This window comes from Mesoplodon densirostris, chromosome 4 (genome assembly GCF_025265405.1).
Source record: "Mesoplodon densirostris isolate mMesDen1 chromosome 4, mMesDen1 primary haplotype, whole genome shotgun sequence".
NCBI lineage: Eukaryota > Metazoa > Chordata > Mammalia > Artiodactyla > Ziphiidae > Mesoplodon > Mesoplodon densirostris.
The window spans coordinates 51,073,536-51,201,155 of NC_082664.1; the positions used below are offsets into that span (position 1 = coordinate 51,073,536).

General features: G+C 41.8%; 1 protein-coding gene across 3 annotated transcripts; it reads left to right on the forward strand.

Moving 5' to 3' along the window:
- The first annotated feature begins 9,513 nt into the window (after positions 1 to 9,513).
- Positions 9,514 to 114,195, forward strand: TRIM9 (tripartite motif containing 9). 3 transcript variants are annotated; one of them, XM_060096221.1, is made up of 10 exons: positions 9,514 to 10,640; positions 65,165 to 65,260; positions 67,623 to 67,745; positions 80,007 to 80,117; positions 81,269 to 81,422; positions 89,491 to 89,648; positions 90,840 to 90,978; positions 106,968 to 107,271; positions 109,582 to 109,744; positions 112,020 to 114,195. In XM_060096221.1, exons 1-10 carry the CDS (start codon positions 9,522 to 9,524, stop codon positions 112,080 to 112,082), a joined length of 2,430 nt encoding a protein of 809 aa, XP_059952204.1. In that variant the 5' UTR covers positions 9,514 to 9,521; the 3' UTR covers positions 112,083 to 114,195. The 3 variants fall into 3 exon arrangements, with proteins under 3 accessions (XP_059952204.1, XP_059952205.1, XP_059952206.1); XM_060096222.1 differs by having other exon boundaries at positions 89,503 to 89,648; XM_060096223.1 differs by lacking the exons at positions 106,968 to 107,271; positions 109,582 to 109,744; positions 112,020 to 114,195 and adding an exon at positions 92,648 to 92,905.
- The last annotated feature ends 13,425 nt before the right edge of the window (positions 114,196 to 127,620 follow it).

Below are 127,620 nucleotides of genomic sequence, written 5' to 3' on the forward strand. Positions count from 1 at the left end.
TACAAAGAAACAAGGAAACATGGCCCAATCAAAGGAACAAAAATAAATCTCCAGAAATTGACCCTGAAAAAACAGATGTCTATGAATTACCTGACAAAGAATTCAAAATTGGTGTCTTAAGTTCAATGTGTATAGGACACAAACAAACCACTAAATGAAATCAGGAAAATGATGCATGAAAAAAGATGAATGATAAACAAAGGATGGAAACTAAAAAAAGAATGAACTTAAGATTCTGGAGTTGAAATTAGGTAGTATAAAAGGCAGAATGGGTCGAACATCACAAAAAATGCGGGAAAAAATGACAATTTCGTGAGATGAAGATTCTCTTCATTGCCTTCTTATGCACACAAATTGGTTATTTTGGTTTGGAAGCACATCTGGAGACATGAATTTAAGTGCAAGTATTTTATTTGGGGAATGATCCTAAGGAACACTGTTAAGGAATTGAAATAAGGAAAGACAAGAAGGTAGCCAGTAAAGGGTGAGTTATTAAGCCACTTTGGGCAACTCGAGCTGATCCTACTGGGGAACTCTGGGAGACAATGTGGAAAAAGTCTCAAAATTATCTCAACCAAGAGATGTTAGGAACCTAGTTATTTATCCACCAACCCCTCACCTACCCAGCATCACTTGTTGGGGCTGCTTCCAGGGGCATTAATTCTCCAGGCTTCCCCTGTGTCTTGGCTGAGCATGCTCCTTGGCTAGAAAAATCCCTCAAAAACTCACAGCTTTTTGCACTAAGTGGCCTTTAGCATGAAGAGGTACATGCTAAAGAAAAGTGGACAGAACACCAACAGCATCTACGACAATGCAGATCTCAATATCTAAGTGATTAAAATGACTAACTGAATAGTTTGATTTTGGTCTTTTGATTGGAAGGAAAGAGAGCACACTTCAGCTAACCAAGAAAAGTTAAATTTATTGTAAAAATACCAATAAATTTGTGGCATACCAGTACAGAAACCAAAGTAATGCCAGGTCTGATGGGAACTATAACAAATAAACAGGTAGGAAGAAACATAGCTACTTTGTCTCTTTTAAGGGCTATATTCATGACTTGTCTCTGCCTGTCTCTTCCATTTATCTCTTTTTACTACTATGTTAGTCAGGTTAGGCTGTGCTGTGTTACAGTAACACACAACCCTCACATCTCTGGCTTAACACACAAAAGCTAATTTTCCTCAGTTGTTCTTCAGGCAGTGAATCACCAATTCTGATAGCTGCTTTCTATGTGCAAATTCAGGGATCCAAACAGCTTTGATCTATGGTTCAACAAAATCTCAACACATTTTCCAAAACTTTGTGCAGGAGCTTTTTATTAACTCAGTCTGGAAGTAACACATATTTCTGCATACATTTCTATGGCCAGACCTGGTCACAAAGTCTTGCCTAACAACAAAAGTTTGCATAGTCTTCCATACATACGCCCAGGAGGGAAAAGATATTGCTAAGCACTGATAACATCTGCCACGCCAGACATGTTCCTTGAAACTTTAGCTTCCATATAACCATACTGGCTAATTTGGCCTCTAGTACACTTCATGACCTTTCTGGTTTGCACCTCCAATTAACATACTCAGTCTTTCAGTTTCCCAAATTCAAAATCCTAAGAGAAAAATTCCTATATTCCTATATCCTATATTCTCCTATATTGGTCTCCCAGCATTACCAAAAGTAATAACAACTAAATTTAAAAGAAATTGTGAATGACTCCTGACTATGAGACTTAAACAGAGAAGAGCTTGGGGCAATGTTTACTGAACACCTACAGCAAAAAAATTCTGCTGACAAGTTAATTTTTCTAGCAGATTGTCTGCTTCTTAAAGCCAGGGAAAAAATATTTGAAAACTTGTAGAAAGTAGAGAAATTCACCAGGAAGGCAGCTCCAGAGAACACTCTAAGGCGCGATGGCATGGGAACTGTACTGGGAAGCTTAAGGAGAAACTAGCTCTGGTTTCCTATCAGGATAGAATACATGATATATTGTCAGATTAACACTGTAACAGCATAAGTAAAGTAGAATTCCAAAAGTTACGATGAGAAACATGAGATGCTTTTTAATTCTGGCATGTAACAATGAAGATTAGATAGGAGAAAGGGAATTACAAGTAACAGTAGTCACACTCCTTCAGAAATTATTTCAAAATTCTTGTAAGAATTATTTTTTAGATATTTTTCAAGTTATAACACACTTGTAACACGTTTGTTACAAAAAGTGAAATAACCTAGAACAAAGTGTATAAAGGCTAAGCCAACATTTTTCTTTGCTTTTTGAACTTTTTAACTTTATTGATGTTTGTTTTTAACTTTAATAGATGTTCCCACACAGCTTACTTAGAATCTTTATTTACCATTAATTGACCATAGATATATGAGTCTATTTCTAAACTCTATTCTGTTTCATTGATACATATTTCTATCCTTAAGCCACTAACACAACAGGTTAATTGCTGTAGCTTTTTAGTAAGTCTTAAAATCAGTTAGTGTAAATCTTTCAAGTTGGATCTTTTTCAAAATACTTTTGGCTGTTCAAGCTTCTTTGCATCTTCAAGTAGATTTTGGAATCAGCTTGTCAATTGCTTACCCTCAAAAAAAGCCTTCTGAAAATTTTCATTGGAATTGCATTGAATCTATAAATCAATTTGGGGGAAATTGCCATCTAAACAATATTGAGTCTTACCAATCTATGAACACGGCATATCTCACCATTTATTAAAGTTGCTTTAATTTCTCTCTGAAACGTTTTGTAGTTCTCAGTGTATAGATCTTATACATATTTTGTTAATTCAAATTCATGATATTTTGATGCTGTTATAAATGGTAACGTTTTAATATCAGTTGCTAATTGTGCATTGCTAATGTATTTTTGTATATTCAATGCTTCCTCTTCATTCCCGCTAAAGAGGATATGAATGATTCCTGGTCCTATGTGTGCTCTGAGAATTGTTTATATTACAAATCCAATAATTGCTCTTTCCTCAGAAGTTGTTATTGCCCATTCTTGTGGAGAGTAACCCTATACATGCACACATTGTGTTCAAGCACTCAAGCAAATCCACATGCAGATTCCTTGAAACTGTCTAATTCTTTCCTCTCTCCAATTCTAGCTTCCTTCACCTCCCCAAAATTGAATCTCTTTCTCCTCAACTCAGGGAGATTGGTGGGCTTTGTTTGGATTCCTCCTCTGTATCACAGTTTGGAAATTACCATTTGGTCGAAAGCCTGGTTGAAGGTAGGGCTCACCTCTTTGTCTGCCTTCTCTCAGGAATTATAACCCTACACTGTCTGTTATCTAGTGTCTGACAATAGTTGATTCCTATAGTTAATCCTGCTTTTTAGTCATTTATGGAAGGAGGATTATTCCCATATGGCCAAAAGAGGGGATTTTTCCCCTTTAATTTTTCATGTAATAATTTGTGTTGATAGTTTACCTGATACTCAACCGTACTAAGATTCCTGGGGAAATCCTAAGATCCTAATCTTTCGCTACAGCGTTGAAATCTGTTTGCTAATATCCTACTTAGCATCTTTACATCTATTACTTAGGTGGTTTAGGGCTATAGTTTTTGATTTATTGCATTCTCTGTTACGTATATTATTATATTGTGTTATTAAACTTATGATGGCTTTATAAAGTGGACTAGGGAACACTCTATATTTTTCTTTAATTTAGGTTATTTCAATAACATTAAAATTACTTGTTCTTAAAAAGTTAACTAGAGCTCATCTGTACAACCATGCTATCCTTTTTAATGGTAAATCAAAACTTAACCTTTCAAATCTCTTTTATGGAGGTTGGTCTATTTAAGCTTTCTACTTTGAAGGATTAATTCAGTTAATATATTATTTTGCCAGGAAAATATCCATTTCTTTAAATTTTAAAATTTGTTGTCATTGAGTTTCACATAGTACTGCCCCCAGGTTTGTTAATTGTGAGTTATATTGTACTTTCCATTATATTAATAGTTATATTTCCTTTCTCAGGCCTCATAATGCATGCATATATTTACTCTTAAGTGAAAAAGAAAAGATAATAAGTAATCCCTCCAACAAAGATATTCTATTTCTCACCTATCCTTTCACATTTTTTCTCTCTCCCCAATTCTGAGGTCCTCAGAATACTTTTACTTTCCCATCAGCTCCTTACGCATCTTGTGGACTCTAAGATTCATTTGTTATTTAGTTTAAAATCCTTCTCAAGTATTTTTCTTAGATGGAATATGTGAGCACTGTATTCTCTAAATTCTTGCAAAATCTTTTTTTAACCTGACAATCAAGTGATCTCTTGGCTGGCTATAAAATACTTAGACGTCTTCTTTTACTTCTAGTAGGCTGTAGACTTTATCTCACATTCTTCATGCCTTCAGGGCTGCAAAATAGAAATCCAATGCCAATCTGATTCTTTTCTTTTTATAATTAAGTTGTTTCTGTCTGAGAGCTTGTAGATGTTCTTTTTTCCTTGGAGTTTAAGAATTGTATCTGCATGTGCTTGGGTCTTTTTTTAAAATCAATGTCATGTATAATTCTAAAATCCTTTCAATCTGTAATCTTATATCTTATATCAGGAAAATTATTTTTTTCAGTTGTGATCTTTCCTCCATCTGTGCCTTTTCCTCTTTCTAGGATTCCTATTATTCACAAGTTGGGTCTCCTGGATTTATTCTTCAGCTGTTTTACCTTAATATAAGATTCATTAAATTTCCATCTTCCCAGATTCTCCTGTCTACCCTTTCCAAAGTATTAGTCCCATATTACTTGTAGTTAGAAACAGAATTTGAATAAGGTCATGTTCCAGTAGTACTAAGTGGGCAAAATACTCTTAATTTACTGTAATTATTACATAATTAAAAAGAAAAAATATCAACAATAAATAAATATGTATGTTATTAAAGGATGGCACAAACATTATAAGTTTAAAATTAAATATTATGGGTTAAGTTACCCCATTAAAAAAAGTTTCCTCAAAATTTCTTTTGAAATAGAACATCACCTCCATTACTTTCAAATAATGCAATTTTTACAAACCACATTCAGCAATATCCTTAATCACAAAATAACTACAGAATATTTTTATCTATTTGTCAGAGAATCTTAAAGTGCCAGAGCCTTTAATCAGCTCCTTTCATTGATTTTTTTCTCCCTGTAACTAAGGATTGATGGCACTAGAAGAGAACGTGGAGGGAAGGGAGAGAATTCTTTCTCCTCTGAGTGTTCATTCTTTAGTATCAGAGACAATTATGTTAATAATCAAGCATTGTAGTCAAAAGTAAATAGGAAGGCACCTAAATTTTTCATTGGAAAACACTTGTCTTTAAAAAAAATGGAAAAGCTGCTAGTACATTTTAAATTTGCTCAACTTATTGGTAAAGAACATTATTTGGGTGAATAGTAGGTTTCAGAGGCACTTTACATAAATGAGAACATCTGCAGTCACCCCAGGAATGATAAAATTACAGGGCCGTCAATCCTCATGCTTCAGGGCATGGGGCTGATCACCAGCTGGAAGAGAGAAGATAGTCCCTATAGTATTTCTATAGTATCAACTACATTCAGATTTTTATTTCCTTTAAATACAACTCACTGGAGCTTTGTAAAGTACATTATGGCCAAATACTGCAACATGAGGGGAAAATATAAAATATTTTAGAGAAACAAATTCAAGAAAATGCTAAACTATCAGAGAAGGTATGCAGAATAAGCATAGAAGTTAAAAAAGATCATTTGGTTTACAAGCAGCTCATGCAGCTCAATAACAAAAAAACAAACAACCCAATCCAAAAATGGGTAGAAGACATAAATAGACATTTCTCCAAGGAAGATACACAGATTGCCAAAAAACACATGAAAGAATGCTCAACATCATTAATCATTAGAGAAATGCAAATCAAAACTACAATGAGATATCATCTCACACCAGTCAGAATGTCCATCATCAAAAAATCTAGAAACAAATGCTGGAGCGGGTGTGGAGAAAAGGGAACACTCTTGCACTGTTGGTGGGAATGTAAATTGATACAGCCACTATGGAGAACAGTATGGAGGTTCCTTAAAAAACTACAGATAGGGGCTTCCCTGGTGGCGCAGTGGTTGAGAATCCGCCTGCCGATGCAGGGGACACGGGTTCGTGTCCCGGTCCGGGAAGATCCCACATGCTGCGGAGCGGCTAGGCCCGTGAGCCATGGCCACTGAGCCTGCGCGTCCGGAGCCTGTGCTCCACAACGGGAGAGGCCACAACAGTGAGAGGATCGCGTACTGCAAAAAAAAAAAAAAACTACAAATAGAACTACCGTACGACCCAGCAATCCCACCACTGGGCATATACCCTGAGGAAACCATAATTCAAAAAGAGTCATGTACCAAAATGTTCATTGCAGCTCTATTTACAATGTCCAGGACATGGAAGCAACCTAAGTGTCCATCAACAGATGAATGGATAAAGAAGATGTGGCACATATATACAATGGAATATTACTCAGCCATAAAAGGAAACGAAATTGAGTTATTTGTAGTGAGGTGGATAGACCTAGAGTCTGTCATACAGAGTGAAGTAAGTCAGAAGGAGAAAAACAAATACCGTATGCTAATACATATAAATGGAATCTGAGGGAAACAAAGGTCATGAAGAACCTAGGGGTAAGACGGGAATAAAGATACAGACCTACTAGAGAATGGACTTGAGGATATGGGGAGGGGAAAGGGTAAGCTGGGACAAAGTGAGAGAGTGGCATGGACATATATACACTACCAAACGTAAAATAGATAGCTAGTGGGAAGCAGCCCCATAGCACAGGGACATCAGCTAGGTGATTTGTGACCACCTAGAGGGGTGGGATAGGGAGGGTGGGAGGGAGGGAGACGCAAGAGGGAAGAGATATGGGAACATATGTATATGTATAACTGATTCACTTTGTTATAAAGCAGAAACTAACACATCATTGTAAAGCAATTATACTCCAATAAAGATGTTAAAAAAATCATTTGAGGTATTTATCACACACAGAGCCTGACAGAGAGTAGAGCTCAGCAGTTTTTGAATGAATGAATGAATGAATGAACAAAGAAAGAAGTCCCAGCCTCACCAATATTTGACCTTCAGAACTTTGCTTATCCTCAGTTTACTCATCTTTAAAATGGGGATAATTATACCCATCTCTTCTTGTTATTACAGAGATTGAACTAGGTATGCATGTAAATAAATTAACTTACTTCCTGGAACAGTGTGAACACTAAACAAATGATAGTCATTTAAATCTCCTGGGTTTGATTTAGCTAATCCTGACCAAATAGATCTAACAAATCATCTCAATATATTTCATATTTCATAGATTTCATATATATCTGTCACAGGTCTAGAGACTGGGAAGTACAAGATCAAGGTGTTGGCAAATTTGGTAACTGGTGAAGATCCTCACAGTGGTGGTCTTCTCATGGTAACCTCACGTGATGGAGGGGGCAAGGGAGATTTCTTGGGCTACTTTTATCAGAGCACTAATCCCATTCATGAAGGCTCTGCCAAGGGCCACACCTCCTGATACCCTAACCTTGGGAGTTAGGATTTCAAGGTAGGAATTTTGGGGCGACACTTTCCATAGCAGATGTTATACTGTGATAAGCAAAGTTCAAACTCATAAAAAGAGTAACAGCTGCACACCTTGAAATGTCCAAAGCACTAGCTCAAGGCTACTACAATCAGCCAAACGCATATAAAACTCATTTGAAGGATTGTAAATTATGAGTGGTACTGACGCTCCTTTCTAACAATTTATTAATTATTAACTACTTGTTATTAGCAAATTCTCTTGGGACCTATAAATTAGATGTATCCTGCAAATAGATAATGTTCCAACCTCGAAGAAGTTCAATGTTTATAAACAGAGTACATATGCCTTTGGATGCTCTGGACTCAACTAGTTAAAAGCTAGGTTAAAAATAAATCACATAGAAATCAACTACACTCCAATAAATTTTTTTTTTTAAATCACATAGCATTTGTAATTAACATAACTTAAAAAACAATGAAAACTGTTTTCCCCAAACAATGATCATGTGCTGTTTTTCCAGCAATTGAAGGTGGGAAAGATAACCTAGTTTACGGACTATTTCTCCAAGATCAGGGTTATAAAAAGTCCTTTTTTTTTTTTTTTTTCTGCACAGTAGAGTGATTTAAATGAGCTGCATATAATCAAGTTACCTCTTTTTTGGAAGGCAGAAAATTGGAAGATTTGTTAAAACTTGGAAAGAAATTTTGTCATTTACTTCATGAATCACTCAACAAAACAGCCATGTGCAATTTCAAATAAGTTATTACCTCAGAATATCACTAAGTCACTTAACCTAAATATGAGTTTTTTGTTTTTTGGATTTTCTTTTTCGCCATCATCAAATCAACAGTTCTGCAGGCAAGGGGCAGGACCAATTACCTTCAGCGATGTTTGGGGAGAGGGAGAAAAATGGAGCTTAATATATGAGGACTAACACTAGAACTAGGCTCCCACCATCACCATCACCTCTGGCACTTCGCTAGAAGAAACAGAAAGAACCCATCATTCTGGAAGCTGTGGTAGATGCTCGGGCCACATAACACTGAATAAAGTTATTTGGAATCACACACTGAGACTCGACAGTGACACAGTGATTCATCTACAGAGCTAGTTTACTAAACTATGGGCACTCAGAAATAAGCAACCCATTCCTGCCTCAACTGAACCAAAGGTTCTACTGGCCTTGTGAAAGCTCAGCCAGGTGCTGAGAGCCCCGGTGAGAGGACAGCTTTGGGGGGAGGGGGACTGAAGAGGGGACAGAAGCTCTTTTACATGAAGAGGGGATATAGAGACACGTTCACACCACAGGGTAAGAAGCCTCTGGGCCGAGCCTGAATTGAAAGCGTGAAATGAAGGGGGCATAGATTTTAACTAATATATGGAGCCTTTACGTGGGTCGCGTAGTTTAAATCTCACAGCAACACTAGGAAATCGATATTGTCAATCCCCTTTCAGACACCAGGAACTGGGAGAAAAAGAAGCGAGAAGGCTCCTGCCAGGCCTGCGCCGTCAGAACCCCGGGATGCAGGAGCGCAGAGGCCGGCTTCCGTGGGTTCCTGAGCGGGAGAATGGCCCGGCTGGGGTACAGAAACCTAGGCCTGGGTGAGGCGCCAGCAACGATAGAAGGTGGGGTCTCCCGCGCGGCGCAGCACTGGCGAGCGGAGATCGGCGCGGAGACTACAGCTGCAAGCCAAACGCAGACGCCGGCGACAGGAACCAGCCCCTCTGCCAGCCCCCTCGCAGCGGGGAGGGGTTTCTCACGCCCCGCTCTTGGGCGACTGAGCCGGAGGTCGGAAGGAAGCGGGGCGAGGGATGAGTCATCCCGCCTAATCCCTCCTTCCCGGTACCCTCGCCTCCGCACGCCAGCCCCCTCCCGAAATCATGCAGCCCGAAGCGAAAACTCCCCTCATCCTCAGAATCCTCCACCTAACCCGCTGTGGCCTGCGGAGGAGAGGAGAAGGACGGGGCGTGTGGCCAATGAGAGCTTCGCTCTCTCGCCCGCCGCCCAATAAGCCTCTGCTTACAGGCTGGGGCGGGACTAGAGGGGCAGGAGGGGGCGGTCCCGGGTTGGCGCTCGGCGCCGCGGTTCGGTGGCTCACAGAGAGAGCGCCTCACAGGGAGTCGGCGCCTGAGCGACGCGGGAAGGCGCCGCTGACTGCCAACGCCACAGCCGCCGCTGCTGGCCAAGGTGCTGGACACGACAGGCCGGCCGGCCACCTCATCAGTTCAGGCTTCATTTGCAGCCGCCGCTGCTTCGCTCCCAGCCAGGTACCCATGGAAGAGATGGAAGAAGAGTTAAAATGCCCCGTGTGCGGCTCCTTCTATCGGGAGCCCATCATCCTGCCCTGCTCTCACAATATATGTCAGGCGTGCGCCCGCAACATCCTGGTGCAGACCCCAGAGTCGGAGTCGCCCCAGAGCCGACGGGCCTCGGGCTCCGGGGTCTCCGACTATGACTATCTGGACCTTGACAAGATGAGCCTGTACAGCGAGGCGGACAGCGGCTATGGCTCCTACGGGGGGTTCGCCAGCGCCCCCACTACCCCGTGCCAGAAGTCCCCCAACGGCGTCCGTGTGTTCCCCCCGGCTATGCCACCACCGGCCACACACCTGTCACCGGCCTTGGCCCCGGTGCCCCGCAACTCCTGTATCACCTGCCCCCAGTGCCACCGCAGCCTCATCCTGGATGACCGGGGGCTCCGCGGCTTCCCCAAGAACCGCGTCCTGGAAGGGGTAATTGACCGCTACCAGCAGAGCAAAGCGGCAGCCCTTAAGTGCCAGCTTTGCGAGAAGGCACCCAAGGAGGCCACCGTCATGTGCGAACAGTGCGATGTCTTCTACTGTGATCCGTGCCGCCTGCGCTGCCACCCGCCCCGGGGGCCCCTAGCCAAACACCGCCTGGTGCCCCCGGCCCAGGGCCGCGTGAGCCGGCGGCTGAGCCCCAGAAAGGTCTCCACCTGCACAGACCACGAGCTGGAGAACCACAGCATGTACTGCGTGCAGTGCAAGATGCCCGTGTGCTACCAGTGCTTGGAGGAGGGCAAACACTCCAGCCACGAAGTCAAGGCTCTAGGAGCCATGTGGAAACTGCACAAGGTGAGTCCTAAGAAAACCCACCCCTAACTCCCCGCGCCTCTGATCCTCCGGTTTTGCAGCAGACGATCCCCCTCTTCTACGCACAGTGCCTCCCAACTGGGGCGCAATGCAGGTGCCTCCAATATCTGCTTCCCCCGTCTGGTGCATTGCAGGAAGCGTAGGGGACCGTAAACGGCGCACAGGGGAGTTGAACCTCTCCAGAGAGTTGAACCTCTCCAGAGAGTTGTTTCGGGGATGCGTAGAGCGGGTCTCCCGGTGTACGCTGCCTGCGAGCCAGGCTTAGGGCGCCCCCTCCCCGCCGCGGACGTGCAGCTCTCGGCGGCCACCAGCGTGCGGGAAGGCATTGAGTAGCTGGGCCGATCCGCGGCTGTGCTCAGGGCCGCCAGGGAAGCTCCAGGGCAGAGCCGGTTGTGGGGCTCCGGCCGTGGTCCCCGGAGAGGAGGTGAGCGCGGCTGGGCGGCGCGGACCGCTGGGTGCTGGAGCTGCTGGATAGGCTGGAGCCTGGCGTCGCAGCGGGGATGGGGAACACGCCGCGAGCTGAATACTGATAAGTCGGCGCTGGCCCAAGCCCAGCGGCAGCGCGGTAAGGATGCGGGTCCGGGTGCTTTGCGCACAAGAGGTGTGCGAATGTGGAGTGGGGTGGAGAAAAAAAAAAAGAAAAAGAAAAATCCTGTAGTCGTCATGGCAACACGGCCTGAAGGCTGCGGCCCTGACCCTCGCGGAGGGGATCTGGGCTGGAGTAGCAGGACTGGAGGTTTCTGCGCGCTCGCGGCCTGAAAGCTAGGCAGGTACATCTCCCAGTCTCCCAGGGTAACCCCCTCCTATCGATCACCCACACATCCATTTGTCCAGAGTCTAACCCTTTTCCTCACAGTCAGTAGTTGTCTGTGAAAATTTGGGGACACCTGTTACCAAATTTATCTTTCTGATGTCATTTGATGGTACCTCCTCCAAAGCTAGCCTCCAGAACAGGGCCTTTAACGACTTGTTAGGTGATGCCACTCCTCTGTTCAAAATCCTCCAGTTGACCCCCGCGTTTCTTAGATGGTTCTTAGGATAGTCCACCAGGACCTCACATGACCTGTTCCCGCTTGGCCTCATCGCCCTCATTTCCTCCCACTCCCTCTGCTTAAGCCACGCAGTCCCTCTTGCTGTTCCTCCACCAACACCAGGCCCCTTCTGGACCGGGGGCCTTTGCACTTGATGTTCCTTCAGCCTGCATCTGAACAGTTCACTCTCTTGCCTCCTTCAGATCATTACTCAGATGTCACCCTTGCAGTGAGACCTTTCTGAACCCCTTGGTTCCCTCCCCGCTTTATTTTCCTCAGTAGTACTTACCACTAACAGGGATGCTATATATTTTAACTATCATGTTACTTTTGTATTTATCTATTGCCCCCCCCCAACATACACACACAAAATAAGCTTCGTGAGGAAAGAGATCTTTATAATGTTATTGTCCACACTGCTTAGAAGGAAGGGAACCACTCTTGAGGAGATGTACATGAATTGGACTTTTACTTTTTAAATAATCGACTTAATTGGCGGTGCAAAGGGCAAGGCAGGGGTTCAGGACTGTTGTAGGGAGGTTTTCTTCACATCATTGAGTTGCAAGCCCCAGGATGAGGCACGGCAGTAGAGATGGTGTTCAGGCATCCGCTCTGCCCCACTCAGGGTTTCCTGGCATTCCTTGGAGACGAGAAAGGCTAGCCTTTGAGAGAGGCCTTGGGGTTAAGGAGGGGAACATTGATATTTTATTTGCAGCAAGAAAAAATAAAATAAAATAAAATAAAACAAAACATCAGCAATCAGGGAGCTCAACTCAATACTGAATGGGATCCATGTTTACAGTCATTTATGTTCTCACATATAGTCTATTAAACTGTATTAGTACTGATGGAGAGACTTAATTCAGCACAAATTTGAGCTCCCCTCCTAGGCACATGCCACTATTTTTTAAACACTTCAATTTGTTTAAATGATGTTTAATTTTGAAAGTTTTCAGAACTTTAGTTCATGGCCAATTTTTTCTTCATATTATGATTTCACTCTTAAACTGCTAACTATAGCCTATGTTAAATTGCCCTACAAAACTCTCCTTGGAACTAAGAAACTAATCACTTGTCTGGAAAAAGAACTTAGAGGCACATGCTAATTAGGATGGTCAAACCACTGCATTATTCTTCTGTGAAGAAGAGCCTATACTTTATCCATTAAGACAAAAGGCAGCCTTTAAATCTCCGCCAAGCCCCGTGTAGATTTGAAATGTTAAACCATTTGTTTTATCAGTAATGGACATTGTGAGTAGACCCTGTGGTGTGGACAGGGTTGAAATTTGGATGTGTGCTAAAAAAGAATAATGTAAAGCCCTTCAGGCATGACATAAGTAGGCTAGGAAGGGAATATTGGTTCATTTTTTTTAAAAGACCATTTCTTCTCTGATCTTTTGCACATTTTTTCAGAAGAGTAAATAGTTATATTTTTGTTCAGTCAATATCAAGATTATTAAACTGCCAATAAATATAAGGCAGAAGGATGACAGATTTTAACATTCACTTATCATCTGTTAGATGAACAACAAACATTATTCCCCCACTTTATCTCCTTAATAAGGTAATGTGATAACGTGCGATTTTCTCCTATGTCTTATTTATCTTCCATCCTCACAAAAAGCTTATGGGCCAGAATTTCTATGTCCTTCAAAACATAGGAGAGCAAAGAATTACACTAAGTAGTTCTCCCAAAGTTGGGCAGTTAGTTATCCACGCAAGTTATCACTAGACCTGAAAGTTTTCATTAATATTTAGTCATTTCCAGTGATAAAGAAAACCCTGTGAATAACTGATTCCCTCAGAAAGTCATCATCTTACACATTTAAGACAAAATGGTTGAAGTTTATCTTTTAAATGGTATTAAAAACAACTAGTTGAAATTCATTAGTTGTCAATTGACTAAATTAAAATATGTTTCAGATATAGATGGCCTTCAAAATCCATGAAAAATAATGCAGGAAGTGGCCTTATAGGGCAAATATCTGGTGACCCTTTTTACTTAGTATCAGCACTTGCTCTATTCCTTATCAAACTTAGGTTGGTGTAAAGAACTGCTACTAACATAAAAAAAGATTTTGTAGACATTTTCATATAGGCAATTGGAACCATTATTATTACTTTGTAATTTTAGCAATTCATATTTCTAAATCTAACATTATCCTTGAATTCTTGGTGTATTTTATCAATCACTGAATCAGTAATATATTTGTAACCATTCCTTTGTATTTGTACTGTTGAGCAAGAATTTTCTTTTCCTTTGTACTCTAAACACTGACTATTCATTCTGAATCTTGTATCAAATGTTATTTCTCTATTACCTTCTTTTTTTAAACAAAGACTTGCAAGTTAAACATTTAAAAATAAACCATCAGTTATTATGCTTTCACCTTCAAAGCCTTCTGGAAAAAATACCTGCTTTGTAGTATGGTGGCATCTCATCAAATATTTGTGTAGTAAATGTGTTATTTAATGTAACCAAAGTGGTGTTCAGTTTTATATATATATATATATGAATATATATATTATATATTATATATTATATTATAATTATATATTATATTATAATATATATACATATTATTATATATATTATAATATATTACATATATTATATATATATATATATCAGCAGTAAATACAATATAATCTAGATGTCCGTATGGTAAATGTAACACGTAACATATGTTCATGTTTTTAAATTCTTAAAAATTTACTTTTAGTATAATCAGAACGTTCTTTGAGCAATGTAAATATTCTTACAGGTATTAAGGAGAATGTTACAGAGGAATGAATTGTTCCTCTTTGTGCTGAGGCAAAAATAGAACTAGATGAGGTTCTGGGTTCCAGACCTGATGCTGCCACTTACTCGCTGGTAATTTTAAGCAAGTCTATAACCTCTCTGTGCTTCCTACACACAGGATGTAAAGCACCTAAAACTATACTTGTGAAAATATTTTGAAAAAGTAATTTAGGTGTTTATAACTTACTAATTTCAGTTTGGCAAAATAGAAAGTTTTTGCGTAAAATGGAAGTTATTGTCTCACTAGTCAACAGTTACTGCATAAAAATCTCATCCCCCAATTTGGGATAATTTGCTTGCTCCTTACAGAGCACAAGGTGCCATACAAAGGCTACTCTTAAAGGTGGCCTAAAAGAGTGAGCCAGATCCTCATGGGTCCTCTGAGAATAGTCAGTTGAATTAACCCCAAGGAACAAGGACACACACAAAGATTTATTTGTATTTTTTATTTTTTATTTTTTTGTGGTACGCGGGCCTCTCACTGTTGTGGCCTCTCCCGTTTCGGAGCACAGGCTCTGGACGCGCAGGCTCAGCGGCCATGGCTCACGGGCCTAGCCGCGCCACGGCACGTGGGATCTTCCCGGACCGGGGCACGAACCTGCATCGGCAGGCGGACCCTCAACCACTGCGCCACCAGGGAAGCCCTTATTTGTATATTAAACAGAGGTATTTTGTTTTTCAATTACAAAGCTAAAATGATAACTGATATGATTCAGTTTTGAAGATATTATCACTTTTGAAGCAGCAGAAATTGTTCTTCCTGTATATACTATGAAAAGATGCTATTAACTGGAATTTCAGATCAACTCACAGTTTTCATAAAGTTAGAGAAAACTGTCAAAGCCATCTGTCATTGAGTAATAAATATAATGCACAGGCAAAAATTATCCTTACCACGAGTACAATAAATTGCACTTCTCTCACCTAAGCACCTTTCAAAGTGTGTGTATTCGTATAACCTAGCCTTGGCACAGAGGAGGCTAGAACCTATTCTATGATAAATGTTTAAGAAAAAAATAGTTCTAAATAATATTGTGTTTTATCAGTTTTATCAGAGATTATTGGTGGTAAGGAACAGAAACCCACATAGGGGATCTCAGAGGATTTCATGGGAAATAAAATCAACTCACAGGGAGACTGGAACTGGAAAGCTAGAGATTAAATTCACTTCTGTGTATCAGTCAGCTTGGACTAAGTTATGCTGCAGTAACAAACAATTTTTTTGTTTTAAAAAAACAAAAAATTAATTTTTTAATTAAAAATTAATTTTTTTTAATTCTCAATTAATTACAACAATACCATATAATTTCTTACAATAATACCCACTGAAAGTCAGCTCTGGCCCTTCTTCACATCCTCCTTATTCTTGAACTTAGGCTGAAAGAGCATGTTGGGAACACACCAACCTTACAGCAGAGAGAAGGGAGCAGAGCAGAACCACTTAATAGCGCTTAAAGTTTCCACTCAGACATTGTGTCTCTTCTGCTTACATTCCATTGGCTAAAACAAACCATGTGACCAAGACTGACATCCGTGCTACAGGAAATTCACTCTTCCAACAGAGAAAGGCACCGAGAAGAGCCTTGTAGAGGAGGACAGAATATTTTGAACAAATAATACAGTCTGGCATATGCCGAACTCTCTCATGCCTCCTTCTCTCTCTGGATGGGCTTCCTTGGGCTGCACAAGGCCTGATATGACTCCTCCAGCCCCAGTGCAGCATGACATTTCAGTTCAAGTATCCACTCTCATCTAACTACTGTCTCTGTGTCTCTTAGGCCACATTTTGAAGTTTAGGGGAAGAATGTGATTGGCCCAGCTTGAGTCAGGGGTTTACTGATGGCTGCCTAGGTCACAAGCCCACCCCTTTAGTGAGGTGTGTGCAGAAGACTTGGGTGAGATAAGTGAGGCACTCACCTTGGGTGAAAAACACAAGGGGGTACCAAAAACTCAGTAATCAGGATAAAAAATATTGTAAGGCAATATCTTAAAAAACAAAGATGAATACAAAAAATCCATGATGAGCAGAATATCAACATTTTAAATGTTGATCAGTAACAGTGCCATGCTGAGCCATATTGGAGCCTGAGTTTGAAGGGAAAATCAGTAGTATTGATCCTATCTTTGTTTAAGATTTTGCTCTTTTGTTCATCATGTATTTTGGGGCATTCATTTTTATTTTTAAAAATATTCCATTAAAATATTAGTGTTGACTACTGAGGTTTTTTGGCACCCTTTTAAATTCTGCATCCAAGGAGAGTGCCTTACTCCCCTCACCCTAGTCCTGGCCCTAATGAACAGACACTTGATACAAACCTGGCTCCTGGTTTCACTGTTCAGCTGGAGGAAAGCCCAGGGCAGAATGCCTTTGTGAGCAGCAGGGACAGGGAGGCACTGACGGCGCCTCTTGTACAGTCTAAGAAGAAACCATTCTGAGTGCAGAAGAAAGCCTTTTTGCTCTCCCTGGATCTTCTGCATTTTAAATACAGCACTAATTTCTTGAGATGCTTCAAAAGTGGAGCAACAGGGGCTTCCCTGGTGGCACAGTGGTTGAGAGTCCGCCTGCCGATGCAGGGGACACGGGTTCGTGCCCCAGTCCAGGAAGATCCCACATGCCGCGGAGCGGCTGGGCCTGTGAGCCATGGCCGCTGAGCCTGCACGTCCGGAGCCTGTGCTCCGCAACGGGAGAGGCCACAACAGTGAGAGGCCCGCGTACCGCAAAAAAAAAAAAAAGTGGAGCAACAGAGTTGATGAAGAAAAAGAAGACAGAAAAGGGTAGAGAACACTGACAGCTATAGCTCAGTGCTTCCTCTCCCCAGTAATGCTCCACCACCAAACAGTTTGTGTGGTTATTCCTACTGCTATTATATATTATGGTAATGTGGCCACCTAAGAGCAAAGTGATCCCTCACTTGGCTTGTGTATGAGTGGAGGAAAGAGGACAGAAGGTGCCAAAACACAATTTTTCACTAACTTCAGGTGCCTCTTGAAAAGTATGTGATTGGGTTGGGAGTGGGGGGAACCATATAGTTTCATTTCAATAATTCCATCTATTTGTTAGAAGAAAAGAGTGTATAGCAACCATAGAGTTTGGTGTTTTGTGTTGTTTATGTTTTGGTCTCATAACGGCAGTATTCTTCTTACTTAGTTAAGTGCTTCCCCACACCACCACATTCCTGCCTCTGTTCAGTCCTTGTGATTCTGGTGGGCTGCCAATCCAGTGCTCTGCCTTACTTGGCCAAGTGGGAGGGCATGTGACATAGACCTGACCAATCGTCACACCCTATCCCACTGGCCAAAGTGATTAATTCAAAAAATGAGCACATGAAGCAAGCCAATCCAATCAGAGTCCTCTTCTGAGGTTTATAGATACTGAATCAGGGACAGAAGAGCATTGCTTTCCTCTGGGCTTGTTGCAGCTAGAATTAAAGCCAGAGGTGTCTGTGTCCCTGCCTCTTTCTCTTCCTCTTACATTAGTAGAAGAAAGTAAGGCAATCCCCAGAGTTACAGAGGTAAGAAACAGAGACTTCTGAGAACACTATTGAGTCCCTGGAACCCTTCATAACCCCTTTCTACTCCCTCCTGCCTTTCCAGTTAGGTGAGTCAGCAAACCTCCCCCTCCTTTTTCTCTTTGGCTAGTTTGTATTGGTTTTCTGTCACTTTCAACTGAGATTTAGCACGTATAAACATTTGTATCTGAAGATACTAATTCTTATTCATTCTAAGTATTATCTCTAGAATACTATAGTTGGAAGGCTGCATTCTGATGCCATAAATACAAAAAAAGCAGTTTTGATTCAATGAAGCAGAAATTATATAATATTTAATCTAACTCTGTCTACTCGTTGACCACTGTGTAATCTTCACTAGTTTTTGGCTAGTCTCCTCTATTCTTATTGAGAGATTGCTTACAAAGAAGCCTCATGGATTTTTTTTTAACCAATTCTAAATTACTTGGCATATATGGTGATGTTACAGTTAAGACCAACAGACTGGACAGGGAGGTTCTGAAATCAAACTTCTGCCCAAAATCAATTTTGTTTGTTTTCAAAGGCAAGAAACTTCTGAAGATATGCATGTTGTTTTGACCCATTCTCTAGGTGGGAATTTTTTTAAGTGTGTCCCCTCGAAGTTTCCATAATTAAATAAGGTTGAGACTCTCTACTCTACACATGCTCCTGGTGGTCCACATTCTGCATTGTTATATCCATATACCGATCGATCCTGAAACAACGAAACCTACTTGGTTCAACCTAGAATTTTCCAAACTTATTTGACTTTGGAAACTCTTTTCTGTTTGTTCATTTCCCTTTTTTTTTCAGCTTTTTGAGACGTTATTGATGTATATATAAATTTAAGGTGTACAACATGATGATTTGATACATGTATATACTGTAAAATGATTACCACAGTAAGATTAGTTAACACTTCCATCTCCTCGCATAATTATCTTTCTTTTTTTAGTGATAACTTTTAAGATTTACCCTCTTAACTTTCAAGTATATAATATAGCATTTTGAATTATAGTCACCATGCTGTACGTTAGATCCCCATAACGTTTATCCTATAGCTGGACATTCGTACCCTTTAGCCAACATCTCTCCACTCCCCACCCCCACCCCCAGCCCCTTGCAACCACCGTTCTACTCTCTACTTCTTTGGGTTCAGATTTTTTAGATTCCACATATAAGTGAGAACATACAGTATTTGTCTTTCTCTGTCTGACTTACTTAACTTAGCATAATACCTTCAAGGTCCATCCATATTGCCACAAATGGCAGGATTTCCTTCTTTTTATGACTGAATAATATTCCATTGAATGTGTGTGTGTAGGTGTGTGTGTGTATATATATATATGTATATATGTATATATATATATCACATTTTCTTTATCCATTCATCTGTGGATGGACACTTAGGTTGTGGAAGCTCTTTTTGCTTCCACACAAGTTTGGGAGACATCATTCTAGGCAATGACTAGCCAATAAGTCAGTAAGGAGGTCAGTGTTCTTAATTTCTTGTCTGTGCAGAGTAGACTACTCTAAAACTCCACCCTGCAGATAAATGTCCCTAATTAGCCTATCCTTAAATCTTATGTTAAATCTAAAATATTAAAAGTTAAATTTATGTTATTCCTTAAATATTAAAGTCAAAGACAAAGAGGTAAAGCAATTATATAAATTTTGTAGTATGTATGTACATATATTTAATATATGTTGCTTCTCTTTCTATTTAAATAACTGAAAAATGATTTTGGACATCAGTAATACTAATGTAACATAATTAAAAATAACTCATCTACTTCTGACTACTTTTACACTTTGTATACATGATGCCCAATGACTGGCTTGATTGAGTTTTTCATTAAATTGTGATAGAAATAGATTTTGGTTTTTGTTTTGTTTTGCAATACGCGGGCCTCTCACCGTTGTGGCCCCTCCCGCTGCGGAGCACAGGCTCTGGACGCGCAGGCTCAGCGGCCACGGCTCACAGGCCCAGCCGCTCCGCGGCATGTGGGATCTTCCTGGACCGGGGCACGAACCCGCGTCCCCTGCATCGGCAGGCGTTCTCCCAACCACTGCGCCACCAGGGAAGCCCCAGAAATAGATTGTTTTAAACATTCTTTTATAAAGCACAAAAGGACAATATTAAAAGGTCAAAACTGGTGCTGCTCTTGTAACAACAGAGCAGAACAATGTGTGAAAGTTAAGAGTAGTACTTTGCCTGTTACATCCCAGCCTTTCTAATATTTTCATATAGACATTCAGGATCAATTTTTAACCTTGGAAAAGGAGTTAGTATAAAGTGGCCACCAGCAGAGAACCTAGATTATCAGAGACCATCTAGGTTTTGTCAACAGCATGTCTAATTCATCCCCCAAAACATCTCAAAGCCAAAAACCACTGTCCTGGGGTGTTCTCACAGCAGTTTTATCCCTAACCTGAAACTGGGCCCCTGTCTTAAACTGAGAACTATCTCACAGTAAGATTACTCGGAAAAACCCAAGCAGAATGCACAGAAGGCACTTGACATCATTGTCAAGGAAATTGTCATTCCACTTCTGTTTGGCCCTGACTTTGCCATCTTTTTAACTTTTCTGATTTACATTGCAGGTACAGCCATAGTCCCACCTGCCTGTCTAAGTTACCTCTTCCTTCTTGACCTTCATGGCCTTCCAGCTTCCCCACCAGCCCTCTCCCAGTCCACCAGGCCTCCCTCCACCATTTTCTTAGACTAGACCTTCAAATCACCCCACTAAGCTTGCCAGGCCCAGCTCACAGGAGCCAGCCTCAATAGCCTTGCCCCAGAGCAGCATGCCCACCGGGAACCTGGGTGCAGCTCTGCATTCCAGCAGAGCCTCTCCTGCACCAGCAGAACTCCCACCCCAGCTGGGTTTAATTACAGACACTTTTTTTCCTTAACTGTAGAAAGAGTTTTCTTCATTTTGACTGATTGATTTTAAGCTGAAAGAGCAAGAAAACTCATCTTGAATTTCTAGTCATGAATAAAGAAACATCACTGACTTTTCTGTCCTCAACACACCTGTCTCTAAAGACTCGTCTACCCCATGGCTTCAACTCCCACTTGTACCTGCATGTCTGGAACAGAACCGGTCCTTTCAGTGCCCTGCCTGTTCACAGTGTGGTCCCAAACTCTGTTCTACCTTCTGTGTGCCCCACCCACCAACCCCCGCAGAGCTTCCATCTTTGTGTTCTAACACTGAACATCCTCCCACTGTATTATAATTGCATATTTTAGAATCTCCCATTGGACCCTAATAACTCAAAGTCGTAGACTTTTCTTATATATCTCTGTTTTCCCCCATTTCTGCACTCAGAAAATGTTTTAAAAAGGTTTGTTTAATGAAAAAAAGAATCAGTACGAAAAAGATGAATGATTAGCAACATATCCTAATATTTTGTTTCTCATATGAGCCTGACTGTAATAATTAGACTTGAAAACCTGTATTTCACACTTTTTGTTAAAAATGTGCTGAACACTGGGACTTCCCCGGTGGTCCCGTGGTAAAGAATCCGCCTTACAATGCAGGGGACATGGGTTCGATCCCTGGTCAGGGAACTAAGATCCCACATGCCGCGGGGCAACTAAGCCCACATGCCACAACTACTGAGCTCTTGTGCCTCAACTAGAGAGCCTGTGGGCCGCAAACTACAGAGCCCACGTGCTCTGGAACCTGTGTGCCACAACCAGAGAGAGAAAACCTGCAGGCCGCAACTAGAGAGAAGCCCGCACACCGCAATGAAGAGCCCACATGCCGCAGCTAAGACCCAATGCAGCCTAAAGTAAAATAAATAAATAATAAATAAATTATTCTTTTTAAAAAAGATGTATTGAGCACTTACTATATGCGAGGCACTGTTCTAAGCCCTTTCTAGCCACTTTCTCATTTAATCTGCAGAATTCACATATTTTCCTCTGAGAAAACTGGGGCACTGGGACTTTAAAGGTTATAAAGTCGTACCAGTTGTAAGAGGCAGAGCCAGAGGTTGAATCCAGGCTGACTCCAGAGCTCCTGTGTCGAACTGCTCTTCTGTCCTACCTTCTGATAATCCCAGGAAACATATGACTGCAAAGCACAGTTTTATGTTCTTATAAATTCAATGACATAACTGAGATCTTTTAGTTCTCACGTATGAAAATTAGTGAGAAATTAAAAGTCATTTGTTTCCTAAGTCCCCTTGTGACAAAATAAATTTAAAGAGGAAAATAGGGGGTAGAGGGAAGGGAGAGACAAGTACGTTGAGTGTTCCATAGACCAGATCATCAGAAGTGTGCTGGATACCTCGGCCTTGTCAGAACCAAGCAAGCGACAGATAGGCAGTAAGGTTCTGTCAGCTCAGCCAGGGATTCATTGTCCTCTTCTAACAAAATAATCATCTTTAAATTTATAGGCAGAAATGATATAAAAGAACAAGTAGATTTTTTGGCATTTTAAGTATATTTCTGTAAATCTAAAACATTTATAAGTCTATCCTGGAAAACATAAAAATGCATTCAAACCTGTAAGCAGTTATTAATCCTGTTTACTTTCAGTTTTTTCTTGCACCTTTTGCCAAGATGGTTAAAAAAAATTATGTGTATTCCTGTTCAAGAAAAGACCTAACCTGCCTTTTACCATAAATATAAAAAGGGATACGTGACCTGGAAAAGCCTATTGTTTAAGAATGGATTAAAGCACAACCAAATAAAATGGTTTTTCATAAGCCTTGCATAGAACCAGAACTGCACATTTTATCCTAATAGCTCTGACCAAAGCAGAAACTGTTCCTTAAAAATTAGCTTGGGAAGTAGAATGCTGAACCTTGTGTGTTGCTGTGGGAATAACGACCTTCTGTCATTAGCCAGTACACATAGATGGTTCATCCTCATCTACTGCTGATTTATTCATTGAAGCTGACTGAGATTTTTCTTTATCCTCTCTTTACTCTTACTTTCCTTGCAGCTTGCATGTTAAGAAGCAACTGTTTGACACCAAACGCTTATCACTCTCTGCCACGCTCCAGGAAGAGCCTGCGAGAGGGCCATGCTGCTCTGACCTGTGCTGTTTATCAATCTAAGACATTATCTAGTCTCTGAACAAAGCCAGTTGCAGAGAGAAGTAAATGTGAACGTAAGGGATTAAACAGTTTCTACCTAAGGCAGGTCTTCGTAACAGGCTTTTTGATTTTGTAAGGAGCAAATGCTCAGAAGGTCAGATATACACAGATTCAGTTATAGTTATAACTCACCCAAAGCCAAAGGGAAGTGACTTTATAACATAATCTACCAGTTTTGATCATCTGTACTTTAATTTCTTTTCATCAGTGCAAATAATCAACAGCTGATTTTACTATAGATGTGTGTCCATCACATAGTGCTACTTACTGAGGGTATTTATGCCATCACCCAGACACACCAGTTCATGAACTTGAGAAGATGGTGTCACTTGTGCTATGCCATCCCTACCCCCACGTCTATGAAATGTTATCCCAAGAGCATTAGTCACATAAAATCAAATGTAATATTGGACTTTCATCCAATCTAATAAATCTTACATGGCACAGATAAATCTATGGTGCTTTTAACAAGCAGTTATTAATGATTTTATTGACCTTCAATCATCTGGCCCAGACTCAGCAAGGAAATACAATAAACAGTTTTTAGCACACAGTCAGTGCAGTGTGAAGAAGCTCCATGTTTACATTCAACTCGTGTTATCTGGCTACCTTCTGCCATTATGGAAGCAAATCTGCCGTTGGTGGAAGTAAAATATTATTCAGAATTTAATAAAAATTTCTCTACATTCTACTTGGAGGAACAAAAAATACGGAATATAGGAACTTGTATGAGCAATGAATTTCCAGGCTAGCTTCAACAAGCATGATAAGAAAGTGTACAGAGTGTAACTACCATTCCCTTACCATTCAAAAACGGCACCTTTGGGCTTCCCTGGTGGCGCAGTGGTTGAGAGTCCGCCTGCTGATGCAGGGGACATGGGTTCCTGCCCCGGTCCGGGAGGATCCCGCATGCCGCGGAGCGGCTAGGCTCGTGAGCCATGGCTGCTGAGCCTGCGCGTCCGGAGCCGGTGCTCCGCAACCGGAGAGGCCACAACAGTGAGAGGCCCGCGTACCGCAAAAAAAAACAAAAAAAACCCAGCACCTTTCGACCTGAACTAAGAATGGTTGCCTTGGTCACTGTATATAGAAATTTTGTGGAAAAGTTTGACTTCACAGTAAGGTCCTGCTATGTAGGTTAAAAAACATATTAATAAATATGGGTATTAATTGGCAAGTCAACACACAAATATTTTACATTAATTTAAAAAAACAGCAAGCCAAAGAGAAAATTAATGCTTCCAGCATTGAGAATATCCTTGATTCTTGTTTTCCAAAGAGGCTGCATCATCTTACATTCCTACCAGCGATGGATGAGGGTTCCAATTTCTCCGTATCCTCACCAGCACTTGTAATTGCCTGGCTTTTTGCCTAGAGCCATCCTAGTTGATGTGAACAGGTGTCTCACTGTGGTTTTGATTTGCAATTCCCTAATGACTGTGATGTTGAACATCTTTCCATGTGTTTACTGGCTATCTTTATATCTTTTTTAGAGAAATGTCTATTCAAAGCCTTTACCCATTTTGAAATTGGGTTACTTCTCTTTTATCGTTGAGTTGTAAGAATTCTTTATATATTCTGAAGTTTACTCACTTTTTGAATGAAAGGAACAGAGGTGTGAGCCTCTCATCTCTCAGAGACACAGGAAATAAAAAGCTGACACAGATATGAGTGGGAGAAAAAACTTGTCAAGACTGGCCTACCAGGACCTACTGCTGCTTCCTTACCCAGTAACCTCTATCAGCCAGTTCTGAAGCAGAGCTCAGATAGGCTCTACCAGGATTGGCTCATGACAAATAGGAAACATGGAAAAATCCAAAAGCAGGGGGAGGAAATAATTTCGTTATCAAAGTCCCTGAACATGATGGCTATGCCTCCTCTTTACCTCAAGTTCCACTCCTCCCGACTTTAGTAATGGAGTTCACTTTAGTACAATATTATAAAGTTCCAGTGGTTCTGTGATTTCTGTTACTTACAGGTTACCATTGTGATGATATTCAAACAAGTCACTTCAGGGTGTCAAAGTGGTGGACGTTTCCCCTATATTTGAGAGATAGAAAATGATAGAATTGGGATCATTTGCCCAACCCCCTCAAAAGTCAGAGAAATAAATCCCAGAGCACTCAGTAAATTATGTACAGTATGTATTACCAAAAATGCCTTTGATTTCTTAGAACTTATTTTAATTATTCTGAACAAACAAGGACCTATTTTCAGTTGCTTCTGTGTGTATGTGTGTGTGTGTGTGTGTTTGCACGCACATGCGTGTGAAGCTCAATTGAAACACCTTTTCTCTCTTTTGGAGGCCTTCTCGTGCCCCCAGACAAGCATAATCACAGTTGTTTTTCCACACTCCATGACTACAACTATCAAAGTTTACCTTAACCTTGTTGTTCTCTCTTTAAGGGGAAATTATATGTCTATACTATTGAATAATGTTCCTTCATTATAAATGATAGTCCTTTTTTAACATTTGCCTTCAGTACACAGTGCCTTTGCTCAAAGCATCGATCTAATGGTAGGAATTTCAGCGTAAAGGCTGGAAAAGGAAGAATTTGTAGGCAACAGGCTTTCCTTTGTCCCTCTCGCAGGGAGAACTGCTGCATTGCAGCATGGCTGTCCCCTGATTGGCTCCTGCCCTGGCCAAAAGCACAAAAGAAGTTTATGAGACAACGTGAAAGAGTCTCCTGTTGCTCCTCCCCCTTCCGGTGCACTGCTTGCCAGCTTTGTTGGCACCTTACTGGCCACCACCCCTTTCTACTACTACCCCCCCCCCTCTGTGGTCTCCTGTGAATCTCCTGGTTTCTGCTCACCTGTCTTCGGGCCCAGCTTTGGTTTCAATGTATGTCCCTTCCTTCCAGCCATCTCCATGCCTTGCTCTGACCAGTGTGTTTCCAGTCTGCTCATCTAGCTTCAGACCCTTGATAGCAACTTCTGGGGAGTCTCTCTGCCCAGCCCATCTGGCCTGTGCACCCTCTGCCTCCAACATAACACTGACTTTCCCAGCCCTGGCTTCCTTCCCAGTAAACGTCCCAGTGCTGACAGCTCCTCAGCTCATACCACGTGGGTAGCAGCTGCAGGGCCGGCACCGATCCCAGCAAAAGATTACTGTAATGTACTTGGCCAATCACCTGTAATGTTAAAATAAGATTACAACGTATACATCTGGATTGTATAAAAATGAACTCACATAACACTTTTCTTTTGAAACATGCCATAAAATGATTTAACTAAATACAAACACAGAATCCATTGACTTATAGCCACCACTGAAATGAAATATGGCAGCTATTTAGTAGAACCTGGAAGCTCTGCTTACATTGAAGACAGGAATTAACGAATAATTTATAAATTTTATCTGCAAAACTGAGAAGGAATGAATTAGTAGGTAGAAGATTATTACCCAGTTTGGAGGCTAGCCAAAGACTGGTCAATTACTCTCTTCTGAGTGGAGCCAAATAGTTCAATTATATTACAGTTTCACTCCCTTAGGTCTTATATTTACTTTTATAAGAACAAAGTCATCAATTTACAATTTACATTATTTAATTTGCATGTTATGAGGTCTTTTGGATTATGGTCAATTATTAAGTTTTCTAAAACTATGTATAGAAGGTTATTATTGTGAGATACAGCCATCAAAAGTTAACCCAGTGTTTTTAGAGAAACTCTATAGTTAGTATATCTGAAGGGATTGGTATAAAATTTGCATAAATATTAGATTTGAAAATTAATTTCATTTAGTATTTGTTCATATCACATGATTTTCTTCAGGAATTAAATCGTATTTATCAGTGGTCTACTAAACCCACTACGTTCCTACTGTTCTTTAATCTTCCCAGCCATGTTAAGGAATTTAGATGGTCTGTATTCAGAGCTCAGTCCTCACTGTAACTTCCTCAAGGCCCAGTGTGAGCTGAGTGAGGACCTTACTGTTGTTGAATCAAGTTCAGGATACTGATGGTGTAGCGTGAGACCACTGGCTGTTTAGCCAGCACTGAGCTCCGGGTTTATTCAGCTGCTCAACTGGGGAAATTCATACAATGAGGGAGATTTCCAGTTTGATCATAGAAACAAAGCACTTTTATACACCCAGAAAGAGGAGTGGATAATGGTTACACAGATAATGGCATGTGACCATTTTAACTCCCAAGCACCTCTGAGAAGAACTGGTTCTTGTAATGTATTAAAACAAAGGTCACGGAACAGTTGTTGCTAGAACAGGATTTGCTGTGTGGACTGTGCTATGAGATGTGATGACGCATCATTGTCTTTTCCACCAGGAACTATTTCTTTGATTTAACAGTGATCATCATTATAACTGGGTTAGGAGGGCTTCATGCATGTTGAAGTTGAGACTCAGGGCCAGGACTAAAGTCTGACAGCTCATGATCACCTTACCTCAAACCTTAAAATACCCTATTGAGGCCACCAAGTCACCTACCAGAAACATGAGACTCCTTCCTCCCCACTCCTAAAAGCAGTTGATCATGTATGCCATTGTGAAGTTGCCACATCAATGCCTTGTTGGCTGACAGCAAATGATGGCAAGCATTTTAAAACTATATATAAGCTAGAAGAATCTGAGATGCACAGCAGGAATTCAGGTAACAGACAATAAAATAGGAGAAACAGGAAATAGAATGAGCATGGCGGAATGTAAAAACTAGTCTCTGGTTAGGCCCTTTTATAGCAAGCGCCGTAACCAAAGTTAGAGTTAGAACCAAAGGACTAGAGCCCAACTGAAGAGGCCTTTTCAGGATAAAGCTGTAGTGGAAGTGCCTGCATGGTACTGGGCCAGAAAAGTTAGTATAGGGCCAGAAGAGCTGTGTTCTGTTCCTGGGTCTGCTATTATTCAGGCAACACAATGGAGGAGTTAAGAGCACAGACCTTGAAGCAGACTGCCTGGGTTTAAACCCTAGATTTTCTACCATTTAACTGCATGAACTTGGGTAAGTTACTTGACCTCTCTGTGCCTTGGTTTTTCTCATCTGTAAAATGGAGATAATAATCAGATCGATCTCCAAGGATTGTTGTGAGGATGAAAGGAGTGGTAGATACAACACCCTTGGAACAGAGCCTGACCAGAATAAGTGCATGATTAATGTGAGCTATTGTTACCTGTTAAATAGGACAGGAAATAATAATAAGTCATATATGTATATGACTTATTTTTAGGAAGTGACTCACACAATTGGAGGCTGAGAAGTCCCATGATCTGCCAGCTACAAGCTGGAGACACAGGCAAGCTGGTGGTGTAGTTCACTCTGAGTCTGAAGGCCTTCGAACCAGGGGAGTTGATGGTGTAATTCCCAGTCTGAGGTCAGGGGAAGAGCAAGGTCCCGCCTCAAGCAGTCAGTCATAGAGAGCAAATCCTCCTTTCCTCCACCTTTTTGTTCTGTTCAGGCCCTCAGTGGATTGGATGATGCCTGCTCACACGGGGAAGGGCAATCTGCTTTACTCAGTCTACCAATCCAAATGCTAATCTCATCCCAAAACATCCTCATGGACACACCCAGAAATAATGTGTAGCCAAATACCTGTGATCCAGTCATGCTGACACATAAAATTAACCAGCACATTGGGTTAGTCAGAAGCTGGCCAAGAGCAGTGAGAAATTCAGTTAGATCGGACCCCTCTCCCCAAAGGCTTGAGAGTGAGGGTAGCGCAGCCATCCACATTGCCGTCTGCTCTTCCCCAATGGCTGCTCCAAGGATTCCTGACTCTCACTCACCTCTGGGTGTCTGTGAGGAATTCAGGCCATGACTTCAAGGAGGACAGCAAAAATGGAAAAAAAAGATTGACAGGCAACAAGCTGCTAAGGACTGCTTCCAAAATGCAGCCCCAAGTGGGCATGTGTTCCTGAAAACTTCATGTAAACAAAACCATATTTTTAAAAATTTTTTAAATTAATTTATTTTTTTTGTTTGTTTTATTTTTGGCTGTGTTGGGTCTTTGTTGCTGCACGCGGGCTTTTCTCTAATTGCGGCAAGCAGGGGCTACTCTTCTTTGAGATGCGTAGGCTTCTCATTGTGGTGGCTTCTCTTGTTGCGGAGCACAGGCTCTAGGCACGCGGGCTCAGTAGTTGTGGCTCGCGGGCTCTAGAGCGCAGGCTCAGTAGTTGTGGCACATGGGCTTAGTTGCTCTGTGGCATGTGGGGTCCTCCCAGACCAGGGCTCGAATGCTATCCCCTGCATTGGCAGGTGGATTCTTAACCACTGAGCCACCAGGGAAGCCCAACAAAATCATATTTTAAATGTACTAGAAACATTTCCTACAAAGAAAGCTCCGGTATATATTTTTCAAATGTAAATATCTGTTGTAAATCTACACTGCCTAAATTCCAGGACACCAACAAGTTAATAACAGGCTTTAATTAATTTCTAGGAAAAAAATGATAAACAAGAAAAAGAATTTTAAAAAGAATTACAAGGAACATCCCAAATTCAGAAACATTAACATGGGCTTCCCTGGTGGCACAGTGGTTGAGAGTCCGCCTGCCAATGCAGGGGACACGGGTTTGTGCCCCGGTCCGGGAGGATCCCACATGCCGCGGAGCGGCTAGGCCCGTGAGCCACGGCCGCTGAGCCTGTGCGTCCGGAGCCTGTGCTCCGCAGCGAGAGAGGCCACAGCAGTGAGAGGCCTGCGTACTGCAAAAAAAAAAAAAAAGAAACATTAACATGGAGTAAGAGTTGGGGAGAGGTCCATCAGGAATTTATGAAAGTGGCAACCAAGTCCCAATATAAAAAGAAAAAGCAAGAGACACAGAGTTAGAGGCCCCTGTTCTGATTTTGTGTCTACCTCTTGGGCAACCCACCTGGCTTCTCTGGACATCCAGCTTCTTATGTATAGAATAAGGATGTAAGATTAGATGAGAGCTAGAGTCACCGTCAGTGTCAAATTTCATTGGGATCTAGATTTATTGATGTTTCTCTGGCTCATTTCCTGACAAGAGTTTCTTGGATAAAACCGTCTGCTGCCTGCTGCTTGTGCCTTTGTGAAGAGACACTTTAATTTTCCTAGTGTTTCAAGTTTCTCAGTTGGGGGCTTCAATATTTGGGGATCAAAAGAGGATGGACCGGGTAGCTGCAGCATCTTCCATTCCCCTCATATTACCCTGGCCTTGGAAGTGCCCCAGGGGCTCCAGAGCCGTGTGAGAGGGAGGCTGACAGCACAGGGTGGAATGGGCAGAGGCAGCTAGGTGGGGAGAGGGGAGCACGCGCCCCCCAGCTTTGACCTCTCCTTCTCTATCCTGGGTGGGACAACCCACTGGCGGGTCTGTAATGACCCCTGTCTACAGATGACACTCACTGTCACCTCCTTGCAGAGAAAGAAAAGGGCAGGGCGGAGGGGTGTGGTCAAAAAGGAACAAAAAAGCTGCTTTGATTATTTACTTCCTAAAATCAGAAGGTTTGATTGAGAGAGATAAAAGGTGAAAACAAAATGGGTAAATGTGCTTTTGCCTTCTCCCTTATGCACCATGAGGATTTTGAAGTTTGAGTCTTGATGTGGAGTTCCTTATCTCAGTGCAAGGACCAGTCTGGTGCTAATCTTCTAAGGGGAATGTTCATTTTAGATGCCAAATTTCTTCAATTTCAAGTGATTATTATTTATGCAGAAGAAATTTATCACTGCTGTGGTTCAGTGGCACACTGGAAAAAAAAATGTAAAGCCCTGATTTGTAGGATTTGCCATGTTTGACTTCAAGCTATCCTGATGTGAAAGCAATGACCTTGGAGCTAGGATGAGAGTCAGAAAAAGCCAGCTCCAGCACACCACCACTCATTGTTAGTGCTTTTGCTTTATGTCAGACCCAGGAAGTGCCAGATTGCAAGTTTTCTAAAATTACTTCTAAAATTATTTGAGCCTGCAGCTGCAAAAAAAAAAAAAAAAAAGGAAACGTTACAGCAAGTTTTAGTGGAGAAATCGTGAATGTACAACTCAATGAATTTTCACAAACTGATCACACCTGTGTAATTAGCACCTGCCCCTGCCAAGGGTACAAGTATCCTGGCTTCTGACAGCATATTAATTGTGCCTGGTTTTGTATTTCACGTGAATGTAATCAGACAGCATGCACTCCAGCATGGCTTTTTTTTTTTTTTTGCTTATCTTTATGTTTGTTGGATTCATTTGTATTGTTGCGTGTAGTTTTAAATCATTCATTTTCATTGCTTTATAGTATTCCATTTTAGGAATATTCCACAAGGTATCCATTCTACCATTGGTGGACATCTGGACAGTTTCCAGGTATTGGCTATTATGAGTAGTGCAGCTGTAAACATTATAGTACATGTCTTTGGGTGTACGCACGTAAGCAGTTCTGTGCGTTATATCCCTAGGAAGGGAGCTGCTGGGTCATAGTGTACACGTAAGCTCACCATTAGTCCATGCTGCCAAACAGTGTTACCAGGTGGCAGTGCCGTAGTGCGTTCCCACCAGCAGCACCCCTCATTCTCACCAACACTTACTATTAATTGTGTTTGCATTTTAGCTATCCTGGTAGGTATATAGCGGTACCACAGTGTTGTGATAGCCAATGGCATTGAAAAGGTTTTCATATGTTTTCTGGTCATTTTAATATCTTCTTTTACATGTAGTCAGCTAAGTAATTTGCCCACTCTTCCATTGAGTTGTCTGCCTTCTTATTACTCACTTGTCTTTTAAATTTCTTTTCTTTCTTTCTTTTTTTTTTACTCACAGATACTAAAAGAACCCTAATTCTGAAATAAGCTGCTTTTCCTTGGGGCCCAGAGGTGCTAATTAGAAAAGATTTGCCACCTCTGCTTTCTCTACAGTGTACATCTCCCTATCAAGTCATCAGATTTTGTGCATATTTCATAGTGTCACTTAGCAGTATTATGAAGCAATTTAGGGAGAAGGGCTTTTTAAGAGCAAACAGTGCAAATGCAAATACATTTTCAAAAGAGAACAATTCTTTCTTAAATGAAAGTAAGAGCTGTTCAAATAGTCCGTTAGAAAAAAATGAGTTGAAACCTAAATAATCTCAAAAAAGTAATTCTGATTCCATATTAAATATGAATTTTTTTAAGTTGCCAGAGGTAAGGCTTCTTTTTCCTTTCAATTATCTCAATAGAAAGGCTTTGTTCCTTATCCTCAGTCTTTTTTTTTAGAACCTTGTCCACTAAAAATTGAATTCCTCTTACATATTGTGTGAGCTGTCTTATTTTTTAAATCCTTCTTTAGATATGGAAGTGCAATCTATTAATCCATAACTGATTCTATGGCAAGAATATAGAAAATTATAAAGAATAGTTCACTATTTCAGAGCTTAGGGAACTTTCCTTGGATGGCTGGATGTGGGACAGATATACCAACAGGTTTGCCATAGAAGCCTAATTACTTTATCCTCCTTCAGTATTTTTTCTCATGTAATAAGACAAAGTATGAAGACAACTATTTTGGGAGTGAGAGTTAAGTTTCCCTATGAGAAGGCAGAAATAAATTTTTTGAAATGTTTCAGAAAGAATTGGGGCTATTCCCAGTAATTTGAATTGGATCATAGACCTAAAAGTATAAGTTGGAACCGTAAAGCTTCTAGAAGAAAATGTAGAAGAATATATTTTCAGTTTTTAAAAAGCAAAAATTTCTTAAAGAGGACACAAAAAGTGCTAACCATAAAAGAAAAAATATATAAATTAATGTCATCAAAATTTATAATTTTTCTACAAATCAAAAGGCATCAAGATGTAGACTGGGAAAAAATAAAACATATATCAAAGAACTTGAATCTGGTATATATATTCCTGCAACAAAAAGCAAACAATCCAATTTTAAAATGACAAAATACTTGAATAGACACTTTACCAAAGAAAACAGAGGAATGGCCATTAAGCACATGAAAAAGTACTCAACATCATTAATCATTAAATGTGAATTAAAACCACAATAAGATACCATTTTATATTATACATTATAATTATTTTTTACATTATATTATATTTTATATAATTTTTATACAATTAAAAAGACTGACAACACCAAATACTAGCAAAGGTATGAAGCAATTAGAAATTTCATCCATCACTGGTGGGAGAATAAATGATTTTTGGAAAGCTGACAATTTCTCATAGATTTAAACGTGAATCAATAATGAATTGATCACTATTACACTATGTGTCAATAATACCACTCTTAGGCATTTACCCAAGAATAATGAAAACATATGTCTACAAAAGACTTGTGCAAGAACATTTATAGTAGTCATATTCATAATAACCTAAAACTGGACACAACTCAAATGTCTATGAATAGGAGCATGGATAAACAATTGTAGAATATCCACATAGTGGAATACTACTCATCAACACAAAGGAATGAACATGCAACAGAACGAATGAATCTCAAAAACTTGATGTTGAGGAAAAGCAACTGACACAAAAGAACATATACTGTATGGTTCTATAAAAAATAAGAAAAGTATGATATGTGCAGAGAATGTTATGATGTTGACCTAAGAAGTAATGAAGGAATAAAGAGGTTGGCAATGTGGTAACAGGAAGATTGGCTGATATAGGACTTTGAAGGGTAGTCTAGAGAGTGAGAATTGACCAAACAAAATAATAATATTTAGACTCTTGACAGGTAAGTAATATGATAAAAATGCTTTCTGAAGACTATCCTACCAGTCAAGTGCATTTTTCTTTATAGAAGAAAGAAACAGAAAGCTAGAAAACCCATTACAAATTCTGAAGTTTTCCAGGCAGGAGGTGATTCATCTATGTATTCCAGTTTAGTGGAATTTTTTTTTGAGTGAAAGAGCCATAAAAATCTTGAAACTGGGACAAAACATTTCTCTTACAGAATTTATTCCACATTTTCCACTTAATGAATTATTTGGAACCTGGTTTTAGAGACTTGCTAGTAACCAGTATTCTAAAGAACCTACACTGATAGCTGTAGCTAGAGGAATATTATATTCCCTAGTAAAGCTGTATTTTTTCCCATTCTTCTCATTGTGCCCCCAATTCTATGTCCCCAATTTGTGGTGAACAATCGAAAGTAAATTTTGAAAGACAGGACTACCCCATCGTGTATTTTTAGCAGATCGCCTGTAATTTCCTATTACTAACGAAGGCACCTGGGTAAACGCTATGCTTATGGGGTCCACTATTGCTCTTTCTGTAGAACTTAATTCAAAAGTCATGTGGTAACCATGGTAACATCAGGCAAAGTTGTAGAAGTGGTGTTTAGGGGAAATGAAAAATCCTAGCCTTTCTTCTTATCTCTGATTTTCTGTGCGCCACTGTTTCCCTCCTTGGAGGAAAGAGCTGATTTCCCAAAAATCATTATGGGGAGGATGGGCATTGGGCTGGTCCTAGGCCTAGCCAACTTAGCCTCCATTTCATCACTTCTTCCTTAAAAACACATTCTGGGGGACTTCCCTAGTGGCTCAGTGGTTAAGAATCCGCCTGCCAATGCAGGGGACATGGGTTCAGGCCCTCGTCCGGGAAGATCCCACATGCCGCGGAGCAACTAACCCCGTGTGCCACAACTACTGAGCCTGCACTTTAGAGCCCACGAGCCACAACTACTGAGCCCATGTGCCACAACTACTGAAGCCTGTGCACCTAAAACCCGTGCTCTACAACAAGAGAAGCCCGCACACCACAACAAAGAGTAGCCCCCGCTCACCACAACTATAGAAAGCCCACGGGCAGCAATGAAGACCCAATGCAGCCAAAAATAAATAAATAAAATAAATACATTTATTAAATAAACAAACAAACACATTCTGACCTGCCCTACAGAACTTGGAGACCTGTGCAGTCAGCCCATGGGTCCCAAAATCCTTGTTTCCTACTACGATCTCCGAAGAAAAATGCAAATCATCACGAGAATTCTTACTTGTATGTGGAGAGCTAAGAATATAATTTTTAAGCTTAAGAAACAGCAATATTTTTCTTACTCTTCAAGCATCTTATAACAAATCCCATCCAGAATTTTCAGGGCATAGGTCATTCATATTTAGTGTGATAGGGACACACTACATGCAGCTGAATTGAAGGCACTTAAACATGATGGAAATTTTCTTCTTTTACATAAAAGTCTGAGCTGAGTGTACCTGTTCTGCTGAAGGAGTCATCAGGAGTGTAGGTCCCTTTGGTGTTGCTGCCATCATCCTCACAGCCCAGGATTGCTCACCACCACACCTGCATTCTCACCACCACCATGGCCAGAGTTAGTTCTAGGGCCACACCCAGAGGCTAAGAAATACAGTCTTTATTCTCATGGAAAGAATTCACGTGCAGCTGAATCAATAACCTAATACATACGTGATCTCATTTAGTCTTCCCAACCTGTAACATTGATAGAACAGGCAACGCAGGAATAACTCTTCCCATTAGGTGGATGGTGAGACTCATAGCACCTCAGTAACTAGCTCAAGGGCACTCAGATAATAAGTGGTTATGTCTGGACTAGACTAGCATTTCAGCTCTGAGTTCCAGTGCAAGACTGTGTTGTGCTGTAAGTCCAGGACTCTCTCAGCCGTACTGAGGAAGGTTGAAATGTGCTAGCCCAGGCCCCTAGATCACCATGGGACTTTTCTTCATTTTCACTTGTTTTTCAAGTCTCTTTACTAGGCTATCAACTGTTGCCTCTTGCTGTAATCTGTTTATAGAAACGTTACTTTCAATGAGTCATAGACTTTGAAACAAAACAAGGTTGTTAGAATTTAATTTAAAATCAGAGTAGGGCCTCCCTGGTGGCGCAGTGGTTGAGAGTCCGCCTGCCGTTGCAGGGGATACGGGTTCGTGCCCCGGTCTGGGAGGATCCCATATGCCGCGGAGCGGCTGGGCCCGTGAGCCATGGCCGCTGGGCCTGCGCATCCGGAGCCTGTGCTCCGCAGCGGGGGAGGCCACAGCAGTGAGAGGCCCGCATACCACAAAAAAAAAAAAAAAAAAAAAAAAAAATCAGAGTAAATTGTCTTGGAATCAGGGCCCAACTTTCTCTCCTTTGAGTAAATTATCTTAAATTGATCTTTAGTGGATAAACTTGTGTATCAACTTGGCCCTGTCGACATCTTTTCCAACCCACCTCTTCTTTCTTACTGAATTCCAGAGAGATGGTTTAGCCTTGTACAAATGTTTTGGTCTCAAAAGAATTTTTTTAATTTATGGATTTTATAACCTTGGTGATTTTTTTAGTCAACAGACTATATTACTAGAAGAAAGATGAGTAAATTCAGATTAAAAGACCATGATTTTGATTTTATAACAAAAATAAAACATGATTTTCATATCTTCTGAAATTTGCTGATGTGCAATGCTATTCTGCCCATGTACTGTATGTCATATTTTCAGGGGGTCACAAATGAACAGTAGACAAGCAGATTTTAAAGATAAAATCTAAGAAAAAAATTTCAAATATGACAAAGCAGTATTTTTAATTTAATGTATTTTATTTTAGCAGATAGAATATTACTCTAAAAGATAGGGGACTCAAGTTTTAATAATATTAATTATTATGACTTCCCAGAAAACAAATCCCTTCATCTTTAAGAGGAAATAGTGTGACTTGCATTATAACCTTCCTGAAGACAGATAAAAGAATATTTGTAAATTTCTTTGGATTATTTTAGAAAACAGAAACATTTCAATTCTGTAAAATGAGCAGCACTTCTAATAATCAGGCTAATAACAGTAATAGAACAATTCATTAGCTCAGTCATTTGCTGTTGAGACCACCCAAGCAATTTGCTTCCCATTGAACGTGTGAGCAGCAATTTCTGTCAAAGTGTGGGGGTGCTGGTTAGGGTGATGAAATAAGGATCAGAAGACTTAGAGCACAGCATCAATGGCCATGCAGGTATAATATGTCTGAAACCCCATGCTGGCTGCCCAAAGAGCCTTATCAATAAGTGCTCCAAAAAATGAACATCTCCAGAATGATTCTGTTAATGAATGGGAAATGGGTTCATTTACTCATTTTTTTATCTGATGGGCAGAAGCTAAGCCAAGTCAGATGAATATTAAGGTACAAAATATTGCCTTAAATCTCTATTTCACTGTAATAAATATTTACTTTCTGATCCCAGAAGCTGGAAACACTGACCTTCGATTTGAAGAGGATCAGGGAAAGGGTTGGGAAAATTGGATTGTGTATGACAAGACAACAATGATAGAGGAAACAAAGAAATAAAAAGAAAAAAACTGTTGGCCAGAAAAAACAAGATCTTGGCCCAGCTACAATTAAGATCCTTCCTGGGATTGTGAAACTCGAAGGATAATGGCATAAGAATAATTTTCTTTGATGGTTTGCTGAGCTGGTGCTCCAAACCAATGCCTAGGTCATCTATTTTGTATTCAGAGTACTGTGCCCCCTGAGGGATAGCTCACTGTGCCCATGTGAGGTGACATTTCCAAATTGCCTGAAAAATGTTGGACTCGTTTGTTTAATGTCAAGATTTTATACATGAGATTATGAGATCTGGGATCTAGAGTGTAGTAGACCTGGTGCTGGGGATTATTCAAAGATTAGTTTGTTTATTTTGTTTTTAGAAATTCAGTTTTGGATTTAGGTAGTACAGTTGCAAACTGTACATTTGTATAGAATGAATGTATTATGTGCTAGACTGAGGGCTAACACAAAGAATTTGATACTTAAAATTTTTGAAACCAAATAAATACCAATTAATGTTTTTCATTCCATTACATGATAAAGATTCACTGACTAAAAACTAATATCTGGTCTGGTTAGAGAGGTTTTAATACTCTGGAATATTCTAATTTTTTAGCTGGATCAGTGATTATGAATGCATAGGCATTATTTTGTCCCATTGTAAAGGGGTTTTTTCCACGTTTGTAATAAATAGAAGCGAGCAAAACATCAGAGACAAGTGAAATGTTGAGTAGTAAGGTTGGTTCCTAAACATATTTATATGATTTTATACATCCTAATGAAGGTTGTCCCCTATGGGAGAGGAGTACATAATTAAGCTTTTCAGGCTTGTCTAAAATTTTTTATGAATAACAATTGAATGTCTCACGAATTTATATATCTAGTAAATATAAATATTATAATTTCAAATTTGTACAAGTTATATTCATGGATTCTAAGATGTACATTGTATTAGCTTCCTATCCCTGCCATAAAAAATCATACAAACTCAGGAATTCCCTGGCAGTCCTGTGGTTAGGACTCCACACTTCCACTGCAGGGAGCACAGGTTTGATCCTTGGTTGGGGAACTCAGATCTCACATGCCGCACGACCAAAAAAAAAAAAATTAATTAAAAAAAATAATAAATGACAACTTCTCACTAAAAAAAAAATTATACAAAGTTGGTGGCTTGAACAATCACAGGTTTATTACCTTTTACAGTTCCATGGGTTAGAAGTTCGATACAGATCTCTCTGGGCTAAAATCAGGGTGTCAGCAGGGCTGCCATTCTTTCTGGAGGCTCTAGAGGAGAATCTATTTCCTTGCCTTTTCTAGCTTCTAGAGGCCACCCACCTTCTTCACTCATAGTTCCTTCCTCCATCTTCAAAGCCAACAACCTTGCTCCTCTCTGACGATTCTTCTGTAATCACATCTCCCTCTGACTCTTCTGCCTCTGTCTTCCACTTCAAGGACCTTTGTGATTATAATCCAGAATAATCTCCCCATCTTCTGATTAGCAGTGTTAATTCCATCTGCATGTATTCATCTATATGAATACCTAACATGTTTGTGGGTTCTGGAGATCAGGTTGTGGACATGTTTGGGGGCCATTATTCTGCCTACCACACACATTTTTTTTCACATTTTATCATTTCTGCAATCAGGATATGACTCACAGTCAATGTGATTTTAAACAATTGCTTTATAGTTTAACTGGCAATGCTTTTCTTTCTTACTGGAACATAAAATGATGGTGCTTTTTAGGATCGATGGCATTTAGACCTAATGAAATAACTTATGGTAACTTCAAAGCAATATGCCAAGTGAGTACAAATAATGTTTAATCCTTTCTTTTCTGTGTGAGTCATAAATCATACTCTCAAAATGATGTCAAACTTCTTTCTAGAGAAAGATGAACTAATTCTGTGATGGTCCCTGGACTTCAATGACTAAATTTTAAGATAATGAATTTTTAAAATTCAGGTTGACCATTCATCTATCTTTAGAGATGATGGCTGATTCAATTGACAACTTCTTTTGCTAAAGATTTTAAGAAAGCAGATGCTTGTAGATTCATTTTTGCCCATAAATATTTCCTGTACATTTGATAGTCTTTATCTTCAGGTGATAATTTGTAACCCCTCTTATCCCTAAGATTACTCGTTCTGATCAATCTTGCAGTTGAGCTTGTGTGTCTGAGACACTCCCAAAGAGTGTGAAGTATGAGCTGCAGACTGAGTGTTGAATGAACTTTTCTGCATTTGAATTGAATGAAGCCTCATCCCCTGTTGTCAGTGTGTACAGGGCATCGCTTCTCATCACTAAGAGCCTCCCCAGATCCATAAAGACTAAGCTCTTTAAAAGAAAGTACTAGGAAGAAACAGATGATTTCCCTCAGGACTTTGGGAGGAAATAGGCTTGACAACTTGACTCATCTTGGGACCCTTAAGAGTCTGATAAATAGTGTGAGAGTACCTGAAATAAAGCTTATCTAATTATTATTAATAAAACATTCATAAATATGAAATGAGTGCTTAGTGCAAGGTATTTTTCAAGATTCTTTTCAATTCTTAGTTTTTTGTTGGTTTGTTTAGTCTACAGAGAGTAAAATGACAGGTTCTTTCCATCAGTGTCAGGAATGAGGTATGGGGCTTATACTGTGCACCAATAAAGTGATGTGACCTGTGAATCGTAACTCTCAACACTTAGAGATTTACAGCCAATGATGTCTGTATCTGGGGTCAAAAATGAGGGTTAAAGAGAAATCTGCTTAAGTAATGGAGTCTGAGTGCATAGTGGCAGCCGCTAAACTGAATTATAGAATCTTGGCTACCTCTGTTCCTATGTCAAAACTCTACTTTGAAATCGGGGACTTGTATCAATTGAAGAGTGATGATATGTCAGAGTACGCTGCTTCAGGCAACAGAATCACTGTCTCCTTCCCATTCAAAATCAAATCCATAGGGACTAAACACAAACTAAATGTTGCTAATAGCAACGGTAGCCAAAATACTAAGGGACGAGACTGTTGATGATTAAATTTAATTCTCCTGAGAAGAGGAATTCCAGCAAACACACAACAGGGGATAAAACTGTTTTGAAGAGTCTTTATTAACTAAAAAGCAATTCCTAATCTTTTTCACAGACCTTGGCTCTTTTGTTATTTGTAAAGTGTCTCCTCAAGTGTTAGGGAGTTGGCAGTTTGCTTTACAACATTTATAGGTCTTTTTTCCACCATACTAATGATTTTGGAAAAATACATGTTGAGAGAATTAACTTAATGACAAGCCACATAAGGTATTAATAGAATTCAGTAGCTGGATCATTGTGCCTGTTAGATAAAAGACGGTAAGTATGGATTGTTTGACTGCTCCATCTTTTCTTCAGGGAGCCTACATTTATACCTCACTAACAGTCCAAGTTTAGGATGATTTAGCTATTTGCATTCTACTCCTCTGCTAATTACACCCACACTGGCAAGTGAGGTGGATGCATCTCTTCCTGGGTGTTTTCTGTAAAAATCTCTCAATCTCAATGTGCAGCAGAGGCCTCCCTTCACCTCACCACCCCAAATTCCTCTTCACCCTTTCCCCACAGCGGTGGTTTAGCTAAGAGAATCACAGCTCCCCTGAGTGCCACTGGGGAGGCCAAGGAGGGAGGGAATGCGAGTAACTGAGAGAAAGGAAAGGAGCAACAACAAGAGAGAGGGGCATTAAAGAAAGAGCACATGGGCCTCCCTGGTGGCGCAAGTGGTTGAGAGTCCGCCTGCCGATGCAGGGGATACGGGTTCGTGCCCCGGTCTGGGAGGATCCCATATGCCGCGGAGCGGCTGGGCCCGTGAGCCATGGCCGCTGAGCCTGCGCGTCCGGAGCCTGCGCGTCCGGAGCCTGTGCTCCGCAACGGGGGAGGCCACAACAGTGAGAGGCCCGCATACCGCAAAAAAAAAAAAAAAAAAAAAAAAAAAAAAAGAAAGAGCACATTGAGCTGCATGAGCTGTTTATAAATTTTGGAGATTAATCCTTTGTCAGTTGCTTCATTAGCAAATATTTTCTCCCATTCTGAGGGTTGTCTTTTGGTCTTGTTTATGGTTTCCTTTGCTGTGCAAAAGCTTTGAAGTTTGATTAGGTCCCATTTGTTTATCTTTGTTTTTATTTCCATTTCTCTAGGAGGTGGGTCCAAAAGGATCTTGCTGTGATTTATGTCATAGAGTGTTCTGCCTATGTTTTCCTCTAAGAGTTTGATAGTTTCTGGCTTTACATTTAGGTCTTTAATCCATTTTGAGCTTATTTTTGTGTATGGTGTTAGGGAATGATCTAATCTCATACTTTTACATGTCCCTGTCCAGTTTTCCCAGCACCACTTATTGAAGAGGCTGTCCTTTCTGACCCAGCAATCCCACTACTAGGCATATACCCTGAGAAAACCATAATTCAAAAAGAGACATGTACCAAAATGTTTATTGCAGCTCTATTCATAATAGCCCGGAGCTGGAAACAACCTAAGTGTCCATCATCGGATGAATGGATAAAGAAGATGTGGCACATATATACAATGGAATATTACTCAGCCATGAAAAGAAATGAAACTGAGCTATTTATAATGAGGTGGATAGACCTAGAGTCTGTCATACAGAGTGAAGTAAGTCAGAAAGAGAAAGACAAATACCGTATGCTAACACATATATATGGAATTTTAAAAAAATGTCATGAAGAACCTAGGGGTAAAACGGGAATAAAGACACAGACCTACTTGAGAATGGACTTGAGGATATGGGGAGGGGGAAGGGTAAGCTGTGACAAAGCGAAAGAGAGGCATGGACATATATACACTACCAAACGTAAGGTAGATAGCTAGTGGGAAGCAGCCGCAGAGCACAGGGAGATCAGCTCGGTGCTTTGTGACCGCCTGGAGGGGTGGGATGGGGAGGGTGGGAGGGAGGGAGATGCATGAAGGAAGGGATGTGGGAACAGATGTATATGTATGACTGATTCACTTTGTTATAAAGCAGAAACTAATAAAAAAAAAAGAGCACAGGTGAGAGAGATGAGTTAAAGAGACAGGAGGAAGGAGAAAAGATAGATACATGTTCAGGGACAAAGAGGCTTTCCTGTAGTTATCTGGTTATGATAATATTTTTTTGTAACTGGCAAATCGGAGCATATCAGTTCCTTACTAAAAACCTTCCAATGACTTTCTATCATACTTAGAATTAAATCCAGGCTCCTTACCATGACCTGCAAAGGCTTACATGATCTAGCACTTAGTGACACTACTTAGTGACTAAAAACAGTTCGTCATCTCTCACAATTTCTGTGGGTCAGGAATCAGGAGTGGCTTGGCTTCGTGATTCCAGCTCAGAGTCTCTCATGAGGTTGCAGTCAGATGTTAGCTGGCACCAGAGTCATCTGAAGGCTTGTGTAGGGGTGGAGAATCCATATCCAAGGAGGCTCACTCATATGGCTGGCACATTGGTGCTGGTTGTTTGCAGGAAGCCTCAGTTCCTCTCCATCAGCTTCTCCAAGGGGTCTGGGCTTCCTCACAACCTGTCAGGTGGGTTCCTGTGGGTGAGCATCTCTGGAGACAGAGAGGGAAGGAGGGAGAGAGAGAGGAGAGAGAGAGAAGAGAGAGAGAGAGAGAGATTGGAAGCGAAGCAGAAGGAAGCTTTATCCTCTTTATGACCTAGCCTTGCAAGGCACATAAGGTCACTTCTGTCGTACTGCAATGATTGGGACAATCCCAAGCCCCTCTGTAGCTTCAAGGAGAGGGAACATAGACCACTTCTCTTGGTGGGTCACGTTGTTAGAAGTACATCTAGGAAGAGATAAATATATAGATACGGCCATCTTTGAAAAATACAGTCTTCCACGGGGAGGGTTCCCTATGGTTATAATAACTATTTTATGTAAATGGTAAATCAGGTAATATCAGTTGGTCTAATGGCTCTCCATCAGTTCCTTTCAAGAACTCCTTACCTACAAAACCTTACATGACCTAGCCCTTCACGGTGAACCCTTCTTCTACTCCCCTTATCCCACCCACACCCCCCTCCAGCCACGCTCATCTTTTTGACACCTCTCACACCTGCTAAGCACATTCCCTCTCCGCGGATTGGTTTTCTCCCAAATTGTCACATGATTTGCTTCCTGGCTTTATTCAGGTCCTTGTTTAAAGGGTACCTTCTGAGAAAGGCCCTCCCTGTGACCCCTCACTACTTGCCCACATACACACTCACTTTCTCTCTCTCCTCTCTTTCCCCTTAGCTCACTCTATCTTTCTTCAAAGCACTTGTCACTACCTGACATCATGGGTAGAGAGATAGATGGATAGATGGATGGATAGAAAGAGATAGAGATCTATATCTATATAATATCATATATTAGATTCAGATACAGCTTTGTTCTCTTGCCTCTCAGCAGAATATGTGTTCAATGAGGTCAGGAAGTCATTTTGTTCACCAAATGAGTTCCAATACACAGGACAGTGTCTACCCCAGAGTAAGTGCTCACTCTGTGCGTGTGTATGTGTGTTGAATGAGTGAATGAAAATAAAAAGGGATGGCACCTCTTCCTGAAGGCCATTCCCAGGTTCCTCTGATCAGTGTTGGCAGCGCCGTAACGAGTGTGTCTGGGAGGATCAGGAAAGGCTGCGCTCCACAGCATGTACACCTTCTAGTTGCTAAGTCAGAGTGAGACCCAGTGTAATCTTTTCAGTCTTGATGAAAGAATAAGAAAAGCCCATCATGGTGCTTACACTAAACTGAGTTAACGTAAATGATAAGACTGAGACGGGATGACTTTTAATTTGTGGATTCAGAGTCCAACCCAGCCCTTTGCTTTGCTTTTGCTGTTTGTTGATTGTGCCAAAATCAACAATCTCTGAGGCTTTTTGAAGTAGTGGAGCACTGTTTTAATGATGATATATCAAAGAGTTAAAACCTCAGGGTAAGTAGCATTCCATAAGGGGTTTTAAAGGCAGGCTTGCCTTGCGTATCACTGGGTTCAAGGGAAATGGTACTGCTAAGGAGCTGAGAGTTCAGACCTTTTCTGAAAACCAGCAGAATAAAAGCAAGAATAATGCCTGTGCTTGCTCATTTAAGAAATTTGGCAACAACTTGATCAGTGATGGTTCTGCTTACTACGGGAAGCAGAGAAAGCATCAGGACATCTCTGGACCAGGTCTCCTCACTGCTGTGCTGCAGCCACGCTGAAAGGCTCACAGTTCCCAACCAAGCCAGGCGATCTTACCCCTCCACGCCTTTGCTCGCTGGGATGCTACAGCTCTTGAGCTTTACCTCCTGAAGCTCTCTTAACCCACACCCCCCAAAGTAGACCCAGGTGCTGCATTCTGTTAAGTCTACAGTAGCCCGACGCACACCTCTCACAGCACCATAACACTTTTTTGCATTTATGTAAGTTCGCATGCCTGCCTCCTCTCCTGGATCACCAGTTTCTCCAGGGCAGTCTGGGGTCATGCTGGCCTTTGTGCCCCTACTAACTAACCAATGACTTTGACATAGGACACACTCAGTAGAAGGATTTGATGGATGGACAGGCAGACAGACAAGTGCATGAACTTTTTTAACAGTGCTCTGTTGAGAATGGCTCTTGAAAATATGAGGGAAGACGTGCTCAGCACCCTGTTGTCATTCTCACTGGGGAAAATCATTAGTGGCTCTCTTCCTAGACTGTCACATTGAATGTGGCTCCTGTCTGTGAAGTCTGTGAAATGAGAATTATCAGGACAGGGCTTCGGGGACAGAGCTGCGCGACCTCTATATCACCTGCAGTCAAACCTTCACACGGCAAGGACTGCCCATGTGATGATCCTTCCCTAAGCTGCCAGACATTCAGTTTAACCCTGAAAACCTCTGCATGTGCAACAATTGGAGAATTTAATTTGGTATAGCTAGATATTTGTTTTTCTAACATTAACGATAGAGCCTTGTGGGAGTAAAATTTAGGAAATGGCATCTTGGAGCAAGCTATTAATCAGGAAGGAAAATATTACCTTTCAGGGCCTGAATGAAGGCATGGACTGTACAATGATAAGATTAGCTAAGGGGACTTTTTAAAAAGAATAAATTATGTAAGAACATATATATTCGAAATAGATTGTTCTTTTAGGTGTTCCTTTAAATTACAATGAAATATAAATATTTGTTAAAAGCTATGTATTTCCATTGAAAATATTTTTATATGAAATGTTGCTAAAAGCTATATACTTCAATTGAAAGCTTAGTTCTTGTTCTCTAAAATGTGTTGCATTATTCTCACTTGGGGAAAAAAAATGAATCTCTCAAGATTTTCCCATAGCATTTGGTTGGTACCCTTCTTTGGCCATTTTTCTTACCAGATACAGATCATATGTGCAAGTCTTGCCTGTACTAGATCTTATGTCCCTTGTCCTGTTTGTGTTTGTACAGCAGGGCCTAGACCAGTGCCTTGCACATGTTAGATGCATCTGGAATATTTTAATTAATTACCAATCAAATAACTTGCTGCAGAGTGTTAATTGGCCTCTCTTGCTTCCTAAATTTGCAACACTGCTGGTAACAAATCAGTCCCATAATTTCATCATCCTACAGGATGGTTTTCTAAGCATTATGTTCATTCCTCAGTATTCAGCCATTGCCCAGTGGGCCTGACCTTGCCATCAAGGAACTCCGGTGGGGACACAGCCATGGAAGAATGTGTGCTGAGGCAGGGGTAGATGAAGGTGCTGAGTGTGACTGATGGTCTCACCTGGGGCAGGGCAGTCAAGGACAGCATCTCAGAGGAGGCCATGTTTGAGCTACAGGACTCAAGAGATAACACACTATGCAGACAAATGATGCTCCCAGTGTGTGCCTCCCCAGGGACATTCCCTTCCCCGTTATCGGAGGCGACTCTGTCCTGAATTTGTATTTATCACCTCCATGCATTTCTTTATAGTCTTACTATAAATATACATATCCCTGTTTTCCACCTTTATATCAGTGGTACCATAGTATTCATGCAATAAGAACCGATGATTTACTGGGCACCTAAGATATGCCAGCACTGTTGTAAACATTGTACATATACTGAGCCAGTTAATCCACACAACTTGATGATGTGGGTGCTATGGTTATCCCATTTTTACTAAGAAAGAAACAAAGGCTCATCTTGAGTGTGGTGGTGTCTATACAAACTTATACTAGTGCTGAAATTCTATAGAAATCACACACACACGGAAGTTAAAGTAAAATTGGGAAATCTGAATAAAATTGGTGGATTGTATCAGTGTCGATATCCTGTTATACTGTGATATTGTACTACAGTTTTGCAAAATGTTACCACTGAGGAAACTGGAAAAAGTGTAGAAGGGATTTCTTGATATTACTTCTTACAAGTGCCTGATTGAATCCTGGCTTTCCCACTAATTATCTGTGAAACCCTGGACAAATGGGTTTTGTCAGCTACCTCTCATTGGCTAATCACAGCTGCAAGGGAGGTTCAGAAATAATTTTTAGCCAAACACATCGCTGCCCCCAATAATATAGTGATTTGTTAGGATGGAAGAAGGAGGAACTGGCCATTAGGAAAGCAATTAGTAGCCCCTGGAGGAATTTGAATTGTTGACCTTTCTAAAGATGCAGATCTATATCAATGCATCCTAATTTTTTTCCTGCATTCACATCATTCTGTGACCTCTGCTGAACCTGTTTTCTAAACTTCCTAAACCACTTTTTTAAAATTAATTTTTATTGGAGTATAGTTGCTTTACAATGTTGTGCTAGTTTCTACTGTACAGCAAAGTGATTCAGCCATACGTATACATATATCCCCTCTTTTTCGGATTTCCTTCTGATTTAGGCCTAAACCACTTCTGACATTATTCTGCAAAATCACATCTTACAATCTTGGACTTGTGCAATTTTTTTTAGATTTTATCAAGGGCAAAGCATATAATCTGGTTCAATTCAGACAGTGGCTCCAATCAAAATCTCTTTGGATCCTCAATCTGTCTTTTAATTTAAATATATGCAAATATAGTATCCTCTTTGCTTTTAAGCCATCCATACTCCATTGAAATCTAAAAGTTAAACCAAACAGGACCAACATTATGCCTGAACCGTGCATTATACCTTCAGAAATCTCCCTTTTTTAAAAAAGTTACGCTCCACCAGCTAAATAATAAGCTAGCTAAATTTTCTTTTACTTTTCTAGAAAGATATCACACTAGATTCATTCAAATGCCTTTTTAAAATCATACTATCAAGTTGGTTTGACAGTACTTATTTCCTGTGAACCATTATTGGCTTCTGGGGATCACTGTTTTTCTTCTAAGTAAATACAACCCTACATTTAATAATTATTTTGAGACTTCATGATTTCTGTTAGCTTATACTGAAAATAGAATTGCCTACATTTGAAATTTTATTTAGATTTTATATAGCTGAAACCCTGCTCCATTTATCAAAAAGACGTTGAGATGGATTTCTTAAGCAGTTGCTTTATTGAGATATAATTCACTCACCCTTTTAAAATTCACCGTTTCAAAGTTTACAATTCAGTGGGTTTTAGTATAGTACTCACAGACTTGTGCAACCATCACTACAATCTAATTACAGAATATATATATATATATATATATATATATATATATATTTTTTTTTTAGAAGATGTTGGGAGTAGGAGTTTATTAATTAATTAATTTATTTTTGCTGTGTTGGGTCTTCGTTTCTGTGCGAGGGCTTTCTCCAGTTGTGGCAAGCGGGGGCCACTCTTCATCGCGGTGCGCGGGCCTTTCACTATCACGGCCTCTCTTGCGGAGCACAGGCTCCAGACGCGCAAGCTCAGTAGTTGTGGCTCACGGGCCTAGTTGCTCCATGGCATGTGGGATCCTCCCAGACCAGGGCTTGAACCCGTGTCCCCTGCATCGGCAGGCGGACCCTCAATCGCTGCGCCACCAGGGAAGCCCCAGAATATTTTCATCACTCCAAAAAGAAGTTCTGTACCCATTAGCAGTCACTCTCATTTCCCCCTCCCCCAGCCACTGGCAACTACTAATCTATAAAACTTTCTGGCTCTACAGATTTGTCTATTCTGGACATTTCATAGAAATAGAATCATACAACATGTATCCTCTTGCATCTTGCTTCTTTCACTTAGCATAGTGTTTTCAAGGGTCATCCATTTTGTAGCATATGTCAGTACTTCGTTCCTTTTTATTGTTGAATAATATTCAGCAATAATACTGCATAGATATAACATTTCATTTATCCATTCATTAGTTGTTGAACATTTGGAATTTTTTCACTTTTTGGCTTTCATGAATAATGCTGCTGTGAATATTTCTATACAAATTTTTGTGTAAACATATGTTTTCAGTTCTCTTGAATATATACCTAGAAGTGGAATTACTGGGTCATGTGGTAACTCTATAACTTTTTGAGGAACTGCCAAGCTGTTTTCCAGTATGGCTGCACCCTGTTACATGCCCACCAGCAATATATGAGGTTTCAATTTCTCCATATCCTCCAACACTTGTTATTGTCTGTCTTTTTTATTATATTCATCCTTGTGGGGATGAAAGGGTATCTCACTGGGTTTTGGTTTGCATTTTAATTCGATTTTTATATGCACAGAGTTCTTAGCATTAAAGAAGACTTTGTTTGCTTACTCTAGAACAAAATGTTTTTCAAATCTTTCCCTTCTATATCAGCCAGGGTTCAATCAAAGAAGCAGAACCACTAGGAGATATGCCAGTTAGTTAGTTAGTTAGTTAGTTAGTTAGACAGACAGGGGGATTTGTGACAAGGATCTGACCTCACACAATTGTAGGAGGAAGTGATTGATTAAGCAGTCTCTGTAAGGCTGTTATCTGAATTCATATCTGATCCTGGAACTTGAAGTCCACAGGGCAGAACTAGAGGAGACTGAAACACACAAGCGCAAGCTGGAGCTCATGAGGACGGACCGAAACCCATGTCAGTTCTTCTTGCTTCTGACCTTGGTGACGTGATGCAGGTGTCTTGCAGAATCTGGGGCCTTTTGTCATAGAACTAAACCACACACACACACCTGGCCCAGGAATTGGAGAAGCTGGAGGGTCCAGGGGAAGGTGGAGCAATTGCTGGCTCAGTGGCTGCCTCATGCCAACTAGTTGAACCAGCAGATAAGTGACAATGTGTGTAAGTTACCAAATGACTGATAATTCCCTCCCCCACTCCAAGTCTCCTTCAAGGATCTCTCTTGTGGCCCACCCTAACTGGACATCCAGGAAAGGGAATTCTGGAGAATGCAGTTCTACTTTCCTTCACACATTTCAAAGCCACCACCGCTTCTCAGTTTCTTTCTACAAGCAGAGAACTAAAAAGTAGTCATATAATTAATGACATGCCTAGTTCTATTAACTCTGTATGCACATCCTATAAAAACAGGTAAAGGATCTCTAAGTTATAAATCCTAATATTTGGTTTCCTGACCAAATTTCACATAAAACTTCTGTAGATGGAATTGATCAAGAATGCTTATGAGTCAACAGGCATTTCAGCACTACCCCAGATGGTCTAGTATTTGATTCTAGCTTGTTCTCTATCTTCTCCTTCTACATTCCTATCTTGTTCTTCTCTCCATTGTTCCCACCATTCTCTGCCTTCCCCTCTTGGATGCCCCCCCACCAGCTTGATGTCTCTGCTGTGCTCTGCCCATGAGACCACATATTCTACCCACTCTGGTTTCTTCCTTCCCCAACACCTCTCCTCTCTCCATACTTAACTCTAATCAATTAGCCATCAGCATACCAGAGTTCTGTCACTTTAAATATATAACTAGAAATAGACGGAAGATGTCTAAATATAAGACATTCAGGTAGACAATTCCCATAAAGCTGATTCACTCTAGTAATAACATTCTCAGTCAGAAATTCAGAGGTAAAAACATTATAGGAGTTATAATGTATGCATTTTAGGACCTCATATAAGCAAGTTAAGCTGTAACATTATTAACCATGAGCTTAATATTTTATGCTGGGAATATATATGTGTGATATATATGTAATTAGAAGTGGCAGAAGAGGAGGCCAGCCCTGTGTTCACCCAGAGAAGGTTGAGGCCAGGTCTAGAAGAAGCAGGCAGGTCTGTAGCAGAGCAGGCTTGGCTCAGCTCCTGGGAAAGGCTCACGATGAAGGGACACCAGTTCCTCCACCCACACCTGCCAATAGGACCAGGCCTCCAAAGGCCTCAGAGGGCTGCTCTTACCCTAAGGAGGAAGAGGCCCAATGGGAAGGATGGGAGGAGAGAAACTTTATCCTAAAAAGATCATTTCAGTTTTGCCTTTGTGACCAGCACATTTGTAAAACTAATGTAACTTCAAGGTCCCCTTTCCTCACCAAAATTCTTCCCAGTTTTCTCAACATTACCAAAAAATCCCTTAACTACAAAGTCTTTCATTTGACAACTAGAAATAAAAGATTTAAAAGGGAACTCTTTGGTTTAGATAAAATTTTAATGTGAATGAATTTCAATGACAGGATAATGGCGTATTTGGTCGATCATTCGATCATTCTTAAGTGACTGGTATCTGATCCTTCCTAAGCTATGAGAGGAAGGAGAAGAATTGACATCAGGGGACGGGCTGAGGGGACAAGGAAGGTGCACAACGCGGAGAGGCAAACTTTACCAGATTTGGCCATAATTATCTCTGCTGGGTGGGGAGAATGACAGGTGGGATACTTAGGAATTGCTGTGTAATACTTGCAATGACATTTAAAAACCACTTAACATAATGCAACTTAGGCTGGGGAGGGAGGGGTGGATTTAGCTATCAAGTTCACACTTTGCAGAGGGTCCTCATCACAGTCTTGAATAATCAGCATCCTTATTCAAAGCTGCATACTCATTCCCTTCTCAGTTCTCTGCTGAGGACACCACCTCACTCCAACAGAACTTCCTGCTCCAGCAGTGAGTCCCATGGTTCAGAAGGAAATGTGACTTAATGGACTCAGGAATGGAATTAATGGAATTCACTTTGTTAATTATATACTGCTAGATTGATGACAATTTTTTTCTTACAAATCAGAATTAACCATTATGAGTTGTATAAATGTTATTAGGAAAATATGTTTATGAAACATTATTTGAAACTCTGAACATCATGTTATGTTTTGAAATGAAAATTAAAAACCTGAAAATGTTCCTACATATCTTAACATATAGAATAAATAATATACTTTAAATTATTTTTAATTGATAAAATAAGATTACTAAGAAGGGGAAATGATGGTAAAGAGAAGAGTATTCTTGGACAATAGCAGCACCTTATTTTAACAGAGATAATAAGCAATTAAATTCATATCATACTTAAGAACAGCTCCGGGAATCTCATCTTTTCAAGAACTAATAGTCTCTGGAAATAAGAGGAAAGACATTTGGGGGTGAACACTTGTCATTTGCTGAGAGGTGCTCTAAAATCTATTCCCTCTACCTTGGATGAAAACATCATTGAAATTCACAGGAGGACTAGGCTGTGCAGCCTACACTTGGCGGGTGCAGAACGCAGCGAGCTGCAGCTCCAAACAGGCCTTTCCCTGCACATTGCTCTGTCTGCGTGATGTCAGCGGCAGATTCAGCAGTCACCTCACATAACCCACCCTTGCTCATGCAAGCTTTTAACAGGCTTTTCTTTGGAAATGATTGCACGGTTATTTAGTCGTTTACAAAATCAACCAATTCCCATCGTGAGATTTATTTCTGCGGGAGTCAAATCTTATATTCTAACTAGCAGAGCGAAAAGCTGTTGTCATGGAAACCATTCCCATTTCACTAGGCAGGAGCTGCAATTCACTTGCCTGGAGATGGATTAACAAAGACGCAGAGGGAAAGGGTAAAAAGAAATCAGACATAGCTTAAATCCATTTTTCTGAACAATATCGATGATCGCTATTAATCTTACTTTGGATGGAGAATTGACCTATAAATACTGGATCCTAACAAACCTTTCAATGCTGGGGGGAAAAAATCGAAGTATGTTTTAGAAGCTATTTAAGATAACCCAAAGAGTTTCTCTTTTGTCAATGAAGAGGATCATTTATTAGAATAATAAGATTGTGTTTTAATTTGTTCTCAGAATAATTGAAGCCATGGTAGTGAGAGAGAGAGTTATGTTAAGGATAATTCAATGTCCTTATATTTAGTCTTTATAAGTTAAATGTTAGGACTGTCAGAGAAGTAATATGTGGACTTACCATGAATGTGAAAGGATTGCATGCATCTCAAACTCATAGTCAAACCAAGCACGTCTGCACACAAGTTCTTCTTCCTACAAACTTATGGCGTCATGAGTTGACCAGAAAGGACATGTGTATTTTGAGCCTTATGGTATTCGTGCCTTCCTAAAGGACGGGACATTTCTAAGGGTAGGTGGACATACTAGTAGAGTTGGTGTGAGCCATCCCATTTCTTACTCCATAGGCCCAATCATTCCTGCTCCCTCTGAGAAATTACCACTTTTCAGATTAGGCATACATTTCCTCCTAAAGGACCTTCAACCAGACACATCCTTTACTTTATTTTATTTTTTATTGAAGTATAATTGATTTACAATGTTGTGTTAATTTCTGCTGTACAACAAAGTGATCGTTATACATATATATGCATTCCTTTGTATATTCTTTTCCATTATGAGTTATCAGAGGATACTGAATCTAGTTCCCTGTGCTATACAGTAGGACCTTGTTATTTATCAAACCAGACACATCTTTTAAATTACAATGATGTCATTGTGAGAGGGCACACAGACCAGAGTTAGCGGATGCCATGTGGCCAGATTTCAGGTGCTGCTGGGTATCTGCAACAGACGTGAAGTGACAACATGGTCAGAGGAAGGGTTGAGAGATGACGGTCTTCATCCAAGGCAGCAACAGCTCCCAATATCAAGTATTACAGAAAATTGAGTGAAATATTTCTAGTAGTCAACTATAAGATCCTTGAGGGTTTTGTGGGTATCTGTTTAAATTCAGAGATTCAGTTGAAAGACAAACAAAGTCATCTGAAAAAATACTAACCCCACAGCATGGGGTCTTAGTAAAGAAAGATTAATTATATACAAGGAGTATTTATCCTTGGGAAAAAAATGTTCATTTTAAAATAAAAAGTGTAAAGTATCTCCAGTAAAATATACAAACCTTAAATTTACAGCTCGGTGAATTTATATACATATACAAACTTTTACACTTATATATATGTTTCCACCACCCAGATCAAGATGTAGAACATATCCCTACACGTAACACTTTCACCATTTTCCTGACTTCCATTATCATGGATTAGTTCTGCCTTTTCTTAAACTTTACATAAATACAATAGATATATTTTTGTGTCTCACTTCTTTTGATCAACATGTTTTAAAACTCATTTATGCTTCGCATATATCATTATCTTGAATGTATTCATTGCTAAGGAGTATTCTGTTGTATGAATATACAGAATTTATTTATGCATGTTACTATTGATAGACATCTGGGCAGTTTCCAGCTTAGGGCTATTATAAATAAAGCTGCTATGAACATTTATCTAAGTCTTTTGTGGACATATGCTGTCATGTAGGGTAGCTGTATATTTAACTTTCCTAGAAAGCGTCAGTTTTCTCAAGTGGTTTTGCCATTTTAACTCTCATTAGCCTCTGTGAGGCTCTCCATCCACACCAGCACTCAGTGTTGTCAGTCTAGTGGGTGTGTAGTGGTCTCTCTGTGTGTGCCCTTTTTTCTGAAGAAACTTTTTAAAGAAGCTGTGCTAATATCTGCCCCAATGTTATAGGAGGGTCCTGAGGTCAGAATAAAAATTCAGATATTGTGATTAATACTTCCCAGCCTCCCAATGACCCATGACTTTGAAAAATGTAGCTTTTCCAAGATAAGTAAAATTTCAAGTGAGCTGAGATTTCAGGGTATATATAAACTGATGGTCATAACAGGTTCAAGTGGAAAGGAACACTGGTATCCAAAACACGTCAGTTTAGGCTTGAACAAATAGCCACTTGCTCTGAAGAGACCAAAAATCTGTTGCCGGTCCCTATTTTAAAATAGCTGAAATTCAATAGCTGACTCCAGCCTCATGGGGAAGCTTCACTCTTGGTGATTAGCCACAGGGCTATTGAGACAGCTCAATCTCACAGAATTGCTAGTTAATGAGGAGGTCAGGTGCCTCAGATACTTCACATGTATATGTAAAGAGCTGAATAGCCAATTATTGTTCCTTAACCTTGAAATGTGTCCACAGATTTCACTGGGCCAAGTTCTTTGTGGTCATTCTACTTTTCTTTGGAAGCTAGTCCAATGTCAAAGGGAGAACAGAGGATGCATATTCTAAATACATCTACAATATATAAGATGAAGCAATCTGGCCATTGCCCAAGGGAGTGAGCATCCAGCTCCTAACTGACTGCCTTCTCAGGTGTGTTAGGTTTCTATTACCACAACCCTTCATGACTTAAAACAATGCAGATTTTTTAATCTTATAGTTCTGTAGGTTAAAAGTCCAACACACAGGGCTGAGTCCCTTCTGGATACTCTGGGGAGAATCTGTTTCCTTGCCTTTTTCATTTTCTAGAGGCCACCTGTGTCCGTTGGCTCATGGCCAGCTTCAGAGCCTGCAATGTGGCTTCTCCCTGATCCTTCTTCTCTTGTCACATCTCTCTCTCATTGATTGTAACCCAGAAGGTCCTCTACTTTTAAGGACTGATGTGATTAGAATGGGCTCATCAAGATAATCCAGGATGATCTCCCCAAACCAAGGTCCATAACCTTAATCACATCTACAGAGTTTTTGTGCCATGTGAGGTAAGATGACACAGGTTCCAAGGATTAGGGTGTGAACATTTGGGGGAGGGGCATTATTCTGCATACTACATCAAGAAATAGAATTGACACCCAGGGATTGAACCTGGTCACGCTGATTCTGGTGGCTGGGCCCTGCTCTCAGTGACACTACCAAGGCACAGGTGCTCCCTTGGAGTGAACATTCATTAATGCTGCTTACTGGTGTAGATGCCACAACTGTGGCTTTTATTCCTCCCAAGGTGTCACAAAAGCTGAAGAATAGATGGTATGCCACCTCTTTTTTTTTTTTTTTTTTTGTGGTACGCGGGCCTCTCACTGTTGTGGCCTCTCCCGTTGCGGAGCACAGGCTCCGGATGCGCAGGCCCAGCGGCCATGGCTCACGGGCCCAGCCGCTCCGCGGCACATGGGATCCTCCCGGACCGGGGCACGAACCCGTATCCCCTGCATCGGCAGGTGGACTCTCAACCACTGCGCCACCAGGGAGGCCCGGTATGCCACCTCTTGTATTTGTTTCCCAGTAAAGTTTAAAGGAAACTTGTGACTTTAATCTCAGTTACAGGATTGCTTAGCTGTGAGCTATTCTTTGATGTTATGAAAAATATTTTTAAAAGAGTTAGAGACCACTGTATCTTGCCATGCAACTCATAACTTAATACTGGAAAAAAAAAGACACTGAAATTATTGAATGTTCAGAACATAAGAAGAGTCTGCCAGAGCTATCCTGATGTAAGCACTTAAGTGCAAAAAAGCCTCTTCTTTCTTTTATGATCTGCCCACCATTGTGATTTACCTTTGAAAGTATATTAGAGTTGGGAAGGATTCTATTCTGTGTCTAGGAGGTGCAGGATAGGGAGAAGGGAAAAAAATATTGCTGGTTTTCCAAGTTCCATCTAAAAACGGTATTTCTATTAGGAACAATGTTATAAAGAGTATGTGGGTTTCCTACCTCATCCAAATAATCATATTTTTAACTGTAATATATTTTCACAAATTATTTCTCCTCATTAATATCTAGATAAATTATAAATTCAGTTTCAATTTCCAGTTTGATCCAAGGATTATTTAGAACGATATTTTTTAACTTCTGAGAGATACATTAAGTGAAGCATTTGGGGTACTGTAGTGGGAATGGAGAGTCAAATTATTAGTTAATTTTGACTCAGTAAATGGACACATGTAGGTTTACATGTGATGAAGATGGGAAGGTAGCAGCTTGCAAATGGAAAATCATAGCAAAACATCCAAATTAATTGGTGAGTGAGATTAAGATATTAAAAGAAATCTGATAAAGCCACACATTTTTTTAAAAGGAAAAATGGATTGCTGATCAAGCAATTTCATTTTTGGAAATAATCAAGAATGTGTCCAAATATTTCCTACATGAATTTCATTTTAGCTCTTTGCAACAAGATGGAAACAAACTAAATATCCTAAAATAGGAGATTATTTAAATAAATTATGATGCACCTGCACAGTGGGTTACCTTACAGTTTATCGGTGAATAGCACAGATTCTGGCCGCAGACTTCCTAGGTTTGAATCTCTGCTCTGCTTCTTAACAACTGTATGACTTTGGACCTCTTAACCTCCCTTGCCTTCAATCTCTCACCTATAAAAAATATGAATAATAATAGTAACCACCTTTGCTGGGTTATTTTGTGAAAAAAGATGAAGTAATATATGTAAAGCTTTGTGAGAAGTGTCTGCCATGTAGTAAATGTTATCAAAGTGTTATATAGCTATTATATAGTCAGATAAGTAGTCAGTGTACTTAGTCAGATGGAAGAATATTTATAGCATATTAAACGAAAAGGTCAGATCTCAAGACATCAATAAGTATATGACATGATCCCAATTTTGTTGATATACACTATATGGAGACATATATAATTGACTATAAGTGTATACAAAATTTGAAAAGATAAACATCAAGGGTTCATTATCAAGGCTATTAGTAGTGTGTCTCTGGTGAGATTGAGGGTTTTCTTTTTTTCTTCTAAGTCTCTTTATTCTCTGATTTTTCTGAAATGAGAATGTTCTGCCTTTGAAATAAGGTGGGAAAAGTTTTTTCTTAAAACAAATAGAAAGTCTTGCTCTTGCCAATTCTCACTGGAAATTTGAAGGGATGAATAAGAAGTCATTCCTGTTTTGAGCACTTAAAACTTGAGTCTCTGAAAAAGCACAAAGCATTTCTATATGAAAAATAGGTCAGTGATTTTGTACCTTTTCATGTATATTTCTAAGATCATGTTTTAAACTATTTAGTGAAAAGTCCTTATTTTAGACCTGAGAGTTTCTATCTGAGGTATTTAAATACTATTAAGAACTGAAAATTTATAGATCTTAAATCTGTTTTGCTTGTCTTAAAACAATTCCCTGGTAGTAGCAGACAAAGCAGAATGCTGTAATACCACCTGGAAGAACATCATGGACCAGTGCGGACGTGAAGGCAGCCAGGGGGATCCACAGAGAAAACAGCTTTCTGGAAAAGCACTCAGAGCCTGCTGGTTGGGGCCCTAGAATTCCCCTAGGAGAAAAGGCAACACACACACAAAGGAGATCTATCCTGTAGTCCATCTTCAGGATGTAAAATCCAATATTTACACGAAGCCTTAGCCCAAGGAAGGCATATTTCTGATTCTCGGCTGTAAATACTTAGTAACTGCCTAACAACACACATGTGGTGGCTTAGAATATCCACAGAAAGTCGTGCTCTGCCTTGGGCAGAGTGGTGTTGACCTTACAGCCTGTATGCCTGCTACTTTATTAAAGTTTCAAGCCTTCAATCACAACAGTTTCTGCATGAATTCTTTCACAGCTTGCAGCACTCTAAGCAAATGCCATAGAGACATGGAAAATCAATTTCCACCAAGAAACTATGAACATTGGGGTGAGGTAACAGTTATTTTGCTTTGCGATGAGGTAAAAAGTGACTCTTCTATTTCATTGCTGAAAAAACCTTCAGTGTTGATTTGCATCTCCATTTTGAGTGTTTTCTGTCTAAGACAGAGAAAGATCTGAAGTTTGGTGGATAAAGGCTGTGCACAGAACCTCTGGAACCAAACTCTGGCCAGAACTGACTATGTCTTACTAGGAAAGCAGATACTTCTCATTTTCCCTGAGAAGTGGAGAAGCTACATTTCTGTTGTTAGTTGTTAGAATATTCCAGCTTTCTTCTGCTTTATTAGAGAGCCTATGGGAGAGAACTTTTAAAGGGGACATTATTAAGCTCAGAATGGTGGAAGTTTCAATGCAATGATGGTTCCTTGAGGTAAGAGATTATGTCTACTGTCTTTATTATTGTTTTCCTGGCATGAATCACTGTGCCTGGTCCATGGTAAAAATGGAAGGTTGATTAAATTAATAAATCATGAAGGGAAAGTTATAATTGCTATCTGTATTAGTCAGTTTTGCTGCAGTAACAAACAACCCCCAGAATCTCAGTGGCTTATAAACCAAAGGTTTATTTCTTGCTCATATTACATCATAGGAAGTAGTCTTAAGTTCCATTATACATGTCTTCTTTCTAAGGGCCACAGCCACCATCTGGGACATGCCCTGTGGCATGCTGACCTGACTTACACCAGCCCACAGCTCAAAAGAGTTGATGGTGCATATCTCTCCCCAACTCTGTTCAGTGATGCCATGTTGGTGGCCTAAAATTAACTATGTATTTACACCATGGGAATTGGCAAACACTGCATATCAAAATTTGTTTGTTTCTTGTTTTTGTTTTTTGAGGGCCAGTTTATTAATACACCCCTGGATCTGTGTGACAAAGAGGAAGAGCAAAAGAGCTGGCAGAAAATCACAAGGCCTCTTTAAGCTAAAACAAACCACATGGCCAAGGGTGACAATGGGGCAGGAACACATGCTCCATCTACAGGAGGTCCTCCAAGTCCTGTGGCAAAGATGGGGAGGGAACAAACAATTGTAAATACTACAATATACCCAACTGTCTAGATAACTGTAATTGACCAAACCCCACACTGGGACATGTGGTATGACAAAGTGTTTTAATGATTTATGTATGTGTATTTTAACATAATTCTCATTATAAAAACAATAATATTTATTAAATGCTTATAATATGCCATGTGTTGTATAGAACTTTATATAGTACATAATCCTCACCACAGTACTATGATACAGGTACTGTTATTATCCACGTGTTGCAGATAAGGAAAATGAAGCCTAGAAAATCGTTTTTTTAGATAGGGTTCCCTGGACACAGATTCAGAGAGTTGAATAGGGATGGTTAGTTGCTCAGTGGTCTCCATAGATCCATCTCCAAGGAAGTGAGAAGGCCTGGATTGAGCAGAGGGAGGACTTGACCTGCAGGAGCCTCAGCCAATCCTGCAGCGAGTTCTGGAGCTGGGATGACCCTTCAGGATTATTCTCAAAACAAGGTAAGGGGGTCCCAGCCGGTCCCTATCCGTGGGACACCCCTGGAAGGGGGCATAGCCTTGAGCAACCCAGTTTGCTATGGCCAAGAGCAATTCCTAGTGTAATTTACCAACAGCAGATAGTCCCAGCTGGAAGAAGGATGCAGCAGCCTTGAAAGGGAACCTGGGCAGAGCACCACAGAATGCACTGTGGTTAGGTGATAAGTCCAGGGCCACACAGCTAGTAAAAGGCTGGGATTGAAACCCACGTCCACCTGCAAAGGAGGCAAGAGTATACAGTGTAGAAAAGACAGTCTCTTCAATACGTGGTGCTGGGAAAACTAGACAGATACATGTAAAAGGATGAAATTAGAACATTATCTAACACCATATACAAAAATAAACTCAAAATGGATTAAAGACCTAAATGTAAGGCCAGATACTATAAAATTCATAGAGGAAAACATAGACAGACAGACACTTTAAGGGAGACTAGGGTCATTCTAGGGATGCAGTCTTGAGCTATTAGAAACTATGTTAGTGTTTGTTCAAGTCTTTGTAGGCCAAAATTGAGGCCTATAAAGTAAACAAGAGGGCTCAGAGGAGCCTGGCTAGATAGAGTTTGGTCAAGGAGAGACTCTTTGTCACAACCAATTAGCAATAAGCAGCAGTTTAGTGGACCAGTGCCCTACCCTTAAGACCCCTGTGATACAAGCCTCATCCAAAGCTAAGAGCCTCCCCATACACCACTGATGAGATAGCTCATACACACACAGTCACATACTCTCACACACTCTATTCTCACATTCACACTCACATATACACTCACATTTACATACAATCACACGTAGGCTTTTGCACATACATGCATACACACTCACATACACAGCCTCGCACACACATGTTCTCACAGACACACACACACACACCTGCCCCTGGACTGTGTGTTTCAGTTCCCAGGCCCAGCTACTCAGTTTGTAGATTGCAGCCTGTTCGCTGCCCCAGCCCTGCTGTTAAGTAAGAGACAGGGTGGCAGCTCCAAGCAGGCCAGCCTCTGAGGCCTCCCACCCATCTAACTACCATGAGCTGGGGCTGGGATAGATCCAGGATCTCCCACCAACAGAGAGGCCAGAGGAAAGAGCGCTTTGTGGAGGGAGGAAAGGTACAGGCAGGAACTGAAGTTCTAACTGGAAGGAGAATCAGGCCCCTTGGGTAGCTCAGCTTGGAGGTTCCCCAGGTTCTACTCACTCTTCTCTTGATCTCATTCCACACTCAGCCCAGCCCCTGCCCGAGATATCGGGTCAGTAGGTGATAAAGCCAGCATTGGACCCCAAACTAAAGCTTCTGGCCCTCTCCCATGAGACCCCCCTCTTTGACAGCGGTTCTTTTTAAAGTCAAGAAAAACGCTTTATGAAGGAAAAAAGTTGACCATTTCATAGGGTAACTAGCCTTGCTGTGGTTTACATGTAAGATGACTGTTAAGCATAATCAAATTCCCTAATAACCATAATCCCCTCCTCAACCCACATTCTTTCGTTTTATATACTCTCACCATGGGTTGTTTTTGTTTCTTCCTCTGTGGGTGAGGAAAGAACTCTCTTCTCAGGAGGCTGGAGCAAAGAGCACAGCTTTGGAATAAGACTAGGGTTTATATTCTGGCTCTTCCATGAACCAGTGAGCGGTAAAACCTTAACTCAGGAGTATCCATACCTTTGAGCCTCTGCAAAATGGCAGGGAGGTGATTGGGGTTAAATAGGACACCTGATAAAAGCACCCATCAGAGTTCATGGCTCATAAGAAATGACCAATATGTTGACACCATTTGAATTTCTTGTTTTTACTTTTTAATTATATAATGTCAGTAATGTAGTGAGAATCAAAAATCAGTATTTCTTCCAGAAAAATTGTTATTCTCCCGGGGCGGGGTGGGGGGCGGGGGGGTGGTTCTTTCTGAATCGCATTGCATCGACCCTCACTTTTCTCCTGTGTTTTGTGGTGACCTTGGTATCTGGCAAAGAGGTGGCGTGGGCCACAGTCCCAAGCGGGGTGCACTACGTCAGAGCTGCCCAGGGTGGCAGCAAGGTCGTTTGGGGGCCATCAAGGTGCCTTTGCATATTTGCCACCTCACCTATTTTGTACCAATTCTTGGTTGACCCTTTTTGACCCATCTCGTGCTTATAACTTCAGATCCCAGACAGCCAGGAAGCTTCCTTTCATTTGTTCCAATTTGTCTCCATCCAGTATTTGTAGTAAATTGAGGGGGGGAAATGACAGAAGAATAATGTTCACGGCAGGGAAAGGAAAGAAGACGTGACTTTCTGTCTGGGAAAGCTTGGTATCTGGGAGGATGCACTGAATTCGTTACCGGTTTCCTGAGCCTAAATAATAGTGGTTCTGAAACATCCTCCACAGGGGCTCCCAGACTGAGATGTGACCTCTTATAACATACACTCCTTTGCGAGGCTAGGGGAGCCAGCCAGGGTAGAAGCTGGAGGGGAAAAAGCCCGGGAGAAGGAAGGGAGGAGATGGAGTTCTTTGTTTCTCTCCTTCAAGCTCCAAACAACTTGCCATCTTTCTGGGCGATCTTGGTTATTCCGAGCATTCTCTGAGCTCTGGACTGGAAATTTGTCAGTGCTTCCTTGGCTACATCATTTTCCCACTCCCATTCACTTTCTGATCATGACATCTTTTCAAAAGTAAATTGGAAAACAAATATCCAAGAAATCAGGATGTCATTGCTTAGGCATTATAAACAGCTTCTGATGGCCTCAGGTACAGCCACAGATGCTACATATTTTCATCTTCAGTGTTGTGGTGTAAATTTACAGGGCTGCTCTGTGGTCCTGAATACAGAACATCTCTGTTAGCATAGAGCAGGAATTTAAATGCTTTTGGGAAATAAAATCAATCAAAAATAATGTTCTTCTACATCAGATGTGGCTTATAAATGTAATCAAAAGACTGTCCTATAAAAGCAATGCACATATAAATCCTTACAAGAAGAGCATTGTCTAGTGATAGATAGTTTCCAGGATTTTTCATTGTCTCCTGCTTTGTTTCCACAAGGTGGCAAATCTTAAGAGAAAGGTTTCTAGATCTTTATCTTATAATGCAGTTATTTATCAAATACCAGAACAATCATTAGCCAGGTAGAAGGCCTGAACATAGACACAAAGGGAGGAAATCTGTAAATAAATTGAGTTTTGCAGTTTATGTACTGCTTTACTGTATAAAATCCAGGGAATGGTTGGGGCCAGCACTCTTTTTCTACTATAGTATAATTTTCTTCTAAGTATATAGCAGCACCTGGTCAACAATTCTTATTGGGCGTCAGGTCTGACTTACATTATACACACACATTTAGTTGCAAGGCTGTAAGAAATCAGGTAGCTCCAGTTCTGTGCAGCTGAATGAATTTGACTTCTCTACTCAAACCTCCAAATGTGGTTACTAAGGCATGGGTTACAGTAAAAGGGGGAAGAAAACTGTGGTAGCCCAGCAAACTCTGACTCATTTAGAAGAAGAGAGAATATGAGTTCTAAAGTCACAAGAACAAACTTTTTCCTTTAGAATATGATTCTCATTCTATTGCTCACTCTTCCAAATAAGACTCTCTTTACCTTCTTCATCCCCTGGGCTCCTGAAAAAGTTCTTGAGAAAACTTTTACCCCAAGTTATAGTGCAGCTGGGACCCAGTAATAAATCATTGAGTAGCCCTTTCAGCAACTAACTGTAGGCTCACTTCTTACTTTTTCTTCCTGGGCTGCATCGGTTTAGACTCCCAGAGTTTGAGTACCTCGATCAAAGTACAAGTGATGAAGGGTATCCTCCAAAAGATCCTGTGCCAGGAACCTGCCCTGTGAATCCCACCCCAGTCAGTTCACAGGTGTTTGTGGGCAGGAAGGAAGAGGTGAGTAAGAGTTAATAACAGCCGACATTTATTAGCATGCACCATGTGCCAGCAGGGTTCTGGACTTTAGATACAGTATCTCATGCGATGCCCACAGCACCCAAGAATCATAGTGTTCTTCTCATTTATGGATGAGGTAAAACTATGTGTGAGATATGAACAGCTGGTAAACTGACAGCATTTAAGAATTTGGAAGAGTTCCCCTGACCACTGTCCTTTATTAGCAGGAGCCTTCAGGCCGAAGAATGCCTTAAGCCTTCACAATAACCCAACTACAAAATATTACTATTCCCACTTTTTCCATTGGAGTAACTCAGGCAGAGGTCACTTTCTCAAGGTCACGTTTAGGAAGGGACAGAGCCAGAATCTGAACCCTTCCAAAGTCTGTGCTCTGACGCCTCCCCACAGTGCTTGCACCAAGCCTGTGGCATGCACACTTTTAAAGAGATTCAGTGCCTGACTGGGTATCTAATAATGCAAATATAAGTGAAAAACATCCATAGGACCAAGAGATATAATTTTAAGATTCTGCCCTTTAACTGGAAGGACAGAGTGGATGAGGCACTGTGTTGGCAAGGAGGAGAAAGGGCTTTAGTGTCCAAAGAAGGTGTGGGGAAAGGCAGCGTGTCTCTGTCATTTACAGGAGGGATGGAAGGATTTGCCCAGTCTGCCAGGAGCAGGAATTTTGTACCAAGTACAGTGGTAATGGCTGCGAGTAACGGTAAACTCCAGTATAGGGATTAAACTCGGAGGTAATTTTCCCCCCAAAACAAGAAGTTTGGTGGTAGGAGACTTCACGTGTTGGTTCAGATGCTCAAAGATGCCATTGGAACCCAGGCACTTTCTCCTTTCACCGTCCTCCCTTACCACGTTGGCCTTCTCTTCTTGAGAGTCACAAGGCATCTGCCATAAAGCCAGCAGCAAAAGGGAAAAGGTTGCACCAACCACAGTGGTCCCATGTTAGCAGAAAAGCAGAATCTTTCTCAGACCCCTCCAGCCCCCATCCAACTTCCACTTAGGTCTTGTCAATCAGCAACAGAGATTGGGAGCCCGTGTGGAGGATGTTTCAGAACCGCTATTATTTAGGCTCAGGAAACAGGTAACGAATTCAGGGCATCCTTCCAGAGACCAAGTGCCACCCCCCAGCAGAAAGTACTTACCTGGACACCTGGCCCCCCAAGCAGAACTGCATCCGCATGTGGACGGGGTGGTGTGGAAAGTCAGAAGAGAGTGCACCTTGCTTTAGGAGGCTAGTGTGGAGAGGAGCTGGGGCAACAGGGCTGGACTTGAGAGAAGAATGAAGAGGCTGATGAGGAAGAACATCATCCTGCCCTCTGTATCTGTCGTTACATTTAAGTGACCCCAGAGCATGGCACAGGCTCTCACCCTTTCTTCCCTCATCCTGTTCTTAACTCTCTTCATTCTTTCTGCCCTAAAATCCCAGATCAGTAGCACATGGAGCTAAATAATATTGATAAGTATCAGATCATCTGACTCACTGTGTTTTTTTAATTTAAAATTAAATAAATTATTGCTGAATTAATTAAGTAATTAATGAGATGAGGAACTTCCAGGCAGATATCAGCTGGGAAGGGCCTTTGACTGCGATGGCCAGAAGTTTTCACCTCAGAGGAGACAGTCCTCAGGGGCCTCTGGAAGGAGTCGGGATGCTGTTATTACCAGCATCCCCAAGTACAGATGTTGGCTCAGTGACCCAGCTCAGACAAGAGGGATCTGAGGAGGGCCAGGGCTCCTGGGTCTTGGATGAAAACCACCCTGTGCGGCCTTGTGGCTGCCTCCTGTGATGAGAGCTCCATGGTTTCCTTCTTCATCTCTGCAGAACCAGCTTTCCCAGGCGCTGAACGGGCTGTCGGACAGGGCCAAGGAAGCCAAGGAGTTCCTGGTGCAGCTGCGCAACATGGTCCAGCAGATCCAGGTATTGGCAGCACCGGAGGCGGAATGCACGCCCCGCGGGTTAAGATGTAACTGTGGGGCGGGCGGGGAGGGGTTGTCTGTCTCTTTTATTTTTCTGTTTTGTGGGAAATTTCCTATGTATTTTTTTCCTGATCTTTCTCTTCTAATACATACGAACACACATATAGGCCAACTTCAAATATACCCCTTCTCAAGGTGGTTAACGTTTCCCCAACAGGCCAAAGACACAACCCCGTTTTCCAACTGGTTCCCATCTTCCACACTGAGCTGCTAATTCTCTGCTGCTGTGCAAAGAAAGATACCTATTTCTTTGTGAATGCAGTCATTATTGTTGAGTTTTTTAAATTCTATATGTTCCCAAAGCACCTTGCAATCATTATATCTTATCTAACGGTAGCAAACAGGTCACATTTTTTTTCTTCCTTCTTTCCTTCCTTCCTATCCCATAATAATGCTTCTCCTCTACTTAGATACTCAAATGTTTTTCAACCGTGATTCCCTGGCAACTATAATTTGCACAGTGACCAACAGATCAGCTGACATTTGAGAGCTTGTGAGCTCTCTACTATAGCTGAAGGGGAGAAGCCAGAAATTGCATGAGATGCTAAAATAATGACCTTCTTCACTGTTTACTGTTCTTATGTTTTGAGGTTTGCCTCACAGAAATAACCTTAGCTCTGGCCTCCAGTAGATTGGCTTTCTGAGTTAATATTTAACCTGTGTCAAGGCAGAAATGGCTTTTTAAATGTAAGCCTGGCTTCCAGAGCATCTCACACTGATTTCTTTGCCTTTAGTTGGCATGCAGGCCCATGGTAAAACCTTTGATTCCCTAACAACCTAACAGTTGTACACTTCCTTCTGTTTTCCAAACAGTAGAGTTTATCAGTTGGTCCTTTCTTTGCTTTTGCTGGCATAAAGTGTGCAGCCCCAGGCTTGCCGCTACACCTCACCTCTTCATCAGAGCAAAGCTTTCTTTCTGCTTTAAATCAGAGCCTGTATGAAGACAGTTGCCCCCTCCCTCCCAATATTACCCTGCTTGGGACGTAGAGAGCTCTTCAATGATGTTTTCCAGGAGAGTTCTGTGAGAGCTCAAAAGCAATTGCCGTGAAAAACAAAACTTAACATTTGTAGAAGTCATTGCTGAAGCAATTACAAATGCACGCCTTATACAGGTGTGTATAAGACCTTGCATTTGAGACAGTGACTTAATACCTGTCCATAGATCCTTATATTAAGAGACACAGTTCTTGATGACTTTGGGAATAAATTAAAATTTGATAGGCTAAGCTGTTCCTTCCTTTCCAGCCCCCCAAATCTTAACTCAGTTGACTGCTATTTTTTCAATGCTATTACTGTATATGTGATGAGTATTCAGCTTTCATTTGCTGTAAATTACAATTGTTTTCCAGATTATGGTTTGAGAATCAAAATTACATATGTAACTTATTGAAAGGGTTACCTTTAATGAATGCTTATAATTTAGGGAGAGAATTGCTTAAAAGACCGCAGTCCAGTGGTTAAGACTCTGCCTTCCAATGCAGGAGGCGTGGGTTCAATCCCTGGCTGGGGAACTAAGATCCCACGTGCCGTGGGGTGCGGCCAGAAGCTTTAAAAGAAATGTCTGTAGCATGTACAGATTTAAATCATGTAAAAAATTTTAGATCCAACATTCAATTTTAAGGTCATGGGAAAGCTATAATCCATTTAGAACATGCTTACTGTTCCCCACAAACTGGCTGGTTTGCATCTGATTTTTACAGCAGGCTGATGCCTGTTACATATACCAGTTATTCTTCACTGCCTACATGCACTCATGACTTGCTTTTTTAATGAAAGGAGCAAGTGCTTTTGCCCATGATTATTCTGTTGTCATTGGATTATTGTTTAATATCGAAGACAATTGCCATCCGCTTTCTTCTTTGTCCCCCTGGATTCTATGATTCTTTCTCCCTCATGCCTCAACAATACCCTGTTCCCCCAGCAACCAGCCTTTCTGAATGCCACCTTCCACCATGCACAGCTGGGCACATGCCAGCCCTCAAAAGGATTCATGTTCAACTCTACAAACTAAAACTTTATTTTACTTGATATAAGTCAAACTGTGAAGATGATTTCCTTCTGATAAGAATAAATGTATGAAGTAACATTTCTTCCTTTGAATCTAAATTTCACATGAAACACTACCACTGTGGAATAAAATTTATTCCGTTATTTATAAAAAGCAAATGTGCACTGTGGACGGGGCTCCTCTTCCTTCCCTTCAGCAGGGATTTCCACCCCACAAGTGTACAGGGGTTCTACTGTCTCTGGCAGCCCCAGGTGCCCAGGCGCCTCGTGGCTGAGAGCTGTGCTCTGTCATGCAGGAGAACAGTGTGGAGTTTGAAGCCTGCCTGGTAGCTCAGTGTGACGCCCTCATTGACGCCCTCAACAGGAGGAAAGCCCAGCTGCTCGCCCGTGTCAACAAGGAGCACGAGCACAAGCTAAAGGTGAGCGCTGGGCCCCGGGGGAAGCAGAAGGCCAGCAAGCCCGGCTCCCAGACTGTGACAGGCATACGTACACCCACAGCCTTGGATGGCCAGTAGCCCGGCCGGGGAGGAGCAGACACGTCCCTTTATTCACCACTCACTCCCTCCTTGACATCACCAATACTCACTGAGTGATTTCTCTGGACCAGGAATTGCTCTGGGTACAGACATAATAAATAAAAATCCCTGCCCTCCTGGGGCTTATGTTCTACCAGAAGGGATAAACAGGAAGCAAGATAAGTAAGTAAAATATGCAGTATTTTAAATCCATAAGCACTTTCTCTAGCTCATCAGTTTCCAGGCTCCTGTCCCTTAGTGTCTGTGACCAAGTTTTTTGCTTTTGACTTTTGTAAAGGGCCACTGGACTCTGTGTGTGTGTGTGTTTCATGGTAACATATGTAGTCATTCCTAAAATGTGTGGGAGACAAGTGTGGGTGTATTAAAGATGCTGCTTTTTTACCCAGAAAGTTCTCTGAAGGTTGTACTATGTGGATGTTAATCTTATACATTTAGCTGCAACAACCTGGGAAATGGGTTTAAATCCATAAGCATTTTCATCCAAGATAAGTTAGGCCTAAATGAAAAATTCTTCTGGAGTCACCATTTTTTTTTTTTTTTTTTGCGGTACGCGGGCCTCTCACTGTTGTGGCCTCTTCCGTTGCTGACCACAGGCTCGGACGCGCAGGCTCAGCGGCCATGGCTCACGGGCCCAGCCTCTCCGCGGCATGTGGCATCTTCCCGGACCAGGGCACAAACCCGTGTCCCCTGCGTTGGCAGGCGGACTCTCAACCACTGCGCCACTAGGGAAGCCCTGGAGTCACCATTTTTTATCTGAATTAAAATCTAGAAGTGCTGGGGCCTCCCTGGTGGCGCAAGTGGTTGAGAGTCCGCCTGCCGATGCAGGGGATACGGGTTCGTGCCCCGGTCTGGGAGGATCCCATATGCCGCGGAGCGGCTGGGCCCGTGAGCCATGGCCGCTGAGCCTGCGCGTCCGGAGCCTGCGCGTCCGGAGCCTGTGCTCTGCAACGGGGGAGGCCACAACAGTGAGAGGCCCGCATACCGCAAAAAAAAAAAAAAAAAAAAAAAAATCTAGAAGTGCTGTGAAATGTGATTCTGTAGCTACCCAGGAGCAACGCACAATGAGCATCCTTGATGACCAAGCCCTGTTTCATAACAGCAATAGCTGACGTTCGGGGATACTTTCTTTGGGGCAGCACTATACAAACTGTGCTCCAGGGATCAGCTCCTCTGTTCCTCACAACAACTCTGCAAGGTCTTTATTACCATTATCCACATTCTAGAGATGAGGAAACCATGGCACCATGACATTAAGAACTGGTCCAAGGATCCAGAATTCCAGTCCTGGTAACCTGGCTTCAGAACCCAGAATCTGGACCGTGGCCCCCTACTGCCTCTGGCTGGTAGTACAATGCAGAGAGAAGGCATACGGGGATTTACCTAATCCGTTCACCAGTCAGCCAGCACCTACCTAATGCACACCTGCTAGGAGCTGAGTGCTGGCCACAGGGGCAGGGGGAGGGGGACACAAAGGTGACTTAGGATTATGGGGCTTATAGTCCTGTGGATGAGATCAGTCACACCCACAGATGACTCCAACACAGGTAGAAAGTGAGTTTCCAGGAGAAGGTGGCCCATGTCGTTAGAGTTGTGAGGAGGACAAAGTTACTTCCAGCTAAAAGGGTCACAGAGCGCCTCATGGAAAAGCTGGCATTGGAGGAGCCCAAAGTCTGGGAGGCGTGTGTGGATGGCGACTTGCATTCTTGCCTGCAGGGATGGGCCAAGCTGTGCGGGAAGAAGAGGGTGATCAGCAGAGTGCACCCTGGTCTTGCTGCATCCAGTTAGTCTTGAGGACTGATGGGTGCTTTCTGTTTCCATCTCCTGCTCTAACACTACTAAAAGCATTATCACCATAACCATTCCTTTTATCACCCTTCGGAAACCCAGAACTTTTATTGTTATAGTGGAACTTAAAATGTCATTTGAACCACATAGAGTAATAGAGTATCTAAAATAAAACGACAGCTGTCTTCGGGTAATGAGCTGGACAGCTGGGATTTTCCCTCTAAAAGTGGACCAGCCGTTTTAATATGTAGCCATAAAATTTTAACTTTTTCCTTAACGGACGTCTCTTCTGTGAAACGTTGCGGACACTTTCCTGGCATCTTTAAACAGAACACTGGGAACAGTTTGTGTTAAGTCATCTGTGTTAGACGACAGTGGCATCTCCGGGTTTTCTATACAGGAGAGATGTAAGGGCAGCAATCTGGACAGATAGGGGATCGAGGATTGAGAAAACATCATTTATCCATATCAAAAAATGCAGAGCCCCCTGTCTTCCTCTCCTTAGTGCTGCCTCTGCAGGACGGGACTGTGTGGAAATCAGTTATAGGCTGTGCTGTGGGGACGGATGGGGATGGCACAGGAATAGCTGAAATGCATCTCGGGGACCCCACGTCCAGCGTCAGTTCATCGGTGCTGGTGGTCTGACCAGCCAGACACACTGATGCACTTGGGGAACACTGAGCAGAGGCAGCTGCCTGCCCTCATTACACCCTGCCCGGGGTGGAGTTCCCTGCCCCAGATCCCAAAGGGCTACTGAAACGAGAGACAGGTGGCTGGCTGTGGCCCACAGCAGCAAAGCTGCTCTGTCTTCTGTCTCGAGTGATTTGTTTCTCTGCTGTTTTCAGCTGATTGTATGTCGCTGCTTCTGAAAACGGCCAACAAGGTCGACACCGTGACTGCTGATGCCAGCCTCCAAATGTCTCCCTCCCTCTGCTTTTCTCCTCCTGCCTCTCCCCTTTCTTGTCACTTCTGTTGCTCCTCGGATTTGTGAGAAAAGACTGGCCTTTTATAGACATCGCTTGCCAAGCACAGTACTTCTTTCTGTCTTTGTTGGCTAGCCCATCACTCACAGTCTGGCAGGGGTAATCTTATGGTCTTCCGCTTCCCTTTGGCAGAGTTCTCTTGGGGGCCTGCTTTTTGCTGACAAAGAGGAGAGTTGTATATGTGTGTTTTCCTGGCAACTTTCTCTTCTTGAGCCATCCAAAAGGCTAGGGGAGCTGGAAAGCAAGTGTGCATAAAGGCAGTCTTTATAATCTACTCATGCCCCTCTCTGAAAGCACTGATTGCTTGAGCAGATTGAGCAGTTCTGGTTCTGAGGCAAGATGGAGCTGAGGGATGAGAAGCCCAGATTCTGGGTCATAGAGAACGGGATGTGAGGACAGACTTTATCACTTACTAGGTCTCTAACCATGGACAAGTCTACAGCTCCATTTCTTTCACCTGTGTGTAAAATAAGGCTAGACGTAGTCGACGCCTCACAGGGCATTGTAAAGCGCTTAGCACAGTACTCAAGATATTAGCTTTATGGTTGCTGTCCTTGGAAGACTGGAAATATGGTCTCACTCAGCACACTGAAGAAGTGCTCCTAGGGACTCATTTTCCATAATACCAGAGCTCATATTGTAAAATTAGCCTATGTGCTGGTGTGATTGTCTCTGAACCTAGGAAATTCTTTAGCGGCTTGAGTATAATTGATCATCGTACAAAATAGTGCACCAAATTTGGTGAGCTATTTTTAAAAGCTGAAAAAAAGGCTTTGAGGCATATGCAGATGTGACCATATTTTAGGAACACTGTATGAAATATAAATTATAGTTAATGCTGTCCTGGGAGCCAAATGTCTCTTTTCAGGGTATGGTAAACTAATCAAATGTCAGAAAGCTACTGGAGGGAAAAAGTGCTTTTGAGCTTTCAAAAACTATTACTAACTCACATTTGGTACTACTTGGGCAATATTCCCACTATCAGCAGAGTCAGCTGGGTCCCCAGTTTTCTTGTACGAACTGTGTATTTTGTTAACATCCTTCCCAGGTCTTCCTTAGCTGGGTAAGGCTTTAAAATATCTTCACTGCCTGTGATCCTCAGAGGGAATTTGTGACCACACTTAAAATGTGCCATTAATGAGATCTGTGCTTTTTTTCAGCAACTTTACAAATGTCGTTTTTCTTTTGGTAAGCCCAAAGAAATATCTGAGAATTATTTTTATTTATGTAACATTCAGAATTTGAAATAATTCCACAATCATCTTAAATGTGTTCTCTCCCCAATATTTTAGAATGAATTCATGTGTTGAATAGTACACAACTATGATGATAGGTGATAAGTGACAGGTGTCTTCTTGGTTTCTTGGTTCGCTGGCAACTCTAGAGCCTCTGAAAGAAAAAAAATAGTTATAGCTATTCAAATATATTCTGAGAAAATCTAATCTTTAATTTCCATGTGTGGTTGGTAAATTAACATACCAATGACATTACTCAGTGAGAATGCTGAGGGATAATCATAAAGTTTACTGTTTTATAGAGCTTTCACTTTTACAGAGGGCTTCCATGTCCCAACTGTAGTTATCTATGGAATGCTTGATTTTGAATCCAAGTGTACCATTGGGTTTTGTTAGATTCATTATCATGATTGTCATTGTTATGTTTGTTATTATTTACCATGTATTGCCTGTATGTCCCCATTATGTTAGCAAAAAAATTAGTTATAGGGACATATCATTAAGAGTAGAAATTTACACTAGGGATATTACTGGCTTACTTAAGCAACTTTGCCAATGCTTCATAATAGGCAAGTAATCCTTTGATTCAGGTTGAGAGAGAAAGAGAGAGAGAGAGAATGGAAGAAAAGGAAGAAGGTAGTCAGGAAGGAAGGAGGGAAGGAAAGATGACCAAGCTCACAAAGAATTTAAAAATAATTAGATAGGATTTGACTGTTACAGTCATTTCTAGAAAGAAAAGCAACAAACTAGAAAGAAAAGGTCAATAACCCACTCAATTCCCATAAAACTACTGGCAAGGAGTTCCATTAGTTCATTACAGTGAAGACATTTGGAAAAATTAGGCACACTGGAACACTTGAAACCTTTGCCCTCAGCAGAAGTCTTTTGGGGGTCAACTTTCATAATTTAACCACAGTTATTATTGATTACAAGCCTATCATTAATGGGGAATTCATTCGGCAAATTCTGTGGTCCTCTGCTTCCCACCGTGTAGGAGCAAAAGTCACAGCGGGCCTGTAAGGAATAGAGTGCCCAAGATGCCCGTGGAATCATCAGGATGCCACCACACACAGTTGGAACTCACCAAGGTTAGAGGACATACCTTTAAACACCTTCAACCCACTCTGGCAACGCCAATGAAGCATAGTCACAGAACTTCTTTAATGCCCTTTGCCTAAACCCATATATGAGTGACACTCTTAGCTCCAGAAGACACTTCAATCACACTTTGAAGATGATGGAATAATCCACCATATCACATCTTACAAAACACCATACTGGATGCATCACTTTCATTGCAGAACAGCATAAATTGTAAATGTTCTCCTGTGTGGGTGGGACCACACCAGGATGCTTCTCTCTCTCCACATACCTTGTATTTCTTCCTTCATTAACTTCTCTGTACAAGGATACAGTATTCTATACAGTAAGAGCATGCTTTGGATATTCCACTCAATGTTTATTGATGAGGTTATTGGCATTCACACTCTGAGACAGAAAGTTCACAGTTTTACTGTTAAAATCTCAAGCCTTCCTCAAAACAGGTATGTGTTTTATTTATTTAATAGGCCTAAATGATCCTTTTATTGATTAAAAACTCAAAACCTCAGACTTGTCTTTGAAATAATTAGTTACCAATGTGGTTAAATTAATAACACTATTACAGAGGATGGTATCTAGAGAATGGGGGAAATAGCTGCCATATTTCCATAAACCATGTGGGAGATTGGTGGCATGTGAGAAATTAAAAATGTTCTTTGTTAATTTAAATGCCTCTAAGTTTCAATGAATGTAATAATATAGGAGATAATATTCTACTCTAGGAGAAAATCAAGAGAATTATTTATTTTACTAGATGAATCTAATGGTCAAAGTACTTCACCTGTAACTCACCAATGAGTTAATTCTAAGTATCAGTTGGGCATCTTGCTTCAGGACATTATGGGACACATAGAAAAAACTATCCCCACTGACCAAAGGGACCTGTGAAGAATAAATTCTTCAAGACTGTATCTTGAAAGTACTTGTATCTTAGACAGAAAAAAAAAAGAATTGCATTATACTTAGAGGAAATTGTTTTAAATGGTGATGGAAATGTATAGATTCTATTTAAGAAAGAATATCTTGAAATATGAGAGAGAGAATGTTAGTATTTACTTAGACTAAAAATTCATTAGTGTTATCCCTCCAGACCCCATGATGAGAGAGAATACTATGAGAAAAAGTATTTATTAAAAAGAAGATTTAAAGAACAATTTTTAAAGAGCTACATGTAAGATGGAGAGGTGAATGGAGGTGGAGGAAAGGTTTCAAGGTCAATATTGGATAAAATAATGAAATTCCCCTTAATTAACCTCAGTTCTTGCTGCTCTTTGTATCACCTGAGCTGAGTGGCGAGAGGTTGGCCTGTTCGAGATGTGGCGGGAAAATGTAGTTGTGGATAGGCAGAATAAAATTTCACATTTGTACTGTATAAGCTCTCATGGGTTACTCTCTGACACTAAAAAAGTCTAAGCATTCAAAGGGGCACAGCAGTCTGTTCTCAAATTCTCCTTTTCCGAAAAGGTACAGTATCATATCCTGACCCAAGAAATGACCTTTATAAATTTGCCACTCAACAAAATAAAGCTCTTCAAGCGATCAGTAGGACTTGCCATCCAGAAGAGATGGTGACTGCTTATAAAATTGTGGAAGCCTTCTCTGAAACTGTGGACCACAGATTAATTGTCCCCTGAGAGCTGGTTTAGGCTTTAATGCACATGAAAATGGGAAGATTGTTTCCAAGTTCCTATTTGTGTCACTCCTGCAACTTGTACATTTCCTTCTTAAGAAAAGAAAATCCGGACTTCCCTGGTGGCACAGTCGTTAAGAATCCGGCTGCCAATGCAGGGGACACAAGTTCAATCCCTGGTCTGGGAAGATCCTACATGCCGTGGAGCAACTAAGCCCATGTGCCACAACTGCTGAGCCTGCACTCTAGAACCTGTGAGCCACAACTACTGAGCCCACGTGCCGCAACTACTGAAGCCCACGGGCCTAGAGCCTGTGCTCCACAGCAAGAGAACCCACCACAATGAGAAGCCCATGAACTGCAACAAAGAATGGCCCCCGCTCGCTGCAACTAGAGATAGCCAACTCAGTCAAGAAAAAGTTAAAAATTAAAAATAAATAAATAAAAGAAACTCCTTAAATCCAGCCAGCTGCAAACATGGTGCCAAGGGTTTCTCCGGAGCATCAGAGCCACTGCACAGAAATGTGGAACTCAAAGAAAAAGTGATATGGCCTGGCTTCCTAAGAATTGTTTTTCATAAAAAACTATAATGTAGAAATAAATAATAATAATAAGTGGTAGAAATAACACAGAGTAAAGAAGGTAGCAGGTAAGAAAGCTGATAAAGACACTCAGAGAGGGACTTCCCTGGCGGTCCAGTGTTTAAGACTTCGCCTTCCAATGCAGGGGGTACAGGTTTGATCCCTGATCCGGGAGCTAAGATCCCAAATGCCTTGTGGCCAAAAAAACCAAAACATAAAACAGAAGCAATATTGTAACAAATTCAATAAAGACTTTAAAAAATGGTCCACATCAAAAGGATATTAAAAAAAAAACACTCATGGGCCTCCCTGGTGGCGCAGTGGTTAAGAGTCCGCCTGCCGATGCAGGGGATACGGGTTCGTGCCCCGGTCTGGGAGGATCCCATGTGCCGCGGAGCGGCTGGGCCCGTGAGCCATGGCCGCTGGGCCTGCGCATCCGGAGCCTGTGCTCCGCAACGGGAGAGGCCACAACAGTGAGAGGCCCGCATACCGCAAAAAGAAAAGAAAAAAAAAAAACACTCAGAAAAAAATATTTATACTCTTAAAAGATTTAATTATCTGGCTGATTTCCATAAGATGGGAAATCTTGCTAGATTAATTGAGAAACTAAAAGTTAATTATGAGGGACTTCCGTGGTGGCGCAGTGGTTAAGAATCCGCCTCTCAACGCAGGAGACAAGGGTTCGAGCCCTGGTCTAGGAAGATCCCACATGCCGCGGAGCAGCTAAGCCCGTGCACCACAACTACTGAGCCTGTGCTCTAGAGCCCGTGAGCCACAGCTACTGAGCCCACGTGCCACAACTACTGAAGCCCGTGCGCCTAGAGCCCGTGCTCCACAGCAAGAGAAGCTGCTGCAAGGAGAAGCCCACGCACTGCAACGAAGAGTAGCCCCCGCTTGCCGCACCTAGAGAAAGCCCGTGCTCAGCAACGAAGACCCAACGCAGCCAAAAATAAATAAATAAATATATAAATAAATAAATAAGTTTCAATCTTATAAAAAAAAGTTAGTTATGAAACACCCAAAAATGCTGCTTCTGGGAACCCCACTGTTTAATTTTTAACAGTGATTTTTATCACAGACTACTGTGATCATTGCGAAACGCTTCGTTAAAATGCTTTAAAAATGGACCAGCATCCATTGTGGCAACAGTGGGAGTTGAGAGCCAGGAATTTAGGGATGTTGAGTCCTTCCAAGAAGCCTGAACCATGGACTACAGGAGCCAATGACAAACAGCCTTGAAACTCACAGACTCTTGGCAGTGCAACAGTGAAGCTTCTTAAGAGTAGCCAGAGCCCCCAACACTCCCACAGCTCCTTTGGCACCAAAAAACCTTGCTTGAGAAGGAAATTTATAGAGGCAGACATAGAATTTTATGAGGCCTGAGTAATGTATTTATTTCAGCACATTTAGGTCATAAAATTATCATTGAGCTGAATGTTCTGGAAAGTAAACACAATTCCGTCTTTTTTGCCTCAAAAGCAGACTTACTTTGGGTTACAGCGCTCAGATCCAGTCTGTGTTTGTTATTTGGACTTTCAGTACCAGTCAGTTCTGCATAGTCTAGAGCAGATGCCATTTGGTAGTGAATGGTGACTGCTGAGGTTTCTGCTACCTAGCAGCGTTGATGCACTGGCAGCTGAAAAGTAAAAACATTTTCTGGGAACAATTTAGTCAAGCCTCATATAGCAGAGAGGAGTAGCGTATTAGCTGTAGGTCACCTGTGTTGCGTTTTTAAGGGTTTAACCTGTAGGTGGTTTTTTTCCCCTAAGAAGCAGAAACTTAACCTTTCTTTCTGATTTTAAAGTAAAATAGTAAAATACAGTAATTTGCATTCCTTGAGCCCAGACCAACAGACGCTGGTGGTAGTTTGACAGAAACATACTAGATGTCAGAAGAAAATAAATCAAACAGTGAATTTAAGATTTGATCTCTCCACCCCCACCAGTCAAAATCACAAAACAATCCTCACATCAAAGTTGGTTTCTTTCACCAATTCCAATAAAGAGATTTTAAAGCCTACATTTTATTTTTTATTTTAATTATATTAGAAGTTTAAAAGCAATAACAAATCAGCTGTCAAAATATTAGGAGACTCCAAATAGTCAAAAGAATCTTGCTAAAGAAGGGCAAAATTGTAGTTCTCACACTTCCTGATTACAAAATGTACTGCAAAGCTATCAAGTATAATACTGGCATAAAGATAGACAAAAGACCACTATTGAATAGAGCCCAGAAATAAACTCTCACACATATGGTCAAATGATTTTTGACAAGGGTTCCAAGACCATTCAGTGGGAAGAAGGAAGTTTTGCAACAAATGATGCTGGGGAAACTGGCTATCCTCATGCAAAAGAATGAAGTTGGGCAGGTACAAAAATTAACCCAAGGTAGATCAAAGAATGAAATGTAAGAATTGAAACTATAAAACTCTTAGATGAAAACATAGGGCAAATGCTTCATGACACTGGATTGGCAATGATTTCTTGGATATCACACCAAAGGCACAGGCAACAAAAGAAAAAGTAGACAAATTGGACTTCATGAAAATTTATAAACTTTGTGCATCAAAAGACAGCAAGAAAACCAAACAATCCAATTTAAAAATGGGCAAAGAACTTGAATAGACCTTTTGCCAAAGAAGATACACAGTAAGCACATGAAAAGATGCTCAAGATTACTAGTCATTAGGGAAATGCAGATCAAAACCACAGTGAGATACCACTTCACACCGACTAGGATGGCTTTTTTTTTTTTTAACAGATAACAACAAGTGTTAGTGAGAATGTAGAGAAATTGGAACCCTGTGCGTTGTTGGTGGGAATGTAAATGGTGCAGCTGCTGTGGAAAATAATGTAACGATTTCTCAAAAGAAAAATTTTAAACAGAATCACCATATGAGCCAGTGAGCCAGCAATTCCACTTCAGGGTATATACCAAAACAAGAACCAAAAAAAGTGAAACAGGAACTCACACAGATATTTGTATTCTCATGTTCATAATAACTTTATTCACAACAGCCAAAAGGTGGAAGCAACCTGAGTGTCCATCAGGTTGGACACTCAGTGGATGAATGGATAAACAAAATGTGGTATACACATACAATGGAATATTATTCAGCCTTAAAAAGAGGGGACTTTTGACACAAGCTACAACATGGATACACCTTGAAGACATTATGTAAGAAAAACAAGCCAGTCACAAAAGGACAAATACTGTATGATTCCACTCATATGAGGTACCTAGAGTAGTCAAATTCCTAGAGACAGAAAGCAGACTGGTGGCTGCCAGGGGCTGGGAGGAGGGGGGAATGTAGAGTTAGTGTTTAATGGGTACAGAGCTTCAGTCTGGGAAGAAGAAAAAGTTCTGGAGATGGTTGGTGATGATGGTTGCACAACAATGTGGATGTATTTAATGCCACCGAATTGTCCAATTAAAAATAGTTAAGGGCTTCCCTGGTGGCACAGTGGTTGAGAGTCCGCCTGCCGATGCAGGGGACACGGGTCCATGCCCCGGTCTGGGAAGATCCCACACGCCGCGGAGCGGCTGGGCCTGTGAGCCATGGCCGCTGAGCCTGCACGTCCGGAGCCTGTGCTCCACAACGGGAGAGGCCACAACGGTGAGAGGCCCGCGTACCGCGAAAAAAAAAAAATTGTCACATACTATAATTGCAGCTATAACTAAATCTAGCTCGGAAAGAAAACTGAAAGGAAATATCAAAATGTTTTAACAATTTGCATTGGAGTGATGAGGTGATTTGCTTTTTTTTTTTTAACCTATTTTCCTATTGTTTTTGAAAGAGGATGTTATAATCTTTCATGGAAAATAAATTTATAACGAAAACTGAAAAGAAGGAACAAGGAAAAGTTTTAAAATCTTTGTTATTAAAACCCCTTTTAGTTATTACCCATAAAATCCAGAATGGTGGTTATTTTTGACGCTTTTGCCAAGTAGTATAAATATAGAGGATGAGTAATTGAGGTTCCTAGAAAACCCTTGCTCAACTCTATGCTTCAAAAACTGCTTCAGGATTTGGGTCACTGAGCAGAGGACACAGAAGATGAACGTTTCTAAAGAAGGAAACTTTTCAAGGACTGCCATGCCCTTGACACGGCAAAGACAACTTCCTGAAGACAAAAACTGCATGTTCAGAGGGATGCCTCTTTAGGTTAAGGTAGATTCATCTCTCGGCAAATAGCCTTTGAAACTGCTTTCCAAAGTGAAGCAGTGAGTGATGCTAAGTGGATTGTAACTTGATTCTGTATCCATCTTTCTCTGGCATACTTGCTGTCATTAGCTCATTGTCTTTCAGCAAGTTCCACCTCTAGCCCTACTCTACCACCCACCCAGGGAAAAGAGAATCAGAACAAGAGAGGATCTGGGTTCAGATGATGTCTGCTCTTTAGGAGGGACCAGTAGAGGGCTTCTGTCCCAGAGCAGAAGCTGCAGCTGCACCTCAGGTTACTCAGCTCCTTGACAGGCTCTCCACGACCTCCCACTTAGAGCAGCTCCCAGAAGAGGGGAGTGAGGGGGACCTGTGGAAGATGTCCCTTGAGGCACCAAGGTAACCTGCTTCCCAGAGGTCCAACATCTGCGTGCCTTTCTGATGGGTCCAGTTGTTATAAGCCCCTCCCCATAAGAGCCATTATCCAATCGGTCTTCCAGAGCCATTGTCCACAGCAGACATTGCCACGCCACAAATATTCTCATAAATTTAGTTCCATTCCATGATGCTCTTGGATTCTGGTTGAAAGAAGCTTTCCAAAGTCCCAGTTTGCTTTCTTTTCTACCCTCTTCCATTTTGGACCATTCTGTTGTCTCATCAATCCTAGGTGGTTCGAGATCAGATCTCCCACTGCACAGTGAAATTGCGCCAGACCACGGGTCTCATGGAGTACTGCCTGGAGGTGATTAAGGAAAATGATCCTAGTGGCTTTTTGCAGGTAAGTGTCAACTAGTTTCTGCTTCAGATTCTCAATGCCCCACGAGACTGAGTCTAGGACGCCAAGGCCAGACTCCCTACGGCCCTGGCTGGGCATGGGCCCCTGCACATCAGAACCCACCTTTGTGCGGCCGTGCGGACATGGGTGCCTGCGGAACTTCACTGGCTTCTCGGAAGTCTCTGCCACCACGTGCTACAAGAATGAGAAGTGCATGAGCTTTTAAATTTGTTATTGTTTATGTTTGATCATGAAAACATAATTCCCTCTAAGTTCCTCCAAAGCAGAGTTACTGCCTTGCTTAAGAATTGGGTCCCTTTACTAATATCCTGGACAGTTTTGTCAGCTAGAGATGTAATTATACAAGGTTTCTACCTTTTTTGACACCTCCTTCTGGCCAGTAAGTCAGTGATTTCCCAAATAAATTGAAGTTTTTTCATTCCTTGGATGTCTCTTGATTTCTTCAGATGATGAAGAAATCTCATGATTTCTTTCTTTTAGTGACATGTTATGATGTCAGCTAAATTTTACTTCACTTTTGATCCTAGTGATTAAGGGACCTTTTATTAAGGAACGTGTAGATTTCCTTCCAACTGACATTCTACAAAACTGGCCAAGAACAACAGAGGGGACCTAAATATAAGAAACAAAAAAGTTCTCTACCAAAGAATAAAGTCATACATGAAGATGATGTGCTTAAAGTGTAGGAAATTCTATATTACAGATTAGCATATGCAGCCTCTCTGTACTATTTAATAAAACTAATTTCTAAGTCTTGACAGGATACCCACAGCTCATATCAGAAACTTAGGGCCATTGGTTCTAGTAGATTTAACTAATTGCTAACATATCATTATTTAATGTTGTTGGCTTTTAGTTGATAGGTCATAAACAGCATGATCATATATCCAGATCATATATTAGAGCAATTAACAGCAGCTAATTATGTATAGTGCCTCCCTCTGACTCCCAGAAGTGTTCAGATTTTCATGATAAATCACGGGTCACCCTCGTCATAAAAGGCTCCTTGCTGCCTGCAAGAGACAGGAAGGGTGTGAGTCCCGGGGCACTCAGTGGGCTGCTCTGGGAGAGCCGAAGAGCTCTGTGTCCATTGTGGGGATGTATTTCTTATGCTGTGGTCTTTGTTGTGATAGATTTCTGACGCCCTCATAAGGAGAGTGCACCTGACTGAGGATCAGTGGGGGAAAGGCACACTCACTCCCAGGATGACCACGGACTTCGACTTGAGTCTGGACAACAGCCCTCTGCTGCAGTCTATCCACCAGCTCGACTTTGTGCAGATGAAAAGTGAGTGCCTGTGCCACCCCCTTCCCAGTCATAGCAGTACCCCAAGTGGATCCTGGTGCTGGAAGCAGGATAAAGGTGGCTTGCCAGATTGCAGCAAACAAAAGGCAGCCTCCAGGTTTATAGATCAGCTGAGAGGTGGGAAAGTCCACACATATACACACACATACACACACACACACACACAGAGACACCCCTCTGGTTAATGTTACAAAAATCTGGAGTGGCTCCTGTCTTATCATATAATAGAAATGTACCCTTTTAGCTGGGTGACCTGCCTCTCAGAAAGTCAGATAAATCCAGATCAACTCAATGCTTGCCTCTTTGAGAATCTTAGAGATTTCACATGCTCAGCATCAGAGAATAGCTGACATAAAAAGAGGAAGAAAGAGAGAGAGCTGTACATAAATAAAATCTTGTTACAGATAGTAACCCAGATATACTGATATAAATCAAGGGAGTTAGAATTGAGACTGCTTCTACAGGAGTAGAGATAGTGGCAAACAATTGAGTGTAGATTAGCAGGAATTTGAGAGGATCAGAGTCAGCCTGCCTATAGTGGTCAGGTAAATGAGAGCCTGGACACAGAAGGAAAATGAAAATATGAAATAAATTTTAACTTTTTAAAGTTTTTGGTCCATGCAATTAGGGGATATGGCAAGATCTGTTTGAGATTTGGGGTGGCTGAGGGGAAGTACAAGTACTTAAAATTATCTTAAGGAAAATAACTCTTTGAAAAAAAGGTAAAAACTCAAACCAAACATGCAATGATATTTTTATGGCAGTGTAAGTAATAGCCCATTTGAAAAATATTTCTGATTTTTAAAAACTTTTTATTGTGAAATAATTATACATTCACAGGAAGTTGCAGCAATATTAAGGAGAGGTCCCCTGTACCCTTCAGCCAGTTTCCATCAGTGGTTACGTCTAGCATTTAACTATCACATCATATCAAAACCAGGAAATTGACGTTGGTACAGTGTGTGTGTGTGTGTAGTTCTGTGCCATCAGGTCACATGTATACCCGCCTCTGCAATCGCGATACAGAACTATTCCATCACCACAAAGACTTCCCTCCTGCTGCCTCCCCTCCCCCATCCCCAATCCCTGGCAACCACTGATCTGTCCTCTATCCCTCTAACTTGGTCATTTTCTGATCTTTTTTTAAAACTGAAGAAATTGATTTGCTCTTTGCTTCTCCCAATTTAAGCATCTGTGTAATAAATAACTTAGAATTCAGTGCTTTAACATTTTTGTTTCTTAAGAAAAATCTGCATGCGTCCTTTTATTAGACAGAGAGAGCCATATAACCCAGCGAGTGTTAGGGCTACAGACTACATCATGCAGTTACACTCATCCCTGTCCCTGGTACATGTACTTCTCTCATTTTTTCAATGGATTTTGGCCCTCTTTTATTTTCAGTTTTCTCATCTTTTTGTTTCATATGTATTGCTTTGGGATAATGCCTTAATTTTCGAAGTAAGTAGTGTATAGATTATAAATAAAAATGCTTCATTGTAGTCACAAAAATAGTTAGCATTTACTGACTGCCTACCAAACCAGACACACTCCTAATTGCTTTCCATGGATTAACTCATTTTATTCTCACAATCCTAGTAGGCAGCTGAGAAAACTGAGGCACAGGAAGACTGGGTTACTTGCCTGAGCTCACCCAGCTAGTGAGTGGCAGGGCCGGGATTCAAACGCGGTGAGCATGGTTCCAGAACCCACACCTACAGCTTCTGGTTTGTGCTGTAAAGTTAATGCCTTACTAAGTGGCTTCTTCAAGGAATAACTGAAGTCTTCTCTTAAACTTAAGAAATTTAATTTTTTGTTGCAGCAGTGCTTTCAAGCTTTAAAAAATTTTTTTCTTTAACACCTACATGGTAGCCTGTGATGTGTCACCATCCAGGTAGTATAGAGAGCCTGAGGGAAAGCCCCTTTGATCAGCCTCTCTCTTTGCCCAGTTCCTTCAAGGAGGTAGAATCATTGAAAGGTTATGTCACAAGTAGCTCAGAGGAGAAAATGTGTCACAAAAGGGCAATGTAAGGGCTTTTGGTAGAAGAGAAAAAAAAAAAAAAAAAGAGCCAATCCAATTAGCCTTGGTGATGGGGCAGGAGGAGGGGCGGGTAGAGGATAGAAGCCTCAGGGCTTTCAGATGGTTTAATCAGCTGGAGAGCCCTCTCCTCCCCCATCCATCCTGAGTCATGTCCATCTGCCATGGTGGACTCCAGGCCAGCTGGCACGATGGTAACTATTGTACTGGAGTGAACTGGCCCTTCATCTGATGTGGGAACTGCAGGTTCATGTGTCGTGCATCACAGACCACATTCCTAAAGCATTCTCACTTGGCCATTTAGGGCTGCACACAGGAGTTAAGTGTGGACACGACTGTACACACAGGAGAGAATGCCACACACTCTAAAGGCCAAAACGCAGAAAACTCTCATAGCAAAAATTCACCTGGAATACAAAATTATCCAGAACAGTTATTTATGAATTTAATATAGCAGGTCATTTGGTATGAGAGTGGATTATTCCATTTTCCTTTTCAGCACTTCATGTTAATTTAATTTACTTCTGTTAAGCATCCCTCTGCAGAGTTCATTTATAAGCTTTGCTTTGTGCTCATTAAGTTTAATTAATTCAGTGAGAGCCCAGTCCTCTTTAGAATCTGAATAATTTTTATCTGTCATGCTTTCAATGGAAAGAAAAAGCCAAAAGGTATGACACAGTAGAACTTGATTGACGGTAGTTAAGACTTCTCCTACTGGCCCCTTTGATATCTGTTAATATATACACAACCTTGCCTTGTGTAGTGTTGGTCTTTTTATTTTCTTAGGATATTCATAGTCAGTTTAATAAACTGTGCTTTCACAGCTTGTCAGTAAAAATATCTCAAGAAATTACACCCAATATCCATGTACAAATGGCCAAATTTAAGTAGCATTTGGAATGGTGTTAATCTGACCATTGTGAGACTAACAATACATTAGTTTCAATATATGATATCTAATTGTGCGAAGTAGATTAACAGAAAGTTTAAAATATTTTCAAAGTTACTAGAAATATGCATTTAAAGCTATGATTCAAACTTACAACTACAATATCTGTTTAATTCCTGACTCAAAATCTGAGCATCTCTCTGGTTTTGAAATTTCATCTCAGGTGCCTTTTTTTTTTTTTTTTTTTCTTGCGGTACGCGGGCCCCTCACTGTTGTGGTCTCTCCCGTTGCAGAGCACAGGCTCCGGACGCACAGGCTCAGCGGCCATGGCTCACGGGCCCAGCCGCTCCGCGGCATGTGGGATCTTCCTGGACCGGGGCATGAACCCGCGTCCCCTGCATCAGCAGGCAGACTCTCAACCACTGCGCCACCAGGGAAGCCCGCCTTTCTTTTTTTAATATCAAAGAAGATAGATCTGTGGTTGGCTTTTAAATATTTCCACTTAGGCCAGCTGCTACTCAGCTAAAATGCATTGCCTAAAATTATTCTCTTATTAGTTAAGGATTTAACTGATCTGCTCTTTCTGATTCCACATCACCCTCAAGCAATTGAGATTTGGGTGGAGAATGCTGGTACCCTCTTTGTTCAAATATTCCTAAATTGTGATGGCATGTTTTCCAGTTGCATTTTGATTAGAAAATCATCTTACCCTCTTTCCAGACTATGGGAGTTGTGCTTGATCTCTCAGGCTTTTCTTTTGTAGAAAACAACTGATTAAACTTTGTTTTCTGTTTTTATTATGGAGTAATGAACACATTTTTCCTTAATTCTAAATTGCTATTTTCAACTCTTACCAGGTCATGGGAAGGAAATTTTAATGTTTTTTTCCCAGTCTGTCAAGGGCTCTGCTGCTTGGCTCAGAATAGATTTCAGATACCTACCCTCTCCCAGAAAAATATTACCCCAGAATTGCCGAAGTACACAAAGTGTTCCAAGGTTCATGAGTCAGTGCTGAAATGAAACACCAGTGTGTTCATTCCAGCCCAGGATGAAACATCGACCTAATGGTCTATCAAGTGTTTTTAGCACATAGACCAATGGCTGTTAATCCCTTGCGTGCCTCTACTCACCTAAGGACACATTTATCTTCATTAACTAATGTTGAATGTTAAAAGCCCTGAGTATGCACCAAGGTCATGGGCAAGGACAGTATGATCTGAACAGACCCTCCTATAAATCATGGAGAACGAATGCACAGAGCTTTGGCAGTGATGGGGATGAGCACACGTGCGGACTTGTGTGGAATCTCTTCATGGTCTGAGGGCCTGGAATTCGTGTCCTCAAAGCCTGTATTCACGTTTATCCTTAGCAAAGTACTAGTGATAGCTTTCCAGAAACAGCCTGTCCTTCCTCTAAAGTCTAAACTTTCCTCAGATGCCATTTGTATTGTTCAACCACCATAAAAAGGAAAGACAGTCTACAAAGGAACCTTCAGAGAACATGACGGAGAAAAATTGCTTTCCCAACCACCATAGCTCTTAAGGTGAAATGTTTCTTTAATCTATACCAGCAATTCTTGAGAAGCTGTATTGTTCACATTATAGGAACCAAAAATGTTTCATTCTCTTGGAATTAGGCCTACACTTTCCCTCTCATTCACTATTACTGAACCCCAGACTGGAGAGGCAAGAAAAACATCCAGCCCCTGGAACCAACCTTCTGGGCATCAAAACCCAGCTCTGCCACTGACTAGTGGTGAACTCTTTCTGTGTTTCAGTTTCTTTGTCTAAAATAGGGATAATAACAGTACCTACCTTGTGGGGTCGTGTTGAAAATTAAATGAGTGAACACATGTAAGCCTCTGCCCACAGTCTGACCCTCAGCAGTGTTTCCACAGCACGGGATGTCTTTTCTCCCATTTGTCCTCACCACACTCCTGTGAAACCTCACAAAGGAATTCTGGATGGTTGTGAGTGCTGTCAATCTGAAAAGTACTGGGAAGAGGGAAAAGTAAACAAATGTGAAAAACGTGAGAGATAATTTGAACTAGAATGGCCTTTAAAAGGTAAGACATTTGAAAACCTTGGTATAACAAGCCACTGTGGCAGAATTTAATTTTGAGATGAGGCTCCACCAGACCCCAGGGAAGTCAATAAGAACACCTGCCCTCCTGTGTCGAAGAGAATTTTTAGCCTGAAGCTTGAGTTTACAGGCTAAAAGGATGCTGAGTACTAGAATTCTGATCAGGTCAGGGAAAACTAGTTCTTTAGGAAAAATAAAGATGTCCAAGAATGATCATGAAGGTGTTAAGATAGTTACTGTAGCTCCAACGATAGGAATTTCAATAAAATAAAACCTTCTCTCTCAGAGTTCAGCCCAGGAACTGTAATGCTGTCCATTTCCAAAACACAAGAGATAAATCAATTTGAAAATACTTTGTATTCTTGTAGGTCATTTATTTTATACCTAATAAAGTGAAAAAGGGTAATAATAATATAACACCCAGTATAAAATCCGTTGTTCTGAAATGCCAGCCTTAGTCTTTGCTAATGAGGCTGTAATTATGTCACATTTCCTTTTATATGCGACATCACTTTGGGGTAAATAAGGAAAAAGAAAAAATAATTCTCAGCACATTGAGAAATAGATTTAGATACATGCAAATGTTTCTGGGTTCCTTCCTTCTCTTCCTTTCTCTCTCTCTCTCTCACTTTGCTTTCTTTGTTTGCTTGTTTGTTTAAATTTGGGACACTGTTAAGATCTGAAGATTAGTGACTGGTTAGACTTTTTTCTCTCTTCTTGGCCTTTTAAAGTGTATCCACTGAGGACTTATGAATGAAGTTCACATGTTTTAATTATATATGACACCATGTATTTCAATTAGTCTTTTAATTATACCTATGTCTATATTGGAAATTTGAGGTTTCTTATCAGAGACATTGCAAGTATTTGTATGATTCAAATTGAAAACATCTTGTGATCTTATTCTTTGATTTTAAAATTGATGAAATGTAAACTTGCCTGAAACATGAACAAAGGGAAAATGAAGACTGATAAGGCAGTTAATGAAATAGAGTCCAAGAAATTGTTGTTTTATGGAAGGCTGTAACCATTAAGCACAGCTAAGAGCAAATATCCCCAGGGAGAATCATTCCATGTCTCTAGAAGCCCTTTGAAGAATGGTTTGCTTAAACTTGTCAGATTTTACTCCACTGTTAATATGTTAAGATGTATTCTGTTTATATGGAAAAAAAATTTTAATGACAAAGTAAGTTCCTAACTGGAATAATGACCTTAAGTTAACCTCCAGTTACAACTCCTAGATGATACCTGTTACATGTAGATGGTCATTAGAATCATTCGAAGCAGTTGTGTCTTCTGTCTCCTTTTCCCAGCCAGTCCTGTAGTCTATGTATTGAACAAGGCAGTGCATTTATTTCCTTTCCTCCAATTCCAGATTTCCTCTGAGGCTGCAGAGCCATTGTTCTCTGATAAGATTCCACCTGAACCCCGTGCAACTGAAACTTGAAACATTATTTCCCTTCCTAAACTGATGACCTCCAATTAACTGGGGGTAATTTTGATTTAATTATGTTTGATCTGGTAACTCAGGCATGGTTTTCTTGTCATGTACCAGCCTTCTTGATTATAAGATAATAGACCTGCTTCACCTTCACATCACTTATAGTCACTGCTTTTGTTTTGTAGGTAATCCACCATAGAACCTGTTTTCTAAACTGCTGTTAAATTAACCATCTTAGTCAGGGTCACTGGCAAAGAGGAGATTTAATTCAGTGCATGACACTCCAAGTCCAGTTTTGGTACAGCATACCAGGTGTTCCACAGTTAACATTTGTTCACCTGAATGTCCCTGGACGTGGTCCACACCATTCTATCCTGTGTTAAAGTGCTACAAAAATAAATTCATGTTTTAGTGCTGAAAAATAATTTTAAGCAGTTAGTAAAAACACTGCTCCCAGATACATAAATTGAGTTCATATGTTAGGAGCTAGGATTATTCATTCCCTGACATTTCTATGTCTGTATGTCTGAAGGCTCAACTAATCTGCAGTTTTAAGTAATACAAGACTCAACACAAAATGGGGGGTGGTGGTATTGTGACTAGTAACACTGTGACAGATTCTCACAAGGTCACGAGGACACTCTGACCTTCCCTGCCAGGCCCCATCTGTTCCCATACTACTCTCCAGGCTCACAGTTGACTGCTCTACACCTACAGAAAGAACAGACTTGAGCTAGTGCCATTTTCAAGGTATAGCTGCTTTGAAAGAATGGTGTCAAATTCCTCAGAAGTTTCAAAACTGAGAAATCACTGTTTGTGTCACTTGGTACTAAATTTTCAAAAATCCAGAGCTATAGCTACTTATGTGCACAGAACCTTGAGTGGAATCACTAATAAAAAATGATAGGGCTTCCCTGGTGGCGCAGTGGTTGAGAGTCCGCCTGCCGATGCAGGGGACACGGGTTCGTGCCCCGATCCAGGCGGATCCCACATGCCGCGGAGCGGCTGGGCCCGTGAGCCATGGCCGCTGAGCCTGCGCGTCCAGAGCCTGTGCTCCGCAACAGGAGAGGCCACAACAGTGAGAGGCCCGCGTACGGCAAAAAAAAAAAAAGATAGAACCTTAGAAATATAGTGGTTTCAGAGCTATTTCTCAGCATAGGCAGTTCCCATTTTATTAAATGTGGTTTAAGGCTCAGAATAAACTCTATGATAAATTCATCAGCCATGTTATGGGTGAAACAGGCTTCCGTGGGCTGGATGGGACATCCATGTCCCACGTGAAACACTTCTCTTAGGAGTGATGCCTTCGGTGCTCAAGGGGGTGAGAACAGAGCCGTTGTCTCCCCGCCAGGTAAGGTAGGAAGTGCCACCATGAGCTGGGAAAAGGCAGCGCAGTAGACCAGAAACCACTGCCACTCCTGGAGGCTCTAGGAGGGCTCCTGTTCAGGTGCCCCCGACCTCCATGCACCCCAGGCTAGCTGCTTAGCCCAGCCAAGCTGCTTAGCCCAGCCACTTGACCTAAGTAAGGGCGTGCTTCTCATTCCTAGATACTGAAAATGTTGGCAGCTCGACAGAAGCCAGGGTTACACTAATTTCTGTTTAGCTTCCTCTCCAGTCCCAGCGACTCCCATCCTACAGCTGGAGGAGTGCTGCACCCACAACAACAGCGCTACGCTGTCTTGGAAACAGCCGCCCCTGTCCACGGTGCCCGCCGAAGGATACATTCTGGAGCTGGATGATGGCAATGGTGGTCAGTTCCGGGTAAGTGGAGAACCTACGGCTTGTCAGCCAAAACCGGTGACGACCTCGGAGGACCCACCATGGAGTCTCCGACCCATCCCGGCAGGGCCTGCCTGCTCTTCATCTGAGGCCTGCTTTCTCCATGTCCCATCAAAGAAGGACAAAGGAGTCCTTGAATAGAAACTGCTCCACTCTTCTGAAGAGAAAATATTGATACGTGCGGTACTGCAAGCTCTGGTGTCAGTTTGCCTGCATTCAAGTCCCAACTCCCCAACTTGGCTCTGGGACTGTGCCCATTTCTCAGCTCTCTGAGCCTTCAGGTCCTCACTTGTAAAAAGGGGATGACAATAATAACATGTACCTCGTGCACTGTTAAGAGCCACTTAGATAATTCATATAAAATTCTTAGCATACTGCAATCTCAGACCCCAGCCTACTTAGTATCCCACTGACAAGTTGTCATTTTAAGGCTGTGCTTTGGATGCAAATTATTTTTACTCATTACATCAGCATAATGTTGCAACGTGTACAGCTAAAGAGAGAGGCATCTGCCTAACCTATGCTAAGGATGCATTATGCTAAGATTTATTTTAAGCTTTTGAAATGTCATTCTTCCTCCGTTCCCTGTTTCCTCCCTCTTCCCTCTGTACTGTGGTGAAAATCTGAATACTCATGATTTCCCTTCCTAAACTTCAAAACTCCTATGCTTTGTGACAGTTTCTGAAGTTATCAGTGGGTTATAAACATAGCATAGAGATGACTTCATGTTTTCAAACCTGTTTTTTACAAATCATACTGATGAATAAAGAGCTCAGTAGGTATAATATACTGAATAAATGCCAATAATAATAATAAGCATAATGCTAACTGTAAGTACCCAGTTTTAATCTTTTAAGCCCTATGTGCTAATAACTAGCATTCAGTAAGCTGCCAGACCCATGCTAAACACAAGGCACTATGCTAGTCAGTTTGCACGTATGACCTTATATAATCCTCACACCAACCTCATAAGGTAAGTATTTTTGTCCCCATTTTACAGAGAAGGAAACTGCGGCTAAAAGAGGTCAGTTCAGTGCCCAGTAGCTCACAGGATGAGCTCAGATCAGGCAGACCCCAAAGCACCTGCTCCTGTCCACCCTGCAACATTGCCTCCTGACCAGCCCCAGGCAAGGGTTGGAGTTAAATGGTGGCCTGTTCTTTTCTGCCCCTCAGGAAGTGTATGTTGGAAAGGAGACCATGTGCACCGTGGATGGTCTTCACTTCAACAGCACATACAATGCTCGCATCAAGGCCTTCAACAAAACAGGAGTCAGCCAGTACAGCAAGACCCTGGTCCTCCAGACATCCGAGGGTAAGGCCCTTCAGCAGTATCCCTCAGAGCGAGAACTGCGAGGCATCTAGAATGGCTGGCAAGCCCGGAGGTAACCCCACCACTGCCCACATTCACAAGTGTTTCCATGACTTGCCCTGCATTCTGGCACAGAGCTACTGTTTCACTCCTGCCTTTAGCGAGCCCATGGTATGTGGACGTGATCAAACCAAAGAGTCCACAGCGGCAGTTCCAATGGCCTTGGCCGGCGGCTTCCTTTGATAACGCTCTAAATAAGCTGCAGCGGAAGAAGCTGAAAAGTGAAGGCCTCAATGGGCTGCGGTGTGTGAGACAGATGTATCTAGGCTCTAGGGCAGGCTCCCATTCTCCACGATACACACCACTGTCCAGTTTTGCCCAGACGATTCTCAATTGCTTTGTAGTGCTGGCTTGTGTCTGAGGGCGGGGCTGAGGTCCTTTCCAGCTGCGGATATATCTGACTGAACGTGTTTCCAAGGGGTGTGGGGCGCAGGAGCCTTTCCGAGAGGGCCTGTCGGCCACTCCTGGCTTAACCAGCAAGTTCCGTTTCGCACGCTGGGACCGAGGCTCCCCGTGGGCACCAGCCAGGAAGAGGCCAGCGCCTCTGCATTACCTCGCCATTTTCACCTTTGCCAGTCCCTCTAGGCTTGGTTAGGCTGCCCGGGGCCTCCGCACAAGGTCCATCTCCAGACAACTTTCTCTTCTTGGCTATACTGTAAATATTTTGGTCATCAAAGGCAAGCCATCCATCTCAGGAGAGGGGCTTGCATTTGATGACCAGGTATAACCTCTGAGGCTGTTAACATTTTCACTCTAAAAGCAATTGCAACACATGAAATTAAACCTATGACGAGGTATTTGTGGTTGGTGCCAAAGCATTTTCAGACCTTCTGGGTGTCATTTTAATCATAGAAGCCACCCCCATCCCATGGCATTCTCTGTAACTTCCCTCTGCAGAACTGATTATGTTGATTTTGTTCACTCCAAATGTTAGCTAAAAGAACTGTGCTCCACTTCCCACAAACCTCAGCATGTGCCAGTCACCCCTAAAATGGTTCACATGGTTAAAAATAAGCACAACTTCAAATCCCACAGCAAGGTTGAAAGGCCCCTAGTCGTGAAGACCACACTTGGGGAGCACTTGTAAGTCTGAATGATGCTACTCAAAGAGAAGGACCTGGTGAAGGGGAAATGCCACATACCTATCCCCCTTTGGGTTATAGGGATGTGGTAGCCGAGCCTCCCCTGGGATGATCATTTTAGCAACTTCTCTCTGGGAAGAGGCGTATCAGCTTGAGAGCAATTGCCTCTTTTCCCAAAGCACCATGCTAGATGCTAAAACCCTCCAGAAGCATTCCTAGGTGCGATGCAGAAGGCCCTTGATGGGGATGGCCTTGTTTCCCATGTGTGTACAAAGCGGTTTGACTGAAGAGTGAAGTGCATGCCATCAGAGCAGGGAGACAATTTGCAGCAACGTTGTTCACCTGTGTCACCAGACCTATGGGAAAACTATTTCTATTCATAATGCATCATGGAAATCATACTATTCTGCTAAAATCAGTTATTAGCATAGCAGCCTGAGCACTTATGTCTCTCTTTTCATCCTGCAGGAGGATGTAGTTTCTAAGTTTCAATTAATGTTCATAAGATTATGGTGTCTAATAAATTACAGGATTGGAACTGCGATCCTTGGTACCACAGTCACAGAACTGGGGGTCATTTTCTAAAAGAAACTAACGGAACATGTCCTCTTCCAACAAAGAAACTGTACTGTAGAAATTAATTTCCTCCATGAATTTTATATATTGTGTACAAATATAAGGTATGTATCTAAATACAAAGAAAACCCTATCATCGTGTAGATATCAGTATTCTCTGTTACTGCACAGAAGTGATTTTCTCATGATGAAATAAAGTTCACACACATACTTTCTCCATAACTTTGGTTTGTTCTATTTGTTTCTCCCTCATTCCAATTCATTCCAACAGTGAGACAAGATTTAGAAAGCAAGAAAAAATATAATGAATAGCTTATTAGGAAAAAAAAGATTTGATCGATCTATAACAATTGAGAAAGCCTGTAGAACTAAAGAATTATACCTCTTTTTTTTGTTTTTTAGAAACCAATGAGAAAAATGCCATTAACAGAGTTTTAATAAGTTAACTGAACTTATACTTTATGAATCTTATTTCTTACCATTCCTGGAAAGATTTGCTTTGGGGATTTTTTTCTTTGCTGCTATTGTGGGTGATGGGATGGTTGGTTTGCTTTCTACTTTAATAAAATCTTTTATCTTCTTTTTAGCAAGAGTTAACCTCTTTCCAAGGTTCAAAATAAAAAGTCTGTATCACAGAAGGGTACGATCTCGTATGTGATAGCAAGTCTAACTCGTATTTACATGCATTTAGTCCAAGGTTTAAATCACTTATCACTTATACTCTCTGAACTATCACAGAACCTTCTGCTGACCTAAAGGTAACTTTATGCAGAGGAGATCAAATGTCCACATTGTTGTGAATTCTGACCCTTTTTTTTCAAAAGCAAATTTGTTTGTCTATTTGTTGGACAGTATTTGATAAGTGTCTGATATGGGTTTAGAGTGTTGAGCAGAGGTCGCCCCAGCTGTCACGGAGCTCACAGTCTAGGAAGAGAGACAGGCCTTAAAGAAATAGACATGCAAATATTGCATACTTACAAATTATGATAAACACTGTGAGAGAAGGAAAGGGGACCATAAGGAAGACATAATTTATATAAGGGAATCAGTCAGGAAAACAATGAAAAATAATTTAATGCAATGGAATTATAAAGAATGTGTTATCAAAAGAGAAAAGGAAAGGAAAACAAATTTTTATATAAGTTCAAGTTTGCTTAGTTCCCTGAAAGCAAAGTTTTTGGGAATGTACCTAACACAGCCATGAGAATAAGACCAGTTGCAGATCTAAACCAAATTACCCTGACTTAAAAAGAAACTTAACTATAAGCAATTAATAATTTTAATGAAATTTTAAAATAAGGCCCACAACCTGCTTGTATATATCTTTAAAGTAATTCATTTAATAGCTGTGATGGCTGTGTCACGGTCTCTGAAACCATCTACAAAAGAGTATTTGTTTAAAATATTATGTGACAAGGCCTTGTTAATACATAGAGTTCTAGGGCTCATTCTGTGTCTGGGAGACTATTCTCCTGCCCCCGACCCCCAAAGAAAAATAGACATGGGCGAGAATAGGACAGAAAAATTTTTGTTCATTTTTCTCTATTTTCCTTCTACCTACCTAAACAGACTACTTTTTTTTCTTCTTTTCAAATCTGGAGAAAAAATAAGATAGACCAAAGATAATATTCCTGGTGCTCAAAAAATTCACTGAGACTATTATCTGGCTGGAGAAAGGTCTTTCTCTGACTTCCCTCAGCTCTCAGAGCCAGGGAACTGCTTCACGCAGCCTTCTCAGCACAGGAGGAGGTACAGCTCACCAATCCTTCAGGGGAATTAGAACACAGAGGGTTGCACCTTCTGTGCAAAAAATACTCTTTAATCCAAATCTTTGCGAAAAAGATCATTTCACTGGACATATTCTTAGAAGTAGAATTACTAGACTAAAGAGTATGAATGTCTTTAAGCCCTTGATCTACGTTTGCAAATTGCTTTCCGGATAGATTTTACACCAGAAATGTATGAGCCGTTCCACTTTTAATATCACCTTAATTCTACTATTTAGAGTTTAATTTCGACTAACAAGCAGCCTCTTCTAAAAGTAAAAATGTTTCTAACAGAGGGTTTTTTAATTTGTATTTTCATAGACATAATATTCTGATTGTCTTACATCTAATAGCTACATGAAATACAACACACTACAGGGAAAATGAACATGATCTAAAGGGGAGGAGAGACTTCTCAGAGAAGGGCGAGAGAGAAATCCTAACAGAGGGAACAACTGTAGGTAAGGTAAAAACTTCAAATTATGCCTTGAGCTGACTTTGCAAAGGAGGCCTCATTCACTCAAAAACATTAATTGAGCGAGCCGATTTGACGATCACAGCGATGCATACAGCATGGCCCTGCCCAGTGCTTACGGGCTTTACTCTTCCTCCTTCCCTGAACTCCATGGCACCTGGCCCAGAGTGCCTAAAACTACGGTACCACCTCACCCCTCGAGAACTAAGATTTCCACCCTACAGTGTAGGCAGTCATCTTACAGTCAAGATGTAAGCAACAATGACCTGTGATTGGTAGGAAAAGAAAGGACAGAGTTCAGGCACAGAAGCTCCTGCGTTATTCTCATGGCAGACCCCTTGGTGTCACTCAGCTCTCCCTCTTTTTATGCACAATTCCGCTGAGCTCATTGACGCATTTGCAAAGAGCACAGCAGACCTGAAACCTCACATTAGAAGAGAAAGGAATTTGGTATAGAAGTGAATTGAGGCTGTTGGCAGCACCGAGCAAGGAAGGTAACTGGAAAAACTGAACAATCCAAAAAAAAAGGTGGGGGGGAGAGAAAGAGAACGTTCCGTGGCATATGCTCAGAAAGTCAGAAAGTCTATAATGCATTTTAGAAAGATTTCCACCTAATACATTTAAAAGTCAGTATATATTCTGGAACTCTTGATAAAGGAGTATTAAGTATATCAGAAGGCTTTATGGAATTACAGTATAAGTACCCCCCCCAAAAAAATACTATGGTAATTTTTGTGTAGAGCTTCCAAGAACTTTCTTCATTGCCCATTAAAAGATTCCCTGAAAATAGACAGCAATATGAAAGCCAGCAAATATTTTTAGGATACTGAAATCCAGCAGAGGAATTGTATAAAAGCTATCCATTTACTATAAGGTCCTAAAAAGAGGGATTCTTTTCTCTTCACTCTAAGACTGCTATATAGACCTTATACCTCTGTACCCACTGCTATTGTTTAAACCTCCCTTCTGTTCTGTTGCTGCAACATTCCAGATTTGCCCTATGTATTAGTTTCCCATTGCTGCTTTAACAAATTACCACAAGCTTAGCAGCTTAAAACAGCACAGATTTATCACCTTACAGTTCTAGAGATCAGAATCCTAAATGGGTTTCACTGGGCTAAAAGTGAGGTGTCAGCAGGACTGCATTCCTTGGAGGTGGTTCTAGGGGAGAATCTGTTCTGTTTCTTTCCCAGCTTCTAGAAACCACCGGCATCCCTTGGCTCACGGCCCCTTCCTCCATCTTCAAAGCCAGCAGCATAACATCTTCCAATCTCTTTCTGACTCTAACCCTCCTGTTTCCCTTTTATAAGCATCCTTGTGATTTATTACCTTGGGCCCACCTGCATAGTCCAGAATAATCTCCCATCTCAAGATCCTTAACTCAGTCACATCTGCAAAGTTCCTTTTGCCATGTTAGGTGCCATCGTCACAGCTTCCGGGGATTATGACATGGAGATTTTTTGACGGGCCATTGTTCTGCCTACCACACTCTATGAGGAAAGTGTTATTATTATTATTCCACTCTACATATGGCAAAACGGAGCCTGGGAGAGGATAAATGACGTGCCAGGCCTGGGCCTTTCAGCTCCAATGCCCAGCACGGTACACTTTGATGCTGACATTAAAACAGTGCTATTTGCACTCAACCAAAAAGAGGGAAAGACGGAAAACTATCCTAAGTCTGTTTGCTAGATGTCTGAAGACAGCTTGTAAAAGCAGTACTGTGTAGCTGCCTCACATGTTCATCCAGAAACCCCAGGCAGAAATAGGACTTTAACACTTTCAGTCATGTTAGACTTTTGCTCTAAAGAATAATATTCCTGCTTTAAGAAGGAGATGTGGGAATGACTATCATTTCCAGTATAATATCCAAGCACGTCCTTGGGTCCTGTCCTTTTTCCATGTCTTCCCTCTGGCTCCCCAGCCCCCCGGCGTGAGCTTCTCTCCAACGTGGACACTTTCAGCTGGCAGTGATGGGTCGCTGCCTGGGAAGGAAAAGGATGTCAGAGCCACATCTTTGCAGTCCTTGAAAGACCCCACCAAGTGAGGTCTGGGACTGGGAGCCCTGCTCGGGTTGAAACCACAGAGCTATTTATTCACAGAAGCTCTCAGCCTTCCAGATCTCAACTGTGAGGAAAAGTGGGGAGCATAATCAGTGATCATGAGAGAATCAGGCTGTAGATAAGGCTGTAAATTGCAGCATTCTCTGCACACAGGTGCTCAGAGCACTGAGCAAAAGTGCTCTCAAGCATTGTCTTACTTGAACAGCCGTAAAAGCCATCTCCCCAGTGCTTTCCAGGATTGTTTTATCTAATGACAACAAAAGGGTTGGGGCTCTTGAAATCACATGTTAGAAACTGCTTTCTAAAAGGGGACATAGAAGGTGTTAATTCATAAAGATTAAAATGCCTTTTTCTTTCGCATTAGGCTCTCAGCATCACAACACCCTTTCCAGTGTGCTAGCTTCTTGTCCCACACATCACAGAAAATAACCCAGAGAATATTCAGTGATGCAGGCAGAATGCAGGCCCAGAATGACCCCAGATGCATCTGTTCAAAAGTCTCTTTGCAGATATTTTATAGTGATTTGGGGCCAGGGTAAGTGCTGTACTCTTAAACCTTAATGTACTGAGACACACACCTGCCCCGCTTCCCACCAGAGAATATGTAACCTTGTGGGGGAAAAAGAACCTCATCTCATCTCAGCCCGCCCACCTTGTGTGGTCAGAATCCCAAAGGGGAGGGTGACTTAGTTGCTTTTCAATTCCTAACCACCACAGTCCATGGAACCACTCTATATAGACAAGAAAGATTCATCCTCAGTATAATGCAGGGCGTGGAGAATGATAATTAGGTCCCCCACACAATCCTTGGTCACCCCTGAGACCACTGGAATGTGCCCCATGGCCTATAGCACCGACCTTACCTTTTATACATTTCCAAGGCACAAAAGAGCAATGGCCTTGTCAGCCCCCAAATTTTATCTACCAGGAATTGATCTGCCTGTGGCCCTTATCCTGTCCCATCATAGCTGGCAGTGTGACTTAGATGTGTCCCTTAATCTCTCTGGACTTCAGGGTTTTGTTTGGGGTGGGGGGATTGTTTTGTCTCTAAAACTATAGACTTAGAGCAGATGACCTCTAAGTTCTTTACAGTTAATACCCCCTGGTTTTCGTCTGTGGCTTCTCTCTTCAAAATCACAGCCGAAAGCTGTTACTATTTCAGGAAATGCTATGGACTGGCGTAGCCGCCTCCTGCTTCCCCCAGGGGTTCTAGTGGGTCTCAGAGGTTGCCTGTGACACTGAAAATTAAACACTAGTAGGAAGTAGCCGGTAAAGGGTCACACAAGGAAAAGCGTATGGTCCACTCTGCCTCGGCTCTAGTTTTCATGACTCCGAGCACCAGAGCCGTCCCCGCAGCCCCAATTAAAAGTATCTAGTTAGAGGGATATGCATTTCCAGGACAAATTCCTCAAGGTAGGTAAACCATACCTGAACAAATCCGGGTAGATTTTATGAAATCCAAGGTGAGAGGCATCGTGACAGCTTTCAGAGCCCAGAAAAGAGGTGCTTTTGCTCCTTTTAATTTTGACAACGTGCACGACATCCCAGAGAATTGCCTGATTTTCCGTAGGACCAAATTGGATCCAAACCCTATTTTCACTTTTGGAGAATGTGCTTTGCACTTGACATTCTGGGGAGCAGTTTAGTCCTTTGGAATCTTTTGTATCTCTTTGAAATATAGGAATTTTCAGTTCTTCTGATGATAGTTCCTTATAAATAATGCCCTGGTGTTCTAAATTGGAGTGGAGGTCTTGGTGTCCCAAGGGTGGAAAAAGGCTGTTTCGTTTCTTCTTTTAAAAGGAGCTTTTCAGAACGGAAGTGTTTCTCACTTCTCAACTGCAGTTAATGCCACACTTAAGAAAGATTATAATACCACCTTTCACTGTAAATTATGTACCAGTGGGACATAACTGTGACTTTCGATGCTTATTAGATCATTTAAGGACACTCAACCCCTTCATTCATTTATTTGTCTCTTTTAAAATCTTCCCAACAAAAGCAAATTATTTTACAGCTGGTTTATAATTGAACTGAAACTCATCTTTAACGCTGCTTGTGCAGCTCTTAGTGACATATCTTGCCTTACTGTACTCTGAAATACAACCATCTTGTTGAACCAGCATCCAAGGACTGCTTAAATTATGAAGCTGTTCACTGCCAGACAGGAAGATAACCAAGAATTCTACCAGAGCACAAAAGAAGCTGGGTTAGCATATGGAATCCCTGTCAGTTTACCTTTCCTCTTTGAATTCCAAAAATAATACCTCAAAGACTGTACTTTACATTTCCAAATATTCCACATCTGTAGAAATCTTTAGTGCACTGTACATGTTGGAATCAGTCAAGAAATTCTACCCTCAGAAATATAAAAACCAATTCGTAGTATAAGATACAGATTTTCTCTAAATACGGTCAGTTCTCCTCCCAACTTCATGTGTCCCATTTCCCAGCTGTTCAGGTTTAATGCAATGTCTGCTAATGAACAAATAAAATAAATATACAGTAAGACAAAAAAGGAGCACACCACTTAAATATTCTTTTTTTGCCTCAAACCCAAAAGTCAGTAAATAATAAGTGTGGTCCCCAGCCAATCTTTGCTTTGATAATTCTTGATTACTTCTTTCAAGCAGAGGCCCCAACTCCAGCGTCCAGCCAATCCAGGTGGGAAGGGAAAGTAGTCCGGGCAAAGGCAAGAGGAGAGTGATGGTCACTGACCGAGCTGAGGGAAGGTGTGTCTTGTCACACTCCCATTATAACACAGGCCTCATCCCAGAGCCACTGATATGCCCGGAGCTGCCACACCAGTATTCCACTGGCATTCTGTTTCCCATTGCTCTTTGCTGCTAAACTGCTTTTGCTCCGCAAAGCTCTTCAGCAGACAGGATCACTGCATGTGAGGAAACGTGACAAGAAATTAAAAATCTTTGAAGGGGCTATTTTTCTTCCTCCAGTGAAAAATTACATGAAAAATTAATAACAGTTATCCTGGTTATTAGCTATGACCTGAAACATAGCTTCATATCATGTATTCTGAAAAAAGCACTAACCCTATTCCTCTTTGTCGTGACTAACAGAATATTAATGGCTGAAAAGCCTTCTCCAGATCTCAGTAATTGTGCTTTGAAGGAGAGGTAAGGAAGTGGGATGTACATCCTTTTTGCATCCTGGGTATAACACAGAATACACTCTTGGTTAGCTATGTGTAGGCTCAATGTTAGTTGTGTGATTTGGCTAAACATGGGTGTGGCACCACTCTTCCCAATATTGTCTTACTGTCTTTGGTTCATGTCTCTGAACATGTCCAGAGGGGCACAATGAGGAGAGTAAAGATTTGAAATCCACACTCTAGAAGAAAGGGTGGAAATCGATTCTATTTATCCCAGAAAAGGGATGATTTAAAGGGGACCGGTGACTGCTCTCAAATATTTGAAGAACTAGCGCACTGTTCTGTATGGCCCCAGATAGTAATGCTACGAGAGATATATCCAGACCAATGTAAGCAATAACTACAAACAGGAGGGGGCTGCCTGGAGGCCATGAGGTCCTCAACCTAGGGGACTTCAAGGGGAAGCTTGTGATTGCTGCTCAGATGTTATCGAGATAAGTGTCTTCCCTCTAAGACTCCTGCAACCTAAGGTAATATCAAGTGACTTAGATGACCTGTAGGCAACTGACCCAACACTTGCACCATGTGCCCATGGGGAAGGGCACAAAGAGTCTGCTGGGATCAAGTGGAAAGTGCTCTCTTGCACTTCATTTGGACAATTTTCATGACAAGGTAGGAAGTTTTTTTTAGGAGCTTCTTAGAGAAAATGGGGTAAGAGCCCAGCTGGTAGGGTATGGGAGGCCATAGGTGGGAAAAATTCAGAGACAGAGATGGAGTGATTGGGTAATATGTATATTAAATCAGCTTGCTTGAATAGAGAGCATGGTTCAAGATTGAGATGAGTCAGGGACAACTGGGTCATCAATAAATAACGGATCTACATAAAAGGATAGAAAAGCTAACCATTTTAGTGTCAAGTTATTAATCCCATGAATAACCATAGCTGCCCTCAGCCCCATCCTGCAGAGTGGTGCCATCACCAACTCTAAGTGCCTCTTCCTGGTGCTGAGAATAGAAAAGGTGAGTATGACGGGATTGGATATGCTCCCTGAGTCTGGATTCAGTACATGTCTCTTCACTGGCTTTCAGATGATTACTCGAGAGTTCAATATACTCTGAAATTCATTCTACTGTATATGTCCTTTCCCTTAGTTTTCAGGGCAACAAGTATTTTAAATATAATGAATTAATTATTATTACTTGGTGAAAAACACATTTCCAAGCAAATTCTTGTTAAAAATATTTTACTGAGATAAATATAGTTGTAAATTCTCTCCCTAAAAGAAGCCCATATCAGTTTGTGGTGCTGTGCAATTGTCTTTCAAATTTTTCCATTAAACTAAAAGACTGATTCCCCCCTGAGATCATTATAATGTAAATCATTTCTGAGCAAGGAAATGATCACACATGCCAAATTACCCAAACCATTTGAAGTTTAGGTAGAAGAAAATTGGAATGTATTATTATTGGAAACACAGAGCCTTAACTCCATAAGTAGCCATTTCTTTTCTCTGAAAATCTGCTTTACACTTTTCTGTAAAAAAGAAAAAAAGGAAAAGAAAAAAATTTCCCCCAAGGATAAGTCTAAAGCCTGAAAAGCTAATTTTAATATGTTCAGAAATGAAAATGAGACTGGGTTGGCAGTATTAAGCTGAAATGCTCCACCAATGCCCTTGCTCTGAGCTCTTCAAATAGAATCCCGTTCTGCACACATGTGCTCCACTGAGCATGCACAGAATAGCATTTGGATAGGATAAGGATGTGTTCAACCCAGAGGAACATGCTAACAGACTCACACCAGAAAAATATTCCCAGGAACACTCTCTGGCCACCAAAACAAAATTATTTTTTCAATGAGAAGAAAGTTCCTTGGTTTTGGACATAGAATACTACCATCAGGCCATCTGTATTTCCTAAATTATTACTATCAAACTGAGCTCTAAGAAGGCCCCTATTGGTAAAACATCTGTCTCTGACCAGATAACCCTACTGCATACAACCACCTATTGTTCAACAAAAGAGAAAGGAATGATTTTAGTAATTTAGAGGAACTACCTCTAAATTACTCTAAATGTTAGAACCACATCAAGTAATTGATATGTCCTTACTCTGGGATAATAGTGATCTTCATGCCAGACCTGACTATCTGAAAATAAAGACATTTTTGCCACAAATGCACCTCACCACTGCCCATGGTCTGTTTATTGTTAGAGAACCAGAGATGTTCAAGGGCATCCCTAGGGTGTCATCTTAATGCAGAAACAAAGGTAAGGCTCCTTCCCTGATTACTTGTTCAGCCCTATCTTCCTCTCCTATTCAAAGAGCAAGTCTTGAGTGTGCTGGTATAGAAAAACCATCTCGTCCATTTAGAAACGGAAAAAATAAGAGACAAAAGGGAAAATATGGAACAGCAAAGAGTTGGTCAAAATCATCACCTCCTAAATAGAAACTCTTTAAGAGGCCATTGTTGTACAGGTAGTAACATCCAAGGGAGCTGGAGAGGGTGAAGTATTAATCTCCTCTTGGTCATCAATGGGTAAAATTTACCTCTAAGATTTCTAAATTCAACTCTAAAGATATTTAATTAAACGGAAACTTCCAATACTTTCTCTACCACTAAAAATTGGGAGAAGAGAAAACAATTGTCTGTGATATTTGAAGTATCCTCTGGTCATGTGTTCCGACCTGCCGAGAATTCCCTCCCAGTCTCAAACCACATTGGCAACTATGGGGTGGATGAGGCTTTGTGAAAATGCATTCGTAAGGCAGGTCTTGGGGAAAACTGTGCACAGCAGGTGGCAGATTTCTGATCTCTAGTTTGCATTGATCTTACATTTAGACACAGATTCAGAAGAACAGACAGTCCCTTTTCCAGTGCCTTCGGAAAGATTGCCGCTCCGTAGAATGAGTCCTTTCTCCTCCACCCTTAATCTACAACCCAGCTTCCCCAGGAGATCCTACTTTGATTTCCGATCCTCACCCCATCAGCTGAGCTTGCATTCCTCTTTACAGTCTCTCAATGCACCGGGTGAGCTGAGCTCGTCTGACCTTTCCCCTTGATCTCTGTGCCTTGAAGGCATCTCTGAATACCTGTTTCGTTCTTGGCGTCCATGTGCGTGCAGAGGGTGATGAGCTAGTCTCTATGTCTGTGGCCTGCTTCCGGTATGAGGAGCATTTGGATGATGGAGCTTTGTGGCATTCTTGTGTGTGTGGTGTGAGGACCAACCACCAAGCTGTGGTCAATGTATATAATGGTGTCGGAAAGTGATGAGTGAAGTTGTTCTTTTTGCACAAGCTGGTACCACCATGGGAAACCTGCTCTGTCATCACATGCAATAGCATAGCACGTGCAGGTGCTGGCTGAGTGGAGGCTGTGGCCTTAGTATGGAGGTTTGCAACCCTGCTGTATCCAGGAAACCAGCTGTGTCTGGGAGACTGGATCAGTGCATCCAGCCTGGAGTGGTCTGATTAAACATAGACTCAAGAGATCTTTATTGAAAAAATAAAAGTAAAAAACTTGCCAGCAGCAGAATGCATCATACAAAGCAGACACACCAGAGAGCAGAAAGTGAAAGTATTTCCTGCCGAAGCCTGTGCTCACTGGTCAGACAGTCGGGGTCATGGCTGATTTTTTTCTAAGCAAAGGGGAGGAACCACCACCAGCTAAATCAGAAACCCTCAACTAGCCTAAGGCCCAAAGATGGGAGTCACTGAAAACTCTGGCCTCCCGAAGTTTCCCACAGCCAAGAGGGTTGTGACACGGCTTCAGGCTGATTTCAGAAAGCTGGACTAGTGATACTATGCCATGAATTCTGTCTAGCCAATAGAATCTTAAAATATCTAAACTGCAGTCCTATTTGATCTCTTCAGGGCTATATTGTAATCAGGGATACACATGATGCACATTTCACATTTCCAAAGGCTTCTTTTGTTTGTTATTTTATTCTGTTTGCTCATCCCACATCCTGGAATGAAGAAGGCCACAGCATGACAGTGCAAAAAGGATGCAGGGACTTCAAGCTCTCTTTAAAATGACATTTTTCTTTGTGTTTTTATGTTTCTTACTGTTTTTCTGTGCGCTATTGGCTTTTAAACATGCTTTGTTATGGAAGCGTTTTGTGTCTAATGTACTGAAATATTGTTATAGTCTTTGTAATGTATATTGTCTCAAGAATAAAATATGTGGGTTTGGGGATATCTGATGGCTGTATTTGACACCATTGTTCTAGTTGTATCGTTGAAACTTAAATGTACGATGGTGTGTTTAAAGTCGTGTAAAAAAGATTTCAGAAAACTTGTTTTGAAAAAGACTTGCACAAGGCATGATTCATTTAAAAAATTTAAAAGCCCTATTCAGATTCTACAAATTTATTTCCAAAGCTGGATATCAGATTCAGTTTTAAAACTCCAGGTGTTCTATACTCACTAAGTTCTAACCTGTGAATAGGAATTGAAGTGATACTTGATATAAACTAAACATAAGTATTCAGCCATGAGTTGGAGAAAACGATTATTCTGCATATCAATTCATCCCAGAGAAGAAAAAAACCAAAAGTAAGATCATAATCTTTACATTTTGTTTTTAATTCAATCATTAGTCCTTTCTAAGGTGCTTTCTTAATTCTAAAATTCTTTTAACTCAGTGTATTATCCTTTATTTAGCACATAAGGGCCTTACTGAATTGAAAAAACATTAAATGATCCTTTCTAGGAGATACCCTGGTGCTCATCAAAAACACATTTCCTAGATCAGTCACTGACAGCACTTGAAATTGTAGTTCACACACCTTTGAACATTTTAAGACGACTGCTTCATCCACCCTGATGAAACTTCTCATGGAGTAGGTAAGGGTATGTTAGGGAAAGAGGGAGATGGTTGCAAAAGTCACACAAGTGATTCCAGTACATCTCTGAGGTCACTCCCACCCCCTTCCCCCCTTAGGTGAAAAGGACTCGTGTAGTAAAATAATCCAAGAAAGAGATGAGGTCATTTTCATATTTATTTCATATTTAATTCATGTCATTATTAATAATTACCAGATGTATGTATTAGCATAGGGATTACATTACACATTTAGTTATATAATTATCATGTGGCTTGAGCCTAAGTCACAGCAAAGGCCTCTGGGCATAACCAGAGTTAGAAGTACATGGAATAGTGATGTAGAATGGAGTTTTATCAAGATTCAGGGATTTCTCCATTTCAGTTGGATGAATTTTTCTCATTTTCTTCTGAATATGGAAACTTTAGTGGAAAAGATTAAACTTGGAAGATGATGAAAATTTAAGCTGTACAGTTTAGAAACAATTGGAGGAGACTTTATTAAATGAAAAAAAAAAAAAAAAAAAAAAGGTGTACTAGTCATTTTGAAAGAGCAGAGAGGCAATTTTTACCCAGGCAAGTAAACTAATACAGAAAGGGCTTTGGTTTTTCATGAATCAGGCCTCTGGTGACTCTCTTCAGCTGGTGCTTTTTACATGTATACAAATAATTTTTATTGACCTGGTTGTTGTTTCATAGCTTTGATGTGTAGTATCTCTTTATAGGATGCAATTTTGAGACACAATCTGCACCTTACTCTCAATTAGGCAAGTATACCTATTGTAATTGTTCTCTTTTACTTATGTGCTTGGTATGCTCCACTCTCTTCACAAAATAAATGGTGGCAGCTTATTCTATGTCAATAAAATTGTCTAATTGTCATTCAAATCCCATTATAGCAGTTTCTCACATACGCAGAAAAATGAGTCTGTATTTTTAAATTTTATGCCTCAGAGATTACTTTTCCTCCAGATTTCTTGTACATCAATGCAAAGCACTCTTTATAAGCAGAGCACTTGTGGGCAAAGGTACTAATCAGACCGAAACAGTTTTAAACTGAGTAGTGTATGCAGTTTTAAACTGAGCCCTTTTTTGGTATTAGTCTATCAAAAGAGACATGTTTTCTTATCAATGTCAATTTTGCTTCCTATTTCTCTCTCCCATGCCTTTCACTTGGAATGACAACAGTTGATATTAAAAAGCTGTTGGCAGGTATGGAATAACCTTATTCTGTTACAAATAGCAAAGACCAAAGTGCATGTGTGGTGGCTCACGGATCTGAAAAATCAGCAATTTCGTCTGTCCAGAGCAAGTTCTGGGCAGGTGACATTTAGAACTTGGGCACAGCGCTGCGTACAAAGACGTCATTCCATCTACACCTAAGGTCCAAAACGTTTTACACGGTAGTTTTAGGAGTAACACGGAAACTGCATTTGTGGTGAAGGAAGCAACCTGTCTTACATCCAAGTCACAATCACTCATGAAAATTAGTTTCTGTTCCTGATAGCTTCGAAGCTTTTGAGCTTTCACTAACACTGAGGAAATTTTCAAAACGAGTAGATATGAGCACTTCTGCAGAAGGGATATTTCCTTGTTTCACTGAGTGTGTTTTATCCCTCCTCCATCTAGGACTCTAGCTCCTAGCCTCCCCGTCTCAGGGTTACACAGGAGGCATCTTAGCGCATCCCTCTCCCCTTATGTCTCTGGTGTACTGTTCTGCCAGTCACCAGGTGAAGGGGCTTGCACCTTCAAAAATCGATGCCACTGCTCTCCCAGATCACCCGGCTGGGAGTGCAGGCTGAGCCGGGTAACCCCTGCTAAATCGGTCGTGTGTCCTCCATCTGCTTCTGGGCGCAGGGAGCCCTAGCTCCCAGGAAGTGCCCACTGTCTGCTCACTCACAGCCCCTTCTGGCCCTGGACACCTCCTTCCCGCATGGAAGCATGCAAACGGGACAAGACGCTCCTCTCCGGCCCAGGCGTGCGTTATGGTGTGAGCTCAGTGGGTCCGTCTCAGTAACCGCCCTCCCTTCTGTTGTTCCCAGTGGCCTGGTTTGCTTTTGACCCTGGCTCGGCGCACTCTGACATCATCTTCTCCAATGACAACCTGACTGTGACCTGCAGTAGCTACGATGACCGGGTGGTGCTGGGGAAGACTGGCTTCTCCAAAGGTGTCCATTACTGGGAGCTCACGGTGGATCGCTATGACAACCACCCAGACCCTGCCTTTGGTGTGGCTCGCGCCAACGTGATGAAGGATGTGATGTTAGGAAAGGACGACAAAGCCTGGGCGATGTATGTGGACAATAACCGGAGCTGGTTCATGCACAACAACTCGCACACCAACAGGTACCCCGCAGCCCCTACCCCCCAGCCACGCCTGCTTCATGTTGGCTTCCGGTCGAGAACGAGAGCCCAAGTTCAGAGACCTGTTAAACAGACAACGTGAAGAAAGACAGGCAGGCGATGTTTACGAAGTAGAAGTCCTACTGCTCTTGGCTGAGTCCATCCTGGAGTTTTATTTTATGTTATTTGCATAATGACAGAGACATGAGTACTTTCCTAGGTCCCTCATTGCTACGTTCCACCCAGGGCTGGAAACTAAGAATCCTCATGCATATGTATTATAGAAAAACATTCCAGGATTCTAAAATCCAGACTTACAACTTAACCAGAGAAGCACTGTTGGACAAGACACTTAGTTTTTCTGAACATCGGTTTCCAAGTCCACCAATTAGGAAAATCATGTTTTTCCATGCATAAATGTTCCCACGATTACATGAATCATGCAAAAATGCCTCCCATCCACCTGAAAATAGAAGCCACTGTTCTTCTTATTATGATTATTATCAATGCCACTTCTCAGAATAGTAGCCATTCATTAAACTAAGTCGTATGGATGCCAATTTGGATAGTTTCATACTTGAAGAACTCTCTTATTATCGTATGGACTCAGAGTACCCAGTTTGCTGGGGAAAGAGAACAGAGGTAAAGGTTTTCCTTTAACACCAAAATATAGGCAAGTAGAATTTGACCCATGCTATCATATTTTTTCTAGACCTCCTTTTTCATTTGGTTTGTGTTTTCTTCCTCAAATGTATTTGTCACAAGTTTCCTAGGTAGAGAAGTGTCTTTTATGGATCCAGGTCCACCTTATTCTCAAAGATTTCCCCAGGATACATTCTCATTGGTGTCTCTGGGAAAAAAAACAAAAATACAGTTGTATTCAGTTGGATCACAAGGAAAGTGAGTCAGGCAGTGGTAGGCAGTGGACTCCACTGTCTCAGCTTTTTCTGTATGCTCATCACTGCCCCTTTGCTAGCCAGTAGGACTCCTAGGGCCTTCACTGCCTGTTCCCTTGGATAGTTTCTATACATCTGCGTTCAGTGTGTATTATTCACCATCACTTGAAGTGAGCACACATGCCATTCCAGCCTGATATCAAATCCTACTAGATGTATATAAACCATTGTCTTCAGTAATTCACATTTGGGGGGACCCTCTGTCACCAGATCCCTGATGCCATGTACCACGCTTACTTTTCCCTTTTAGCTTCTTTATTTTGGAGTGAAGGAGTGAGTAATAACACAACTGCCACACTACGCAGAGAAACACTTTCTTAAGGCAGAGCACATCTGCTTGCATGCAAACTGCATGTCACCAGTGCCTTCATTGCTGAAGCTGTGAATTTCCAAGATGAAATTGATACCCCTGTGTTTTAACCACTATGTGCAGTCTGTGTTCTGCGAGCCCGGGGAAGAGCAACACTCTAACATTTCTGTGCTCTGCTGAGATGAGGCTGAAGTTCAGTATTGCTAGCTCTCAAAGAGGAGGAAAAAGACAAATCTGATCACCCATGCTTAATGGCTTTTGTGAAACCATCAATGGAAGCGTAAGACACAATTCGTGGTCAAATGACAGTCACTCCACCTCCTACAGTATAATTAATTATTTCACCTTACAGAGAGGAGATTCCTCTTCTTCGGTGTTGCCATTTTATGAAGAGCCTCCAACTTCTCCATTCAAATTCAGCATGCCCCAAATTACCATCTTTCTGGAATGAGCTTTTCTGTTTCATGGAGAGCACAAGGGCCCAAATCCAATTATTCATGCATGTGTTTTAGGTTCAGCTTAAGTGCTTCTTTGACTTTCAAATTAAATCATTTTGTATTTAATGATGTTTAATGCACACCATATGTGCAAAGCGTGAGACCCAGCTCTAGGCAGAGCTCTGATAGCCCAAAGGCTACTTTTTGCTCTTGGCCTTTGATGCTTTGTTTTCTACCAGGCAACTGCGTGTAGAGACCCTGTATGAAGGAGTTCACTCTCAGCAACAGCAGAGCAGCGCGGTGAACCTATACATTCTCAACAGGGGAGTGAAAATTGGTTTTCCAGGGAGCGAGCAAAAGATCTTACTTTTTATATATATAAAGCACAGATATACGTACAGCCCATCAGCAGATACACAGTATATCTGCAGTATTAAAATTGTAAGTGAGATGGGGCAATTAGGGGGAAAAATGTTTTAAAAGGCTCCTGGGGTGGGGATGAGGAACAATACTTTTAAACAAGTTAAAAAATACTGGTTTAACCATACAAAACGGGAAGCTTCTAGAATGAAGACAGGCAAGTGAAACCCCATGTTTTCTTTTCCCACAGAACTGAGGGAGGGATCACAAAGGGGGCCACGATCGGGGTCCTCCTAGACTTAAATAGAAAAAACTTGACATTTTTTATCAACGACGATCAGCAAGGTCCCATCGCGTTTGAGAACGTGGAAGGGCTGTTCTTCCCGGCAGTCAGCCTGAACAGGAACGTGCAGGTGAGCTGCAGACTCTGCTTCTGAGGCTGCCCGCGGGCAGCGAACTCAGCCCCTGCCCACGGAAGGCCCAGACCGAGACGCAGAGGAAGGGGGGGCGCCGGGTGGGATGGACGTGACAAGTGAGATGATTCCAGACCGGCGTAAGCCCCTCGGTTATATTTAGACACAATCTAGTCAACAGCAGGTGGGAAACTGGGATTCTCTGCGTGGCTGGCTAATGATTGTCCCTCTGAGAGCTAGATTCCTCTAGTAGAAAGGAAACTCTTGAATCAGCTGGCATGAAAACAAATGAAATGACTGATGCAAAGCACCGGGAGTGCCTGAGAAGTGAAGGTGTGAGCCTGAAGTGCTAGCACGATGCTCAGAAATTTGGGGCGTTTTCTCTGCACTCTTATCAGTTCTGTCAGGCGCTTCGGGGACAGAAAACACATACTGATGATTTACTGTAAATAAAAACAAGTTCTTCTCATTCGTTCATTCAACAAATATCTAGGGCCTCCCTGGTGGCGCAAGTGGTTGAGAGTCCGCCTGCCGATGCAGGGGACACGGGTTCGTGCCCCGGTCTGGGAGGATCCCATATGCCGCGGAGCGGCTGGGCCCGTGAGCCATGGCCGCTGAGCCTGCGCGTCCGGAGCCTGCGCGTCCGGAGCCTGTGCTCCGCAACGGGGGAGGCCACAACAGTGAGAGGCCCGCATACCGCAAAAAACAAAAAAAAACAAACAAAAAAAAACAAATATCTATTGAGTGCCTTTAATATGTCAGGCACTATTGAAGTATTATGACTATTGTTGTTTACCAGTGAAAACAAAAATCTTTCCCTCTTAGGGCTCACATTCTAGTTATAGGAGACAGACAGTGAATAATAAGCACAATTGCTATGTTAATTATATAGTATGTTAGAAGGCGATATCCAGTGGAGAGAAGACCGAGGGAAGGGTAAGGGACCAAGAGTGCCGGGGTTGGGAGGGCAGTGGCTGTCTTAAGCAGCGTCGTCAGCGTAGGTGGGCCTTATTGTAGTCACAGGTGAGCTGAGCCTTGAAGGGGGTGAGGGAGTGAGCTGTGTGGGGCTTTCCAGGCAGAGGGAACAGCCAGGACAAAGTTTCTAAGGCACAAGGGGCCTCACTTAAGCAAGGAAGGGCCAGGAGGTGGCAACTGGGGCAGATGAGGGGCTGTGGGAGAGAAGATCAGAGCCACGCGGGAGGGTGTGCCCTGCCAGCCTCTGCCGGGACGGGAGCTTTCACTTCCATCCTGAGCTAGAACTCATCATCAACTGTGACCCTCATTCAGCAAATGGCTGTCTTACGATAGGATAGATAGTGCTTGAGAATCAAAACACTGCTGGTGATTTTTGCTCTATATAAAACCACGTCTTGGGAGCTCTTTAAAAAATCCATTGTTGTTTATCAGTATGTGCAGTAGAACTGATTGCAAGCCAGTGACCTCTGCCCTTCTGTCTTGCTGCAACTAGATGGGTTTTTCTGGACGGCTGAAATCTAATCAATCAGAGTGCAGCCTCTACATTGGACAAAAGAAAGCTATGGATTTCCCTAGAAGTGTGTCTTAGAAAACCCTCATTCAAAGTTTTCCACATTTTCATTTCCCTTGCAAAGAATATTGTACTCGATGCTCTTTAGGGGTTTCCAGGATGTTCTGAGTATCTTTAGAGAAAGACTCTTGGGCTGGGGAAGACAGGGACAAGACAAGAAGGGGAGAGATGACAGACAGCAGTGCATGAAATGGTTCTAGCCTGGTCCGTGCAGCTGAAGTATGAGGTTGGACAAAATTCAGTGAAATACTAAATAAGTGCCCACGTTTCTTCATACCTGGCAATCCTGTAGTCCATCCCTAAATGAAAGGCTTATCCTAACTGCAATAACTAGTGGACAAATAATAGGGGAAGGGTTGTCTGCGTATCTGCTTTCTGTCCATGGACATGGCAGTGATCACTGCCGTGTGGCCAACAGGCTTTTCTACCTTCAGATCAATGCCTGTGTCTTCAGTCATAGGAACACAACCTCCCCAGAATCCTTTGAAGAAGCAAGTGGCTGCGAACCATATTATCAAGTGTCTCCAAGAGTGGGGAGCCCAGCATGGTGGCCAGGTTCTTAGCACAGGCTGAACTCTACTAGAATTCTCTTTAATGCCTGCCAGAATAGATGTTACAGAAAACCGAACAGATCCCCTTTTGAGTGAGGAACAGATCCGCTGTGCTCTGGGGAAGAGGTGCAGGGGGGGATCCTGCAGTGCCTTCGGGACTCACAGTCTCTTCCCACAGGTCACGCTTCACACGGGGCTCCCAGTCCCCGACTGCTACTCCAGCAGAGCATCAATAGCCTAAAGATGTGCTGTGGAGGCGCCAGCTGCCTGTTCTTACCTCCACCTGAAAGCAACAGCAAGGAGCTCAGCCAGAGCCGGAGGGAGAGGGAGGAGGAGAGAGATGCCGGTCCTCACACCCCGCAGCCCCCCTTTCCCTCCAGCCTCTCTACTGCTGTAAAGCCTGCTTTTTCTTCCACGTTCAGCAATTCTAACCAACGGAAGACCTAGACAGCCCACCATGTCACTTTGTTTCCACAGCCAGATTTTGCTTTTATTTACATTATTTTTTGTATGTAGGTGAGTTATCTTTTCTTTCTCCTTTGATCATGTCATTGGTGACTTCCTGAACTGGTACTGCCAAGAGAAAATTCTCCTGATAACTTTTTTCTTAAACTTTCTGTCAAAGAGGTAGGTAGTAGGGAGAGGTAAGGAAGAATGAGCTGAATTTGGGGTTTGCCGTTTAGAATGTTCTTGCCCTGTGACCTCTCGTGCAGCGTTAGCTCTGCAAAGCTAGTCTTTTCAGCAATGAAAAGTTTTACTATCCACTGAAGCACAAAAATATCAGCAACCCGACTACACAAAGACAAAGGGGTAGGCTCACAGGACAGCTAGGTCATTAGGACAGGCCAAAAACCCTGGTCACTGAATGAAATTGGAAGGTCTCTAAATATAGGCAGGGCAGGGGACTTCATGATTTGTACAAGTTTTTAATTGAAAACCGATTCTGGACCAGGCACTGTTCTAGACAATGGAGACAGAGTGGTGAATACACAGGTGTGGTCTCTGCCCTCCTGGAGCTTATATTGTCCTAGGAGAACAAACCAAAAATAAAATTATTACAAATGGTTATTAGTGTTAGGAAGGAAATAAACAAGGGCCAAACAGGCTCATTGGTAAGATCTTTCAGATCCCCTAGAATGATGCTAAAAATCCATACATTCTGGGGCTTCCCTGGTGGCGCAGTGGTTGAGAGTACGCCTGCCGATGCAGGGGACACGGGTTCGTGCCCCAGTCCGGGAAGATCCCACATGCCGTGGAGCGGCTGGGCCCGTGAGCCATGGCCGCTGAGCCTGTGTGTCCGGAGCCTGTGCTCCGCAACGGGAGAGGCCACAACAGGGAGAGGCCCACGTACCGAAAAAAAAAAAAAATCCATACATTCTGGCCATAGCACCAGAAACATACCAACTCAATGCCTTTTCAACTGTGCTATTTTAATTATGGTACCTGCTGCCATTCACCACAGAGTCCTTTTTTGGTAGAAATGATGTCAGCATTCTTATTTGTTAATACTGCGATGATACTAAGCCTTAAAAATAAATGTGAAAAAAAATTAATGACCAGAAGGAGGAGGACTCATTGTCCATAACGAAGGATCTTAAGTTGCAGTTCACAGCATTCACATTCTCAGGATTAATGCGCTTGTCTCCGTGTAGACTCACTATCTGTGCCTGTTACAAATGAACAATCCATCCTCTCTGCTGCCATTCACAACCCAACTTTCTGGAATTGTTCAAATAATGTTTGGGAGGAAGTGAAATTGTAGGTCATTGCTATGATGGATAGCAGAAGAATAAGCTTATTACTTCCATGTAGAGATAGACTTATATAAGCTACCCTTCAGATCCTTTTGTTTGACATGAAGTTTTAGAAAATGTAGCACCTAGAAAGAGGTTCTGGTTAGTTATCTAAATATTTGCCAGGGAGCCAACAAATTCACCATGAAAAAAAAAAAACAAGAATAACAAAAGGGAAGAGGTAGGATGGGAAAGCTAACAAAGTTTGGGCAAAAAGTAATATATGTAAATAGCTACTAATTTACTTTTGGGCTTACTTTATTTAGATTATTTCTATCAGCTGTGGTGTTTTTCTAGTTAAGTGTATCTGATTTATTGAATGGGTGCTATCCTATTTGTGTCCACCTTGGTTTTTCTTGGCTACAGAAACATTCTGTTGCAGGCCAACACTAATTTGATATATGATTTATTCTCCAATGAGACTCGATGGCTGGGCCGCTGTAGACTCATAGTTACTCTTGTTCCTTATTAAATTCATCCTGCTAATTAGATTTCTAGTGACCGGTAACACATAGTTTACACAGAATTGCAGTTATAGATGCATACAGCTACTGTACTAGAACAGATGGATATTTCTGGTGTGCCAATAAATGATTTTTATGAGAGAACATCCTATGTGTCTTTAGAATTTCTTAGTTTTTGCCTTTTGGGGACGACAGTTCCCCTTTGTCAGGGCAAAGTGTTATTGGAAGGTCCCGCAGAGCTCGGGAGAACACCTGCCCTTCATTCCATCTCCTCAGGAGCCTTGCACTGTCGCCTAGTGGTGCTGACCTCCTGAATCTTAACTTAGTATGAAACATTAACAGTGAGATGCTGTTGAGGGTCTGCCTCCAAACACTGGGGACTTACCTTAACCTGCTCCTAGAAGCTCCACAAACTTGTACTGCAAGATACAGTGTCACTGACTTTTTCTAACCTGGTTCCTTCACCACTTCTTGGAGTGGCTAAGCAATACGATTGTTTTTAAATAATTACAACAACTAGCCTTTTCAAATGAACAGCCTTGGTTTTATATTAAAAGGAAAACATGACCTAAAAGCATATCGAAAGCACGGGTTAAATCCATTTCACCTGCCTTCCCTAATCTAGGTTGTTTTGGAACTCGGCTCGCAGCCTAAACTATAAGATGTTTGCGGGAGTGGTTTTCCAGGAACTTGGCGTCAGCTGTGTCTAATTCCAGCTGAGATGATTAAGACTGGATCGGATGACCAACCCCTCAACTGGGCATGCGTGAGTGTCCTCTCGGTGACCTTTTGAAGGCGCCGAGGCCTGTAATTAGTTACAGCTGGGCAGAAGGACATTTACCGCACCTTCTTCCAATCACTTTTCCCCATGGCCCCCACGCGCCCCACGAGCCCCATACCTCAGACCAACCCGCTTCCTTATGCAGTTATCCCATAAATACCCCAGCCCCTTGCCTTGGGTGGGGATGCGGGTTTGAGATTTGTTCCCTCCTCTGTTTGCTTTGCTTGAAACCTCAGCATCCCAGCGTTTTGGTACGCTGTGCCATGGGCAAAACAAACCTGGTTCAGGGCTTCCCTGGTGGTGCAGTGGTTAAGAATCCGCCTGCCAATGCAGGGGACACGGGTTCGAGCCCTGGTCCGGGAAGATCCCATATGCCGCGGAGCAACTAAGCCCGTGCACCACAACTACTGAGCCTGCGCTCTAGAGCCCGTGCGCCACAACTACTAAAGCCCATGTGCCACAACTACTGAAGCCCCGTGCCACAATTACTGAAGCCCGTGCGCCTGGAGCCAGTGCTTCCCAACAAGAGAAGCCACCGCAATGAGAAGCCCGCGCACCGCAGCAAAGAGTAGTCCCTGCTTCACACAACTAGAGAAAGCCCATGCGCAGCAACAAAGATCCAACGCAGCCAAAAATAAATTAATTAATTAATTATTTTAAAAAACCTGGTTCAGTAACAATATGATCCAGGTTGTAACCTGAGTGGAACCTCAGGCAGTTGTTAGGAGCTGCTGCTCTGTGTCCATCCAGGTTTCTGCACTCTTCTTTCCTCACCACCTACCCTGATATTTTGTTCTTTCTCTATTGGTCCCATCTTCTGGTTTTCTTCTCTTCTTTTGCTACCTAATGGAACACCTTAGCCATGTTTTCCTCTTCCCGTGGTGTTGAGGTTAATAGAACTTCTGATCCCCCTCGAATTTCCTCATAGTAGTGACTAAGTGATTTGCAAGAAATCACCCTATTTTCTGGAAATGATATCCTCTTTTTCTGCCTCTATGTGTGCATTCATCTTTTGCCCATCTATTCAACTCACTGATAAGAAAGGAGGGCTTGCCATTGAATCAGAACTTCTGATTATGGAGCAAAGAAACTATGGTAATTAAAGAAGTTCTTAGATCACACTACCTTATAAGTTATATGAACATGCTAAAGACATCTGCGTATATTCTTCAACTATATGAGCCAGCTACTTCCACCGAGACTGGTGTTTAGGGAACCTTGGGTCTGACATAATACATCACACATAACTGAGGCTACTTAAATCGCGTCTTTCTCTGAAGAACCAGTTTTTGGGATACATACAGAATTGAGGGTATCGAATAGGAATGAACAGTGGAAGCACCTAATTAAATACACAGAAACATCAGCCTGGTCATTTGGACTTATTATCAGCTCCACTCTACCCCAGCTGTGCTAGGGAAAGCTGAAGGTACAGAATTAGATAAAACAGAATTAGATAGTGGCAGTGGTTGCATAACCTTGTAAATATATTTAAAATCACTGAGCTGTACACTCTAAAGGGTGAGGGACCATGTTGGACATGACCAGGACTCTCCTTACAGCCTCTATCAAACTACTTAATGGTCTGTTCCTATTTCCCCGAACCTGTCCTCTGAAATAAAACCTAAGGCAGAGAGGGAGCTGGATCGAGGACCGAGGCGCTGACCTTCTGGCTCTACCTTTTCTTGCTCTTCCCATATTCCCTTAGTCAGTGGAAGGGCTTTGGTTTGCTTCCTCTTCCTGTGTGTTGAAGACTTCCTCTACATTTTGTCCTTGGCCTTCCTATCATGGACTTTAACCAGCCCCTTTCCTGAGGGTCATAGTGGTGGAGAGAGTAGAAAACCTGGCTACCATTAAGGAAGCAATTCAAAATAGCTCTTACATATCCCCGGTGGGTATGAATCTTGCTCACATCTTTTTTCCTTCTCCCACCAGGTAGAAATAAACATTCAACGTGAAATCTAAAAGGGCTAATATACATATATATATATATATATATATATTTTTTTTTTTTTTTTTTGGGTACGTGGGCCTCTCACTGTTGTGGCCTCTCCTGTTGCCGGACGCGCAGGCTCAGCGGCCATGGCTCACGGGCCCAGCCGCTCCACGGCATGTGGGATCTTCCCGGACCGGGGCACGAACCTATGTCCCCTGCATCGGCAGGCGGACTCTCAACTATTGCGCCACCAGGGAAGCCCTCTGCTCAAGATTTGATTCCAGAAAGACAGTGTCTGGCTTGGCTTCGGTCCAGTGTCTGCCTCTTAGCTGACGTCAGGACCTAGAACCCCAACTACTGCATCCGATCTGTGTGCTGTTTCCAGAAAGGTAGGGGACGCATGCTGGCAGCCAAATGAACAAAGCAAAGGGACAGGTTCTATCTACGTCATGTTTTGAATGAATGAATGCTGCTTACGTCTGTGCCTTCAGTTTCTGAGATGTAGGGGGGTGGTTTTGGGGGGGAGCGGTGTGTGTTTACGAAAGCAAATGTTTTAGAAATGGTAGGAAGCGAGGAGGCTCAATTTCAATCTCTGCAGGGAATGAACAGTGAGGGGGGATGTTCTCTTCAGTACTGACTTTATATCTCAGGATACTAAATGCTCACAACTTATTTAGCTCAGAAAACAACAGAGCTTCTATAACTCAGTCGAAACTGGGACCACAGCCAATTTTACCTAATAGAAATTTCCAAGCAATGAACACAGAAATCGCTGCCTCTAAGCTACTCAGAACTGAGCTGGGAATTTTTTCTCATGGCATAAAGAGTCACAGAGTCGATTTTTTTTAAATTATTCTTTGGGTCCTGCTCATCTGAAAATCTGCCTCAACATGAGCTGTAAAGTCACAAAAACCAGTTTCCCAGCCCAGATCAACCACTTACTAGATATAAGCTTAGACACGTTAATTAACCTCCATCAGCCTTAGTTTGTGATAAACTGGAGATAATAATGCCTACACCATAGGGTGATTGTAAAGACTGAGTTAGAAAATATGTTGCGTGCCTAATACAGCACCTCTTTGGGATTCCTCTTGATTAAGCTCTTGTTGGTCCTTGCCATGAGAATGCTCTGCATACAATTAAAGAATACATTGCTAGGGGCTTCCCTGGTGGCGCAGTGGTTGAGAGTCTGCCTGCCGATGCAGGGGATACAGGTTCGTGCCCCAGTCTGGGAGGATCCCACATGCCGCGGAGCAGCTGGGCCCATGAGCCATGGCCGCTGGGCCTGTGCATCCAGAGCCTGTGCTCCGCAATGGGAGAGGCCACAACAGTGAGAGGCCCACGTACCGCAAAAAAAAAAAAAAAAAAAAAAAAAAAAAGTATAGGTAATGATTCACCTGGTAATTTTATTTCCTGGGGTTGGGGGGCGGTCACTGTATCAGGTGTCCCCCAAGACCAACCTCATGTTCAGTGATTTTCTAGAAGGACTCACAGGACTAAGAGGTAGTTACACTCCCAGGTACAGTTTATTGAAATGAAAGGATACAAAACGAAACCATCAAAGGGAACAGGCGCATGGGGCAAAGCCTGGAGGAAACCAGGCAGAAGCTTTTCAGAGTCCTCTCCCAGTGGAGTCACACAGGGGGCACCTAATTCCTCCCATGGCACCGTGTGGCAATACTTGCAAAGTGTGTCTGCCAGGGAAGTTCACTGGCCTCATTGTCGAGCTTTTTATTGGAGGCTGACCACATAGAGACCCTCTGCCAAACACGTGTCAAAATTTGACTCCCAGAAGGAAGCAGGTGTTCAGCATGAACATATTGTTTGCACAGTCTAGACACAGTGAACTGTCCTTATCATTAGGGAATGGTGGGAAAACTCCTGAAATCCAAGTGCCCAGATGCTAGACAAGGGCCAACCTTGCAAGCAGGGCTTGCTAAGAACAGGTGTCTCAGGGCTGCTGTGTCAACTCTTTTCTGCACAGTCTCGCAGAGGCCCCTCTCCCCAATCCCCATCGCCTCTGATCTTGGACTTGTTCCGGATTCTGTTGGGTAAGCTCAAGTCTTGGAAACCCTGTAAGAGATCTCAGGATCTCTGGTTTTATTCAGTTTTGCCATTAGTATATAAGAAGCTTTCAAAAACATGTTACATAAATGAGTCATGTAAAAAGAAAAAAATTGGATAATTTAAAACCTGAAAGAAAATACTCTGAAATATATTAACAAAGGAAAATGCTATTACATGAGAGTTTTGTTGTATTTTTATATGCCTTCCAAATTTTCTAGAATAAACACATACTATTTCTATAATTAAAAAACAAGTAGAAATAAATGTTATTTTCCAACAAATCTGAGTGTTGGTCCTGTAGATGAGATGCAGAATCTTCAGGGATGGGCCCAGATCCACTGGATAACCTTGACCTCAGGGATATTTTTGGCCACAGGCATTCTGGGTGAGGCCCACATCACAAAGCATTTGTCCTTTGGGACCCAAACTTAGTGTTGTTCTCTTCCATTCAGTCTTCATAAATAAACTGGGAAAATACAATGGTCAACACTTAAAGCAGATTTGTCAACTGATAAACTAAAAGTTAAAAATCAGAAGATCCACTGATGTTTCTCAGCTTCCAGTGGCAAATGCTACAAACTATAGTGATGCAATCAACTTTTAGCGATCTCCACTGATGGATGGAAACAATTTTTAAAAAATTTTTAATTACTTTCCAAGCATATCTTCCTAAGGTTAATATTAAAACTTAGCTTGTAGGAGGAGGAATCCTAAACACATTCTAGGTAGCAGTGGGAAACGATCCTAAATGTTTTTCAGTTTGGCATCAGCCATACAACAGTTTACATTGTTACCACTTATTATAACTTATGATAACCAGCAAGGATTCAACATTAAGTACCCAATTTGTCAGTACCCGGCTACTCTGAGTAATGCCAACTCTTTATTTCCCCCCTCGTAGTTGAACTTAGTTTCTTCATCACTTCAGTCCCTTTACAGCAAGAGAACTGTACATCTATAGCTAAACTACATTTTCCACAACAGGAAGAAAAAAATGTCATTAAAACTATAGATCAGATCTAGCAATTATATTCCCAACAGAAATGGGGGGCCCATGTGCAGTAAAAACATGTACCAATATCTTTATGGCAGCTTTGTTCATAATTACCAAAAACTGGATACAACCCAAATGTCCATCAACAGTCGATAAATAAAAAATGGGTAACTAAAAAAAGGGATAAAATTGTGCTACATTCATATAACGGAACACTATACAACAATGAAAAGCTATGAAGTTTGACAAGAACACAAAACATACAGACATAATGTTGAGTAAAAGAAGTCAGGCAAAATAGAGATGCACTGTATAATTAATTCCATTTATGCAAAGTTTAAAACAGGCAAAAGTAATTTGCAATATTGGAAATCAGGGTAGTGATTACCCTGAGAGAGGGAGACAGGGAAGGGGCACAAGAGAGACTTCCGAGCTGCTCGTAACATCCTGTACCTCAGTCTTGGCGGAGTTTGCACAAGTTATTCATTTGTAAAAATTCACTGTGATAAAAACTTAAGATTTATACACCTGTCTGTATACTTTACTGCTATAAAAATACTACTCATGGGGACTTCCCTGGCAGTCCAGTGGTTAAGCCTCTGCGCTTCCAATGCAGGGGCACGGGTTTGATCCCTGGTCAGGGAACTAAGATCCCACATGCTGCGTGGCGTGGCCACAAATAAATAAATAAATAGATAAAATTGTAAAAAATAAAATAAATATTAACCAAAAAGGAGGGTTTTACAAAGAGCTTATACATCAAAAACAGACATAGTTATTATGGTTCTTTTAGTAAATGTTCAATAACTCTAAGAACCTGACCAACAGTATATATGTAACGCCTATTTCTCCAGATTTTATGCGTCTTTGAGTCGGAGGAATCTCTTTAACTCTAGCGCAAATGTCTGGGTTTTGCTCCCATTTTCCATAGCAAACCTCCATGCCCTGTGCACCAAGTCGTGTATTTCTGGGAGCCTCCCTGTGCTCCCAGTCATGCTGGCAATTCCTCTGCCCACTGAGCCAAGTGCTTCCTCCAGACCTTCTAAGCTGTGCAGGAGTGAAGCACAAGAGACTGATTCACCTGCTCAGGTGGGATGTTAAAACAGTGTTTCTTGGATCTGAGTATTTTTTATAAAGCTCAGTGAGAAAACTCTTCCAGTTTTTACTGACGGCCTTCTACGTGCTCGTGGAAATCATGTGTCTAGATACTTAGACCAGGGTATCAAGAAACTGCTACAGTGCCCCAATCAGACTTACTGCTCCCCTCTGACAACTAAGGTTTCTTGCTGGCTCAAGCTCATCAGCAGATTCCTTCTACCCTTAGGGTGAATCCTTGCCCAGGAAACTCCTCAGCCTCCACCAGCCTCCCACAGCTGGACATGCCCTCACCCCAGCAACGGAAAGGGCATGACTTCTCTCCCCATGATTCCAACCTCCCCTGGGTGTATTGATGTCACTCAGGCCTGTCTCACCAGTTCACAGATGTGCTCAGACAGGCCTGAAAACCTGTGATAGACCCCAGATAAACCAGTGTAGCAATCCCTCTACTCTGCTACTTTAGTACCTGCAAACTCAGATGCTTGACTCATGGGAGCCCAAGCCACCAGTACACCCAACTCTGAGTGTGTTCTAAATCTAGCATAAGAATGTTAAGATTCTTAAAGACGCAGACGTAGAGCATGGACCTGAGGACACGGGGAGGGGGAAGGGTAAGCTGGGACGAAGTGAGAGAGTGGCATGGACATATATACACTACCAAATGTAAAACAGATAGCTAGTGGGAAGTAGCCGAATAGCACAGGGAGATCAGCTCAGTGCTTTGTGACCACCTAGAGGGGTGGGATAGGGAGGGTGGGAGGGAGATTCAAGAGGGAGGGGATATGGGGATATATGTATACGTATAGCTGATTAACTTTGTTATACAGCAGAAACTTACACAACAATGTAAAGCAATTATACTTCCATAAAGATGTTTTAAAAAATGTAAAAAAAAAAAAGAATGTTAAGATTCTTAACAAAATGTTAAAATCTTCTTTTTTAAAAAGACTTCTTCAATGTTCTGTGTGAGAATAAATTATTTCTTTAGATGTCAATACATCTACATCTAAGATTTTGAAAGGGAGAAAGTGCCATCTATTTTATGCTCTGGCTAGAGGGATGAAAATAATCAATTTTGATTCATCTTCTTCAGAATACAGGTAATTTTTGTTTGTTTGTTTTTCATTTATTTTATTTAAGTATAGTTGATTTACAATGTTGTGTTAATTTCTGCTGTACAGCAAAGTGATTCAGTTACACACACACACACACACACACACACATATATATATATATACATTCTTTTTCATCAGAATATAGGTAATTTTTTCAGAGTGTTTTGGTGCATAAATATCTGGAACAAAGAAAGAGAAATAAAGCAATAATTAAAATTGCAATCACATCCTTTGCTGAACCACTCGATGGCCTGAGATGTTGAGTTCAAATAGCAAATTCCTCCACCTGCTGGTATAAGCTTGACTCTGCAGTTCTCACACTTAAATCTCAAAAATATAAAATGATGATTTGTCATGAAAATTATGGGTGGAGTGAAACTTCATGTTTTCATCTTAAACTGGAAATGTACTGTGATATATAAGAAATAGCACTTCCAAGAAGAAAGAGAAACAGCTGTTGTCATTTGGCTTCAAGATGAATATAAGATGCTCTTTCTTTCCTGTGAACTGAGCACTTAAGTTCTGGGCTAACTGTTTTTTCCTTCAGCATATTCTGCCTTGTATTTTCATGTGAGTGTGGTGCCTTAACCTAGTTTAAAAGTTCTTGGTAAGGCAGAGACCGTGGCCTGTATTTTTTGTACCATTAGCAGTGAGCACAGTTCCTTGCATACAATGGGTGCTCATTCAATGATTGATTTGTTGACTTTCCAAGTTGGTCCATTCTTCCAGTTCCTTCTTTCACCAGGAGCATGACCAAAGGGGAGTCCTCTATAGTCTTTGTTGTAAAATGACCACTCCCACAATATACTTAAGTATAAAGGGGAGAGGGGAAGCAGATAAAGGGAGGGAGTGAGTTCCCAGGAAACCAGGGACTGGGGAAACAATGTGTCTGGCTACTCTGTCATCAGTTTGGTTCACTGATGTATCCCAAGTGCCCAGCAAAAGGCTGGACACATAGTAGTTTCTTAACAAATATGTTTGAAATAAATCAATAAATTAAAACATTGAATTTGAAAAACAGAGATAGGCTATGCTATGCGAAACGATGCTGAATGAACTCTAGCACAAACAACCAGAAATGCAAAAAGAAAAGCCCGACATTTGTGCATGAGATCAGCTTTTAATACATCATCCAGACTCCCAGGCTTCATCCTTGAAAAAATTAAATGAAAAGGAAGCTATTTTTTTCTCTGTAATATGTTTTAAGCTGATAAATGTTACCTCAAATCTAAGCATCCTATTGGTTAGAGCTTTAAAGATGGATGATTAACAGCTCAGAGAAGTTAAAGTGTTTGCATTTGAGAACCTGGTGTTTGTGATTCCTTCAGTTTACTCCTTAAGAGAACAAAATTCTAAAGAACAGTAATATTTGTATGGCAGCTATATGTTTTATAGGTAGTCCCTGCAATAAATCTATTACGCACAAAGAACAAGTCAAAATGTGGACCAACTATGGTCAGCACGACAAAGGCCCTGAGGCAAGGTGGCAGGGAGGCTGTCTCTAGTGCCTGTTGCATCTTGATTATCTGCTGAAACCCTAGGCTTAGCACACTTCTCACTTCCCTTCCTCTGTCAGGATTTGTTCATATCTCTTTGCAAAACTTTCCCAGAATTTATCTCCTATAAATGTTATTCATTCCCATAACAAGGTGAAAACTTTTTCTGAAACATGAGTCTTGTTGCATTAGTAATAATGCCAGAGGGTAAAGCAGGTACAAACAGTACGAAAACTCAGGTGTGTACGAAATGCAGCTTTATTTTTTATATATAATTTGAATTTCTAATTGGAACACTCATTCCTCCAGGAAAGGGAAAATGTGATCTCACTTAATTGGCCCATTCACTCCAAGCACCAGTGGCAGGGGATTGGGGGTGGGAAGCCCAGGCCTTGACAAGTCTCCCCCTGGGTATTTTCTGAGTCAGCCTCCGGCATCCGGTCTTCACCCAAGGGCTGCCCCACGCCTCCCTGGGGATGGGGAGTCTCTGTGACCGGTGTCTAACCCCTGACTACTGACAGCCTCCTCCCTGAGGTCCTGCTACTTCCCCTGGATCTTCCAGGCAAGCAGGGCCACACCCCAGGCTGCTCCCTGGGGTTTCTGTTGCCTCCCCAGGGAGGCAGGCTCCCTCCAGGCTCCTTGCTCCAATATCAGTGACATCTCTACTCCCCTCACACCCACTGTGATAGCTTCTCACTCCTGTGAGTCTTCTCAGACCCTTGGCTCTCATTCAGCGTCTCCCAAATGTTAACCTAGACCAGCTACAAACCAGGAAGGCTACGTCCTTCCTCAGCGAGTAGGAGCACAAGCTAGAGTGGCTCCTCAAGGGAGATGGGGAAAAGTAAACCACCAGGAGAATAAGGGAATTGCTGACTGATATTTCAAAAAATAATCCCATCCTGGGCTTCCCTGGTGGCGCGGTGGTTGAGAGTCCGCCTGCCGATGCAGGGGACACGGGTTCATGCCCCAGTCCGGGAAGATCCCACATGCCGCGGAGCGACTGGGCCCGTGAGCCATGGCCGCTGAGCCTGCGTGTCTGGAGCCTGTGCTCCGCAGCGGGAGAGGCCACAACAGTGAGAGGCCCGCGTACCGCAAAAAAAAGAAAAAAAGAAAAAAGGCCAGAGAACAGTATAAAACAAACTAAGGGGACAGAGTAAGTAGGTCAGCTAAAGTGCAGTGAGAATTCATGCTTACGTAACCGATGCCAAACCGGAAAACAATATGCAAATATTTGAAAACCTCTTCAGCCTCTTACCTGTTAAGTGATCTTGAGCAAACTACTTAACTTCTCCAAGCCTCGGTTTCTTCATCTACAAATGGGAAGAAAAATAGAACTTGCCCTACAGACCTGGTAAGAGGATTAAATGAGGGAACACACATTAAGAGCCTAGCCAGAGCCCTTGGAAAATGCTAGCTGCAGATTTGATGAATCTGAAAGTGGTGTGCCAACACGGTAAGCCCTAGTTTGGAATATAGTGGCTGTTAACCTATGTTTGTTATCTGATATCTTTCTGGTGGTTACCAGAATGGGCCTCATAGACCTCCAACTGCAAGGAGCATAACTGACCAAGGGCCACGGATGTCCTTGCTGGGCTTGTGAAAAGGCCACGCCTCCCCAGGTTGCCCCCAGCAATGGCTAAGAGAGCATGGTGACTTCTCTGACAGTTGGCTTTGGTGCCAGAATTGCCAATAGCCTTACTGGATCTTCCTGGGACTGAGGGCAGACTGGGATGCTTCCTCCCATTGTTCCCTCCCTCTCTTCTTCACTGGGGGTCAGACTTGCATCATAGCCTGACACTCTACCAGGCTAACTTGGCTCCTTCCCCATTTTCTTTCCCACAGGCATTTGCCCTAACAAAATCCTTGCATGCTGAATCCTGTCTTGGCATCTGCTTCTCTGAAGACCCGGACTGACACACTTTCCCAAGTTCTTTTCTGACAGTGGCCAACTTACACTTGTCTTGTGAGGTCTGCACAGTTTGTTCAGCTATTCGCAAGGGCCATTTCATCAGAGCAGCCATGAGGAAGCCGCAGCTGAGAAACAGGAATTAACAGGGGTCATCTTTGCCAAGGCTGGTGTAAACAGAGGTGAGCATCATTAAGTCTGACACTTTTTCAGGGAACCACAGTTTCGGATGTTTCTAGTCAGGGAGAGGCTGAAGGAAAGGTTTTTAAAGATTGTAAGCTTCTTGGTCAAGTAACTTAACCTCTCTGGGCCTCAGTGTCCTAGACCAGTACAGAATGAGCAGATGTTAGATTTCAAAGGGACCTGGGAGACCATAAGCTCTGTGTTTCCCAAACTTCAGTTACATTTGTACACTTTTAGGCCAACCCATGTGCCACCAAAATGCTAACTTTTCTTTAAGTAAATTCACTTTAACTTAAAATTTAAAAAGCGAAGTTTATGTCAGAGTGTTAACTGGAGAAGTATCATTTACCATAAATGGAAGACGTTATTAAATTCTTGTTAGATGCTAAAACCTGAAGAAGGTGGAGAGTCTGGACCTGCTTTCTGTTAAAAAATATAGACTAACCCGTGATAAAGACCTGCTAACACCAAATACTTTCTAGAAAGACTGGAAGAGAAGTGAAGACTATCTGACAATGTGATTCATTGTCATTCAAGACTAGATCTATGACACACTCCTAAGTCATCTAAGTCACCCCTTTCACATGGGCTTGGATGATCCCTCCCCTCATGCTGTAGTTTGGACATTCTACCATTCACAGTTTTTCCACTTTGAGGGATGTGCAACTCAGGGGTGTAGGTTTACTAACTGGCTACAGAATCAAGCAAATAGTGTGTTTATTAGTTCATCATTATCCTGGGTTTCCAACAAGAACTTAGTCCTGGGGCTTCCCTGGTGGCGCAGTGGTTGAGAGTCCGCCTGCCGATGCGGGGGACACGGGTTCGTGCCCCGGTCCGGGAAGATCCCACATGCCGTGAAGCGGCTAGGCCCGTGAGCCATGGCCGCTGAGCCTGTGCGTCCAGAGCCTGTGCTCCGCAACGGGAGAGGCCACAGCAGTGAGAGGCCCGCGTACCGCAAAAAAACAAAAAAAACAAACAAAAAAAGAACTTAGTCCATCTAAATACATAGGGGGGCTAGGATCCACCTAGTTGAAATTTTCTTAAACAAGACTAAGAAGCAGCAAGTTTGCCTTTGGTGTCTTCCATCTCTTCTTTTGCACCCCCTAATTCCTCACTCCCCATCCAAGTACCCAGACAATTCTTCTGCCTTTTGCTGCTCAGGCCTCCCTGGGAGTAAGATCTACTCAGACCTAGCTTCCCCTCATCTCACTGCTCCACCCTATTTTCCATCTAACTGCTGAACTATTTCACACCAACCTGTGAATCACCCAAAACTGGTTTAATGCTGTGACCATTCTAGAGGTATTCAAAACTGCTTTTAGAAACATATTTTTTATCATCTAATTTGTCAAGAGACCTGCCCTTTCAGCCTCCCCTCAAACTTTACCATAGAGGCCTGGTTATTTTAAGATCAACTTTTTTTTTTAATTTATTTTTTATTTAAGTATGGTTGATTTACAATATTAGTTTCAGGTGTACAACATAGTGATTCAACATTTTTATAGATTATACTCCATTTAAAGTTATTACAAAAGAATGGCTATAGTCCCTCTGCTGTACAATATATCCTTGTTGCTTTTTTTTTTTTTTTTTTTTTTGGCTGCGTTGGGTCTTTGTTGCTGTGCGCGGGCTTTCTCTAGTTGCGGCGAGCAGGGGCTACTCTTTGATGCGGTGCGCGGGCTTCTCATTGCAGTGGCTTCTCTTGTTGCGAAGCACGGGCTCTAGGCACTTGGGCTTCAGTAGTTGTGGCTTGCGGGCTCTAGAGCGCAGGCTCAGTAGTTGTGGCACACGGGCTTTGTTGCTCCGTGGCATGTGGGATCTTCCTGGACCAGGGCTCGAACCCGTGTCCTTGCATTGGCAGGCAGATTATTAACCACTGTGCCACCAGGGAAGTCCCTCGTTGCTTATTTATTTTATACCTAGCAGTTTGTATATCTTAATCCCCC

Bases quoted from the DNA above. Each gene is read 5' to 3' on its own strand.
- TRIM9 (XM_060096221.1), top strand. From the start codon at position 9,522: ATGAGAGCTTCGCTCTCTCGCCCGCCGCCCAATAAGCCTCTGCTTACA. The intron at 80,118-81,268 runs GTAAGTGTCAAC...TTGTTGTGATAG, and splicing joins ATCCTAGTGGCTTTTTGCAG to ATTTCTGACGCCCTCATAAG. The intron at 109,745-112,019 runs GTGAGCTGCAGA...CTCTTCCCACAG, and splicing joins GCCTGAACAGGAACGTGCAG to GTCACGCTTCACACGGGGCT.